Source organism: Octopus bimaculoides, chromosome 5, assembly GCF_046866305.1.
Source record: "Octopus bimaculoides isolate indiv1 chromosome 5, ASM4686630v1, whole genome shotgun sequence".
NCBI lineage: Eukaryota > Metazoa > Mollusca > Cephalopoda > Octopoda > Octopodidae > Octopus > Octopus bimaculoides.
In genome coordinates this window covers 96,112,333-96,256,511 of record NC_142932.1, presented here as the reverse complement: position 1 = coordinate 96,256,511, position 144,179 = coordinate 96,112,333, and the positions used below count along the sequence as shown (strand labels likewise).

At 35.8% G+C, this 144,179-nt stretch overlaps 3 protein-coding genes, 1 long non-coding RNA gene and 1 pseudogene across 11 annotated transcripts; 4 read left to right on the top strand and 1 right to left on the bottom strand.

Annotated features, from left to right (window-relative positions):
- The first annotated feature begins 9,893 nt into the window (after nt 1-9,893).
- Nucleotides 9,894-25,347, top strand: LOC106869175 (uncharacterized). Of its 3 annotated transcripts, XR_016241975.1 has the most exons (5): nt 9,895-10,308; nt 19,340-19,464; nt 20,540-22,185; nt 22,526-22,650; nt 25,123-25,347. It is a non-coding gene; the product is annotated as an uncharacterized LOC106869175 (long non-coding RNA). The 3 variants fall into 3 exon arrangements; XR_016241974.1 differs by having other exon boundaries at nt 9,894-10,308; nt 20,540-22,650; XR_016241976.1 differs by lacking the exon at nt 9,895-10,308 and adding an exon at nt 13,870-14,190 and having other exon boundaries at nt 20,540-22,650.
- Nucleotides 25,348-31,493: 6,146 nt separating this feature from the next.
- On the top strand, nt 31,494-97,676 carry LOC106869180 (nucleobindin-2). 4 transcript variants are annotated; one of them, XM_052968282.2, is made up of 13 exons: nt 32,875-33,012; nt 33,530-33,598; nt 51,085-51,209; nt 74,152-74,259; nt 77,838-77,964; nt 84,429-84,523; nt 85,683-85,868; nt 86,327-86,417; nt 87,559-87,617; nt 89,353-89,535; nt 91,274-91,402; nt 92,600-93,045; nt 96,249-96,960. In XM_052968282.2, the coding sequence occupies exons 3-12, from the start codon at nt 51,096-51,098 to the stop codon at nt 93,002-93,004; spliced, it is 1,497 nt and encodes a 498-aa protein (XP_052824242.1). In that variant the 5' UTR covers nt 32,875-33,012; nt 33,530-33,598; nt 51,085-51,095; the 3' UTR covers nt 93,005-93,045; nt 96,249-96,960. The 4 variants fall into 4 exon arrangements, with proteins under 4 accessions (XP_014770290.2, XP_052824241.1, XP_052824242.1 ...); XM_052968283.2 differs by having other exon boundaries at nt 33,530-33,657; XM_014914804.3 differs by lacking the exon at nt 33,530-33,598 and having other exon boundaries at nt 31,494-33,012; nt 92,600-93,039; nt 96,249-97,676.
- LOC149135656 (protein GVQW3-like) lies at nt 35,848-36,621 on the top strand (annotated as a pseudogene).
- Nucleotides 97,677-98,456: 780 nt separating the features above from the next.
- On the bottom strand, nt 98,457-114,736 carry LOC106869176 (glutamine amidotransferase-like class 1 domain-containing protein 1). Of its 2 annotated transcripts, none has more exons than XM_014914796.3 (7): nt 114,579-114,736; nt 110,031-110,107; nt 109,561-109,666; nt 108,222-108,329; nt 107,019-107,125; nt 105,799-105,896; nt 98,457-103,013 (listed from the first exon to the last, which is right to left on the bottom strand). In XM_014914796.3, the coding sequence occupies exons 1-7, from the start codon at nt 114,628-114,630 to the stop codon at nt 103,007-103,009; spliced, it is 555 nt and encodes a 184-aa protein (XP_014770282.1). In that variant the 5' UTR covers nt 114,631-114,736; the 3' UTR covers nt 98,457-103,006. The 2 variants fall into 2 exon arrangements, with proteins under 2 accessions (XP_014770282.1, XP_014770281.1); XM_014914795.3 differs by having other exon boundaries at nt 105,803-105,896; nt 114,579-114,735.
- Nucleotides 114,737-133,607: 18,871 nt separating this feature from the next.
- Nucleotides 133,608-142,756, top strand: LOC106869177 (CD63 antigen). 2 transcript variants are annotated; one of them, XM_014914798.3, is made up of 9 exons: nt 133,608-135,170; nt 136,659-136,727; nt 137,763-137,972; nt 138,154-138,228; nt 139,195-139,293; nt 139,904-139,957; nt 141,015-141,146; nt 141,385-141,468; nt 142,456-142,756. In XM_014914798.3, exons 2-9 carry the CDS (start codon nt 136,668-136,670, stop codon nt 142,528-142,530), a joined length of 789 nt encoding a protein of 262 aa, XP_014770284.1. In that variant the 5' UTR covers nt 133,608-135,170; nt 136,659-136,667; the 3' UTR covers nt 142,531-142,756. The 2 variants fall into 2 exon arrangements, with proteins under 2 accessions (XP_014770284.1, XP_089208846.1); XM_089352720.1 differs by having other exon boundaries at nt 135,118-135,470.
- The last annotated feature ends 1,423 nt before the right edge of the window (nt 142,757-144,179 follow it).

The window sequence follows — 144,179 nt, the reverse complement described above, 5'->3', positions numbered from 1 at the left end:
ACAAAGAAAATGGCAGCCTTCAATGAAAGGCCACCTGCTTGAATGTTGTTTTTCGTGTGCCACTGGCACATGTGCCAGTAAGCTGAAGCTGGTAACGATCATGCTTGAATGGTGCTTTTTACATGCCACCGGCATGGGAGTCAGTCAGCAGCTCTGGCATCGATCACGCTCGGATGGTGCTTTTAATGTTTCACTAGCACGAGTGCCAATCAGGCAGTACTGTCATTGGCCACATCAGCGATTTTAATTTCACTTGCCTCAACAGGTCTTCACAGGCAAAATTTATTGTCTAATGAACGAAGAGTACTCATAAGTGGACTGGCTATACAACACTGGCATAGACCATGGGTTATGGTCTCACTTGGCTTGTCGGGCTTCTCAAGCACAACATATCTCCAAAGGTCTTGGTCACTAGTCATTGCCTCAATGAGGCCCAATGTTCGATGGTTGTGCTTCACCACCTCATCCCAGGTCTTCCTGGGTCTACCTCTTCCACAGGCTTCATTCAATGAAGCATATTGTCTTCATTCCTTGCAAGCTTGCGCATGTCCTCAGCAGTCATGGCCCATGTTTCACTGCCATGTAGCATGGCTGTTCATACACATGCATTATACAGTCTACCTTTTACTCTGAGCGAGAGGCCCTTTGTCACCAGGTGAGGTAGGAGCTCTCTGTACTTTGCCCAGGCTATTCTTATACTAGCAGCTACACTTTCAGAGCATCCACCCCCCGCTACTGACTTGGTCACCTAGGTAATGAAAGCTATCAACTACTTTTAGTTTTTCTCCCCGGAATCTGACAGAAGTTGTTCTCTGCATATTTTCAGTGTTTATTGCTCCTGAGCATCTGCCACATACAAAAACTATCTTCCCAGTTAGCTTTCCTTTGATATTGCTGCACCTCTTATGTGTCCATAGCTTACACTGGGTACATCTTATAAAGTTTCTATCTACACCTTTTATACAGATTGAGCAGGGTCATCTACCTGAAGGGATTTGTGGTTCGTCTGCCTTCCTACTTATTAGGACTTTGGTTTCAGCTAGGTTGACTGTAAGGCCCTTCAATTCTAATCCTTGCTTCCACACCTGAAACTTTTCCTCTAGTTTTGGTAGTCACTCAGCAATTAGAGCAAGGTCATCAGCATAGAGGAGCTCCCAGGGGCATCCTGTCTTGAGTTCCTCTGTTATTGCCTGGAGGACTATGATGAATAAGAGGGGGCTGAGGACTGAACCTTGATGGACCCCTATCCCTACCTGGAATTCTTCAATGTACTTGTTGCCAACCTTCACCTTACTGACAGCATCCCTGTACATGGCTTGCACAGCTCTCACTAACCATTCATCTATCCCTAGTTTCCTCATTGACCACCAGATAAGGGATCGGGGGACCCTGTCAAAGGCTTTCTCCATGTCAATGAAAGCCAGGTACAGAGGTTTATCTTTGGCTAGGTATTTCTCCTGCAGCTGTCTTACCAGAAATATAGCATCAGTGGTGCTTTTCCCTGGCACGAACCCAAACTGCATCTCATCTAGACTGACTCTCTCCCTAATTAGTTGGGGCTATGACCCTCTCCGTGACCTGATCCAACAACTTGATACCTTTGTAATTATTTATATCTAAAGCGTCACCTTTACCTTTGTAGCAGTTGAGTATGGTGCTGCTACACAAGTCACTGGGCATGACTCTTTCACGTATCACCTGGTTGACTATACTGGTGACTAGGCTATAGCCGACACCACCAGATATTTTGAGCATCTCTGCGGTGATTCGTGATGGGCCAGGGGCTTTCCATGTCTTCACACCCTTAATTGCTTTATCTACCAAGGTACTGTCAATTCAGATAGCTGGTCCCTCTGTTGAGCCAGCATTCAGCATACTCTCCCATTCATTCACTTTATTTAGCAACCTTTCATAGTGGTGTCTCCAAACCTCTCTCTTTGCAGTCTCATTTAATGCAAGCAAACCATCATCCATGTGGACACATTTCTCTTCTATGACATCATGATTCTCTCTCACACAGTCTTGCAACACGGAATACCTCAAATCTTTGGTCCTCACGGCACAGAACTGGCAAATTTTTTCTTATCTACTTCCCCTCTGGCTAAATAAACGTGTCTCCTAGCTTTCCTTCCAGCAGTCTGATAGAATTCCCTGATACCACCATTCTTCCAGTCCTTCCAAGCCTGTTTCTTTTCCCTAATGGCCTTGTCAACAACATTGTTCCACAACCATGTTACCTTGTGTCGAGAGGGGACTTTGCACCATCCACAGATCTGGTCAGTGGCCCTCAGCAAGTTGTCCCATAGAAACCTCCAGTTGTCTTCCACATCATGTGATGCTATACCCACCTCTATTCACTCTGTAGATGTGTGTGTGTGTGTGTGTGTGTGTGTATATATATATATATATATATATATCCATACACATAAAAAAATATATATAGTTTAACCCTTTAGCATTTAAACCAGCCACATCTGGTCCAATATTATACCTGTTTTATGTTCAAATTGGCCATATTCATAAGAGAAGGGGAGATAATCTTATGAGTAAATTCTCTGAAATTGACATTCAAGAGTCAAAAGTTTTCCAAAGTTGACATGCGGTAAAATTAAAAAATGAGCTCATTGTGTAGAGCTGAGTGAACAATTGTGGACATTTGTTCCTACCTCAATAGGCAACATGAACACAATTAACCCACCTTATTTCCAGTAGCCAAAGGACTAACATATATAGAGAAAGAATGAAATAACTCAGAGTGCCCAGTGGTATGCATTTGATTTTTAAGATTATCTTCCCTTGTTCTAAGGAGCTTGTCTGAGTTACTATTTGGTAATTACAACCTCCTCTTGAGGTGATGATAATTTTAATAAATCGAGAATTTATGCTGTATTATATTTGATATACCTATATTTGTCTACATTGTTCAATTATATGCCATTGGCCCTTCAGAATTATTTTACTTAGCTTGTTTTGTTTAAAATATGTAAAGTTACTGGGCCATTAATGTGTTCTACCCTTTTATTTTGTATGTCTAAGTTCCTTGAGTACTGGGTATAAGGGAGGTAATTGTTGTGTTGATGGTGCTTTTTGAGGTGGATATATGTGTTCACAGCTATCCTCGTATACCAAAACTTTCTTTTCCTTAATGACATTCAACTTCAGAGAATTTTTGATTCTTGATATTATCTCTCTTCTTCATATGAAACTAGTTTTAATTGCTGCTTGGTTATTGTGGCACATACTCTAGAAATGGAGATAATTTTAATAAAACAAAGATTTATGTTGTATGGTATTTGATATACCAGTAGTTGTCTCTCTTTTGCACTCTCTGTTTCTCTCCATGCATACACACACATTATTACTCAGCTCCAGGAAGTGGGGCAATGCATACAGTGGATTTATATATGCTTATTTAAAAAAAATTTTTTTTATATATATCAGCATATACACATGCACACAGACACACTTCTGTTATCAAATTTAAACAACACATTGAATAATAAGCTGAAGTCACTGCTCCTCTTATCTCTTATGCATATTAAATGAGAGAGAGAGAGAGAGAGAGGGGGGGAGGGAAGCGAGTGGCGAGGAAGAGTAGATAGCTGATGCATATTAATGTTTAAAATGGCATTCTTGTGTTAGTGAGTTTTAATTGTTCTTGCTTTTTAACTATGGAAATTGAAAACAGGAGTGGCTGTGTGGTAAGTAGCTTGCTTACCAACCACATGGTTCCGGGTTCAGTCCCACTGCGTGGCACCTTGGGCAAGTGTCTTCTACTATAGCCTCGGGCCGACCAAAGACTTGTGAGTGGATTTGGTAGACGGAAACTGAAAGAAGCCCGTCGTATATATATGTATAGGGAACCCGTGGAAGAGGTAGGCCCAGGAAGACCTGGGCTGAGGTGGTGAGGCAAGACTTTCGTACATTGGGCCTCACCGAGGCGATGACTACGGACCGAGACCTTTGGAAATGGGCTGTGCGTGAGAAGACCCGGCAAGCCAAGTAAGATCGTTGCCAGTGCCCCTGGACTGGTTCTTGTGCGGGTGGCACATGAGATGCACCATTTTGAGTGTGGCCGTTGCCAGTACCGCCTGACTGGCTCCTGTAGGATTTTCGAGCGAGATCGTTGCCAGTGCCCCTGGACTGGCTTGTGCGGGTGGCACATAAAAGACACCATTTCGAGCGTGGCCGTTTTCGTGCGGGTGACACGTAAAAGCACCCACTACACTCTCTGAGTGGTTGGCGTTAGGAAGGGCATCCAGCTGTAGAAACTCTGCCAAATCAGACTGGAGCCTGGTGTTGCCATCCGGTTTCACCAGTCCTCAGTCAAATCGTCCAACCCATGCTAGCATGGAAAGCGGACGTTAAACGATGATGATGATATGTATGTGTGTCTGTGTTTGTCTCCCCCCCCCCCATCGCTTGACAACCAATGCTGGTGTGTTTACGTCCCCGTAACTTAGCGGTTCGACAAAATAGACTTACAAAGAATAAGTCCTGGGGTCGATTTGTTCGACTAAAGGTGGTGCTCCAGCATGGCCGCAGTCAAATGACTGAAACAAGTAAAAGTAAAAAAGTAAAAGATATATATATATATATATATATATATATATATATATATATATATATATATATATATATATATATATATATGTATATATATATATATACAGACACACACATTTGTATATATATACAAATGTGTGTGTATAGCAATTTAATTTATGTAATCCATTTACTGAATTTTTTTTTGTATATTTTTTATGCACTTTCTGTGTTCTTTATTAAGTTTATATCCTTTTGTAAAGATAGTATTTCACTTTCAGAGATAATCCTACTTTTTATGATTCGGGGATATTTTATTGATCAGAAAGTAAAACTTGTAACCATCGTTTTTCACTGAATGCTTATATGAGTGCCCTGGTGTCTCTAATATGTTGATTGCAATAAACTGGAGTACGGTCTGGGTTATCTCCTCTTAATCTGTTGTTCACTGCTGACTGTTGTATTGTGAGAATATGACCCTTGGTTGCGACCAATGTTAAGGATTATGTCCCTTGATTATAATAAATTCAGATGACTCAGCAGCATATTTCGTTATTTAGTAACAGAAAGAATTTAATGGAAGCGTGATGGGATTCTTGATGAAACTCTAAATTACCGATAGCCTCAAATATTGATTATTTATTGGTTAGGATAAATAATTTATCACATAAATTACGTAGAAATAAACGTTATATTGTGTCTCAAGAGTAGCCGTAAATCAAACTTCAATAAAAGACTATTCGTCGACTAGACAATGTTATAAATAGATTTGTAACAAGGTAAAAAATGAGGACAAAAAGAAATAGAATAGAGAAATTCAGGTAGACCCTTTTTACAGTGCAGCTGTGACCAGACAGATTAGATTTCTTCCCAGTGTGTTTACTCAGAAAGAACGAATGTGACCTACCTAATAACTGGCACTCCATCGGCTACAGCAGATGAGAGTGTTTCAGTAGATCCGATCAATGGAAATGCTTGTGAAATTAACGTGTAAGTGGCTGAACACTCCACAGAGAAGGTATACTCTTAATGTAGTTCTCAGGGTAATTTAGTCTGACAAGGCTGGCCCTTTGAAATACAGGTATCACTCATGCTAACTGAAGAAAATGGAACAACATGAAATAGTGTCTTGCTCAAGGACATGACGTGCCACCGGGAATTGAAATCACAACCTTACAATCGTGAGCTGAGTACCCTAGCCACTAAGCCAAGCGCCTTCACAACCTACCTAATAACGATCACTAATTAACAGATATATGGAATGTCTGTCTTAAAAGCTGTGTTTGTATGGGAGAAATAAAATATATGAGAAATAGCTTGATACTGAAAAAACTATAACTTGAGTAAGTTTCAAAGAGAAATACATTGCAATAAAAATTCCGGTTTTTTTCTGCATGTAACAGAATAAAAAATCATCATTATCATCGTTGTCATCATATTTATCATCATTTTATTGCTTTTGTTCCATGCTGGCATAAATTGGACTAATGATTATAGCCCTAGTCAGTTATCAGTAAGAGTTATTGGTTTCTTAAATGGACTGGGGACCATATTCCGTTTGTATGTTCCATTTTTAGCATAGTTTCTCTGGCTGGTAACATTGCTATCGCCAACTATTTTACAGAATGAACTAAGTGCATTTTGTTGTTGCCCCAGTGCTACAGTAATTGTTTTCCCCCGGCATTCATCACTACAGAGGCTGTCTTGTCTCTGAAAAGACTAAACAGAATCTTCTCTAAATTGTCTTCAATCACTTGTTTCTTTTCCATACAACTGAATAAGGACCTTTTCTGTCATATATCCGAGAAAGGAGGTGGTCTGCGTTTGGGCTAAAGGGTCCCACCACTGTACATTGATATGGGTTAAAGAGTTGCTCCTCTTGCTTTGGTCTATATTCTTACTACTCATAGAGCATCTTGTTAGGCTTGATGTGATGGGTAGCTATCTGGAAGTTCATAATGGTCATATAGATTACTGGATATGAAGGTTGCTTCTGTCTACTCCACCTGGGCAGCCTGGTGTAGTAAGGAGTTCTAGTATTTGCTCTAATGTTATGCTGAGATCATAGGGAAATAGAACCAAAACACAACCCATCACTTGCTATATATAAGCATAGCACCTCCTCATCGCACACACACACACACACACACACACACACACACACACACACACACACACACACACACACTGTTAGGAAAGCAAAACAATTATCTCGAGAAATTTATACTCTAGTTTTTAAATGTTAATGAAGAAAAGGATAATTTTTTAGAAAATATTTTAAATACGTGCTTTAGTTTTATTGGTATTTTGGTTTTTTAACAAAATGTGTGCAGAGATTTAACAGCCCAAGAGATAAGTGTGTTGAAATTTTATCACTGAGAATAACTACTTATACATTAAATGAAAAATATGTAGCTGAAGGTAATGTATTCTTAATTTGGAATAACAATAAGGATCAGTTATAGGTGTGACCATGGCTGTGTGGTAAGGTGGTTATTTCTCAACTATATGGTTCTGGGTTCAGTCCCACTATGTGGCACCTGCAGCAAGTATCTCTTTTTATAACTTTGAACTTACCAAATTCTTGTGAATGGATTTAATAGATGGAAACTGAAAGAAACCTGTTATATATGTGTGTGTGTTGTGTTTATCCTCTACCATTGCTTGATAAATGGTTTGATTACATTCATGTAACTTAGCAGTTTAGCAAAAGAGACTGATGGAATAAGTACTTCTCTTAACTGGGGTTGATTCATTCTACTAAAATCCTCTGAAGTAGTGATCTGACATGGCTGCAGTTCAATGACCAAAACAAATAAAATATAATTGAATTTTTGTTTGGGTAAATACAAAATTTTGGGTGTGACTGTTTTGGGGAATGATGGATGGTTTGTGGTAACTTTCTTTATGGACTGCTTGAACTTGGATAAGAGGACGGAAAGTTCAATAGGGATTCCAAAAATGTAACACTATAATGAATAAAAGGGAGTTAAGGTCAGAGATCACTGTAAATGTCTAAAGGTTTTGAAGTTCAACAAGTAATCAAATCTAATTATTTGCATATGTTTATCTACATTAGTACCAGTTATTAAAGAGGTATTGAAATTATTATGATAAGCAAAAGGGCGTTTATCATGCTAATCCTTAGAATTTTGTAATTTGATGTTGATAGATAACTGTAAGTAAACAACTAATCTTATTCTTAGTTTAGTTCTGTTTAACAAGTGAATATTGATTGAAACAAACCATTGTTATCCCAGGTGACAGTTGTTTTTATGAAAAGAATCTACTTGTTGCCTATATTTGAAGAAGAACATAATTAGCTAGACTGATTAATTAATATGGATACAGTGATTATGCAGAGTATGATATAATTCTAAACATTTAGGAAAAAACTATGTGAATTATACGTCAAAGTTTTAAATTATCAACATAATATAGACAGTGGTTTGGAGAAAGGTGTTGCTATGAATAACATAAAGTGTTTACGGCTGGTTTTGATATCTAAAGTTTCAAACTTATATACATATATTTTGTTTTGTATTTTATAACACCTGTTATCAGGAAAATAAATCTATATTTTTATTTGTTCAGCATATGACACCATTTATTATTCCATGTTTAAACAGTCATTCCTATTGTTTTCAAAATGATCTATGCCTCTAATATTTAACTAGCACTGAATGTAGTTTGTTTCTGAAAGTAAATATCTAAATCTAACATACATAGCAAATTCCTTTCAAGCCACTGCATGTTATCAAACTATATTTAAAATATCTTATTTTCAGTCAACACTGTTCTTTTGATGCATGTGTCACTTCCTACTTTTTTTTAAATAAGAAAATATCTTCTGTCATATTATCTTACAATCATTTAAAACTCCAAACACTTCTATTTTTGATTTAATTACTGTAAAAGGAAGGTTTAAATGTTACTTTAAGTAGACTCTCATGATAGTGCAAAGTCTAAAAGTTTTGATGCACAGGTAGGATTATTAGCGTTGGGGACATGAAAAAAATGATGGAAGCTATTACAGAAAGGGCAAAGCTAGTGTGTTTTGGTTACAGGTGGTTTGATGCATTCTTTTATACATGGTTTGGAGATGGGAGGGTATGGAAGAGGGATGAGAATGGTTTGATGCAGTCACTTATGCATAGGCCTAACGAAAGATGAGGGGATTAAAGAGTTGAGGATGGTATAGTTAGCACAGGTGGTGGAGAAATAAGATATGAGTGGTACAAAGATGGATGAAAGTGATATGGGGAGAGGGGAACGGTAGGTAGAGATGAGAGGTAGGGGTCAAAGATGCAAGGCAGGAGGCAGCAAATGTAAGCTTGGGAGGTACAAAATATCCCAACCCCTAAAGACTACCTTCATTTTGATGTACATTTTGCTGTGAGTAGTTGGGGGTCTTCTACAGTACTGTATGTTGTCAATTAGTATGGTCCTTTGTCATCTCCTTTGTGAGATGCAGCATCTTCAAATCAGTCATTAACACTTCATCTCAAGTCTTCCTCTTCCATAGGTTCTACTAACTTGGTGCTTGGTGTTTCCTTATGCAGCAGCCATCCTGTATATGCCTCAGTTACCCATACCAGTGTAACCTTATCTCTCATACACTACAACCAATTCCTCTTATGCCCAGTTTTTCTCTCACCTTATTTGTACACTGATGTTCATACACACTAACATTACACATACATCAAAGTGTGTTTCCTTCATTTCTGTCTACTCTTTGCAAGTCTTCTGCATTCAGAACCCATGTCTCATTACTATGCAGCATTGTATTTCTAACAGAAGCATCATACAATCTGCCTTTCACTTTGAGTATTGCCTGCAGAAATAATAGCTTCCTGAACTTTTTCCAACCTGATCATATCCTACCTACTACACCTTTTGAACAATCACTTTCCCTGTTAATCTTGTCTCCTAAATAATATCTATAAGCATCCATATGCGAGAGACGTTCAAAAAGTACCTAACTTAGTTTTTCTCAGTGCAAAATTCTTTGAATGAGAGGTGAAGCACACCCTTCCTCTGCATGCATAAAAATTTCTATGCCTGTAGGCCATGTCAGTTCCTGGCTATTACAACCAGAATGCAGACGTATAGAGCACTCTCACTGGATGTTCATTTTCCTGCAAGATGACTTAATGCATTGAGTAGAGACCATAAATCCATATCTCATTATCAGTGATGATGGTCTTTGTGAAGTCTGGGTCATAGCTTGCACAGTCCAGTATGTTTAGTCCATTATCACTGAAGATTTGGTTAAGAGATGCAAGTCTGCCAAGTTTGTGCCAAAACTGCTTTCAGCTGACCAAAAAGATACTTGGGTTTCAGTTGCACAAGATCTTCTTGATTGCATTGAGAACAATGAAACCATTTTGAAAACCTTGTGTAGGCCTCTGAGCAGGTATCACCAAGCTTTTGGCAAAATTTGATGCAGATTCTCTGCTCAACTTTCTCTGTCATGGTCAATGTGGTGATCACACGCTACACAAGTTACTTCCAAGCACCGCTGTAAACAGCGGAAGTGAGCTAGAATGTTAAAACTTAGTGCGCATGTACAGCAGAGTTCAAGGTCAATCTGCACCCAGTAGCTTAATTCTGCATGCTTTAGCTTCATTACTATAGCAACAGTCTGGATTGTTATTGATCAGTCTACATAAATATTGGCAGATGCAGACATGACCATGTGGTTAAGAAGCTCAGTTTGCAACCACGTAGCTTTGGGTTGAGTCTCAGCATGTGAAACTTTGGGTAAGTGTCTTCTACTATAGCCTTGAGTTGCCTGGTGTCTGTCTTGTGAATGAATTTGGCAGATAGAAGATAGAAATTGTGTGGAAGTCCACTCAATTTCCATCAATATATATATATGTGTATGTGTGTGTGTTATAATTGGTTCCTTGTTCACTTGTATGTTGTTGTCGGCATTGTAATATTCTTGTCGCCACTATTTATGTTGTGGTGGTATTCCGTGTCTTATTATCTTTGACTTGTCTATTGTGCTATCGCTGATAGCTCCATTAGACAATGACTTTGAAACATCTACCTTGACAGTAACTTGAACTCATATATATCACGTAACTGGCACTGACTCCAACTGAGAACTTGTATAATGACTCTACTACTACTGTCCCCTTACAACGACTGACTGTCTGACTTTATAGTGGCTTTATACCACTGTCACATGGGAAGGAGTGTACCATTTTCAATACAACATATCCCCTTTTATTTATTTTTTTTCCTTGTGAAGCAAGTAATTTTATTTTACTTTATTCACCCCCTCCTCTTTTTTTAACTTTTTTATTTTGCATAAACCATCAGAGCTGCCCAGTTTGAATTATTGACTTTTTCAGTTATACTTAGACCTTCTAGTCTTTCCAGCTCTTTATTGATGTGGTCTAACGCCACAAACGGCACGTTCCATTGGGTCTAAAAACAGGTTTTGCCTTTTCTTTTATCATGGTCCTTACTTGTGTTTTAATGCAATAGCCTAATCCTTCCAACAAAACATTTGGAAACAATTTTTAAATTTTTTTGTCTCAGTTGTTCAACTTCACTTGAACTTTTAACCGTGCTGACTACATTTTCACAGAGAGCACTAATGGGGGGTATCCCAAATTTTAAGTAACTCCATGCATTCTGTGCCAAATAGGTTTAGTGATTTTTTTCAACTCCTAAATGATTGTTCTTTTCATTTCACCTCGAAAAGTTACGTTGCAAATATATTTGCCAATGAAATATTTCTTCCCTGTAACACCTTATTCTATGTTATTTGATTTAATTAACTTTGGCTTACTGATTTGGCACCATGTTTCTTCATTTATGATAGTGATGTCACTACCTATATCTAATTGCATTTTGACACTAATGGTTTTGATTCTCACCTTGATGAATTTTCTGTTCTATGTACAAACTTTTTTACTCAGATGACAGACTATTTTTTCTTGTTTGGTCTAATATTTTGTCATCTTAGTTCTGCAGTGCAATTTAATGTGTCCTGTGTTCCCACAATGAAAACATTTTGCTTTTTTGAACAGACCCTCTTTTCTCAGGTGCCTACCATCGCATGCCATACATGGGTTTATCTCCTGTTGTATATCGTGATTTTGTGAAACACTTTATCCTCTTCCGACTCTTCCACACTGGTTTTATCTGTAAACAATCTTTGTGTTGGATTTCTTCTGTGTCATGCCTTACTTTTAATGTCAGAAGAATATGCTCTTTTGACAATTTCTGAAGAGTTATATCCTGGTTCATTTCCAGCTTTGTGAGAATTTTCATTCTGACTTCTTCGTCCATTTTAGCAGTAAGTCCCTGAACAAAAATCAGGCACTTGAATGAGTCTGGAGTTAGTTTATCCAGTTTAAATCTCTTGCACTCTCTGTTCACTCTACTGCATATGTGGTAAAGTCTTCATCATCACTTTTCTCTGTGTTCAAACACTTCCAATGTGTGTCTGAAATTTATGTCAGAAACTTTTTTAGGCGATATAGAATAACAGTATTTCTCATGCTCTATTATCACCAGTTTTCTCAGAATTAAATGCGTTTTCATTACGTCCGTCCAGTCTTGGCATTCTTTTTTGAAAAATTTGTCCAAACCTTTGGTAATATGCCTTGAAGGTAACCCCTTCTTCTGGGTCACATTTAAATTCATTTACTGAATTTGCTACATGATCTAGCAGAAACGTATTTTCTGGTTTTGTTACCAACTCCATTAGTTGTAGCATTTGTTGCTGTAACATTTGTTGTTGTTCTTGTTCTTTGAGTTGTTGCTGTTTTTGCAACTCAACTAGACCCTCTAATAAGTTTTCCATAATTTTATGGATTTTTTCTAAAATATGTACCACAAAAATGTCTGTTACTCCTCTGTTGAATTTTTAATTTCTCCACATGAAAATTTTTTCAACATCATCTGCATGAATTGTTTATCTACTTGTGAAAAAAACTTTTTTTTTCAACATTGTCCACATGAATTGTTTATATCCTTGTCGCCACTGTTATGTTGTGGTGGTATTCCACGTCTTATTATCTTTGACTTTTCTATTGTGCTATCACTGATAGTTCCACAAGACAATGACTTTGAAATGTCTACCTTGATGGTAACTTGAACTTGTATATATCACGTAACTGGCACTAACTCCAACTGAGAACTCGTACGACTCTACTACTACTGATCCCCTACAACGACTGACTGTCTAACTTTATAGTGGCTATCACACAGGAAGGGATGTATCATTTTTACTACAACAGTGTGTGTAAAAATATTTCAGTCCCCAACAATTATTGATATTTTACAAAGATCAGACGAGGCCCACAATATTGCTCTAAAATGTTGGATAGTGCAACTGTTGTCCACGTAGGGACCCTAAATCACATGCACAAAAGCATTCACACATGCACATGCACAACTGATTGACATAAAATCACTAACAAATAGGCTGCAGCTACTGACCAACGGTCATGTTGTCTCCTCTCTCTACTTTTTCTACCTCTACTTTAATAACTGTTGCTTATTGGAACCAGTTGAGTTCATGCCACCACCACTTAAGCACTCCAGTTCCACTTGTGTCCCCTCTTACTCCTTTCTCCACCTTGTTGTCTCACATTAATCTTTATGAACAGTCCTTCTTTCCCAGAATGTCAGCTCTGTAGAATTCTCTTCTTGCTCATATGTTTCCTACAGATGGTTTTGTAGAAAGGCTCAATAGGAGCATTAATAGTATCAATCTCACCTGTTTAGGAGAGTTTGGCCCACTCTGTATTAATAGATGTATTTTTTAGCTGCAGTAAGAGAAGCAGCTCCCGTAACCTTGAGTATCATTTCATAATGGTGAGCGTTTCTTTCTCTTTGAAGGATTTTTTGCAGACATCAGTTCAGAGCTGGCATCAGTAAGGTCATGTGGTCTCCATCTTGGTTACCAAATGTGAAAAGACGCCTCCATATTCATGATTGTAAGAGAAATTTACCAAAGAATTATTGAAAATGTTTAGAATTTTCTTGTTTTCACTTATATTTGTCAAGTGGAGTAATTCTGTTTTTGTTTTGATTCTGAGTTCTGCTTGTTTATTGTATTTGGAAAGTACTCTAGTCTAACTAATGTTTATAAGATTATCTGTTGTTTTTTATCCTAAAAACACTTGAAACTTTAAATTATTGTTTAGTGAAACAATAGTACCTTGTCTAATATTGTAAGTGCTGATTTTCCGGTTTTAAGCTTCAGTGCTTGGAACAACAATCACAGCCAGAATAGTTTGAACTATAATTGTTCAACTAATAATAACAACACTGAGCACCAATAAAAAACAGTTACAATATAAGCAATAACTGAACTATAAGCAGCAGCAACAAGTGTAGACTTGTGATTTGTCAATATTGTTATATATTGTTTTATATTGATAACAATATCAATATAAAAAGCAACAACATCAACGGCAACAACTGAAGTGGACCTCAATAACAATATCGAACAAAAAAAAAGAGAAAAATAGAACAGAATAAATAATTATAGATCACATATTTAAGAAAGAAGTAAAAACATGATTCTGTAATATTTATGGATATCATTTTAGGTGCCAATGATGTAAGAAATGTAGTTCCAATTAAGAGTTGATTGTTGATTGTGAAATTAATCTGGTAAGAACTTATAGCTGCTCTACAATCTTTGCCTCACTGCCACTTTAGTTTTGTGCTTCTTTCAATGCTGTGGCTCTTTCTTTACTTTTATATAATACATTCAATAAAATTACAAAAATGAATGTGATTAAATCATATATCTTATAGATATATTGCATGTAATTGTGATTTTTCTTAATTTTTTTCTTGATTTGGACAATTTATTATACACTTTCTTTCTACTATTGCTGTCAACATTTTCCTTGTTGTTGCCATAGTTGTCATTGGTGGCAATAGCAACGGTGTTGGCTGTGTTGATGTTGACGTTGATTATCAACAATGCTTTAATGTCTGTGCTTTTTTGAGACTCCAATGGCTTAAGATATCTTTATTGTATTTGTCTTCTCTTCTGTGAGACTCAGCTTTCTGAGATCTGGCCTCACCATGTTTCTCTGTGTCTTTATTGGTCATTCAACCTACAGCACCCGAGACATTTTCACTCAGTGCTCATCATTTATTCGCACATTCAAATTACATGTCTATACCAGTACAGTCATCCTTTAGTACACTTTAGATGTTACCTTTAATGCCCAACCACCATGTCAGCTCAAATGTATGTCACCTTTCATGAAGAATAACATTAAACATTCAGTAATTGATCTAGCCTCATTTCTCCCTGTGTTTAACAAATTTTTGACATCATTGCTAATGGTATACTATCATGCAGTCCTCCACTATTCATGCATGGTTCCTTCAGTTTACTTTATGCCCTGACATCAGAGGCATTAGTTCTCTGGATTTCTTCCATTTCTTCCATTCCTTGCTCTAGCAACTATTCTTTTGTTACATGCACCTCCTTCTCTAACTAAGAGAAACAGATTGATCCAATTTGGAACCATCTACATGATGATAAAAACTGAAATTCCCCTCAAATCCCACCTACAATCTTAAAAGAAGTAAAGACACTTTGAATAATGTACTTTATAGTACACTATCCCTAGAAAAGCATGGGATGGTCATAACTAGAATGCTTTTCATTATAGGTTGTCTTGATCAGAGCCAACTTAGGGCTAAATAACATCAACAGCAATAACAACCACAAGAACAACAACTGCAGCAACAGCAACAACAACACCAGCTAATACCTGTTGAACTGTCTAAGCATTACTATTACTTACTACTCCTGTACATCTCATATTTGAAGCTTTGTTTCTCTGTCAGACTGCCAACAGTCTCACTGTACCACTTGTGTACTCATTGTCTGCAGTGGGTACATAGTACAATTTTTGTTTCCTTATTCAATTCTTATCTATTAAGTAACACCATTTTCCATATGACATTAAGATTTTGCCCTATCACTTAGTAAACTAGCACACTGGCTTTCAGTATATAAAAGTTCCAATGATTGATCACTTCTAAAGTTTGACAGTTGCTGTTACTGCAGTAGATATGATGGTAAATGGTGATGATTAAAAAACAATGAAATAGGATAAAAATATACAAGTATTAAAATGTATGGATAAATTTATTGGAGCTAAGTATCTAGATGATATAAAATTTAAGAATAAACAAACTTTTAAATCAGTTCAAATATGTTCTGGACGTATGGCCATTTTAGTACTATGAAATGGTTTACATATTCGTCTTCTGTAACATTGTTGTTTTCACTCACATGTTCATGTAAATGTGTTCTTTGATTCTTGATCCATTGCAAAACTCAATTGCCTTGTTTAGATCTTGCAACATCAATACAACACATCCTTTTTGCAAGATCATTGTGTGGAGTAAACTTCAATATATTTGTGGCTGTTTTGAAACTTCACTGGATAATTTGTAAATATTGTCTTTATTATCACTTGGAATCAATACTATTGTAAGTGACCATTTTTCCATCAAATATGTTAGTAACATTTTTTGTTTAAAAAAATCAAGAACCGCATTGGTTGAGATAGTATTTGCACAGTCTGTGAAGTTGGAGAGATCCAAAAAGTTGTCAAAAATCTTGATTTATCATTTCATATTCCTTTTACTTAAAAAACATTAGTTGAAAGCTCAGTCTTGTCAACTGAATACAGTTTTTCCTCAATTTGCAAACAACAGCATTATATACATATTTCAACATTCATTATGATTTGTTCTAACAAACAGAGTTATAGTCTTGAATTATTTTTGCAATTGTGCTATTAATAATAATACTGTATCTCAGTCAATGGAAACTAGAATATGAAAAGTTGAGTGAGCTCTGGAACCTCTTTTATAGAAGGTGTCATTTAAGTGTCAAAAGCATTGCTCTTACATTGTTATTGACAATGTCTGAAGGTGATTGCAAAATTCTGATGCATGTGGTACAAACAAATCAGAGAGGAATTGATGAAAAAATATTTCATTTCAGAGATGGGAAACTTGAAAAGTGATCTTCTGCTATAGACACCTTCTGAGTTTGAAGCTATCAAAATTGATTTGAAGTTTCATAAAACAATAACTCTGAAATGAAAAGATTTCAAATTTGAGGTGAAAAACAAATTTAAAATTCACAATTGTCATTCATGTCTCTATCAAATCCATCATCAGACTTGATAAGGCCCATAAAGGTAACTCCTTTTATATTTGACTCTGCTGTCCACAAAATGTTTCATCTGAAATGAGCATGTCACTGATTTGTGTAATAAAAATACATGCTGATATCTCTCAATGTTTTGAAGGCTGACAAAATACATTTTTCCAATTTATATTTTCTCTTTGTGCAAGAATATTTTGTAATATAAATTTTGTTTCCTTATTTTATAATATAAATTTTGTTTCCTTATTTTATAACTCATATTAATTATTGAGAGAACTAGTCTCAGTGTGATATCAAAGAACTGGCAGAAAGATAGCTTCAGACAGTGCAATATGATGGCCTCTACTTTGAATGCTACACTACTTTTGTTGTAACTTGTTGAATAAAGTAAACAAGAGACCAAAATATTGCAAAACTTTTGACTCAACACATTATAATTAATCCCTGATAAAAATTACTAAAAGAATTATCATTGACTAGCTTTATGTGTTACACATAAACAAAAACACAGTTAACATTCTATTATTACATTCCTCAATGGTAGTGAAGTTTCCTATGAATCATAATACATGTTTGTCTAATATTATAACTTGTTTGACTCAATACTTTTTTATCATGTCACTATGTAGACAGTTATTTGCAGTATCTGGATTTAAGTAGGTGTGGGATAAAAAAAAAAGATTTTGTGAAAACATACATATTTTACAATTTAAGTGATTTTTAAGCTGGTAACGTAGTAACAAGAAATGTTATTGATTTCTTGCATTGATACAGGTTCACAAATTGGTAGTGGAGAGGAAAAGTTAGTTGAAATGTCTACAGTGTATTACTAATGCTTATTGTGTTGCTCCTGAAATGATGACAGGTGAAATTGACTAGGGGTGTAGCAGGATGTATGGCAAAAGATGTTGAGGTAGCAGAAGAAATAAGCATGTGGACGACATCAAAGTAAAACAATGGGAAAGCATTGGATTGTGGTTTAAATAATTTATTTTAATCAACACTTGCATTTACATGTATACACAAGGAAATCCACTACATGACATTACCAACTTGCTTCAAGTTGGCGAAGTAAAAATTTATCAGGAGAAATACTGTGTCAATGTGATGAGGTAGAACTGGGCATGTTTTGTGTGTGTGTGTGTGTGTGTGTGTGTGTGTGTGTGCATTGGTCATTTGGTTGTGTCTGTTTATGTTCTGTGACTGTTACTGTGTTACATCGTTCATGCTGAATATGTGGCTCTCTGTTGTCTGCTGTCTCTTGATCGTTTACCTGTTGATGGCTATCTGCCTATCTGTCATGTGCTTGACTGTATTTATAATGGTCATCCCAGCTAGAAAGACAGGCATACCACAGGAGTAATGTCTACCTATGTAGGTAGCTTCCTTCCATGACACAGCTCAGGTCGGAGATTGAAGAGAAATCCATCCATCACTTTTTGACAGGACAAAGAAATTTCTTTTGTGCCTGTTTGGCCAGTGGTGGATCAGACATGCGAGAATCTTTAGATTCAGTTTCGAATCTCAGCTCGGATAAAGGAAGTGTTAATTTTTACAGGAGCATTTCAATTGCAAACACACTGGAAACTGTGACATTTGTCACTTAATCAACCCCCACCATCTTTCAGGAAACATTATTATAGTGAAATAAGGGTGGTGCAAATGAATGAACCAGCTGAAGGCAGGGCTATTTGCATACCAGTACTTAGTTTTGACTTAGTAAACATGGAGTTCAACTCCCATTGCAGTAAAATGATATTTCCTTCAAGTCTGGATGGTGGTAGGTATCAATGAAACAAGTACCATTAATATATAAGCTAAGGACAATAACTCAAGCAGATCATCAGCATGAATTTGGTCAGATAGGTGAAGGAGCAATGTATTCTGTTGCTTTTTATTTGTTTCAGTCATTGGATTGTGGCTTTGAATGATTTAGATGAACAAATTGACTCCAGTACATATTCTGTAAGTCTGGTAGTTATTCTTTTAGTCCTTTTTTGCTGACTGGTAAGTTACAAGGATATAAACAAACTAACACCAGTTGTCAAGTAACGGCAAGGAATGGGGAGAAACAAACACACAAACATATCTGCCTGTCTACCTATCTATACACACATGGAAGACTCCAGCATAATTTCTCACTGTAATTAAGAAGCTTGGACAAGTGTCTTCTACTATAGTCCCAGGCAATTCAATGCATCGCGAGTGAATTTGATTTATAGCCACTGTGTGGATGCCTGTTGTATATGTATCTAAATATGTATGTATGTCTAACGACAGAATTTAATGATGATGTTTGCATTAGATGAAATTATTGAAGAACAATGTATAACATTATTTACATTTGACGGATATTTGTCCTCATCTTGTTTGTTGTTAACACAACACTTTGGCTAATATACCCTCCAACCTTCATCAGGTGTCTTGGGGAAATTTTGAACCTGGGTTCTCATTCTAAAGGTATTTTTCATTGTTATTATTATTATTATTATTATTATTATTATTATTATTATTATTATTATTATTATTAAGGTCACTGCCTGGAATTGAACTTGGAATCTTTTTCATACATCTGATCGATGTGAATTCTTTTTCAATCTTCATTAACAGGTTGTGTTTCCAGCTTGGTGTTCCTGAAAATCGAAATGTTTGACTTTCTGAGCAAGATTTTACTGTTCAGTTGAAGACGTTAAATCAAAGTACCATACACAACTTCATACTTTCATTACTATTTAGTGAGTATTCTTTGTGTTCTTAAGAATGTCCGTTTGAGTGGTCCTAGGACAAAGAGTCCATTTTATTCTTTTTAATACTAAGGAATGGTCTTTCATGAGAATATTTCTTTTCTAAGTTACATAGCTCAAATTATTTGTTTAATGTTGCTATATATCTTGTAATCTAAATAATCTTTAAATCTAAATAACCACTATGCCTTATGCCTGTGGTGAGTAGCTTGTGTTTTAACAATTTTGACAATTTAATTAGGTCAACTGAGAACAATAGGAAATCTATCCCCATACCTGAGGTCAGCTTCTTCTCATTAACTTCTAAGTGTAGAAGGAGAAATATGGATTTGGTTTCAAATCTAGCTTACTGATACTGTAGCTGTTTGCCACAAATATATATACATATATGAACTTTCCTTGTTTCCCACGAAGAGCTCCGCTCGAAACGTCATACTCTCTCTCTTTCCTTTCCCGAGCATCTAGTAACACTATCCGTATCACGTCCTCACGTTGTTGTTTTTTGTTATTGTTTTTTGTCTTTTTTTGAACCTATATATATATATATATATATATATATATATATATATATATATATATATATATATATATTAAACTGATACACCTGTTTGTTGTTTATACACCTGTCTTTGTCTTTTGTGTCTTTTTTCTTTTGTAAATTCCAACTATATATATATATATATATATATATATATATATATATATATACATAATTTAGAGAAAAACCACTATTAAATAATTCAATAATGAAGAATGTAATTCATACTCTCTAGATTCTAAAAATCAATAAAGTACATGAAAAAATAACCATTTACTAGTTATTCTTTTATGTACTTTATTGATTTTTAGAATAACGCTTTTATGATATATTTATTTTCTAGAAGGTATGAATTACATTCTTCATTATTGAATTATTTAATAGTGGGTTTTCTCTAAATTATATACACATATTTTATATTGGGAAATTTGGTTTAGTTTTGCTAAATTGAATGTTTCCCTGTAAGTTTTGGATTTTATTCCCTAATATTATAATATATATATTCTCTTATTCTTTTATATGTTTCAGTCCAATGACTGTGGCCATGCTGAGGCAGTCAGAATTTTCGATAATTCTTTATCAGCACTTTCATCCATTCAGTAGGACTCTTCAGATATGCAGAGAAAATTTCTTTAGCCTTTTATACAAATGGAAAAGAGGATGTTGTTTCCTTTTGTTTTGAAAAGGCAAAAGAGAAAAAAGGAAGGAAGGGAGGAGAGGGACTGAGAGAGGAAGACAAAGAGACAGGAAAGCAGAAGAAAGCATGTATTTTGGGATGGTCTTTGACTAATACATGGATGATGCTAAATGAAATTTCAAGAATTTTGTGAATTTTGTTTTTTGGAGAAAGGGAGAAAGAGAAAAAAAAACGGGAAGAAGGATAAGAAAGAGAAAGAAAAGGAAAAAGAAAAATGAAAGTGAAAGAGAGACAGAGAGAAAGAGGCTTCTTTTCAATTATATTGTATCTATGTGGCCAACTTGTTGAAATTTAATTACACTTCAAGATGTCATTGTGATTCAGTCATTGTTTTTGAAAGCATCTCTTTCTCTCTCCCTCTTCTTCTCTTATTATGTACCTACTAACATGTTTGTAAATAAACACATTACATTTTGAGGATGGAAAAAGTGATATATATATATATGTTAATAGGTACATAATAAGAGAAGAGGAGGGAGAGAGAAAGAGATGCTTATATATATATATATATATATATATATATATATATAGGTAAATGATAGGATTGCTTCAAAACAATGGCTAACTAGCCCAACCGAATTGCTTCTTGTATTTTGTTGCTCCATTTTCCACATAAATATATATATATATATATATACATAATATACATATATATATACATATATATATATATATGCGAGTAAAAATAAATACAAAAAGGGGGGGGGGTTCTGTATGATTGTGTATAGAGGAATATATTATTTTGTTTAAAAGAGTTCCAACACTGTCTGTTTTTTATGTTTTATTTATATTCCTGCAAAACCAATGTGGGATATAGAATATGGAATATACAATATATAATATAAAATAAAAATGGATGGTACTATGAAATAAAGTATTGAATGTCTTATTGAATATATGGAATATGTCTTATTGAATAGATGAAATATTGAGTGTTCAATATAAAGGATTAAATATATAAATATACATATATATATATACACACACACACATATAAACAATAGGCTTCCACACAATTTCTGTCTACCAAATTTACTTATAAAGCATTGGTCAGCTCAAGGCTATAGTAGAGGTACTCAGGGTACCATGCAGGAGAACTGTACACAAAATCATATGGTTTCAAAGTGAGCTTCTTAACTGCACAGTCATGCCTGTGCATTTGTTTGCATCTGTGTCATCTCTTACAGAGCATGAAAAATTTTCATCTACTTCTCTCAACGATGGTTCTAATTATCTAATTGAGACAAATTGATTTGCTTTTCTTTTTTGTTAGTTGTCCTGTGTCCATGAACAATCTACTTTGAAGCAATAATTGATGTCATCAACATTTGCTTATATGAAACTGTTTTGCTAATTTCAAAAAAGTGTTTATAGCTCCTTAGAGATTTCTTCTGATTAATTTTCCAGTTGAAGACATTTTACAGCCACTGGTGGTAGTTCTGTGATTATAAAATATTGTGCACAAATATAAATCAATGTTAGTAATTTCAGGATGTTAATATTTAAATGTCTGCTTTATTCTTTGAATTGGTCTTTCTCCTATGTCATTCATTTTGAGACAATATGTTAATTCTAATTCATTGTAATCAATTAAGTTAAGGTATAAGTAAGAAACAAAATTCAGCAACATTTTCAGAGAGTAGTGTTTGAACCACCAAATATCAAAAATACTTTGAACCAATCTTTCCTTAACTGTTCAAACACATTTAGAACAATAGAAAGCTTCTTGAAAAGAAGTCCAACAATTATGGAAATCTTTCCAATATCTTTTTCATACACCTGATCGATGTGAATTCTTTTTCAATCTTTATTAACAGGTTGTGTTTCCAGCTTGGTGTTCCTGAAAATTGAAATGTTTGACTTTCTGAGCAAGATTTTACTGTTCAGTTGAAGACATTAAATCAAAGTACCATACACAACTTCATACTTTCATTACTATTTAGTGAGTATTCTTTGTGTTCTTCAGAATGTCCGTTTGAGTGGTCCTAGGACAAAGAGTCCATTTTATTCTTTTTAATACTAAGGAATGGTCTTTCATGAGAATATTTCTTTTCTAAGTTACATAGCTCAAATTATTTGTTTAATGTTGCTATATATCTTGTAATCTAAATAATCTTTAACTAAGTCAAGAAAATCATGTCTGAGATGTTCACATGAATTATCACTATTTAGTAAGGGAATGGGGAAAAAAAAATTCTGAATTATTTGCATTTGTGTCAAATCTAGAAAGTGTATCAGTATTATTGATTTACCTGTTTTATTGCAAAATCATACTGTGACATAATTAAGCTCTAACGAACAATCTTTTATGAAGATTTCTATGATATATCAAGGTCCTTTGAAGAAAATGATGTTTTAGAGGTTGATATTCCATGATTAAAGAGATGTGAGTGCCAATTGTTCAGTGCATCAAGTTAATGCATAAGTTTATCAATATCACATTGTTGAGTTCTATTAAATCTATGACTAATGAATTCTACAGAATGACCTTTTGAGATATCATTTCCATTATTGATTTTTGGGATGTAACTACTGTCAGTATATAATATTTTTCTGTTGAGACTGGTTGATTAATGGGAGTTTTTGTAAATAATGATTTTAGCTGCGAAAATGACTCATTTTGCTCATTCTTCCAATAAAAATTTAATTCTTGTATAGTTATTAAAGGTTCAGTCTTACTGTAAAATTCACAATAAATCATCTATAGTAATTCATAAATCTAATAAATTTTTCTAGTTATACTGCATTCTAAATCCGTTTCAGTAAACTTATCCTTTCAATCAATGATTCTGATAGCATAACACCAATTGATGATTTATTCATTCCCTTCAAAGTGCAGCTGACTGATGATATAAAAAGTTTTTATTTTAATGGAATTGGCAGCACTCAGTTTACGAAGAATGACACTTTCTTTTTCTTTTGCTGTAATTGCATTTCTAAATTCACAACTAATAAAATATTTTCTTACTATACTCAAACACCTTGAATATCTTTTAAAGCATTCTCCATTGAAACAGGCCATTGAGACTTTTTAAGACCTATCTGCAAATAGTTCATTAGATATATGATATTAAATACACTGATACCACATTTCTCCTTTTTCAGAAAATGAAATTTGCTAGTATGCATTTTTAGGTCAATTTTGGAAAACTTTGTTCCCTTTACTCTACAAGATATAGACTCAATAGTTGGTAAAAGGAGAAAATATTTGTCAATATTTGCTTTGTAGTGGACTTTGAAATCTGCATGCATTCTAAACAACTCTCCATTATTTTTTTATCCAACTACAAATGAAATACACCTAATGACATTCCAATCACAAGGTTATATTATACCAAAACTCCTGAGATGACTTAATTCTCTTTTAATTTCCAATTGTAAATGAAAAGATACTTTACAAACGGCTATTATCTTATTATACTCAATATTTCTACATGTAACATTAGCTACATAACCCATCATAATGGGTAGACAACTATTAGTGCCAAACAATTAAACAAAAATATACCCTGATATAAAATGACCCTTCTACATCATCTAAAGTCATATGAAAAATGGGTGGCCACAAAATCCTGCTTCATAACTTCATTATTGTATGAAAAATTAGCAATTATAGTTCCTTTCACCTTCAGTGATGAACCTTTAAAGAATGTTAAAGTTTTGACTAATGTTGAACAGTATCGTATTAATCTTTATTGATCTTATCAATGAAGCAGTGTGTAACAGATGAACAAGACCTGTTACTATCTGTTTTCATTCAAACTGAAATAGAATATAAATTGTAGTGTATTTCTTTTGCCTTATTAAAATATATATTGTTGACACTGAGCATGAAGACAGCAATGTCTTCACATGGAACTTTGTTGATGCTATAGGGTAGCACAAACCAACACCATTTAGTAAAGTTACCCAGTTTTCTATGCTTATGACATTTTAATTGGAAGTTTGGGTATTTCCTTCAATTATGTCTTTAGTCACTATTATAACAGTTGATAAACACATACTTTAGCTGATGTTGTGACTGAGGAAGCTTATTGTAATTGATATTAACAAATTTTCTTCATCAATAGTTGTCTTGAGGGAAAGTACTTGTAGCAGAAGTGATTTATACTGTCATTATTTATGAGAAGTTTTATTTGTTTTGACTCAACTAGGCTTAAATACTGGGATATGGGCTCTGGAGCCCTTTTCGTTCCAGCAGGTCACATGACATTATGATTAAATGAACCTGTTGTTTGTATTGGTTGATTTTCAGCTGTCCAGTCACCAGCTCCTAGGAGCTTATTATTCTCTATCAAGACGCAGTTCTTGACTACTCTAGGTCTTTGACACACACCACTGACCACACACAACTCCGTCTCTAGCAATGATGTATCTGACACCATCCAGTCTCCACTTTCATTTTCTCCACCAGATGCCTGCCTACATTGTTGCTGTATGAAGACCACCCGATCAACAGACCAACGGTTGCCTCTACACCACCACCTAACAGGACATCAACTATGTCTACAAGATCAACAGTCCAGCCTAACCATGAAGTCTCTCACACATCTTTGTTGTAACTTGTTATGTTATTTTATTTCATGTATGGCAATCATTGTATTTTATAACAGAGAATAAATTGTCGCTTACCAGTTCATTTCATCTCAAGTCGTATATCCTTTCCACATTTTCCTTATTTACAATCTACATTATATACTAAAGTGATTGTATAAATCAAGAAATGTATTTGCCCAGATTTGGGCTGACATTTTCACACAAATGAATGAAGTTAAATTTTCATTGCCAAGGTAAGCAACTAACAGTTTTTGCTGCTTATGATAAAATACAAGGTTTCAAAAGGATATTAAAATTTTGGAAAACTTGAATACAAACCAGTCATCTTGACAGTTTCCCAGGTTTTAAAAATATTTCCCATGAGCTAGAAGTGACATTAATGCAAATGATCTAAAGCTTTTTAATAACATGCCATTAATAAATGGAAGATCTTTATAATTCAGTAAGTAAATACTTTCTAAATGATCAGAGTATTATGCTATAAAATGAATGTTGGATTACAGATCAGTTCAATGTGGGAGGAAGACCACTGAATTTAGGTGTAGTGAAGAATGGAAAATTTATTGACTTTCACTCTAGATTCCATTTTCAAGCATTTAAAATTTGAGAATTTTGATGAACAATATTCACAACAATCAGAAAATGCTATTAAAGCACTTCTTTTGAATTATTAACGCGAAGTACGATTTTCAGCATGCACAGAAATAAGTAGTAAATAACTGAATGCTGCTGCAAATATAAGAATCCAGCTGCTTGTCATTAATCAGAGATTTGTGAGAAAATGATAGTGTCACTCTTCTTGATGACTTTTCTCTCTTTTCCTCTTCCTTCCAGAATGCACATATTCTTAAAAATAAATATAGTTTCTTGTGATGTTAATAATAAAAACACTACATACTCTTAATATATATTACTTTTAGGGCAGTGAGCTGGCAGAATCGTTAGCACATTGGGCGAAATGCTTGTTAGTATTTCGTCTGCTGGTATGTTCTGAGTTCAAACTCTGCTGAGGTCAACTTTGCTTTTCATCCTTTCAGGGTCGATTAAATAAGTACCAGTTATGCACTGAAGTCGATGTAATTGACATAAACCCTTTGTCTGTCCTTGTTTGTCCCCTCTGTGTGGAATCCCCTGTGGGCAATAAAGAAATAAATATATACTACCCTTCCAAGCTATAATGTAAATTTACCAGTAACTAATAGAAACATTAAATTTATTAAATAGGAACTAATAAAAGTATACTTGTAATTAACTATTACTATAAAACTCGATTAAAGCTAAATTTAAAAGATAATAAAACTACAAAGTATTAACACATGTTTTTTCAAACCACATGGTTCCATTACTTCTACAACTTAAAAGATTATCTAAACTATAGATGACACAATACATAATTACTACTTCCTCAATTGTCTCAAACAATATTGGTGACATAGTAAGTAAATAACTTGAATCGTAAACATACCAAATCTTTACAAATATTTGCAAAGCTGAAGACAAAATACTATCCCATATTTAATTAAAATTTCAAATCTCCTACCTAAACAGCGATTAAAAGTTTTAACCAATTTATCATATCTACACCCTTGTTTTATTAAATGTCTTAACAGTCTATTTATTCTATACAAAATTTTTTTAGCATTATTAATAATAGTACTATATCTGACTATTTGCCCTGCAAAAACACCATAACCAATAAAAGAAGGAATTCTACGAGTGAACAATGGTATTGAAGCCACTTGGAAACCAAAACCTTCTGTTTTATTATAAATGTTAGTACATATTTCATTAGTATTCTTAATTACCAAATTGACATCTAAATAATTAATATTCCTGATATTGTTACCATTTCTGGTGGCTATAAGCTCACTAGGATATATTCTTCTGAGTAAAAATTCAAAGAAACCATAATTAAGTATAAATATATCATCTATGTATCTGCAGCATCCATTAAGTTGTTTAAGTAAACCAATCTTTTTCCTCGCACATAGGTCTTTAAGAAAAAGGAACTTGCATGAAGAAAGATGCAAGTCCACCAACAGAGGGTTACAATTGCTACCCATTGAAATTCCCCTAACCTGCTCAAACACCCTACCCGCAAACTTAACAAACGAATTATTAATAATAAAACTAATCATTTCTTTTACTTACATTAATATATCCCTTATAACAACAATGTATATATATATGTATATATATGTGTGTGTGTGTGTGTGTGTGTGTGTATGTATGTATATTGGCGCAGGAGTGGCTGTGTGGTAGGTAGCTTGCTTATCAACCACATGGTTCCGGGTTCAGTCCCACTGCATGGCACCTTAGGCAAGTGTCTTTCCTCTGTTAATATCTTCACTACCACTCCTCACCACAATAAATTCATTCCTCCCATCATATTGTAACTTATCTCAACACCATCCACCTGTAATAATAAATCTGTTCCACTCAACATAATGCAATTTCTCTCAATGTCTCATCTAAAGTCATTACTCTCTTGTCATACTGTAACTTCTTCCAACACCACACAAAATCATCACTCTCTCTCCAATTCTCTCTTTCAGTGTGGAGGCTCTTTTACCCTGTGTGTTACTGGATGACATCACTAGTTCTGGTAGCATGAGAAACACATCCTGTACACTCTTTTAAGTAGTTGGCAAATGAAGCAGAGACAAAACAGAGTTTGAGAGAACTCTTTAGACATAATGAGTACTGGTGACATGAAACATGCACCCAGTACTCTTTATTATTGTTAGGAAGGGCATAGAGTTGTAGAAATGAAGCCAAAACTGAGACACTGGAACAAGACATGATCTGCTACAGATCAGATCCTGTTAAACCATCCAACCCATATGAAAAGTGAACTTAAAATGATGACCTTTTGACCATTGACAATAACAACTTTCCACCTCTGAGAGGTAAAGAGTTAATTTTGTCCTCAAACTAGAGTCTGATGAGTCGTCCATGACTTTCGTGAATGCAAAACCATTGGTCACTCTATGACCAAGCATTAATTTTATTACTTTGATATACAGGGTGGAGTGGAGATGACAAATGTTTCTGGAAAATTCACAAAATCATTAATTTTAGCTGCAAACAAATTTTATTGACATCAATGTGTGCGTAATGAATTAACATTTGTCAAAATCAAGCATGGAAAACAACATCCATCATGTGGTGTCCGTTTTCACTGATGCATTTCTAAAGGCATTCTTGGAAGCTGGTCTCCACTCTCTCCAACATTGCTCTGTAGACTTGGGTGACTTCCAATTGAATAGCTTCCTTCAAATCAGTCAATGTATGGGGCTATGCATATACACATGTGCCTTGAGGTTTCCCCACAAGAAATAATCACACATGGACAAATCAGGGGACTGAGGGGGCCAAGAAATGTCAGCAAACCTAGAAATGAGGCAGTCACCAAAGAGAGAGTGAAGAATATCCATTGATGCTCTGACTGTGTGGGCTATCATCCCATCCTGCTGAAACCACACATGTTGAATAGGCATACGTTTTTATTGTAATTCAGGCACGAAGAAGTTATCATTTCAATATAACACTTGAAGTTTACAGTAACAGCATTTCCATTACTGTCTTCAAAAAAGTAAGGACCAATGATGGCAGCTTTTCCAACAGTACACCAGACTGTCACTTTTGGGCTGTGCAGTGGTCTTTCAAGCAGTTCTCTTGGATTTTCCAGAGCCCAATAACGACAGTTCTGTTGATTCCCCATGCCATTGAGATGAAAATGAGCTTCATCACTCATTAACAAAATGAGGTTGTCATTTGCCTCAAAAATTGCTTCTGATATGTGAAGTTAAGCCACTGTGTATAGTCCCATAGTTTCAACTGTTGGTCAATGACCAATTTGTATAGGTGGAAATGAAGGTCTTCATGCAAAATACACCTTACCAATCAATTACCAATGCTAAATTCAGTGGAACACCTCTGAGCAGACTCTGCATCAAAGCTTGTCTGACACGTTCCACATTTTTCAGGGTCCGTACCGTTTGTGGTAACCCCATTGGTCTCCTATTCATTAGTGTACCTTGCATATGAAGTGCATTCACCCAATGTAAGATTGTTGAAGTGGTGCTGAAACTCACATTGAACTGCTGTGACAGACTTGTTATTCTTTACATAACTGTCATAGGCAAACACATAATGCTCTATCATCCACAGCGCCATGGCTTTTCCTGAAAAGGAAAAAAAATGCTAAGACACCATGGACCGAATGGTATCTGTTGAACATATGTCTCTCCCACTGGGGCTGAGAAATAGCCATTTGAAAAACGTCTGTCCACTCTACCTCACTCAGTTGGTAGAGTACCAGACTTTTAAGTCGTCTCATGACATTTTATATTTATTTTCTTTTACTTGTTTACTTGCTTCAGTCATTAGACTGTTGCCATGCTCGAGGACCTCCTTGGAGGGTTTTTAGTTGAACAAATCGGCTCTGGTACTTTCTTCTAGTACTTATTCTACTGGTTTCTTTTGCTGAATTTGAGATGTAAGCAAACCAACACTGGTTGTCAAGTGGTGATGGGGGACAAACTCAGACACACACACACACACACACACACATATACATGATGAGCTTCTTTCAATTCCCATTTAGCAAATCCACCCATAAGGTTTTGGTCTGCCCAAGACTATATAGTAGAAGACATTTCACCATGATGCCACACACTGGGTCTGAACCTGGAACAATGTGGTTAGGGAACAAACTTATTTATTTCTTTTCAATTGCCATAAAGGCATTACATAGAGGGGGACACTATAACACATGTGGGGACATATAACAATTAAAATAAAAATATGATGCTATGAAAATGAACATGAAAAACATTAAAATCAAAATATTAATATAATGATACATGAATGATAACTGAGAAATGATAACTGAGAAATGAGAATATGAAAAGTGTGTTACTCACCCCACACTGAGTAATACCACTTGCCACCTCTGAGTTCTGAGTCCTCTTTAGTCTTTGATCTAGTTTTTCGTTTACCATTTTCCCCATTGCTGAGTGACAACACTCTCTCCTCCATGTATACGTAATCTTTTTCACCGGGAGAGGGGTCTTGTAAATTTTGTGGTGTCTGTTCTTTCTTCTTTTTTTCTTCCTGTGGGGAGAGGAGGTGGGTGGGTTTGGTGTCTGTATAGGGAGGGTGGGTCTGAGTGGTCTTGGGTTGGATGGAGTTGGTCTGGGGTCCCACATCACACTGACTGTTCTTCCTCTTCTTTCTCTTTTTCCTTTTATTCTCTGTCACTGTTCATTCATCCTCCTTGTTCCTTCCTTCTATCTGTACTTTTTCCTTTTTCTCCTTCGTCTCCACCACTGCTTCTTCTGTTGTTTTCCTCTGTAGAGGGCAGTGCACTCTAATGTGACCCTTTTGGCCACATTTAAAACGTGGGATTCTACCCTCCACCCACACTCCTAGCACAATCTCTCCCAATGTCACTGTCTCTGCCAAACTCTCCAATTACCTCTCCTCTGCCTGTATAATGAGGTCCAGTGTTTTTCCTCTCCATCCTCCGTCCTCCGTTTCCGTGGCTTGGTGGATAGCCACCCCCTCCTCACTTCCAACAAGGACGACTGCCGCAACCCAAGTCACTTCTATATCAGGTGGAATTCCTTCTACCCTCATCTTAGAAGTCTTTCTTCCAAGGTACGTGGGTAGAAGTACCACTTCCTCTGTTTTTTATAGTTGCACTCGCCAGCCTCTTAGCCTCCTTCACTGTCCTATACTGGACAACCACTGTCCCATATCCATTTCCTTTCGCTATGTATGTCACTTCCTTCGAGAGCCCCTTCAATGCTTTTTCTACTTTTTCCATCTCCATCTGCCTACTCTCTACTGAGTACACCTTGTAGGTAATGGTCTTGTTTACCATATTTTCCATAACCCTTTTCGAAGGTAATAACTTTACATCACCACCCACCTTCTGTGTCATCTTACTCAGCTCCTTCAGTCCGGCTAGGTCCACCTCTCTTTTCTTCACCTCTGCAAACTCTTTACTCTTTCCAAATGCTTGTCCATTCTATTTACCACCTTAACGAGCTCCTCCTCTGCTGAGGAGAGCTCATACTTGCTAAGGTCTGAATACATTTTTTCTACCGGTATAACACTCACTGACAAACCGCTGCCAAGCAGTACAAAAAATTCTGACTCATCAAAAATCAACACAGTGAATAAACTGATGCATGTGCGGAAGCAAACTTCTTACCACACAGCCAGATCTGCGCTGCTCTCTCTATATACATCTGTACAAACATACACGCATAAACACATATATATCTATGCCTAATGTGTGTGTGTGTGTGTGTGTGTATACATGCATACATATATATACACAAGTGAGTAGACTAACGAAAGAAGGACACTCAATACATTTATTGTTATGGCTGAAAACTAGCCATGAGCTTGAAACTCAGAGTACCAAGGATTCTGAATCAAACTGTTTTGCACCTCTCCTTGAAAAATGCATGAAAAAAAAATTTTTTTTTTGATTCCTATGTTTTAGATGTCGGAGATTACGAGTATGAAAAAGATTTTTTTTTTAAAATCCCCCCACCCATCCTCACACTCCCATTAAAAATTTTGAACTTTTACGAATTTTTTTTTCCCTATATTTTAGATGACGGAAATTCCAAATATGCCAGAAACCATGTTTTCAAAATTTTAAATTCAATAAGCATATAGATATGTGTATAAAGAGATAGATAGATATGAATGTCATCCTGGGGCTAAAAACAACGGTAACACCGTCTTCTATAGGACCGCCACATTTAGTTGACATATATTTTATGAATAAACGGACAGGGATAAATAGTTAGACAGACAAATAAATAAATGGATGAAAAAGTTCAAAATTTAAAATTGGGGGAGGGATGAAATTTGAGCCCCTTATTAAAATTATAACATTAATTATTAAACATCGTTTCTCATAAAATGGTGTATATTTAAATTACTTTAAATTATTATTTACGATTATTTAAGCCAAACACAAGTAAAATGCAAATCGCAAATTCTTTTCACTTTAATGTTTTTGTATGTATTTAATTTCGATTTGCATATGTTCGTCAATTCACTACGATCTCTTTAGACCAAAAATTTAAATTGGGGGGAGGGGTTAAATTAAAATTTTTCTTTTGTATATTCGTAATCTCCGACATCTAAAACGTAGGAATCAGAAATTTTTTTTTCAAAAAAATGCATTTTTCAAGGAGAGTTGCGAAACTGCATTAGTCCCCGATCTATCTATCTATCTATCTACATCTTAGAGCCTGCTTCTTCTCCGGATTTGTTTTCTACAAACGATACACACACACACACATACATACACACACACACACACACACACACACATATATATATATATATATGTGCAGCACAGATACACACAAATATATATATGTGTGTGTATATTTAATTTGGTTCCATGTTTTCGTGTATGTAAGTGAATTTGATTTCATCCTGCCTGCTTTTCGTATATACCCACCACACCACTGTGTAGTTACCTAACAAAAAAAAATCTATTAAAATACGAGTAATGTAATAAATGTATGGCAATGTACTATCCTAGGTATGTTATTTATATAAAAATATGAACTTCATCAGCTGGGAATGATGTCAGCCAATCAGAAAAGGCGTAGTGTCAGTTTTTCGCCTGCGAAGTAGAGGTAACATCAAAGAAGTTCCACGCGGCAGTTTGTCATTTATCTTCAAACGGGAGCTCCCAACTGTGAAGGTTAGTTTGTACACTTCTTTTTAAAACTCATACTTTTGAAGAATTTTTTCATTATTTTATTTTTAATTAATAAACGTTTACAGTAATTATCGAATTCTCAACTAATATTATTTAAGCCGAATCCTTTTTACGTTTTCTTGTTTATCGGATCACGCCTCCTTATATCCTGCTGGTCACTTAAATTGTAAATATAAATGATTCCATTTCTTTTTTTTGGCATCTGAAATTATGTTAGGCATAAATCACATGTGAGACATTGTCAAATTCCAGAGATATAATCTGGGACTTAAGCTATCGTTTACCGTGTCGAATATATTTTTCTTTTTTGTATCAACTTTGTTCATATGTTTACAATGTTAGCAACTGGATAACGATTTCAATAAAAAACAAAAACAAAGTAAAAACTAGGAAAGGATGACCTCTCGTACTTATTCTGGCTTTCTTCCCTCTGAAAATATCAACAACAAAAAACGAATGTTTTTTTTAAACATTTTATGAATGTTTAATTACGTTTTAGGAAATGTCTTAAGAAAGTCTTCCTGCTGTCTTCAATTCACTGTAAAGACGACCACAGAAAATGTTTTAGGTTGGAAAATAAGATAACGATTTGTTTATCCTATTTTATTCCATTTCAACATCCTTTTCGTGCGTATCACCCATTTTATTTTCATAACATATGGTAAAACTGTAATATCTGGCTTTGTTTCTGTTAAACGATTGCTTTCTCAAGATAAATTTACTACAGTCTAAAATCGTGCTCCTTCAATATAGGTTCATTTCATATAAAATCTCCCTCCTTTTTTTTTTTTAATTTAAAAAGATGACCAAGTTGTTAGTAATTTGAATAATTTTAAAGGAGTTAGAATTTTATATTTATTTGAACTTTCACTTTCGTCATTTCGAAAAATTTATTACTGCAAGACACAGTAACAGAACCTTTGAGTAATTCTATATTATTAGGTTTTTTTTTTTTTTTCATTTTATATGAAAGAGACAAAATTAGCATTTGAATGTGTTTGGAAAATTTACTCTGGTAGTAAAAAGTGCAGCCAAAGTTTGAAAATGTTCTTTCCATGATTAAAATAAATTACTAAGTAGAAAACAAAGCAAACATTAGAAAGCGATTAATTCCATGTTTACCTTTTAGACACAATAACATCGTGTAAGGTTCGAGACTACTAACCACAATATCAAAATTTCAAATTTGTGATAAACCTGTAAAGTACAGCTCACCGTTGTCTGCTTTGTTGAAAACAGGTGTCAGTTCTGAAAGGAACGGCGCCCACTTGTTAATTTATATTCAGATATCTAAATTAAAAACATGAAGTGGTGAACTTACTATAGGGCTCTATCACTACCACTGCAATATTTAACTTAGTGAGCTGCAGAGATAGCAAAATATTTCGATAATGAACTGGCAGATAGTTTGCTATCAACGGTTGCTCTGTCAATCAAACTAATCAGAGTATCTACAGTGTTGTCTGGTTTAATTTTTTTGGAAAAGAGAGAAAAGGAAATAATTCGTAATTCTTATTCCTGTAGTTAGTTCTCAATATAATAATGAGTGACTGCTTTATGTGTACATTATTACTGAAGGGCAAAACGACTTGGCATTTTTGTAAAAGTTTTTATTCTTTCTTCCAATTTTATACTTTAGCATTCAGATTACCCTGTCAAATGTAATTCTTAATTATTTCCATGGTTTGAATTAAATTAGGCCTTATCTCCTAGGATTTCAGATTTTGATGATGTGATTGTTCAATTTTAGAATGACATTGTAGGGTGGCTGTGAAAGGCCAGATCTGACAAGTTTGAACATAAAAGAAGTAGAATATTTGGGCTGGATATAGCCAGTTTAAATGCTAAAGGGTTAATGGTTGATTCTGTAAAACAAATTGTAGGCATTAAGAAGATACTACAGAAATCCAGTCTTGTATTGTACAGAAAATGTTTTAAAAGCTAGGTATTGGTAAATGATGCATTCTCTAAGTTTGTATCACCTCTCACATATGAATTTCAAAGCTCCTATAAACTGAAATAACTGAAATTTTGCTATATGATCCTGATATGATATGATTGAGTAAAAAGTCATATGCTTAATTAGACTAAAATTCATTGTCTTAAAAAGAATCCCAAAGAAATGTTTCAATGTCTCTGACAAGCATTCTAGTTTTTGCAATATCAATGCTCAATGATACATTTTTCATTGCTTGTATCATCAGTATGACTTACAGACATCAACACTTCTCTGACTGGATTTGGGCCTAAAATTAAATTAATGTTGATGACTCTGAATCTTCTGATTACAAAGAAGAAAAATAAACATATAATAAAGTTCACCTATTTTTGAAAATTTCAAATCTTCCTTTTATTTTAATTCTATTTCAGATGTAGTTAAGTGCAAAGGTAATTTGAATTGGTAAGGATTAGGAAATATAGGATTAGTATCCAGGGAATATATTGAAGTGTTTTGTGGTCAGTCAGTAAAGAAAAAAAAAATCATGCAGATATATTTACTGTTTTCTTAATGGTTTGGTCTGGAGGAAGAGACTGTGCTCATGGTCTTAGTCTGTTCTCCAAGGTTGATGAGATCAGTGTAGTTGTTGAGCAATTGCAAGTTGCTGGTTTGAGGAAAACATGAGTAAGATGGGAATTCCAGAGGAATGATCTTCTTGGTAGGAAGGCCTGGGAGGGGTAGTGGAGATAATATGGGTGATGATGGAGAAAAGAGAAGTTAGGTTAGCATGAGACCAGGTAACTCCAAGGTGCAGTTGGGTGTTAGGAAAAATACACGGGATGTTTATTAAAGATTTCTCCTGACCCTCTTCCTGTTGTTGCAGGAAACAGAACTTGTACAGGTATAATCATACATGTCTCTACATGTCACATTGTAAATTGCAGCTTTCCACTTGTATTCGTTTGTCTTTTAGGGCTGCTGAAGTGTACTAAGGTGTTTATAATGGAGGCAGTTGAATGCAGATCAGTGATCAGGTTCTTATACTTGAAAGGTTGTACACCAAAAGAGACTTTCGATGAGATGAAGCTAGTTTATGGTGACAATGCACCATCATATGACATAGTCAAACTCTGGCATTGCCAGTTCAAATGTGGTTGGACATCAGTGGAAACTGCTCCTATACCTGGACAACCACATTCCGCCATTGATGATAATACTATCCATAAAGTGAAATTCACCATTTTGGAGGATCACCGCATAACTATTCAGCAACTAGCCCAAGAAATGAAGATAAGTGTAGGGTCTGTGGAAAAAATTCATGCATGACCAGTTGCACATGTGAAAATTGTCTGCATGATGAATTTCCCGGATGCTCACTTCTTTTCAGAAGCAGGAACAATTCAGTTACTCTCAGGCTCTTTTGGCAATGTGCCAAGAAAACAAGGAGGGCTTTTTTGGAAGACTTATCACACAGGATGAAACATGGGTCTATCACTATGATCCTGAAACTAAAGTCCAGTTGAAGTAATGGAAGCATGATAATTCACCACCTCCAAAGAAGGCTCATGTCCAACCCTCAGCAGGCAAGGTAATACTCAGTCTTTTGGTACCAGTGTGGAGAAGTGATGATTGATTTTATGGCAATGGGGCATATTATGCTTCTCTGCAGCAGAAATTGTGGGATGCCATCACAGCAGAGAGGTGTGGCATGCTGACCAAAGAAATCTGCCACCTCCAAGACAATGCTTCAGTTCACAATGTGCATGTTGCCCAGATGAAAACACTCTTCTGTGGCTATGAAATCCTTCCTCATCCCACTTACTCTCCTGATCTTGCATCATCTGACTTCCACTTCTTTTCAACCATGAAGTCTTTTTTTGAAGGGGAAGCACTTTTCAGATGATGATGAACTTATTTTCTGAGGTAAAGTCTTGGCTTCAAATGCAACCTACCAACTCCTACAGACAGGGGGGTCTTCACAGCTGCATTAAGTGATGGGAGAAGTATGTCACCATTGGTGGTAGCTATGTAGAGAAGGACTAATAGTCATGCCAAGTTTCATTTATCCCAGTCCTTGGGAGGTGGGTCAGGGGAAATCTTTAATGGACGCCCCTTATACATCTGTTGGAGCCTGTTGGTGAGTGACTCCATGCCAATCTATTAGGTGGTTTTTTATTTTTGCTACATTTAGTCTAAGTTGTCTGTATATGATAGCAGCACAATCCCAGATATTAGCACAATGTTTCATTTCATTGTGGGTGGTTAGTAATATTGGAAGCTAAGGAATTTTCTAGCCCTGAAGAGAAAGGTTAACTTTCAGGATGTAGCTTTTGCTATGAGGAGGATGTGAGATCACCAGAGGAGATCATGAGTAATGGTGAGGTGTAGCATTTGTAGCAACTTTGAGGGTCATTTCATGTATTTAGGAGTGTATAGTAACTGTGTTTTTGTGCTGATGAGGGAAGCAAGATTGACATGATTCCATTGGAAAATGTTTTGAGATTTATATTCAGAAAATTAGTGCAGCCCTGGCATGAAGTTTCTAGGTTGCATGTGGTTAAAGTTTGAAGTGGAAGATTGTGTAGGAGTGAACGAAGAGTGGTATCATCTGTATATCACCGGAAGTTATTTGAGGTGATAGCAAGTACGTCATTTTTTGTACAGGTGGAAGAGTGAGTGTGACAACAAAGCCAAAAATTAGCATATAATGAAATTGATAGTGTGGGTTAGTGAGTACTCCATCAGTAAACACACATGGTTATGTGATTTGATAGGAAGCCACCAATGCAAAAGACATTGACAGAGCCGATATATAGTTAGTTTAGCTAGATCTGATACCAAATGCAACATTGATATCAACAAATTTCTTGAGAGCTAGGGTCTGTTGGTGATTTACATGAAACTGGTTTACAGTAGATCTGGCAGCTATTTTTGCAGTCATTTGTGATAATCATTTAATGTGTGTTTACTATACTGGCATGGGTTAGATGGTTTGAGTGGAACTGATAACCCAGAGAGCTGCACCAGGCTCTGGTCCGTTTTGGCTAGGTTTCTATGGCTGGATGCCCTTCCTAATGCTAACTACTCCACAAAGTGTACCAGGTGCCTTTTACATGTCACTGACACTGGCCACAACTTCTGTTTCACTTAGTTTGATGTGTCTTCTCAAACACAGTAAATCACCAACAGTCTTTGTCACTTGTCATTGCCTCTGTGAGGCTCAGCATCCAAAGATCATATTTTACCACCTCATCCCACATCTTCCTGGGTCTACTTCATTCATTAAAGAAAGTAAAAAATTCAAGTTGTTTGAGAATGTGGTTGTTAATGACTACTTCATTACCTTTGAGATGTTGGTAGTGTAGGAGTGAGAGCAGTTATCCTTCCTAGAATGGAATGCACTATGACGTATTTCCAAAGATCTATATATAGAGAAAGAAACTGAAGAGCTTTTCGAGAAGAGATGTTAGTTCTGGGGTGCATTATTTGAGGATAATAGAGATACTGTCAAGACCAAATGATTTGAACCAATTTGGGGTGCTTTTACATTTGGTGTGTGTGAATACATCAGGGGTCAGCAAGCTATTTCACAGCAATAACAGAGACTGATGAGTACAGGCCACATAACCATTTTGTTCAATACAATACAGTGAACATACAAAAACTAAAATCAACCAAAAAGCTTTCAAAGAAGTTGATGTTAGCAATAAGATGGTTATATCACACCCAGTGTGCACATATCCAAATCTCACAAACTAAGCAGCAAAAAAGGTTAGTGAGGATTTGTGAAACTGGTGTCTAGCTTTTAGATATAATCTATATTTGCTCTGGAATTGCTGCATCCAACCAAGAGAATTGCTTTCAAATGTTCATCAGTCAACACCTCATTCGATGTGCTGACTTTACAGTCATCATTTTTGAAAATGTTTGCTCACAGACCTAAGTTGTTCCAGAGGCAAATGAACTCTCATTGCAGGTACTTACACTGAAGGTACAGTGCAGCAGAGGACTAGATGAACTGACCTTGCAGGCTGAATCCAGCCTATGGACCATAGTTTGGTGACTCCTGGTGTACATGGTAGTGAGCCTGGTAGAAGAGAAAATTTTGGAAGAGCATTACGTGTATGTGGAGTTGGATGTAAAAAGGGCAACAAATATGGTAGTTTTGTTGAAAGGAGTATTGCTTACAAAGCTACTGGTTGAGAAGTGAAAGGAAAAACGGTACAGATCATTTTGTCAATGGTCCAAAAGGATTGCCTGCAGTTTAGCAGAAAAAAAACTGCAGATAAACTAAAAAACCCCCCCCAAAACTACCAATGCTAACCATTAATAATAGAAATATATATCAAATATAAACAGAAAGAAACAGCAAAACAAAATAGACATTCATTGTCATGCTCTGCATTACTGGATTCATAATTATTAACTTATGAAGCCATATATGTTAGGTTCCATAACCTTGTTTTTTAAAAAATTTTTTTACTAGCATTGGAAATTATGTCTCAATGTAGAGGCCAGTGGATTAATGTCCTGTTGTTTTCTTCAGGTTCATAAGAATGTGATTTCAGCTTAATAAAAACCCCTCGTACTTTATTCACTGTGCCTGTTACTTTCAAAAAGGAAATATATTTTTTATGTGCCACTGAAAAATATCTTTAGTATAAATTAAAGTTTTCAAAGATTAGTAGTGAAAATTGAAACAGGGAAAGGAATTGATAAATTAAACCAAACTAGTTCCTAATGGTTTGGATATGATTGCTTTTCTTTCACTAAATGTTTGGTGTAATTGAGCTTTAGTGTAAACTAAGATCATACTCTGTATTCAGCATGTTTCTAAATTTTCCCCATTGTATATATAAAAAGAGAGCTTGCATAGTTTAGTTTGAACACACAAATTTATAAATTCTGCATGGCAAATTATTTTTACAGTGAAACCTGTTAAAATGCCCTAAAAGTTATCCTCTTCAGTGGTCCTTTAGAAAAAATTCCAAATAATGATGATAATAATAATCCTTTCTATTATAAGCACAAGGCCTCAAATTTGGGGGAGGGGGATAGTTGATTACATTGACCCCAAAAGGATGAAAAGTAAAGTCAACCTTGGTGGAATTTGAATTCAGAACATAGCAGCAGATGAAACACTGCTAAGCATTTTGCCCAGTGTGCTAATGATTCTGCCAGCGTGCCACCTTAATAATAATAATAATAATAATAATAATAATAATAATAATAATCCTTTCTATTATAGGGACAAGGCCTGATATTTTGGTAGATAGTGACTAATTTATTATATGCTGAACTGATACTTATTCTATTGATCCTATAAGGATGAAAGGCTAAGTCAACCTAAGTGCTATTTGAACTCAGAACATAAAGCTGGAAGAAATGTCATGAAACTTTTTGTCTGGCATGCTAGTGAATTTGCCACCATACTACCACTACTATCACTATTACTAATAATAACGTTTCTAGCATAGGTACAGCACTTTCAGATGTTCTCAGTGTATTTACTGGTGAATGTTCCTTGTAACCCTTCAATTTCTTCTATGAGACTGGATGAACTAGGAGATTAAAGCTGTAATCAGTAATCTAATTTGCTCAGAACTAGGGTTTTCCATAAAGTTAGCCTAACTACCAGTTCCCTTGTCATGAGAGTTCATGGAACCCAACCTATGAGTTGACTGCATTGCAAAGTCTTTTTTTTTTTTTTTTTAAAGCTATTTATCAAAAGCTCTTCCATAATGCACATTTCAGTCATTTGGACTAATATTTTGAAAGTTCAGAAGATTTTATAAAAGAATTATGCACACGTGTGTGTGTATGTATGTGCATGCACGCGTGTGAATTGAAAGCCAGTATGAATAACATGGAAAATGTTCTAAAGTCAATGAAGCAACAAAAGATCCTGATCAAATGGGAGAAATTCCAACTTACATGGGACAGATAATCGAAAAAATGTCCAGCTATGTAACAATGAGCATTAAATATCAATGGTAAAAACCCTGCTCCCTCTTCATGTATCATGCTTGTCCAGCCATTTTTAAACTTCTCAATCCACTCATACACACTTCTACACGGTAGTGCACTGTCCCTATATTGTGTTAAAAGCCTCCAATGAATTTCAGCACCTGACACACCTTTCAACCAGAGAAATCAGATCACTGCTCTTTGTTCTTCTTTGGTGCACATTGCAAGCGGAATAGCCATACTTACACCGTAAAGCCAGAAAGAAAAATGGTGCGATCAGGCTCAAACTTTGATCATGTGAGCACAACAGTACCAACTATAAGCACGCATGTACAGAAGGCAGTATGACAATAACAAAGATATGTTATGGCAAAAGTACGGATCATTTTTGACTTACCATCATACATATCTGTGTGTGTGTGTTTGTCTTTGTGTCTGTGTATGTCCCCCCCACCACTTGATAACTGGTGTCGGTGTGTTTACGTCCACCGTAACTTAACAATTTGGCAATAAGTAACTTATAGAACAAGTACCAGGCTTAGAATAAAAATAAGTACTGGTTCCCCAGCATGGCCACAGTCTAATGACTGAAACAAGTAAAAGATAAAAGACATATCCTTTGCTGATTAGTGAAGATGTACGCATCAGTGAGAAAACCAATAAACCTGTGTGTTTGTTCCAAGGTATCTTGTACTATTTATTAAGTCACTCTTTTGTCACTTTCACTATCCAGAAGTATAATGAACGAGTGGTTGGCCCTTTGGAAACCTATAATCAATCATGTTACTGTTCACAAAGTACATGATAAATAAAGTATAGTGTAATCACCATTTCTCCCCCACATTCAGAAAACTATGATAATTACTAAACCTATTGTTAGTGTAGGTAATGTTTTTCACTCGTAATAATAAAGTAATTTATTGGTGGATTGCTTTATATGTATGTTTAAAGAAAAGTAGGCGGGGGAGTTAATGCCAGTCTGTTCGAACCTGTTTTGATTGTGCAACCATAAAGCTACACATCAGCATTACCATACATTTGTGACTTTCAATTCAAATTTTCCTATCCTTGACATTTTAAATAAAACAAATGTTATGAAAATTTGTTTTATTGATTTTTTTTTTCCTTGAGGAAATAGAGACATAGCTTGATATTTAGCAGCATATTTCAGTGTATCCTGTTCCAAAGAAAGGCAATCCCTCTTATCTAGCCAACTATTGTCCTATTACTTTCACCTCTAACATGTTTGAGTAAATGGAGGCAGCTATTAACAATGACATCCTCCAACTCCTTCAACTGCTCTCATTCTCTCTCCTCAGTGACCACCAGTATGGTTTCTGCAGAACCTGATTCACTATTCCCTACTCTCTGATGTTACTTGCCAGCGAGCTGTCAAAGAGTTTTGGTGAATTAAATGTTGTTGCCCTAGACATCAGCAAGGACTTCTACTGTGTCTAACATACAAATCTTCTATCAAAACTGTCCACCTACTGGCTTTATCTATCTCATCTTTTGCATCAGTAGCTACTTTATCATGTCCTGTGTTGATGGAATTCTTTTTGCTCCACTTTCAGTTAACTCTGGTGTTCCCTGGTGGTTTGCTTTTGTCTTTCATTCTCTTTGTTCTGTACATGACCCTTCATTCCTCCTTAATTTCCATAACTATGCATCATCCATATGCAGCTGACACACCATGTGCCAAACCTGCATTGTTTCCATAAATGGATGCCTTAAGTGTGTCCTTCAGTGGGGCTAGACTAACTTTATTTCTTTTAACAACATATATACAAATAATTACAGAGGCATCAAGCTGTTAGATCAGGTTATGAAAGTTACAGAGAGGGTCATAGCCCAACTAATTAGGGAGCGAATCAATTTAGATGAGATGCAGTTTGGGTTCGTGCCAGGTAAAAGCACTACTGATGCCTTATTTCTAGTGAGACAGTTGCAAGAGAAATACCTAGCCAAGGATAAACCTCTGTACCTGGCTTTCGTTGACATGGAGAAAGCCTTTGACAGGGTCCCCCGATCCCTTATCTGGTGGTCAATGAGGAAACTTGGGATAGAAGAATGGCTAGTGAGAGCTGTGCGAGCCATGTACAGAGATGCGGCCAGTAAGGTGAGGGTTGGAAATGAGTACAGCAATGAATTCCGGGTAGAGGTAGGGGTCCACCAAGGTTCCGTCCTCAGCCCCCTATTATTTACCATAGTCCTCCAGGCAATCACAGAGGAGTTCAAGACAGGTTGCCCCTGGGAGCTCCTCTATGCTGATGACCTTGCCCTAATTGCGGAGTCACTATCAGAACTAGAGGAGAAGTTTCAGGTGTGGAAGCAAGGTCTAGAATTGAAGGGCCTTAGAGTCAACCTAGCTAAAACCAAAATCCTAATAAGTAGGAAGGTAGATAAAACACAAACCCCTTCAGGTAGATGGCCCTGCTCAGTATGTAGAAAAGGAGTAGGTAGTAACTCTATAAGATGTACCCGGTGCAAGCTATGGACACATAAGAGGTGCAGCAACATCAAAGGCAGGTTAACTAGCAAGTTAGTTTTTGTTTGTGGCAGATGTTCAGGTGCAATAAAGACTGCAAACAAACAGGAAACAACTTCTATCTCATTCCAGGGTGAAAAACTAGAGGTAGTCGATAGCTTCCGCTATCTGGGCGACCAAGTTAGTAGTGGGGGTGGGTGCGCTGAAAGTGTAGCTGCTAGAATAAGAATAGCCTGGGCAAAGTTTAGAGAGCTCTTACCCCTGCTGGCGACAAAGGGACTCTCACTCAGAGTAAAAGGCAGACTGTATGACGCATGCGTACGAACAACCATGCTACATGGCAGTGAAACATGGGCTGTAACTGCTGAGGACATACGTAAGCTCGCAAGGAATGAAGCCAGTATGCTCCGTTGGATGTGTAATGTCAATGTGAATACCCGTCAGAGTGTAAGTATCTTGAGAGAAAAGCTGAACATTAGAAGCATCAGTTGTGGCGTGCAAGAGAGACGATTGCGCTGGTATGGACATGTGGTGAGAATGGAGGAGGATAGCTGCGTGAAAAAGTGCCACACCCTAACAGTTGAGGGAACCCGTGGAAGAGGTAGGCCCAGGAAGACCTGGGCTGAGGTGGTGAGGCAAGACCTTCGTACATTGGGCCTCACCGAGGCGATGACTACGGACCGAGACCTTTGGAAATGGGCTGTGCGTGAGAAGACCCGGCAAGCCAAGTAAGATCGTTGCCAGTGCCCCTGGACTGGTTCTTGTGCGGGTGGCACATGAGATGCACCATTTTGAGCGTGGCCGTTGCCAGTACCGCCTGACTGGCTCCTGTAGGATTTTCGAGCGAGATCGTTGCCAGTGCCCCTGGACTGGCTTGTGCGGGTGGCACATAAAAGACACCATTTCGAGCGTGGCCGTTTTCGTGCGGGTGACACGTAAAAGCACCCACTACACTCTCTGAGTGGTTGGCGTTAGGAAGGGCATCCAGCTGTAGAAACTCTGCCAAATCAGACTGGAGCCTGGTGTTGCCATCCGGTTTCACCAGTCCTCAGTCAAATCGTCCAACCCATGCTAGCATGGAAAGCGGACGTTAAACGATGATGATGATGATGATGAACATAAAAAAACTCAAGCACTATTCATATCAAGAAAATACCACTGCACTACATTCTTACTGAACATGAATGGTACTCAGCTAGAGCCTTCACAGTCGCTCCAAATGCTGGGCCTAACTGCTCTGAGGATTTCTCCTGGTGAAAGCACACCCTTAGTATAGCTAAGACTGCATTTCAAAGTCAACCCTAACAGCTGCTGACACTTTACAAGACTCCGGTACAGTAAAGTACTGCTCCCACATCTAGAACATTGCAACAACTACACAAACAAGCACCCTGAACCACATTCAGAAAAGACCCATTTGACTAATTATAATTCAGTCATTAATGGACATACTCCAGCCTCTGGTCCACAGGGATGTTGTCTCTTCTCTCAGTCTTTTCTATCATTACTTTAATGGCATCTGTTTCTAGGAGATCTGTACTAACCATTAAACCCAGTCCTTTCTCACCAGAACTTTGGCCCTCTGAAATTTTCTTTCAGTTCATTTTGATCTCCATCTTTTTAATGGATATGACAATCATCAACTGATGCTCAAGTGTCCACTTCATCATATGTGCCTAAGCACAAGTGACCCTTAATAATGAGTGAAATCCAGTTGCAAATAGAATATTTATACATTGATGAAGTTTTTTCTTAACTTTCTTTCATCATCAAATGAGGTAGATGAAGACAATGTTCCAGATCACACAGAACAATGTTATGCTTCAATTAGGTCTGGAAGGAAAAAAGTGTGCCAATTTTTCTCTATTTGTATATTTGTTTGACATCTGCAATGCTGGAATCTCAAAAGAATTTATGCTCATGCTGGATGCAAAGGAAAGAGAACATTTTATGGCACTTTTTGATAATGAGATTGTAATTTTTTGTGTGCAAGAGGTTAACATTTATTAAAGCTTTTGTATTTATTTAAAGTGAAAATAAGTTATAAAAAATATTTTATAATTTAATTTCACTTAGAAATTTTATTTTTGTGTTTTGCTCATTTGGCACACACATTCATGCAACCCTTTCCCACTGGATCATGCAACCCTTCCACATTAATTGTATCAAGATCACTGTCCTGGAGATCCTCCAAAGGTCATGGGTAGTGCTTCTTCCTTAAGACTTGATAAGTACAAAAAATAAAATGGCTTATTTTCATTTGTTCAACATAATTATATATATTTTCACTTTCTGTCTAGTTTTAGTTTTAAAAATGTCTTTCTTATTTATCAGAAATTATAATATATAGTTGTGAATGTTCTTTGTTTTTAATTAAATGTTTTTATGAGCTTCATGGGGCTAGTGTTTAACTCTATATTTGTTGGAATAGGAAAATTTAATATTTTTAAAAGCTTTTATACCCAGAAACTGTAAATAGATTGTATTTAATAGGGACATTTTAGACAACTTTGAACAGGACAAAAACTATATTCTGTTGTCAAGTAGCTTGTGGTGTTAATTCTGTATTTAAAAAAAAAAAAAAAAACTAATTTAAATTGAGGAAAATATAAACTATGACATACATTAACTAAACAATTCGGGCTAAACTTTTTATGCTTTGCCTATATTTAGGTATTTAAAACCTTACTAAATATAATAAATGTGTAAGTAGTGTTGCTGGTTATACTCTTTCTTTCTCTCTTGCTTAGTTTCTATATGACCATAAAAAATATACTGAAAGATTGGCTTTAGTGGAAGAAGTGTTTTAGTATGTCAGTTGTAAGAAGATAGATCTATATTTGGCCAGTTGGATTCATGACTTTACTTTCAAGCATTCAATTAACTATTGTTAACACACAGGTTTTCTTTAGTAGTGATTAGTACTAACAAACAACTCCATTAAATGCTAAAAACTGCTGAACTGTTTTTAACAACAATAGAAAAAAATGAGCAATATTTTTTTAATGAATCAGAGCTTGTTTGTTTTAAAAACTAACAGAAGTTGATTAAATGGGACAGAATAAATAATTTGATCTTTTAATGGTGTATTGAATTGTGGAAGGTATCAGATTTCTTTGTTTTATACTAAATATTGAAAGATCTCATTAAAAATAATTCTTGAGTTTTATTATTTTATAATTTTCTATTTACTTCTTGGGAAAAGTCTTTTTCTATTATTGTATATTTAAAAAAAATCCTGATGATTTGCACATTTCTTTTTAGTGTGTGTAAACGTGTGTGTATGGAGCTTTCTTAAAATATATATTTCGTGATGTCACTTCTTGAAATGACTTTTTAAAATTTACTGGGTAGGGCATAAAATTGCATTCATTTAACTGTTTTTACGCAAAGAGGAAAGAAGATAGATGCAATGTGGAAAGAACTAAGAAAGACTGGGATAAAAAGAAGTATTCATTTTTTTCTTATGTCTGTTAGCATGGGTTAAGTGTATATATTTATGTTGCTAACCCTTACTTATTTTACAAGTAAGGGATTTTTTATTGCTCTAGTTTTCTAAACTGCAGTCAGTTGACATTTTGTTGACAGAAATTATAATACATCACTGCTTGTAGCTTAACAATTTCTGAGATGTGCAAATATGAACAATCACACACATTTACATGCACATACATATACAAGGGTGGGCTACAGAGTTCATAAGCTGACCACGATACAATGACTGAACTTGATCAAATGTGTTTTATATTTTGACATAGTCACCCCTACAGTCTATACACTTCCTCCATCAGTGTTGCAGTGGATGGGTTCCCATGGTATAGAAGCTCTCATCCTGACTCTCAAAAAAGTCCTCAACAGCAGATATGACCTCATCATTGGTCTGATACTGCTTCTCAGCCAAGTGTTTTTTCATGTTGGTGAACAGAAAATAGTCAGATGGTGCCAAATCAGGAGAATATGGAAGGTGATCAACCAAAGTCACAATTGTGCACAGCAGCCACTGCAGCCACAGACTTGTGTGCAGGAGCATTGTTCTGGTGAAGCAGAACCCCCTTCATCAATTTCCCAGGCTGTTTTGACTTGATTGCCTTTCACAGATGCCTCAGCAAGTTGGCATAGTATTCTCCAGTGATAGTATGGCCTTTCTGAAAGTAGTCAATGAACACGATGCCCTTTGCATCTCCTAAGATGGAGGCCATCACCTTCCCTGCCAATGATATCATCTTGACCTTATTTGGTTGGAGAGAAGACAGGTGTTTCCACTTCATGGACTGAGTTTGGTCTCTGGCTCAAAGTGGTGAATCCAACATTCTTCTTGGATGAGAAAACATTCAAGGAAACTGGCTGGATTTGCTTAAAAAAGTACCAAGTTCACCTGTGACATAACCACCCTGGTGTGCTTGTGATCAGGTATCAAAAGTTGTGGAAATCTTCGACATAAGTTCGTCATGCAAAATATTCTCAACTTGTTCATGGGAGATCCCTACAGCATATGTGATCAACATTTAAACGTCTGTCATCCATCACCATGTAGTGAACACGATCAATGTTTTCTTGGGTGGTGGCTGTGGCAGGACATCCGGACCTTGGGTCATCTTTAATAGTCTCCTACCTGCCCACTTTTGCACAATTGATAAAGCTGGAGCATCAGCCCCTAATGTAGCAACCACATAGCATGAATGTCCTCGATGGCCAACCCCTTTTCCTGCAGATATTTGATAATACCATGGTGCCAAATTTTATTCATTTTCACAAAATGTCTTCCAGTGCCACTTTTCCAAGTCCTCAATTCTATATCCAATGTGGGTTTATCTGGAAAGAAAAAATGCAGTTAGCATCAGTAAAAGTAGAATTTAATGTATAACTCCTTCTTAGTCAGCCTATGAACTTTGCAGCCCACCCTTGTACACAAGATGGGCTTTGTACAATTTCTGTCTTTCAAATTCACTTTGAAGGTATTGCAGACACTTACCCAATGTTTTATGTTGAGAGACTGAATCCAAGACCATGTGACTGTGAACTTCTTAACTACATAGTTATGCCTGCACCTACCTGATAGTGAGCTAATAAATAAAGATAAATATTTAGAGCTGTCCATCAAGCAGAATGGTGATATCAGTTCATAAAACATATATGTATATAGTTTATTACATTATCAGTTTTAGCTGTTAGAAAATTTCAATTCAATTGGAATCTTCACACTAGATTTCTTCAAAGAGTTTATTGAAACTGTAGGAGAAGGATGGAAATGCATTATATTTGTAATTGGAAAGAAACAGGGAAAATGTGTGTTATACATAGAGCAATTTATTCAAAATAGAAATATTGGACTTACATGTTGCAGTTTTTTTTATATATAGTTGTCATACTCTTTCATTTCTCATTTTGAAGCAAAAACACCAGCTTCATTAATAAATAGCCAAAATCAGAAATATGTAACCTTTTTTAAATACAGAGAGAAATGCAGCATTCTCTTTCTCTCCCCCAGCTTATGTTGCAATCATGTGGTTTCAGGTTCAGTCCCACTGTGTGGTACCATGGGCAAATATCTTCTACTATAGACTCAGACTAACTAATGCTTTGTGAGTGAATTTGTTAGATGGAAATTGTGTGGAAGACCATTGTATATGTTTTGTGTGTGTCTTTGTATTTGCTCTTCTTCACTGCTTGACAACTGATGCTGGTCTGGTTACATCCCTGTAAGTTAGCATTCCAGCAAAAGAGAATGATTAACAAAAAAAAAAATTAAAACTGGTTATTTGTTTGACTAAAATCCTTCAAGTCAGTGTCCCAGCATGGCCAAAGTCCAATGATTGAAACATCCTTTCTATTTTACTATTTCTGTATTTTTGTCTCTTTTTTTTTTTCCAGTTTTCTTGGATTTTTCTCATTTTGTTTTCTTTGGCTCCTTCATGTGTTTAAAGTTGTTTCCACATGTCTCTTGTTATATTAAGATAAAATTTAAAGTTGATGTACTATGCACTAAAAAATAAAAAAATAAAAGTTTATTAGAAAGATGTGTTATGATGAGTTTTAACCTGATCAAGAGGTGTTTAGATCACTGTGTTGGAAAATATTGTGAAAATGCAGGCAGTTGTACTGTTCATAATAAAAGTAAATCAAAACATTAAGCTGTCAATCAAAAAAAAAAGACTAAAAATCTAGGTAGCAACAGTAATGGCCTTTTCTCTTCAGTGTTGTTTACATTGTCTAATCAAAGTAAGAAGTTCTAATTATTTGACCTGTATTTGTTTAGTAGCTTAAATTATTTATCTTTACAAGCTGGAAACCAGTTCAGGATGCCTGGTGTGTTTATAGTATGTTGGATCAGCTTTGCTTCTTTTGAACTAATACTGTTAACCTCAAGTATAAATAGGGATGTCATGTTGGGATAATGCTTGTATCTAAGTTTATCAGCTGTCTAATTGTCTATTATATTATTTGATTTTTATTTTTGTAATTATTGCTTTATTTGTCTTTGTATTAATATCTTTCACAGAAACTCGTCTTGCATTCTGTAGATTGTTCTTCGTATTAGAATTATTTTAAATTTGAGTAATATGTTAAATGTTGTATTAAGAATAGATGGAATCATAGTGATTGTTTAAACTCCCAATTATTTATTAATGCATTTTTGTAAATATATTGTTTAGAAGCATTTTTCATTAGAGTTTCTACTGAATAATAGCAAAGGGTTTTGCAACCATAGGTTCAATAGGTGCAATTTTTGTTCACCACATTCTTAACTGTATTCTTTTATTCTCTTACTTGTTTGAGTCATTTGACTGTAGCCATGCTGGAGCACTGCCTTTAGTTGAACAAATCGACCCTGGGACTTATTCTTTGTAAGCCTAGAACCTAATTTACCAAACTCTTTTGCTGAACTGCTAAGTTATGTGGACGTAAATACACCAACATCGGTTGTCAAGCGATGGTGGGGTGGGGTGGACAAATACAGACACACAAATACATACATTCATATATACAATTTCGAGCTTCTTTCAGTTTCTGTCTAACCAAATCCACTCACAAGGCTTTGGTCAGCCCAAGGCTATTAGAAAATTTTTGTCCAAGGTGCCATGCAATGGGACTGAACCCAGAACCATGTAGTTGGGAAGCAAGCTTCTTACCTGCACCTATGTTTTTCATACAGAAAATATCCTTAGGAATTTTTCCTGTGGTTTTATTTTAAATTGCTTAATCAGTGAATACTTTTTTTCATTAAAAACCTGTATATTCTTAGTCATTTTGAATTTTGATGACAAGATTTTACTGAAACAAATCGTCACCACATTTAGTAAAGACCAGATTTACACCTCATTCAATTTTTAATCAGTTTGTATTTTGGAGTGGCTTCTTGCTTATAACAAGAATTATCATTAATGCTAATGATTTTTATTTGAATTGTTTTAGTCCTGATACAAAGCAATTTTAAGTTTAAATCTCCACAAAGTTAAAGAGTGCCTACTTTGCAAGGAAAATGCTGAAAATCGAATTTTTATCCTATTCATATTTCAACATTAATTTTACCCTTTCTACTTCTGTATAAAAGCTCTTATTCACACAAAACTTGAGAGTATTATTCTTAGAATTTAATGTTCTTATTTTGTTTTTCACTTTAGTTAGTGAAGGTTTTACATTTTCATTTTTTTTTTTTCAGAAAGGCTTGTGATGTTTATAACAATATTAGTAAGTTTGGTGCTTTTTGTCATCAATGGTATAGTATGTCCACCAGTAAAACCGGGCACCAAACCAAAAGAAGGTGCATCAGTCAATGATACCAATGTAAGTTTATAGTTTTTCTATTTGTATACCCACATACATTTCTTTTGTCTCTGAATGTATTATTTCCTTATATGAACATTAAATCCAAGATTTATAGTTGAATAATAGGTTTGTGAAATGCATTTCTTTTATAAATAATGTGAAATGTCCCCAAAGCCATGTTACTGACCTAATTTTCTAGAAGCTTCTACTTTGACTTTCAATTTTAGATTATACTAGCAGTAGTACCTGGTGTTGCATGGGTCTTAATAAATTACCATTCAACTATGGAAAGATGAGGCTTTACACTTGAGAAAATTTTTTGAGCCCTACCTTGGCTACCGCATTCACGCAATGCTTTTCTGATTTCAACACCTTACTCCTCAGCCCAGTGCAGATTAGAACCATACACTTGTGGAATGCTTTTAAGGCCAACAGTTTAGAAACACCTATCGTAAGGGCTTGCAGTCTGGCATCACTCTGAAGGCGATTATCACGGTCTTGTAATGTTTGGGAAGATTAAGCAGCAGTAGTGTTTGCAGCATCCATTGTCCGACGTCTATGGTGCTCTTCCTCATTCTCCTCAGCATGTGTGGCTGAAGTGCACGCGACATTAGTGGCTCGGCGACGTTTCCTGTGGGGACTTGTTTCAAAAGCTCTTGCAGCAGCTGTAGACATGGCGTTAGCAGATTGGTGGCTTCTTCACTGAACCGCGTATGCTGCTTCAACAGCAGCTGCTCGAGCTTCAGAGACAGAAGGCCAGCAAAGAAGACGCCAAATCGCCAATGCTGTTGTGACTGTGACTGCTCACACTGCAGAAACCGAAGACCAATGCAGAACTCACTGCACAACGAATGCTGTTTCAATGGCAGCTGCTCAAGCTTCAGAGACAGAAGTCCAGCGAAGAAGCAATGCTGGTTACTACTGCTAGTGAAATGGATGAAGTAAGCTGTAATTACTTACCAGTAACCGATTTGATTACCAGTAGCTTGCACAGTGCAGAGGCTGTTGTTGCTTTAACTATCTCATGCTACGCATAGAAATCGCTTTCATTTATTGCAATAGAAAGCCTCGGTGCCGGATGTTTACACTTTATTGGCAGTGGCTATTTTGAGGTCATGTGGGGTCACAATGTGTGTGCACACCATGGTGGAGATTAATTGTTTATGCATCGGAGAAGAAATGGGGTCAGTGTTCTGAGAAAAACAAATCAGGAGCTACTTCAACAAAGGCATTTTGTTCAAATGTGAGTTTGTCGAATTGTGATCAAACAAAATGCAATTTAATAAAATGAACCATGGCTTAAGACTTGTTGGGTGAAAGTGCATTCGTTTACCGAGTTTGGTTTAAATCGACTCAATGGTTCCGGTGCTATGGTCTGCTTTAATGGCATTTTTTGATTTGGTTTTTCTTGTGCTGTGCTTAAACGATACAGAATTTGAAAAAAATAATAATGAAACAAAAAACCTTGGGTAAGAATGCATAGGTATATCAAGTTTGATCAAAATCGGATGAATCGATTGAGTTTTTGCGAAAACTGAACATTGATCTAAGCAGTTGTTATGACTAAAACATGCCTCGGCACATACCAAATGTATGTCTGAAATTTCAATCAAATCAGTTAGGTGGAATTCGAGTTATAAACCTTCGAACTTGCAGTGTACTGTTATATTGAGCCTCTTTAGTGATTCCATATGTGGAAGCTCAGTCAATGGCTCATTGCATTGGTAGCATTTTTTCTTTGTGAAATGTAGCAATTGTTTTATTAATACTTTGCCTTTCATAACTTGCATAATATATTATACCATTTAGTTTTTTTTTATATTCATAAATATGACTAGATATTAACAATAAGCAATCAGATTTGACCTACTTGTTGATGATAACCTGTTAGGTAGTTAGTATACTATTAGATATGTCATTCTGATAGAAACAAAAGAAAACTTTTTCTCATATTGAATTAAAGTTTTCCATAATGTTGGTTTGGTTTATAAAATACGCTGTGAGTAGCAGGTGTTTCTGATAGACCAGATATGGAAATTAGATTCTCACACATTACAATCATCATCATCAAATACCTGATTAATCATCTTGCCACGCTGGCAATGGGTTAATAGTATTATTAGTCATTGAGTTACTTGAATATGTATAATTTTTATTGCAACCTTCATTTTTTTCTCTTCTGTAGTTCAGTCTCAACTATTTCTTTTATCATGAAAGGTAGTAATAAAATTATTTAATGAACATATCTTTAATTTCCAAATAGATTTTACCATATTAAACCCTTTTTATAATTAACATTGATGTCTCCAAATTATGTAATCCTCACATATTGTTTTTAAACAATATTCATAAGCAATTCCATTTGTAATTTGAAAATGAAACCCATGTGTCATCAAATTTTCTCATACTATTTTACATCTATTTTTCTATAGAGTATTCTTATTTTATTGTTTTACTGGTTAGTCATTAGACTGTTGCCTTGCTAGGGCATCACCTTAGGGATTTGGTTGATTATATTAACCTCAAAACTTATTCCAATCTGATCATCATTATTTAATGTCTGTTTTCCATGCTGGCATGGGTTGGATGGCTTGACAGGTGCTGGCAAGCCAGAGAACTGCACTAAATTCTACTGTCTGTTTTGGCATGGTTTTTATGGCTGGATGCCCTTCCTAATGCCAACCACTTTACAGTGTGTGTGTGAGGCCTAAAATTTGTGGCAACTTTTAGAAGTATGTTATTCATGATGAGAAACCATATAATACAAGACTGTTTCTTTGATATATATAGCTACTGAGTATTTGAGCTGTTGAAAGATACAATGCTGTCCTCTTCTCATTGATAGATGTTCACATGGTTTCTATCTTGGATTCAAAGATGTCTAGCATGAGGTGTTTAGGGTTTTATGTATATATGTGTGTGTGTGTAGATGTGTAAATGGGGATCAAAAGTAATCTAATGTTTCGATGAGCTATAGGGTATTTTGATTTATAAAAATGTTTTAATGGTTAATCATGAGATATGCTTGTTAAATTATAGTAGTACTGCCAAAACTGGGACTTTATTTTAACAATATAAGAAGGATGAAAGACTGTTCTCAATCTGGGATTTGAATTCCTAACACAAAATAATGTCCCTAAAACCTGCCAGGCAATTTGTTTGTAGTTCTACTAATTCTGCCAAACCACTACCCCACAACAACAACAAAATAATAATAATAATAATAATAATAATCCTAAGGATATGAAGACAGGAGAAGTCCCTGGCCCATCAGGAATCTCTGCTGAGATGCTTAAAATATCTGGGGGTAGAGGTTATGGTCTAGTCACCCGTATTGTAAATCAGGTGGTTCATGAAGGAGTCATACCCAATGACTGGTGTAGCAGCACCACAGTCAACTGCTATAAAGATAATGGTGATGCCTTAGATAGAAATAATTATAGAGGTATCAAATTGCTGGATCAGGTGATGAACGCTACGGAGAGAGTCATAGCCCAACTAACTAGGGAGAGAGCTTAGATGAGATGCAGTTCAGTTTTGTGCTGAGAAGCACCACTGATGCTATATTTCTGGTGAGGCAGTTACAAGAGAAATACATAGCCAAATATAAACCTCTGGACTTGACCTTTGTGTATTTGGAGAAAGCCTTTAACAGGGCCCCCTGAGTCCTTATCTGGTGGTAAATGTGGAAACTAGGGATAGACAAGTGGTTAGTGAGAGCTGTACAAGCTATGTACAGGAACACGATCAATAAGGTGAGGGTTGGCAACGAGTACAGTGAAGAATTGAGGGTACAAGTAGGGATTCACCAATGATCGGTCCCTAGCCCTCTCTTGTTCATCATAGTCCTCCAGTCAATAACAGAGATATTCAAGACAGGCTGCCCCTGGGAGCTCCTCTATGCTGATGACCTTGCTCTTATAGCTGAATCACTACCTTTACTAGAGAAGTTCCAGTTATGGAAGCAAGGTCTAGAATCAAAAGGCCTTATAGTTAACCCAGCAAAACCAAAATTTTAGTAAGTAGGAAGGCAGACAAATTACAAATCTCTTCAAGTAGGTGGCCCTGCTCAATCTGTAGAAAAGAGGTAGGTAGAAACTCCAGAAGATACACCTGGTGTAAGCTTTGGACACATAACAGGTGCAGCAATATCAGCGGAAGGTTAACAGGGAAACTAGCTTTTGTATGTGGAAGATGCTCAGATACAATAAATGTTGAAAATGAGCAGAACATAGACTCCATCAACTTCCAGCAGGATAAGCTAAAGGTAGTAGATAGCTTCCGTTATCTAAGTGACCAAGTTAGTAGTGGAGGTGGGATACTCCGAAAGCATAGCTGTGAGAATAAGATTAGGATGGGCAAAGTTCAGAGAGCTCTTACCCCTGCTGGCAACAAAGGGCCTCTCTCCCAGAGTGAAAGGCTAATTGTTTGATACCTGTGTGAACAGCTATGCTGCATGGCAGTGAAACATGGGCTGTGGCAGCCGAGGACATGCATAGGCTTGAAAGAAATGAAGCCAGTATGCTTCACTGGATGTGCAATGTCAGTGTACATGTTCAACAGTGTAAACATCTTGAGAGATAAGCTAGGCATAAGAAGCATCAGATGTGGTATGCAAGAGAGATGATTGCACTGGTATGGTCATGTGATGCATATGGACAAGACAGCTGTGTAAAGAAGTACTGATCTCTAACTGTGGAGGGAACCTGTGGTAGAGGTAGACCTAGGAAGACATGGAATGAGGTGGTGAAGCATGGTCTTTGAACTTTGAGCTTCATAGAGGCAATGACTAGTGACCGAGACCTTTGGCGATGTGCTGTGCTTGAGAGGACCCATTCAAGCCAAGTGCACCCATGCTGGTGACATATAAAGAACATCTTTCGAGCATTGGGCCTCATGGAGGCAAAGTGGCTGAGTTCCTTTCAAGTATTGGGCCTCACGGAGGCAATGACTGAGACCTTTGGCATTATGTTGTGCTTGAGGAGACCTATCAAGCCGAGCAAGATCACAGTTGTGGCAGATACCGTTGTTATGCAACTTGGCACCTGTGCTGGTGGCATGTAAAAGCACCCATTACACTTTTGGAGTGGTTGGCATTAGGAAGGGCATTCAGCCATAGAAAGCCATGCCAAATGAGACTGGAGTCTGGTACAGCCTTCCAGTGTGCCAGTTCGGTTAAACTGTCCAACCCATGCCAGTATGGACAATGAACATTAAACAATGATGATGACTATAGGCACAGGGCCTGAAATTTTTAGCGGGGGGACTAGTCGATTACATCAACCCCATTGTTTCACTGGTACTTAATTTATCAACCCCAACCTTGGCAGAATTTGTACTCAGAATGTAGCGACGGGCAAAATACCACTAAACATTTCATCCATTGTGCTAACGATTTTGCCAACTTGCTACCAAGATATAATGATAATAATAATAACCATGATGATGATAATTATCATTCTTACTATTATTATTAAAGGCAGTGAAATGCTTAGTGGTATTTCGACTGTCTTCACATTCTGAGTTCAAATTCTGCCAAGGTCAGCTTTGCTGTTCATCGTTTTGGGGTCGATAAATTAAGTACCAGTTGCATACTGGGTCGATCTAATTGACTGTCCCCTTCTCCCCCAAAATTGCAGGTCTTGTTCCTATAGTAGAAAGGATTTTTATTAAAGTCGGCGAGCTGACAGAATTGTTAGCACACTGGATGAAATGCTTAGTGGTATTTTGCCCATCGCTACATTCTGAGTTCAAATTCCAATGAGGTTGACTTTGCCTTTCATCCTTTCAGAGTCAATAAAATAAGTACCTGTTGGAGTCAATGTAATTGACTTATCCCTACCTCCCTCAAGTTGCCCTTGTGGCAAAAATTTGAAATAATTATTATGTAGGTGGTGAGTTGGCAGAACTATTAGCTTAGAAGCATTTTGTCCATCTTTACACTGTGAATTCAAATTCTGCCAAGGTCAACTTTGCCTTTCATTCTCTTGGGGGTTGATGAAATAAGTACCAGTTATGCACTTGGATCGATGTAATTAACTAGCCCTCTTTCCCTGAATTTCAGGCCTTGTGCCTATAGAAGAAAGGATTATTATTAAGGTGAACAGGTAGAATCGTTAGCACACTTGGCGAAACACTTAGTGGTATTTCGTCAGTCATTGTGTTCTGAGTTCAAATTCCACTGAGGTCTACTTTGCCTTTCATCCTTTCGGAGGTTGATAAATAAAGTACCAGTTGAGCCATGGGATTGATGTAATCGACTACCCCCTCCCCTGAAATTTCAGGCCTTGTGCCTATTGTAGAAAGGATTATTATTATTATTCATCCAACCTATGCCAGCATGGAAAATGGATGTTAGCTGAACTAAATCCAAAGCTGCACTTATAAAGGAAAGCTTTGTTAACTGAACTGACTCCAGTATTATTAGTGGGTATTTTGACTCTGGATGGAGGAAAAGCAAAGCTGATTCTGGCAGGATTTGAACACAGAATATAGAGGTATAGAAGTATATACTTAGGAATGTTTTACTTTGGTTCTCTACTATTTTTCCTCTCTGATCTTACTGGGGGGTAGTATGGCGCTAATATGTGAACTGGACTTTAATTAGGAAGAAAAAAAAAAATGGATTGCAGATTCATTTATCTTATAAAACACTTATTCTCAGTCATGGAAACAATAAAAGTGTTCCCCTTTGGGTTGGGTAATGTTGGCTGAGTCAGTTCTCACTGTGTTATTAACCTAAGAGGAATAAGTAGCAAAGTAAGCCTCATCAGGGTTTGAATTTGGAATCAAGGGGAATGTAACTAAATATAATAACGCATTGTTTAGTGTTCTATTTAATTAATAACTTTTTATGTTCTGATAATAATTTGTATGTTGGCACAAAGCCATGCATTTGTCAGGGATATAGTTGATTGAATTGACTCTAGCACTTTTATTTGATCTACTAAGGAGTAACGAAAGAAAAAATTGAACATTATTAAATTAGTGCTCAGAATATAATAGATATAGAACTAAATAGTGGAAAATATTTACTCTGATGCTGTACCAGTTCAACCACTTCATTAATAATTTGGATCAAGAAACAATAAAAAAAGAAATTGAAGTATTCATACTATTAAGGCTAAAGTGAAGCAAGAAGGGATATCTGCTCTGGACTACTTTTGGGAGGGGGCAGTTGATATTTGTATTAGGTGGTATTTTGGGGAAGTAGAGGGAATTGAAGGACTACCTCAAGCAATAAACACTCTAGCTATACCATTGAATATCATCATTTTAAGCACATATCATCATTGTTTTAATGTATACTTTTCCAAGCTTGCATGGGTCAAATGAGAGTGCATTGGGGCAGAGTTTCTATGGTGAAATGCTCTTCTTATTGCCAACCCACTTATTTCCAAGTAGGTTGGTAATATCCAAGTCTATTGAGCAACAAACAGCTTGGGCATGTTTTACATGGAGAGCTGGAAACAAAGACATCCATATGACTGAGCTCTTTCTTTACAAAGATTGTGCAGCATATCAAGAAACCTGGACATGCTTTCATTGTGATTATAGAATGCTAGATTTTCCAACGTTTTGCAGTATTTTTTATCTTGTTTTATTCATTGGACTGTGGCCATGCTGGAGCACCTTCTTCAAGTAGTTTTAGTCAAAGAAAATAACACCACTACTTAGTTTTAAGTCTGGTACTTACTCTCTTAGTTTCTTTTGCTAAGTCACAAGGATATTAACAAGCCAACATTAGTTGTCAAAGTGTGTGTGTGTATGTGGGGCCACACACACACACACACAATGGATTTCCAGTCTAGACTATGTGGGCAGAGATAGCAATATAAGGAGATGCAAATGCCTCAAAGACCTGCTCAGATGTTTCCAACTGCTAAATATATAATATAAATGATGATGATTATGATGATATATATTCCATTGTACAGCCCCAAGCTTTACATATTGAGAAATTAAAAAGGAATTGTGTATTGTATATCTTGATGTTAACACTATAAAAGCTATGAAAAATCATGTAATATTCATTTTGATATTAGCATTACAAAAATAGTGAAAAATCTACAATCAGAAGCTGTTGTGTAACACCTGGTCAGCTCTAATGAAGCAGTCCTATGGGCTGTTGGTTTGCTGACTACAACATACATATCCAGACTGTTCATTCTGATTCATCAATGTATCCTTTCCACTGTTCAGTCTGTTACTGTATATCTTTAGATTTCAGTGGTGGCAATGACAAAGGTGGACTTGGTTAGTGGGTGACAGTTGGTGTTCCTCTGCATGAAGGTTTTAGCTTTCTGGAAACTTAACCTTATACCATACTTCAACAAGAAATTGTAATGTAGTCTCAACTTGAGTAATGCCTTGTGAGTGGAATTTGGTAGCTGGAAATTGCAGAACTTCATTAAACATACAAATATGTGTGTGTGGATTATGTCGTATTCCATAACATGATGGTTTGACTAATAGATATTGATATAATAGTACTAGGCTGAAATAAAGTAATGAAGTTGGTATGATTGGCTAAACCATCTAAAAGTGGTACTCCAGCATGATTATAGTTTAGTGACTGAAACCAGCAATAAAAAAAAAAAGAAAAAAAAAAAGAATATATTTATTTCAATCTTGGTTTGTGTGAGAAGTAAGCAAAGAATAACTGCAAATTATATTTGTATCCAGCTTCCATATGCTTTTCTTTTTATCAAAAAAATTAATAATTTAATTTTGTTCAAAGTAATATTTGGTCACTCACATTCAATCAGCCTTGTAAACTGAATTTAGATGATTGATTTTACAAAATATTTCTCCTCAAATAAGATTTAAAAAAAGATGCATTTAATATTATACCAAACCATGGGATATATTCTATTCATTATAGAAAATGAAATTAGGTGCTATTTTATCTATTTTGTGTTCAGGATGTTTTGTTCCAACAATTGGCTATTTTTAGAATGACTTCATGACGTGCACCTTTCATGAAAGAAGTTTGGATTACTTTCTTTTAGTTCTTCTCTTAAAAAATTTATATAATCTGCAATCATAAGTGTGTCAAAGCTACTCTCTCCACTTAAATGCAAAGTGCAGAAATATCTTCAGATGTATGGAGTAAAAAAGGTCACCAGCCCTCACAGTGTCACTTCAATTACACTTAAGCAACACACTCTTGAACTTGCTCCTCTACTTACCAAAGTTTTTAATCTCCCACTCTCTATAAGATCATACCCTAACATTTGGAAGCATGTTTCTGTGTCTCCCATTCCAAAAAAAGGTAATTCCTTCAACTCACCCATCACTCCATATTGACACTTCATACTATCACTTGGAAATGTTTTGAAGTGTGAATTGTTGCTCTCACTTGTAACTTATAGATAATTGAGACGGCCATCAACAACAATGTTCTCCATCACCTTGAATCTATCTCTCTTTCCTCAATAACCACTAGAATGGTTTTTGTGGAGCCAGATCCACAGGAGACCTATTCTCCTATGTTATTCACCTGGGACTCTCACTTTAGAGACGTTTGGTGAAAGTAATGTTGTTGCTTTAGATATCAGCAAAGGTTTTGACCATATTTGGCATGTAAATCTACTATCAAAACTTCTCAGCTATGAGCTCTGTCCATCTCTCATCTCTTGGGTCCATAACTTCTTATCACATTATTGTGGCATGTGTTAACAAAACTCTTTCTACCTCATATTTGATCATCTCTGGTGTTCCATAAGGTTTTGGTTCTGTCCTCACTCTTTTCATTCTATATATCAATGGCTTATTTATTGCTGCATCTAAAACAATGCCCATTCCTATGTAGGTGACACAACCCTGCATTTCTCCCTAACTTACCTTAGATTCATCTAAATGCAACTGAGACACCAGTCCAAACCTGCATTGATTCCAAAAATGGTCTTGAGAGCATCTTTCACTGGCACCATGCTGACCTTGTCTCTTAATAGTAACCCCCCCCCCCTCAAAACTGAAGCACTAATTATATCAAGAAAACACTATTGCCCACACCCCTCTAAACGTGAGCATCACTCACTTAGAACCTTTACGTTTGCTCTTAATGTTAGGGGTCATTATGTCACTATCCTGATATGCTTTCATCAGAAGAGATCCTCTTCTGGTGAAATCACATCCATAACCTGGCTAGGATCATGTCCCAAAAACTAGCCCTTCTCTTTAGGCCAGAAAATATTTCAGTTCCTAACTGATATTCTATAAGGCTCAAGTGTAGCCCACAAATGAGTATTGTTCCCCCATATGGGATGACACTGCTACTATACACATTGACATTCTAGATTGCATCCAGAGAAGGGCCACTTACCTAATTGGCTCTCATTCAGTTCTGACACATACTGGCCTCTGACCCATAGCCATGCTGTCTCTTTTTGTTTTTTCTGTTGCTACAATAATGGCCTTTGTTCCTCAGAGTTGGCTGGTTTCCACCTCTCAGGCACCTCTGACTCACTCAGTCCTCCATTTCTTGGCACCCTTGTTGTGTCCAACTCCACTTTTCTAGCACTAACCACTATATCCAATTCTTTATCCTTTTGTCACTTTAAATGGAACATTGTCACCAGTCTCACTAGTCTTGGAGGACTTGCAACTTTTCTTGAACTATGTTGCCTCCTCCAGTCCCTGCAACTAAAAAAAAAAGGGAAAAACATAAAACATCCTTTGTTGAACTCTGATAACCCATTGTCAGTATTTAGTATCTCATTTCTGCTCCATTAAACAACAAAGTAGGAGGCAAATCTTTTTCAAGTAATTTTCTCTGAAGTTCTGCTGCCTATTCATCTCAGGAATTTAGAATGAAATATCCTATCCATAGACAACAAAATGCATACACTGAACATGGATAAAAACAATTACAAACTCATAAAACAATATCTTATCAATTCAGCTATTTCTTCTGTACAGTTCATGTTTTGTTTCTATTTTATCCCATTATGCTGGAAATTTTTAACAGGTTATCTGTTAATAGTTTTTTTTTTACAAGCAGGATGAGAAATAGTCCTTAAATAATAGGAGTTTAAAATAGTCAAATAAATGATAAAGAAGCAAAATAAAAAGCAAGACAAATAAATACTATCATAATTGTCATCATTGTTCCACATCCACTTTTCATTCTGGCATGAGTTAGGTGGATTGCTATGACCAGAGTCAGCATGTATTTAGAGGTACAGCTCATCTAATTGGTTAGGAGACCTCATTTTACTGGTTTTTCATTTTTGGCTTGGTTTCTATGTTTGAATGTTCTTTCTAATATCAATCACTTCACTGAGTGTAATGGAATATACAAAGTGTACAGATATATTAAGTAGAAAATCCTGACATTCAGATTGAAACGAAGTGTATTCCTTGTAGTAGGAGAATGAAAACCGATAACATTGTTGAATTGGAGTATCAGAAATCTTTGGGTTGAGTAAACCTAATCTGTAATAGATGACTATAGGAATGTCAAGAGATCAAAACAGTTTTCATGAGAAAGATTTTTTTTTTTATGTAGGAAACGAAATGACCATTTAAATTGCTGGGTCAAATCAAACAGAATATATCTCAGGTAATTAGGGTTGGATCCTATAAACTATGCATTTTTATACATAAGAGATTTGTACATAAGAGACATTGTTTTTATTTGAAAGTTGTCTTAGGTTTGTTTCTATAAAAAGAGACAAATAGTATTTCTTGTTGTGTATATATATATATATATATATATATATATATTTGCGTCTTTGTTTGTCCCTCCACCATCACTTGACAATCTATCTTGATATGCTTACATTCCTGCAACTTAGTAGTTTGGCAAAAGTGTCTGATGGAATAAGTACCAGGCTTCAAAGGGGTCCAGCATAGCCACACTGAAAATGACTGAAACAAGTAAATGTATAAAGTGTATATATAAATCCAGTAGCTTTAGAGAACTGGAACTACTAATTTGCATCAGATTGGTCTGGAAGGGACTCTTCTCATGGTCTTCAAATCTTCAGGGAGTGGTGGAACTGACATATGTAACATTCCTTGTGAATAGTTGCATGTCACCAGTTGTATGTGAACTGGTGGTGGAAATCGGTGTGTTGAGAGGGAACTTGTTGTACCTTCATCTATTTGGAGGCTTTATTCAATATGTAAGTGAATAAAGGCATTCAACAAAAATCAATAAAATGAGTACCTGACCAAGTTCTAGGGTTGATATAATTAACAACAACAACAAAGAAAAAGAAATCTTGAAGGCACTGTCTCAGTATGGCTGCTTTTTTATTTGCTTATAAGGTATGATTTCTTACAAATCCAGATCAAATATAAGTGATTCAATCAATCTCAGAATACAGTTGCTACTTATTTTATTGACTTCAAAAAATACAAAAAGTATTTTAACTTCAAATATAGAGAAACAAGATACTGTACTGCATATTATCCAACACACTGTCATTTTAGCCAATTTTCTGTTCACAATGTGTACTCCTTGATTTCTAACATTACCTGACCTCATATATGTAGAGGAAAGATACAGTTAATAAAATCACTTTATCACTGGCGTTTATTTATTTTACTGATCTCCAAGGTAAGAAATACCAGCATTGTATGTTCATAATTTTAACTTTTTACATTGATACACACACTGGCAAAGCTAGAATGTGTGTCACCGGATCCCACAAGAATCACACATCTACTGCAGACCCAAAAGTGCCACCTGGGGCAGATCACCCCCCTCGCCCCAGCTATGCTAGTGGGTACATGTGAGGGAGGAGTATAGTTGACTTGATTGGCTATGAAATTTACTTCCTTTCTTGATCCCATGGGGATGAAAGCAAAGTTGATGCTGTGAGATTTTAACTTGAAATCTGCAAATAAAATGAAATATTGCATGTACATGGTTTCTGCCACTCATTTGTTGTGTGCCACAGAGTCAGTTGAGCAGGACAAAATGATTTATCTTACTTATGTCTCCTTATGTTCCGAGTTCAAATCCTGTCAAGTTCGATGTTTCATTCTTTCAGGAGTGATAAAATTATCAGGTCATCCCATAAGTTCTGTCCGATTTTACCTTTTTTAGAATTGAATGAAATTTGATAGTATTTTAGAATGTCTAATGGAATTAAAAATTATTTTTATGCATTTGTGTACATTTAAACTAATTAAATATTATTTTACAAAATAATAGAATTAAAATTTCTTTGATTAAAACCCTTTCTAACATGGAAGTATCCAAAGAGCATTTGAGGCACATAATGCTTTATGAGTACAAAAAAGGAAACTCAGCAACCAAAGCGACTCGAAACATACACTCAGTTTATGGAAAAGAATGCTTGAATGAAAGAACTTGTAGAAGTTGATATGCAAAATTCAGAAGTGGAGATTTTAGCCTTGAAGATGAAGATCGAACAGGATGTCCAGTTGAGTTTGATGATAAGCTCCTTGAGGCATTACTTGAAAAAATCCTGCATTATCAGTTGAAGAATTGGCAATAAAGCTTAGTTCAAACCATACAGCTGTTCATCGTCATCTTCAACAACTTGGAAATGTTCCTAAACTTGGAAAATGGGTGCTTCATGAATTGTCTGAAAGCAACTGCAAATCCCGAGTTGACATCTGCTCTTCTTTCCATTCTCGCAAACTCATTTCACCCTTTTTGGATAGACATGTGACTAGTGATGGAAAATGGATCTTCTATCGAAATGTTAGACGTTGTAAACAGTGGCTTGGTAAAAGGGAAAAAGCTCAACCACAACCAAGAAGGGAACTTCATGGGAAAAACGTTCTTCTCTCTATCTGGTACGATTGCAAAGGAGTAATTCACTTTGAATTGCTATCACCTAATGCAACATTCAATGCTCAAGTCTACTGTCAGCAATTAGAGCGTTTGAACCAAGTTTTGAAGAAAAAAAGACCCGCTTTAGTGAATCGAAAAGGAGTGATGTTTCATCAGGACAATGCGTGACCCCACACTGCAACGATCACATTACAGAAGATCAAAGAGCTTGGTTGGGAAAAAATTCCTCATTCACCTTATTCTCCCGACCTTGCCCCTTTAGATTACCATTTGTTTTGTAGTTTACAGAATCATTTGAGGGACATAACTTTTGCAAGCCAGGAGGAGGTTGAAACTGACATTTCAGTGTTCTTCGCTTTGAAACCAAAAGAGTTTTACATTGATGGGATTAAAAAGCTTGTAAATAAATGGAAGGAAGTCATAGATAATCAGGGAAAGTACATTGATGATTAAATTTCAATGAAATATTACATTTGGTCACTTATTTTCTTTATTCGAAATTCGGACAGAACTTATGGGATGACCTAATAGTAGCTGTTGATCATTCCCCCAAATTTGCAGCTCCAATATTGGTTAAAAAGGGTAGTGAGTTGGCAGAAGTGGTGATCTGAATAAATTGCCTTGCAATCTGATTTCTGGGGTCAATAAAATAACATTCTGGGATATTAATTTTATTGGCTGTTTCTTTTCCCTACAGAATTTGGCCTGTGCTGAGATGAAAACTAATGTATTTTTAGTATGGAATTTTGAGTTTAATGAGAAAGCTAAAATTAATTAAGCAAATATTTAAAAAAAAAAATTAGTTTTTATATTCCAGAGTTCATTTGAATGATTAAAAAAGAAAATGAAAAAAGTAAAGCAAATCAGACACTAGAAAAGTAAATTCTTTGCATTAATTTTATGTGGCAATAAATAGATTTTAATGCATACCAAGTGGCTGAGTTTATTGAAAGGACGAAAGTCTGAATTATTGTCCTGAGGGTGATAACATTCCAGCATTTCTTTGGTTTTCTTTTTACTATGTTCTTTATTTCCTTCCCATCTATCTTTCCACCTTTATTTACTTTCAACTCACAACCACTACGTTGCTTCAGTGACTCACTTTATTTACTTATACATCTTGATACTCTCTCTCTCCACATACAGCTGCCCAAATATTCACCCTCACTCTTTCAGTGTAGCTATGTAAAGATTGTGGTTTTCTATCGTTTACACTTGTCAATTATTTAGCTATATATTTCTCAATTCGTACTCTCTACTCTTGCTATATATTTCTTTTAATACTTCTTCATTTGTGTGGCTAGGTTTACATTTACTCAGTTTTCCTCCGCCACTATCTCCTCGTTTACCAATATTCTATCTTCTTATCTTACACCTCTCCTCATCTAGCTGTCTATGCTCTACATTTACTCATACCTTATATCGCTTTGATCTCTACATTTCTCTTCTGTCCCTCTGATATGGTGCCTTGCGTGATTTATTCTTCGTTATATCCAATCTAATATGTAGTTTTCTAGTTTTAATACTCTATCCTTGTCTTTATCTTTACTCAGTTCTTCAATTTAGTGATGTATATTCACACACTCCTCCGATTTACCTTGGTGTATTTACTTTCTATTTCACTTATGTAGCTATTTCTCTACTTATGTAGCGTTTACACCCACACTTTGATGTAACTTTCCTATCTTTATCCACTCTCTAATTTAACTGAAAACACTATTTCTATACTATTAAAATTTTTGCCTTTTTTAGTTTGCTTCTGCCATAAGTCTGTTTTAACTCTGTCATCTTCTGCCTCTTTCCTTTATTAAGCATGTTACGACGCTTTCTCTTAATCAGATCTAGTTATATTTTTTCTGCTTTCCCCCTCTCTTGCCACTTGTCTTAACTATTTGAGCAGTCTGCAACTGTAGATCTTCCCTTCTCTTGCACAAATAATTTATCCCTTCCCCCCACCTTACTCACTACTAATGTAGTTCAACCGCTGTGCTGTCGCTTCCTCTGTTTCTGCTACTACTGTGTTGTTATAGTGTAGCTATTACTAATGTAAATCATTCACTCCTCAGTGGTTCTGAAGCTGATTAATACCCGTCCCCTTCCCTTCATATAACGCAAAGTTTTGCGCCCCTCATAATTCTTTCTTCGCTATGGTACTGGACAGTTTTAAAAAACTTCTTAATCTTCATTTAACAGGGCAGTTTGTCAGCCTTCTTTTCAATCTTCACAGGCCGCTCCTTATATGAAGCCGGTCTGACGGAAGGTCAAACCAAAATGGATTGCTCGATCTGCTAAAAATAGCAGCCAAATCTATATCAACACACACCCTAGCGTATTCAAGAAGGAAGGATGCGACATTGTCCTAGATATATTGAAAATAAGACGTGATAGTCATAACTGGAATGTCTTTGGTTGTAAGTTTCCTTAGGATTGACCTGTGGTTAAACAAAGACGACGTTGACGACGGTAGAGATGGTTACTATAGTGACTAATAGTTGGGGTAGTAGTAGTAGTAGTAGTAGTTAAAACCTTCCTCTTACTATTACTCGATTTATATATTTGCATATTTAACAGCCGTCGGAGAGTTTGTTTGATAATGTTAACGTTTTAGAATACTGAAAAAAAGAAAAAAAAAGGTACTTTTTGGTTCTCACGCCCTTAAAAAATTAGGTTATCTCCCCCAACTAAAAAAATTGTATAACCCCTAATAAAACAAATAGAAAAAACGAAAAATCAAAAAGATTAAACGTCTTATTGAATCTGATAATATTTTAATAACAAATCATACAGAACTGAAAAAGTTAAACATCTTATTGAATCTGATAACATTTTAATAAGAGATCATACCATGCCTATTGAGAGGGCCAAAAGTCAACACTGTGTTTATTGACTCAAAAGGAACTAACCCTTTTAATTCAATCTCTTGTTACTACAAACTCAATAGTTTAGTGTGGGTGAGATAAGCAAAAAGTACCAAATAATCGCTGACCAAAACATTCAATTTTTTTCTCTCCGTGTTTTTCTCCTTGTTTTCTCCGTATTCTTTCTGTTGAAGAGCGTAGCTCGAAACGTTAAAGACTCTGTATTCCCGAGCGTTAAACTAATGCATCCTTTTGTTGTCTACACCACCTGTCCTCGTCTGTTGTTTTTTTCGTAAATTCTCCCATATATATATATATATATATATATATATATATATATATATATATATATATATATATATATATATATATATATATATATATATATATATAGTGTGAGTTCGTGTCCGTGAATGACGAGTAAAGAAAAGTTAGTCACATTCTCAGGAGCGCGCTCCAGGGAGACAAAGATGTATTGGATTATTGGTTCATTTCTAAAAACATGGGTTATATATATATAGAAAGGGCAAGTCACTGAGTAGGTTGCGAATATCGATGAAAGGACTTTGTCTAACAAACAACCGATTGATTGTTTAACCAGCACATTAAACAAACGGTCGATTAGTTATTTAATCAATTGACTGACAATAAAGAAATGATATTGAACCAGCCTGTCTGTTATTATTAGTGGTATAATGACCCTCCCAAGACAAGATTTGTTTCAACACACAAATTCACATCAAGAATCTTGCAAACTAAATGCAAAAACAAAGTAATCAATTATGCAACATTGCATTGTAGATTTTAAGGGGAATAGCCTTAAGTGTGATACCTCTGTAGTTGGTGGTCAGTGATAAGTCTCCTTTCTTAGGAAACGGGAGAATGCAAACCTGGATTGTGCTTTGGTTATACATATTGCAGGATTGTTAAAAGATTCTCATCTTCCAAATTTATGCAGCACCTCTCCAGACCAGCTACTTTCCTGTTCTTTAATCTCTTCTGTACTACTTCCAACTCCTCTTCAGTGAATGGATCTTTCTTGATAGGAAGTTTATTTATGATGATTCTCTGAACTGGAGATTGTTGATGGGAATTCCCTCTAGGAAATTCTTGAAATGATCTCTCCATTTTTGTAACCTTTCTTCCTGACTTGCTGCCTTTCATTTGGTGATACGGATACATTTTTGATAACTCAAGTGGGAGTACTATTGGGCAATACACTTGCATCCTTTTTGTTCATCATAATACTAGACTATATTTGGTGCACATACTCTTTACTTACTTGTTTCAGTCATTTGACTGCAGCCATGCTGGAGCATTACCTTTAGTCGAGGAAATCAAACCCAGGACTTATTCTTTGTAAGCCTAGTACTTATTCTATAGGTCTGTTTTGCTGAACCTCTAAGTTACGGGGACGTAAACACACCAGCATTGTTTGTCAAGCAATGTTGGGGCGGAGGGACAAACACACACACATGTATATACATAGACATATATATGACAGGCTTCTTTCAGTTTTCTGTCTACCAAATCCACTCACAGGGCTTTGGTTGGCCTGAGGCTATAGTAGAAGACGCTTGCCCATGGTGTCACGCAGTGGGACTGAACCTGGAACCATGTGGTTGGTAAGCAAGCTACTCACCACACAGCCACTCCTGCACATCTATTGATCTTTAACAGTAACATTGGTTTTACTCTACAGAAAGCAAGAAATAGGAGGTAACCAACCTGGAAGATCACTAATGCTCATTGTGCAGATGAACTCGATGGGAACAATGCACGTATGTTGTATGCTGTTCTCAACAAATCATGGAAACAATGTCAAATGAAGGAGAGCTTTATAGAAATATTCCTAGCATATCAATCATTTGGGAGTGGTGGTCAAGATATGCTGGTCACTATTATCAAAGCAAAGATGAGTTAGTGAATGAGTTCCTTCTGCGGATCTCAAGCCATGGGAATTCTGATGTCAGATGACTCAGAATGACATGCATTAATTAACTCTCTTGCAATGTTGAGTTATAAGTAGAAGACCTTGAAAATGTTATGAAAGACAGGAATGTTTGGAGAGAGTGGTTTTGATCTGGGCAACCATTCTGATAGCTAGATATAAGTATTTCAAGTTGTGATCTAAACCAATTTTGGGATTACAGTTGCCAAGAAAGAATGTTTGGGATTTACAACAAAAATATCATGATATTCACCTTTCTGGATCTCTTACCCCTTTCTATTTAATACTAACAGTATAGCCTGGTGCTGCCCGGGATTAAGCTAGGGTTATTAAGTGATCAAGTGCTTTATTTCAAACCAAAATAAGTAACATCGACATCAGATTTGAGCGAATTCCGTTGAAATTGGTTTGGTTGAAAATGGTTTGATGGCAATTTGATTGGGAAATCCCATAAGGAATCAGTTTATTGGTTATTTCCACTCATTGACTGTTTTTTTAAAAGTTGCATTAAAGATCTGCACAGGAGAAGGTTGATCTGAAGGTTTGCATTGGGGATCTGGATTGGAGTAACTTAGGAAAACTTATCAACAGCCTTAACCAAAAAATAAGGGGCCTGTCCCTTCTAGGTTAACTCTAACCCAAACTCTAAAACCCTAACCCTGACCCTAAAACCGTAACCCCAACACCAACCCTAATCCTAACCATAAAACCCTAACTCTAACCCTAAAACCGTAACCGTAACACCCTAGTGGAAATTGTGCGGGTGTTAATCTGAAAAATTACCAAACCCTTTTTGTGGTCCAAAAAACGGGTTGGGGGATGGTGGAAGCCTCGGAAATTTTACCCATTTATATTGTGTAATTCACCGACAAATTGTTACATACACCTCTTTGTTTCATTGTTGTTGTGAAATATAAACAAAACTCTTTCACTCCCAAAGTAGTATATGTGCGTGTGTGTGAGAGTGAGAGGGGGGGAGAAAGATGAACGATTTAAAATAAATAAATGATTTAAAATAAATATATTTTAATTGCTGTGTGAGAAAGTATAGATAATCTCATTATAAAATATAGTGTCTTTCAAAAACTGCCCTCTCCTACTTTTTCTTTCGTTAGATGCTTTCTGTCTCCCTCTCTCACTTTTTCGTTACTTTTTTTTTTGTTAGACACTGGCAAATAAACTCTGTCTTGCTTACAAAAATTTTCTTTCCTTAGACGCTTTCTGTCTCCCTCTCTCACTTTTTCGTTACTTTTTTTTTTGTTAGATGCTAGCAAACAAACACACTATTTCTCTCTCTCTCTCTCGCCTTCAAGTGCATATGCACAGTTTGACTTCGCCATGTCAACAATCTTCAAAATTGGTAAAAGTTATTGTTGAAAATCGATTTTTACAGCTATAGGGGGTTCCTATAAGATTGTTATCCACCCCTGATTGGAACTCTCCTGACCGGTTAATATGTCTCCAAAGAAATCACGCGAATACTGCTGTGTATGCAGCCAGTATAGAGGGAAGAATGTAGACGGCAAAGTTATTTCACTACATAGATATCCTGCAAACGTAGCTATTTGTCGTATTTGGCTTCAGAGATCGAGACTTGTGAGGAAAGACTTTGTTTACACTGCAAGCTATGATATGTTTCTTTATATATATATATATATATATATATATATATATATTTATTTATTAATAAGGGTAGTAATTGATATTAATCAATTAGAACCAGTGGTCTAGCATATTAAAAAAATCCGAAGATTAAAATTATATTACATACAAAAATAAGAGGAATGACCAGCAAAAGTGGACTCCTATATGCTAGAAATAGATGCCGATTCGGAATCTATTTCTAGCATATAGGAGTCCACTTTTGCTGGTCATTCCTCTTATTTTTGTGTATATATATATATATATGTGTGTGTGTTTGTTTGATTAAATAATAAATTTACAGCATTGAATCTAATATTCCTCTAATTATTAGACTTTATAGTGTGACTGTCCCTACCTCTTCTACACCTTATGCTCATGGCCAAATCAGTGAATGGTTGCTGAAAGCAGATTGGGATCAGGCAATATTTCACCGAGAGGAGATATAAGCTTCTGCTTATTCCTGTCTGAAGTATCGTCCGATACTTCAGACTTATCGTCCGATGAATTTACTTTGTTGACATTCTTCATCAACAGAATTTTTATACCTTTCAGCCTTTCAATCAAGTCCGCCTTTCTTCCAGTAACATACTGTCCATATATTCTTAGATATTTCTTTAACTCAGGCACAGTAAGTACTTCGATAAGTACCATGATAAGACATAAAACAATAACAATAGCGTGGATAGTCTGCGGAAGTTTAATTGTCTACATGGAGCGCCGCCTAGCCAAGGGAGATAACCTACTTATAGGAAAGCCCTATACGCAGGTCCCTCTGAGAGAAAAAAGTTGACGAAAATGCAGATAGGGTCATGACGAATCTCCTAAAATTGGAGCGACGTGCGTGCTAATTTGTGGACGTGCATAAACTACATTCACGTACACACACACACACACACACATCTTGCCTTATATATATACGGATATTGACTTTGTAGCTTGTTGAATGATTACTGCTTGTTTTTGACTCTACTCTTTAAAATGATCTTGGTTTATCAGGTCAACTCTTTCAGTTTAGTATATTATATTTGCTTTTTTGTAAACTGTACTAATTTTATGGCTGCTGCCTTATTTAATATCTTCTTTCTCTCCTTTGGGTTATCTCCTTTATGTTGCTTAAGTTGGTTGAGATACCTTTCATATAGGCAACATAATTTATAAAGAAGTGATTGTTTGTAAGAGAGATAACTCTTCTAAAACTTTTCTAAAGCATTTTTCAAATAACAGCAGTCTGCATGAGTATTCATCAACATTTAACTTTAATAGGTTGACATCCCCAAATAATGATTACAATCAGTGTGTATTTTTATTTAAGAAAGGTTTTCTTATTTTAATGTTCAAATTTTTAATGATTACAATTCCCATGAATAGCAAAGTATATTTCTCTACTTAAAAGTAACCTCCCTCCATAATACTTAAATATAATACTGAATATAATCAGTTAACTAAACATTAAATTATGGAGTGATGTCCAAATACTGTACTAATAAATAATTTTTAACCAAAATTTCCTTTCCATTTGGAGCAAAAAACAAAATTCAAGCAGCAATTCTTAGCAATCCCCAGGGAAGATAATTTCAAGAATTTAGAATCAATAAACTCAAGAAATTAATAAACTTGCACATTTAGAGGAAAGTTTGATTTTTGTTTGCAAGCAAACCTGTTTCTGCCTGTCAGATCTTATCAGCATAATCTCTCCAAATCCATGCCATTGGCTAATTTGAGTTACCTTCCTCAGCTCTTTTGATGTTTTCATTTCTTCCCAACTAAAACTTGTTTCTCTGCTAGGTTTACTTTATGGTTTCTCAGTTCTAGACTTTGGTTTCCACATGATCATATAACCAACACTATCAAACTCTTGAAATACTTCAATTAACTAAGAGTATCCATGCAATAAATAAATAAATATTCCAATAAGATTAAATAAAGTATTTGGAAAATAAAAACCACATAGATAGGAGTTAATCTGGTCTTTAAAGCCAACTAGTGAAAGCAATGAACATGTTTTGGTCATATTAGATCTTAGCAAAGTATATTCTACTTAGCTGGTAGTAATAAATATAAAACTTGTAAGTAACCAGTATACATGAACACAGAGGGAATGTAGTGACATGCAGCTATGTTGTTATAATAATAGCTTTCCAGTGCTAACTAGCTACTCTCTTAACTCCATTTACAAAGCTGTCTTCAATTTTAACATTACATGATGCCCTTCATTCAAAGAATTGTTGTTTTGGAATAACTCTTTCTTTAAATTAACCACTAATTTTTCAAATTCCAGATGAACCCTGTCAATATTATCTAGCTTTTTCGTTTTTAATTCAAAGCAAATTTAGGGTTGTAGACTTTATCTGTTTACTGGATTAACATGTCCATTAAGACATGTTAAGCCAGTCTTGAGTCTACTCCATTGCAAACATTTGGATCAGGTATCCAGTCTGATACCCCCCCCCCCCCCCCAACCATAGAGGCTTTCACTAAGCTATTAAAAAAAAAAGTAAATGAAAATAACAGGATCCCTCCTATATACTATTAGTGATGTCCTCTCTTCTTAGATGTGATAATAAAAAAAAAATTCAACTTATGTAGCAATAGTATTATTGTTAGTATTTGGACAAGTTGCTGCAATATGTTATGGGAAAGTATAAGTTTGTTTTGAAAAGGATTTCAGTTTTTCTCCTGGATAATCAAACAGGTGAATATAATGTTTTTGTTTTTAATTTCTGTCACCAGGAAACAGGACTTGCTTATGACCGTTACTTAAATGAAATTGTTACTGTTTTGGAGGAAGATCCTGCCTTTAAGAAAAAATTAGAAACTTCTGATCTTCAGTATATAAAGGTATCTGATATTTACTTTATTCTTTCTATAATGGTTTGAAGTGTTCTGAATTATAATTAAGACCTCTTATGATGTCATTGTTATGCTAATATTGTTGTATTTTTATTCCGCTAAGGTCGACTTTGCCTTTCATCCTTTTGGGGTTGATAAATTAAGTACCAGTTTGCATACTGGGGTCGATTTAATCGACTAGCCTCCTCTCCCAAAATTTCGGGCCTAGAGTAGAAAAAAATATTGTTGTACTTTTGCATGTATGTAAAATGCATGCAAAGATTAACATTAAGATGGCTACCAGTTCATTGTCAGAGCTTGTTTAATCAGTAGTGTAAAGCTTTTATGTGTAAACAACCATATTCAGCTATGGCAATGTTTCTCAACCATTGTGCAGTTGTCATTGCTATCTTTCCTAAGTTGCTTGAGCCCAAAAGTACATTTCAAATAATATGTATATAGTATTGAACATTAATTTTTATTACTTCTATATTTGTACATATAGATTTACTTAGATTATTTTTACAATAGAGTTTTATAAAAGTATTAGCAATAGAAAATGTTGATGGATTTTAAAAGTTGAATACAAGTACTTTTTTTGTTTGTATATTCATAACAAATTACTTAAATAGCTAAAGTCATTCAACAATAAAACAAAAATCTATAGAATGTCAGGATACTGCAGTTTATTTTATTCTAATGAAGATTGAAGTCAATGAAAAACTGATTTTTTTTTTTCTGTGACCAATTCTTGAATATCCACATAATAGGTCATTTTTCAACTTTCTATTTACTTCATTTTCATTTGCAGCAGAGTTACCATAAATAGTAAGCAACGAACAATTTAACTCTTTTTGCCAGTTTTGGGTAGGAATCACATATAAATGGCCAAAATTCTTTGACTTATTTCTTATATCAAACACATCTGTTGCTCTCAAACCATTCTTCAACTTCAGAAATTCATCTTATGAAAATTTTTTTACATCTGATAATTTAAATGGAATTTATGCTAAATCCAGCTTGTCATCAGTAAATTCAGGAAAGTATTGGTTGCATTTATTTTCCTACTGTAAAATGCAGCAAAATTCCATTTCTTTTTGTAAATTCTGGAAGCCATGTTGCTACTCTTGCTCTGAACAATGTTATTTGATAGTGAAAATGATGCAAGTTTTTTTGTAGTAATACAAGTGTGATTCATAAAGGTGAACAGCACATATTAGTTCATACAGATCGAATAAACAATGACACAAAATACATAATTAGTCCCTTATACAGCTATTATAGGCCATTGAGGGCATTTTTGATAGTGTATCAAATGCAGATTCAACTTTTATTTTGATGTATGTGTAGTAGCACAAGCAGTCAGCGCCATATTGGATGAGATCTTGCTGGCAGCCATTACCATCTCCGAGACTGGAGTGAGATCTCACCTGCATCCATTTGCCATGCGCGAGATCACAACGAGGCTCGCGATGGTAAACTGGATATAAGGACCCAACAAACAGATTCTATCTTTTCTTCACCGCAAGCACTTGCTGAACACACATATTCACTGGCTGGGTCTCCAGGCTAGTACTGTCTGCTCGTCGTATCTCCAGAGGTAATGGGCCCGCGTTAACAGAGATACAATGAAGTACACAGCTCAAGATGGTATACCAAGAGCAACACACATCATTTATTCGGTGTAACTATGTAAATAAAACTGGTTTTGAATTTGCATTTCCACTTGAGACTTCTTTCCTCGCCTGCTGGAGCCTGAAACAACACAAAGAACAATTTTAATGGGAGAAGGCAATATTCATCCGATATCGTGAACCTTGCCATTATAAAAGTTGTTATCATACTATGAAGGAAGAAGCTGACATTGTAAACTTTTATCTGTTTTGCATCCCAAGAAAGTAAAAATTGCAGATAAATCATCTGATAGAATGGGAACTATGTACTTGGTTGGCTCTTCTACCTTAAGCTAATGAATATATGATTTAGAATAATATGAATAAGAGAAACAGTTTTAAAGAAATTTAGGACTTTAGGTAAGATAAAATAAAGTGTATTCTGAAGATATCCCACTACCTTAAAAACAGTGCAGTTTGAAATTATTTCGGATAATGATACAGCATTGACATGGTCAGTGTTTGGTGAGCTGTAAAAAATTCATTTACTTTAAGCATTTGTACTATTGATAATATGGGATGCTTCTAAAATTGACTAGCAGGTGGGGTGTTTTCAGATAATAATAGAGAAGCACAATGATTAAGATAGACTATTTACTACATAGATATAGGTGCAGACATGGTTGTGTGGTAAGCAGTTTAGTTTCCAATCACAGTTTTGGGTTCAGTCCCATGGCATGGGACATTGGGTGTGTTCTACTGTAGCCTTGGGCTGACCAAAGTCTTGAGTGGATTTGGTGAATGGAAACTGAAAGACACCCATTGTGTGTGTGCATGCGCGTGCATCTCCTTGTCTGCTCATCACATGATAGCTGTAAAATGATTGCCATTGGCATACAAGCAGTGTCAGTCATTTCCAATATTTTACAAGAAAATAAGGCAGTGAGCTGGCACAAATGTTAGCACGCCAGGCAAAATGCTTAGCAGTATTTTGTCTGTCTTTACGTTCTGAGTTCAAATTCCACTGAGATTGACTTTGCCTTTCATCCTTTTGGGGTGATAAATTAAGTACCAGTTGCATACTGGGGTTGATCTAATCAACTGGCCCCCTCCTGCAAAATTTCAAGCCTTGTGCCTAGAGTAGAAAAGAATATTCTACAAGAACATATCTGGCCATGGGGAAATAGTATCTTGTTTGTAAAGAAGGTGAGGGTTTGTGACAAGAAGGGCATTGAGCTATAGAAAATCTGCCTCAATAAACACTGTCCTACCCATGCAACGATAGAAAAGGTGGATGTTAAAATAACTGATGATAGATATGTGTTTCAGTTAAAAAAAATTTAGTTACCTCTTACCTTTTAAATTATTTTTAAAGCTATTAAAGTTAAGACAGGTTTTAATCTTGTTTTCCTGTTTTTTTGCTTGTATAAAAAATACAAAAGAAATGCACAAAAACTTATGAAATCACTTAATTATACACTGGTATATTTGGACTAGTGTCCTCATTTTGTTTGTTATAGTCACAAAGTTTCAACTGTTGTACTCTCTGGCCTTCTTCAGGTGCCTGTCCTATTTGGTAAGCTTTTTGAAATTTCAAACAAAACCCTCTATTAAATCTATGGGTACTGATTGTTCCCATTCCAGTGTCTATTCCAGGGATATTCTCTTATTCTCTTTATTTGTAATGTCACTTGCTTCTTCTGCTTGAAGCAGAGAATATATTGATTGATGCAGGGACTGAATTCACAACCGAATAACTCATGTACACTTGATTCTTAATTAACATTTATGTTCACTATCCCATTGTTCTGTAGGACAATTAAGCAATGGAAATTAGAGGCATTAGACCTAACCAGTTGAAATATACCATTTGTGTCTACAAACTTATTTCTATGATGATCTCTGTTTTATGGAAAATGTATATATTGTTTCTATTTCTGAATTTAACTTGTAATTTTTGTTTGTTTATTACAGAGTGGTGCAATATCAAAAGACTTAGACTTGGTGCATCATGGCATTCGACAACAATTGGATGAGATTAAGCGAAGAGAAGTAATTCGTCTGAAATCTCTTGTCCAAGGGCAGTTTAAATATAAATCTGGTAAATGAATTAACTGTTGATGTTTCTAAGGAGAGCAAGGAGTCATATCCTGAGCATAAGTTTTTGTCTGGCTGAATCTATAATTTGTCTCTAGTTCCTAGTTATAGTGATTTCATTAAAGGTGTAATAAATGAATGTCAGGAGAAAGATGAGCATCATACAAGTATCATTTTCCATTCCATAGGAATGAGGTCTTGTATCTATGTAAGAAATCTGTATCAGAAGTCAATATTTCTAAAGAAAGCAGTGGTTCTTATATAATGGTAACTGAAATTCAAAGTGTCAAGTTAAGCTCATGAAGCCACATGGCTGTTTCAGCATCTCAAACTTGCAATAAGGGAATATTGTTGCAAAAAAATCTGGCAAAGACCTAGTTTTCATGACCATCAGAGTGCTCATAGTAAGTAGAATTTAGTCAATACACTTTTTGATTTAAAAATATTTCCAATAAATTAATATAACAGTAGATACATTTAGAATAGCATGGCAGCATATACATTAACATAGTATATCAGCATATACATTTAGGATGGTATACCGGCATATACATTTAGTATGGCATATTGGCGTATACATTTAGTGTGGCATATCGGCGTATAAATTTAGTGTGGCATATCGGCGTATAGATTTAGTGTGGCATATTGGCGTATAGATTCAGTGTGGCTTATCGGCGTATACATTTTGTATGGTATAACAGTATTTACATTTAGTATGGTATGCTAGCATATATAATTAATATTGTATGGTGACACATTTAGTATGGCATAGCAGCATATACAATTTAGTATGGTATGATAATATAAAAATATTGTTATTGCAACTAATGCTCAATTTCTGTGCTTTTGTCTGTCCTGATCAAACAGACCTATCTATAATCAAAGGCATTCCATCTATGAGTACATTGTCCTTCTCTGTTTCCAAGGTAAGTGATTTGCATATTCGGTTGCTATTTCTAGCAAGTTTAACTGCCATGTTCAGGCTCCTTTGTAGGTTCCTTCGGTGTATTTTTTTGTTCTTGTTGGTGGAAATCTGTTTCAGCTAGAAAAAACATTAAAATGAAACAAAATCTTGGCAAGTTGCCACAGAATAAACCATATATTGAAAGTTTGCCATCTGCTTAATATGTAAAGAAATGTTGGTCTGTTCCCGTAAGATATGATCAGAAAATTACTTAGTGAACAATGGTAGATGAAACATTTGTGTGTGTGTGTGTACACGTGCATGTGTATATGTGTGCAAAATATTTTACAATATGAGTGAACTTTCATGAACAAATATCAGATATTGGCTTTGAGATTTTAAAAATTATAATTTACAGAATTATTCAGAGTTAGCAATAAAATTCTTGTTGTTTACATTATATACTTAAAATTTAGATTACTGTTAATATTTATAGCAAATGAATATTTTACTTAAATTCCTAATGCCTTAAGGAAAGACAGTCTTGTTGTTGATCTACTGTACATTGAGGTCTTGTGTCTGCTAAGCAATTTAATGGTTAAAATAACAACAGATTACATAACAACAAATTGAATACTGATTAACTCCCAGTGAACAGAATTCACAACTTTTTTTTTTGTGGCCATTTTAAGCTGACCTTGAAAATGGCATGGGCATCGAGTAATCTTATTTCTCTTCACTGTGTTGGAAGCATTACTTACAGCAGTATAAGAATCTGAATGTTGTATGTTAGTAAGATTTTGATGAACAGATTCCTTTATTCTGGTCTGATTTCTAGTTGAAACCACTTTATACTTTTTTTTTATCTGTTAACACTATTTTTATATTTATGTAAGAAATTGTGATTTGCGGCATTCTAGTTAAAAGGTGATGTTTACTAATTTGTGAGAGAAAATAGAAAGGCTATATTTGTTTAAAAAAATTGAAACTTTTTTTTAGTAAATTTAAAACTCTTATATTTTTTGTTTACTTTAAAGATGCTTGTTTGTGTGATATATAAATCTTGACCAGAACATTTTATATTTTAATTTGCATTTATATAATTGCTACACTGGAGAATAATGATGACAGTGATGATGTATTGGCAAAGAATATTACACTCCTGTTTTGTCAACTATTAGCACACTGTTGTCTCTGGTTCAGTTAATTCTAGATTCAAATTAGTTTGACTTAGTAATCTTAGTTTACTGCTGTTCTGTTGTGGACCAAGGTGTTAAATCAAATGTTTGTCCTGTGAGTGATGCCGTGTCCTCTAGTTCGTTTGGTCATAAAAGCACCACTGAAAACTTTGTCTTCAAGCTGTGTATTTTGTAAGATATATCTACTTTGATCGGATTTCATTCAGGAAGTGAAAGTCTAATATAGAACTACTTGTGGTCTTGTTCAGTTCACAATGGAATAGTTATCTGATATGTAGTTGTATTTATTATTGAATTACAGGATAACTGTGTTTGAGTAGAGAGCATTTTTTTTTAGTTTTCCGAAACAGCTTACTAAAGAGGTGCTTATAGTTAATTAAATATGATACATTAGTTGTTCCCAACAACCTTTTAGATTCCTAAAACAGCCATCCTTCTCTTTGTGTTTGTTATTTTAGTCTTCCTCTATTTATTCTTTGTGTTATTCTCTATTTATTCTCTCTTGTGTAGTTTCTGCTAGCTAAATTCCCTCGCAAGGCATTGTTTGGCATGGGAATGTAGTTGAAGACTCCAGGTACCACACAGTGGAACTGAACTTGAAACCACTTGTTTGTGAATTACGTTTCTTCAATTCAGCCATACTTCGTGGCAAATTGACTGAGTCATTGAATGCCTTGCATTATTTATTTCGGCTCTCTCTGCCCTGAATTCAAATACTACTTTTCATCCTTTTGTAGTACTGTAGTTAGTTTCTCTTTTCTTTGTTTTTTAACTCCCCCCCCTTCTCTCTCCCTCCCCTTCTCCCCCTTCACTGGAAAAAATTGTCTGTGTTCAGACCTTGAGAGGGATGGGCTCTGCTACATCCAAAAAAGTGTGTAAGGCATGTCTTATGTAATGTTGACAACCCTATCACTCCATCAGGAATTGAGGGTGCTAAGTACACACACTTATGTAGTGGGAAAGGTGTAGCAAAAGATGTTGAGGTAGCAGATGAAATAGGCATGTGGATGACATCAAAGTAAAGCAATGGGAAAGCATCAGATTGTAGTTTAAATAATTTATTTAAATGACACTTGCATTTACTTGTATACACTAAAAATCTCACTACATGACATTACCAACTTACTTTGAGCTGGCCAAGAAGAAATTAACAGGGTAAATACTGTGTTGGTATGATGATGTAGAACTGTGTGTGCATTGATCATTCAGTTGTGTCTGTTTATGTTCTGAGTCTGCTACTCTGTTGGGTTGTTCATGCTGAATAGCTGGTTCTCTGTTGCCTACTGAACTGGCAAAGTTACTTGCTGGCTGTCTCACCTCTGGCTATCTCTCTCTGCTGTCCCTTGATGGATTGCTGTATTTATAATGGTCGTGACAGCTAGAAGGATAGACATACCACAGGAGAAATTCCTACCTATGTAAGTCGACTTCTGTTCACTTGAACCTTAAATGACACAGCTGAGGTTGAAGGGAAACCATCCATCATGTTTTGACAGGACAAAGAAATTCCTTTCGTGCCTGTTTGGTCAGTGGTAGATCAGACAAGTGAGAATCCTTAGATTCAGTTTTGAATTTCAGCTCGGAAAAAGGCAGTGTTAGTTTTTACACTTATAATCAATATAATCTCTGGGTTAGGCATAGCAAAATCAAAGGCAGGTTGATAGTAGATAAAGATTTTGTGGTAGATGCACAGGAGTAGTTAGCAATCAGTTGCACCAAGGAGAAAAAAAATCTTTGCAATGCTTGGAGTTGTGAAAATGGTTGTGGCGAAACAAAATATTGCTAAGTATTATAAATCATCATCATCATCATCATCGTTTAACGTCCGCTTTCCATGCTAGCATGGGTTGGACGATTTGACTGAGGACTGGTGAAACCGGATGGCAACACCAGGCTCCAGTCTGATTTGGCAGAGTTTCTACAGCTGGATGCCCTTCCTAACGCCAACCACTCAGAGAGTGTAGTGGGTGCTTTTACGTGTCACCCGCACGAAAACGGCCACGCTCGAAATGGTGTCTTTTATGTGCCACCCGCACAAGCCAGTCCAGGGGCACTGGCAACGATCTCGCTCGAAAATCCTACAGGAGCCAGTCAGGCGGTACTGGCAACGGCCACGCTCAAAATGGTGCATCTCATGTGCCACCCGCACAAGAACCAGTCCAGGGGCACTGGCAACGATCTTACTTGGCTTGCCGGGTCTTCTCACGCACAGCCCATTTCCAAAGGTCTCGGTCCGTAGTCATCGCCTCGGTGAGGCCCAATGTACGAAGGTCTTGCCTCACCACCTCAGCCCAGGTCTTCCTGGGCCTACCTCTTCCACGGGTTCCCTCAACTGTTAGGGTGTGGCACTTTTTCACGCAGCTATCCTCCTCCATTCTCACCACATGTCCATACCAGCGCAATCGTCTCTCTTGCACGCCACAACTGATGCTTCTAATGTTCAGCTTTTCTCTCAAGATACTTACACTCTGACGGGTATTCACATTGACATTACACATCCAACGGAGCATACTGGCTTCATTCCTTGCGAGCTTACGTATGTCCTCAGCAGTTACAGCCCATGTTTCACTGCCATGTAGCATGGTTGTTCGTACGCATGCGTCATACAGTCTGCCTTTTACTCTGAGTGAGAGTCCCTTTGTCACCAGCAGGGGTAAGAGCTCTCTAAACTTTGCCCAGGCTATTCTTATTCTAGCAGCTACACTTTCAGCGCACCCACCCCCACTACTAACTTGGTCGCCCAGATAGCGGAAGCTATCGACTACCTCTAGTTTTTCACCCTGGAATGAGATAGAAGTTGTTTCCTGTTTGTTTGCAGTCTTTATTGCACCTGAACATCTGCCACAAACAAAAACTAACTTGCTAGTTAACCTGCCTTTGATGTTGCTGCACCTCTTATGTGTCCATAGCTTGCACCGGGTACATCTTATAGAGTTACTACCTACTCCTTTTCTACATACTGAGCAGGGCCATCTACCTGAAGGGGTTTGTGTTTTATCTACCTTCCTACTTATTAGGATTTTGGTTTTAGCTAGGTTGACTCTAAGGCCCTTCAATTCTAGACCTTGCTTCCACACCTGAAACTTCTCCTCTAGTTCTGATAGTGACTCCGCAATTAGGGCAAGGTCATCAGCATAGAGGAGCTCCCAGGGGCAACCTGTCTTGAACTCCTCTGTGATTGCCTGGAGGACTATGGTAAATAATAGGGGGCTGAGGACGGAACCTTGGTGGACCCCTACCTCTACCCGGAATTCATTGCTGTACTCATTTCCAACCCTCACCTTACTGGCCGCATCTCTGTACATGGCTCGCACAGCTCTCACTAGCCATTCTTCTATCCCAAGTTTCCTCATTGACCACCAGATAAGGGATCGGGGGACCCTGTCAAAGGCTTTCTCCATGTCAACGAAAGCCAGGTACAGAGGTTTATCCTTGGCTAGGTATTTCTCTTGCAACTGTCTCACTAGAAATAAGGCATCAGTAGTGCTTTTACCTGGCACGAACCCAAACTGCATCTCATCTAAATTGATTCGCTCCCTAATTAGTTGGGCTATGACCCTCTCTGTAACTTTCATAACCTGATCTAACAGCTTGATGCCTCTGTAATTATTTGTATCTAAAGCGTCCCCTTTACCTTTGTAGCAGTTGACTATGATGCTGCTACACCAGTCATAGGGTATGACTCCTTCGTGTATCACCTGGTTCGTAATACGGGTGACTAGGCTATAGCCAACACTGCCAGATATTTTGAGCATCTCTGCAGTGATTCCTGATGGGCCGGGGGCTTTCCCGGTCTTCATACTCTTAATTGCTTTATCTACCCTGGTACTATCAACTCGGATAGCTGGTCCCTCTATTGGGTCGACATAAGGCAGGCTCTCTTTCTCCCATTCATTCTCTTTATTAAGCAATCTATCGTAGTGGCATCTCCAGACCTCTTTCTTTGCATCCTCATTTAATGCAAGCGTACCATCATCCATGCGAACACATTTCTCTCCTACAACATCACTATTCTCTCTCCTACACTGTCTTGCAACCCGAAATACCTCGAGTCTTTGGTCCTCACGGCGCAGAACATTGATTTTGCAATATTTTGTTTTGTTCTGAGTTCAAATCCAGCTTGATTTAACTTCCACCAGTTCCAATAAATATTGACCCATCATGCTCAAGGGTCAATTCAGTTGACCTGGTACCAATGTAAGAGATGAATATTTACATAACAATTCCGTTTCAAAATTTTAACAATGTAAAACATCATTATTATGTATATTTGATAGTAGTATGCATGTATGTAACTGTAAATTAAGTTTGAAAGAAACATTCATAAACTTGTAAATTTCTTTCATTGAAATTTATTTTCAACAGAAGAAAGAGGTAATAGAAAAGTGGCTTTGCATCATATCAATATAAATAATCCAGATTCATTTGAACAAGATGACTTGGCAAAACTCATCAAACAGGTAAGATATTTTATTCACGTATTTTACCATATGTCAGCTGTGCATTCACATTGTTTCTTATTGTAAGTTATCTTAACAAAAAAGTTCAAGTTGGAATTAACTGAAGCCTTGAAAATATTCAAATTCTTCATTTGCTTAAGAATAGTCAGGAGCATGTCATCTTTTACCGTAAAATTACTCCAAGAGGATTATTTTTCTGAAACTCCATGATGATTACCAAAAGTAAATAGAAAATAAATAAATAGAATGGGTAATATTTCTATAAGTCACAGCGATTTATGAGGGCAATGCTTATCTTTGGATTTAATTGACTAAAATGAACGAGAAACGAATCTTTCTTCATAAGATCTGTTAACTATTCTATATAGTCTAAATTAATGAGAAGTAAATGTTCCTGCTAGCAAGACAATTGGATACTTTCGAAAGTTAAAAATCCTTGACCTATGGACACTGTTTTGATCCTTTATTCTCCTGACCATTTCACATTTAGAAAGTACAACGAACTTGTGGAATCTGAGACAAATTTATAGAAAAGATTTTTGGTAACTTAATCATCAGACTCACTGATATTCTTGTTGCACTTTTCTGTCTCAAATTGGTGCTTATAATGTCTAATATCATTTACATTAAAATCTTAATTAATTGAAAAATCGATGAACTTAATTTAATATCGTGCATATGTGAACTGTAGTCTAGCTACGACCTGTTTTAAATTGGCAGCTGAGCAGGTTTCAAGATCATCACCTTCTTTAATGCATAACTAATAATCTGCTAAGTAATTATTTGTATGACAATACCCTTTCTCAGAAATATCAAAATGTAACTGAAGTAAATAAGTAATAACAAAAATATAAAATGTTGAAGACAAGCACTTTAATACTAAGAAATAATGATATACAACACTATCAGCTATAAATACTCATGTATGGTAAAATAATTATAGGTAAGAGTAGCTGTTAGAAAAGAAGCATAAATTTGATTAATATAGTGTATTTCAAGTCAACCTGAATTTTCAATAAATGAATAAAAATAATAAGAGTAGTTTGAGAATGATAATTGCTAAAATAATTTATTTTAAAGCCCATCTTAAACTTTTTACATTCATTTGTAAATCTGTGATAATAAATCATTTTCACTGTATCAATATATATTTTAACAGGCTACTCATGATTTGGATGAATTGGATCGAGAGAGGAAAGAAGAGTTTAAACAATATGAGATGAAGAAGGAGCATGAAATAAAACAAAAATTAGCTAATATGAATGAAACTGAACGAAAAATTGAAGTTCAACATATAAAAGAAATGAAAGAAAAACATAAGCAACATCCCAAAATACATCATCCGGTTTGTGTGATAATATTACATGTCCCATAACTTTTCAGCATTACCTCATAGAGATAAAAGTTTTAAAAAATCAAACAAAAAACAGCTTTTGAAGCTCATTTCTCTGTTAAGCTCCTCCTTAACTACTTTTCATTTCGAAGCTTTGAAACTTGCATTTTATTTTGTCTTAGATTATGGATGCATCTGTTGAATAATCCTTTAACGTTAACATGTTTGATAAAGCACACAAAGATTAGTACTTTAATTTATGCAGTGTAGTAAAAGATGAAAAATTTGTCTGGTGAGGAGAAGCCAAAATTTATTCATGTAATGTTGCAAAATTATTGCCTGTGCTATTTACAGAGTAACACTTCAGCATCTATAAACTGATTATTTTTGTTTTGATATGATCTTTCTAAACTTTCTTTTCAATAATTATAAAATTTTAAATTTTACTAATTGCTTTCTCTGTTTTAAAGGGTAGCAAAGCCCAGCTGGAGGAAGTCTGGGAAGAAGTTGACCGTCTAAATGGTGAAAACTTTAATCCCAAGACCTTTTTCAAGCTACATGGTTGGTATTTGTTTTCAGTAGTTTTTGTCATTTGGTAGTAGATATTATTGGGCCCCACCTTCAAAGATTAAGTTAATTATATGAACACAGGCAGTGGATTGGCTGAATTACTAGAGTGTAGGACAAAATGTTTCACAGTATTCTGGCTCTCTTTGAGATCTTGGGTGGTATTAATCATTTGTTTGGTTTAACAACACCACTTAGTCTTTGGGCACCTTTAGTGGAGTTCACTTTGTTACAAATATTCAGACCAGTTTACGGAAATTTCCCCCCTTCTTTGCACCAATTCTAGAGGCCTCGTAAAAGTAGAATCATTGCTACTACCCTTTCTTACCTGACCAAATGATAAAAAAATAAACTTTGGCATTTATCTCAAGGTTTGAGAGGCAAATTGATCTTTATATAAAGAGACTTAACTCACATGAAAGCATTTATGTTAGGTGTAATATTTTTATTCACTCTGAATAAGGCTCGACAAATTTTTACACAGATGTTGTCTACTGAATTTCACTCACAATGCTTTAGTCACTGCTTTTGAATCTGGAACTGTGGTTGAGAAATAAATTTCTTTACTACATAGTCATTCTAGCAAAAATTTACTAGCAGATTGTTTTCCATTTGTATCTTAAATCATGATAAATTTAATACTGAAAATGTTAAGCGAAGTCAGAATCTCTATAAAAACAACTGAACAGGCGGAGACAAATTATTTCGCTTAAAGTCAGTGTAAAGTTTGGAATGGAATTTGAATTACATAATCCACACTTGTTGAAAGCATTGTAATCATTTACTCTCCGATGGCTCTTTGGCACCAAGATGATGAGGGTAGTGCAGTCTTGATATATTTTGCTATTTGTACCCTTTACATCAACAACTGTAGAGCTGCATAAAGAAATGCAGTTGACATTAAGCTTTTTGTAAAGTTAACATTTGTAAAGTTTTCATACTAAGATTTTTGTTTTGCACTGTCTACAATGATAATTATTGTATAATGATGATAGTGAGTAAACAAAATTCTGATCTGATTTAGTTCTTTTAGCTACGTTTTTAAATAAAGAAAATACAATATAAATTTTATAATTTTGCTCATACTTCACTTAGGAAGACCAACAATTACTTTGATATTTTTCTTTCATTTTAGATGTCAATGGTGATGGTGTCCTGGAGCCAAGTGAAGTTGAAGCTCTTTTTACAAGAGAGGTAATGTATTCATTATCATCGTCATCATTTAACGTCCGCTTTCCATGCTAGCATGGGTTGGACGATTTGACTGGGAATTGGCAAACCAGAAGGCTACACCAGCCTCCAATCTGATCTGGCAGAGTTTCTACAGCTGGATGCTCTTCCTAACACCAACCACTCCGAGAGTGTAGTGGGTGTTTTTTACGTGCCACCGGCACGAGGGCCAGTCCGGTGTAAAGTTAAAGGTACACTACCGATGATCATCTTGTCTTTTTAGTCAATTCATTACAGAATACAATATCTAATATACTCTTTTCTTATAAAACAGTGGAGTGTTATTTGAGAGAGAGATAGATGACTGCCATTTTTACTACATTGAGGAGCCAGCCATGCAGAGACTTTCAATACTCCATCGTTTAAAGTCCTCTTTTTTATGTTGGCATGGGTTAGACCGTTCAACATGAACTGATGAACCAGAGGGCTGCTATGGCATAGCATCTACAGCTGGATGTTCTTCCTGATGCCATTGACTTCACAGGGTGTACTGACTACTTTTTTCACAGCTCTGTCACTGGTGAGCTTACCAAATACTTGTGAAACAAGATCTCTTCTCTCAACTGAGTGGGGTATAGTATTAAGATATATGAAAGTATGATAGAAGTGAATATATAACTTCTCCTTCTAGAGAGTGGGAGAAAGATGTAAGGTCAAAGTATTACTAATTTTACAATCAAAACAGCATAAATTTGCTGTGTAAATTCAATGTATAAACGGTATATCTTTATGTTCCTGACAAGTTCAGCTTTTCGATGGTTATGTAAGCTTACATCTTTTTTCTTATAGGCATCTGATTTTTTAATAATTATTATATTATAAACACTTTGTAACAAGATAATGGCATTACATTCCAGCAAGTTTTTTTATGAGTCTTTTAGAATTAAGATATATAAAAGCTTTCAGATATATTTATTCTTCATTAATCCATATTACTGATAATTAATTGTTTATTTCTATTTATAATGTTTTATTATGAAATTTGTATTCACTTTTGAAAGATATGTGTGTCCTGGTCACAAACAATACAGTACCATTGGTAAGATATGAACCACCAACCTCTTGGTAGGTTGTCTGGCACACTATTAATTTGGTCAACTACACTGTCTAGTTTACTCTACAAAACCTGTAACATCTATTTTTACAACTAAATATTAATGTAAAACAACTTGGAGCTTGCTATAACTGTATTAACTTCAAGTTCAACAGTTCACTATAAGATCATGGTTTTTGTCTTTCTTTGAATTATTAAATGACATTTGATCCCGCTTCTTCTATCCACCTACCTTTTCAACGACAAAATCACTAGTATGAGTCTTTGGTTTCCTATTTTTCTTTATTTTGCCAAATTTCTGAGGTTTCATTGCAAAAAAAAAAAAAAAAAAAGCAGGGTGAAGGAGAACTTTTTTCTTAAGTTAAACATTGTTACTTAAGATAACTTACTGATCAGATTGTGACATGAGAATCATGTATTGTGCAACATTACCATTTTAAACAAGTTTCTATATACAGTTCTATGTCAGAATATCGATGGCTAAAGTGCTTATCATCATCATCCTTCTCTGCCTCCTCATTTAATGTCTGTTTTCCATACATCTATTGAATTTTCTGTGGTTATGTTGCTTTATATTTGAACATATTTTCCTTTTTAGAATAATTCTTATTTGCTGCATCTCAGACTATTTTTTTGTATTGTTAGATTGAAAAGATGTATGATCCAAATAATCCTGAGGATGATATGAAAGAAGCCAAAGAAGAAATTAATCGGATGAGGGAACATGTCTTCAAAGAAGCTGATACTGATGATAACCACCTTTTGGATGAAGGAGAGTTTGAACGTCTTACTCAACGAGAAGAGTTTGGGAAAGATGAAGGATGGAAGGTATACATTTCAATTTTTATATCGATGTGTAAACTATATATCAATTAGGCAGTCATCATCATCTGCAGTATTATTTTCATGTTTGTCTTTTATAATTGTTGGCTGAATTTTCAGTAATGGAATGCTGGCATCCACTATGTTAATGAAATCTTGTGTTCTGGAAAATGCCTTTTTTGTGACATTGAAGTCAATAGAAAATAGGTGTCACATTCAGGAATGCCATGATATGGCAAAATATGGTGATGTCTGTATTGCTATTTCTGTCCATTCTAATATTTGAACTAATGGATTAAACAAGGGAGGCTACTTATTAGAACTTTATTTCGTTTTTGGATTTGGTTTGCAAGATTTTTATGTGAGTTCGTGTGTCAATTGAAGATTAGGATAGATTCCTGTTGAAAGAGAGAGATTGGAAATTGAGACTGGAGTTTCAGTGCAATGAAAGAGATGACTTTGTAATCTAGCGACTTGGTGAGATTGTTGGAAATTTTACTTGTGGCAAATGAATTTAGTTGTAAAACTGAGGGTGGAAGCTTTTTTTCATTGTGAATGTTGCTAATAGTTATCTTGTTTGATGTGTAATGGGTAAGAACATTTGACAAAGACCATTTTGGCAAGGTACCAGTAGGCTCTACTTCATTTTAGGTGGTGGGAAAGCTTGCAAGATGTAAACATTACAGTTCTGATTGGTTGACTAACTCCAGATGTTATTGACAATACTCTTTGCCAGTATTGCTGCAGCACTGTTATAGGTAAAGCACTTAGGATTTTGGGTTTATGAGCTTTGGTTGTGTAGTAGGAAGTAGCATGTCTTAGATGGTTTGGGCACCCACTTGGCCATTTTATTTATAATTATACAAGACCTAACTACTTTAAAAGGTCTTGAGAAAATGAATGATCATATGACATTATGACTCTAAAGGTCCAATCTTTTGTAAGAAAACTAGATTTGATGAAATTAGAGGTATTAGTATATTGGTTAGTAATTTCTTTTTTATTAATGCCCATTAGGTTCAAATTGAGCAAGACAAAGAAATGTTGATTAGGTTAGGGTGCAAATCTTAATTCTAAGGTTATTTAATTTTGATTCTTCTTATTACCACATCCATCTCAACAACACTTGCGTGTCATGTACATATGACAGTATCTTTTACATAACTATGCTTATCAAATACTGCTTGTTACTGGAAATCTCTTATGATCAGTTCTGTAAGATTATCTATTCCACTTGCAATACTTGACAATTTATTCTTATTAATTACGCAAATTACCTAATTCATCATTAATGTTTATCAGCTCAAGTTTCATAACTGTTTTCTAACAACACAAGAACTTTTTTTTGTGAACTGTCTCAGTAGGAGATGCATTGTTTATTGATGAAAGAATATGAAGGGCTTTCAAAATGGTTTGTTGGACAAATTGGGATCTTAAAAGATTTAGAGAATGAATAGTATATTCCTTCATTCATATATATTCAATGTTAGCAATCACTTTATAAGATCTTAGCAACACAAATCTGTAATTTAGTTTTAATCTTAGTTTAAATATTTCTCCTCATTCCATGACTAACACCCTTTGAAAAAACAGCTTTCACTCTGATTTCTTTCATCAGCTCCCTTTAAGTCAAAGAGCATAGATGATATTGATTAGAAAATGATATTTGATGTGTGAGGTAATGATAACAAAGGATAAATGTATTTGTAATCCCTAATTTTGAAAACCCCTTTTACTTTTGAAGGGCTTGGATGAAGATGATGAAATATATTCAGAAGAAGAAATGCAACAATATGAGAAGATGTTACGTGAAGAAGAAGAGCGCCTTAAAAAGCAACAAATCTATGACAATTTGGCTCAACCGGGACAAGTGGTGATTAAAAGTTTTTTCAGTTTTAAGTTTATGATTAATTTAAGTATACGAAGGAAAATATCTGTAATAAAGTGTAAATGGAAAGTTTCTGGTAAGAAAACGCATTTCAGTGCTATACCAACACAATCGTTGTATTCTAGTGCATTCTGGAAAACAATCTTGTAGCTGCTACATAGATTACTTGTATCAGGTGAAGATACATACAGCTCACTTTAAGCATGTAAAATACATAACTATTTGGATGTACCTCATAAGAAATTTACTGGGATGTAACATTAAGATGAAATGGTTTAGGTCAATGACATCTTATACAGTGCATATTAGTCCTAATTTATGTAAAGATCCTGGAATAATTTTGTTTTAAGCTGTCAACAAGCAACAAGATATTTAAAAAAGAAAAACAGTAATAACATGAGAACTCATAAGGATGTAGTTGATTTTAAGGATAGGAAGTTTGTTGAAAGAGATTTGGCTGTAAGCATTGAGAAGGTGTACTGAGAAGCTCTTTGTTGGTGCATCAGCTAGATTAAGTGATAGGTACTAACTTACTGAGTACTGTCCCATTACAAGAATCATACACTGTTCTTAAACATACCAGATGAGTTCTACTTATCTTAATCTTTTTAGTTGCTTGTTAAGTATTAAGCAAGGATTTTTAACTAAAGTGACCAAACAGTTTATGATTTGCTTTTTCAAATTAGGCTCCAATAAAACTGTTGCAGCATTTAAAAGGTTGGAAAAAATAGTTGAAAATAATTCCTTTCTTTGAATGTATTGTAGTGATTTAGGCTAATTGAACTTATAGGGGCTAACATTGAAAAATTATTATTAGTATTTCTAGTTTTTGTGGATGAAATAAATTTCTTTTAACGAATAAAGCTAGTCCCTCACAAGTAACTTTCTTAGAAGTTACTTAGAACAAACCAGTATTTTTTCTTAAAAGTTACTTAGGACTGACTTAACCTAGGAAAAGGTTTAGTTGCTACCTATTCAACTAACAGAGTAAACTTAGGTTTAATGTGTTTAATCAAAATCCCAGGGAAATACCTACAGTAGGCTATGAATTTATATGTAAGCCAATCAAGACTTCATCCTCTCAATTATTTCTCTTCTACCCTAATAAATATAGAATGTTCAAATTCATGAAATAATGTCAAAATACTCATAACCTCTTTGTTGCATTTCTCTCTGTATTAGGTACAGCCTGTTGATCCAAACGTTGTTCATATGCAGCAACCACATCAAGAACAACAACAGCAACATCAGGAGCAACAAAATCTGCAATATGCACATCAAGAAAAACTCAGACAACAGCAATTGACTGATGCTCAACATCAACAACAGTTTGCTCAACAGCAAGCTGCTTTACATCAACAGCAGCAACAGCAGCCTGTAGGTCATCAGCAGCAACAGCAGCCTGTAGGTCATCAGCAACAACAGCCTGTAGTTCATCAGCAACAACAGCCTGTAGTTCATCAGCAACAACAGCCTGTAGTGCAACAGCATCAGCAACAACAGCCTGTAGTGCAACAGCACCAGCAGCAGCCTGTAGTTCAGCAGCAGCAGCAGCAACACCAACCTGTTGTTCAGCAGCACCAATAAAACTATGTTGGTTAACAACAATTAGTAAATCCTTTGTAAGTGTATGTGTCTGTTCATCAACTTAGTGATTATTGTTCATAATTCCTGTTAAAATTTTGTACTGTGTTAGGCAAGTTAAATTTTGAGAGAAATCAGTTTAGTTGCGTGAAATGTTTTACTTATGGGTATGACACAAGTATTCATGTGCAAATCCTATTTGCCAGGCCTTGTTATTCAAATAGGTGGGTAAAATTTACAAATCTTCATAGGGTTTGCTTCTTACATGAATCAGTAGTAGCCTGCATATGAATAAATCTGTTGTACCCATTAAGAAGTATCACAGTAGCTGAGGGTAGTTTTTCTACCTGGCTGGCTCCTATCATCTGTCCTACCCATGCATGCATGGAAGATGGATGTTAAACAATGCTGACTATGATTTTATACATACATACATATATATATATATTCTATATTTTACCTGTGGTTCTTTTCCATAAAACCATATATATATATATATATATATATATATATATATATATTAGCAACAGAGGCAGTATTAATTCAAAATAGCATTCTGTACATCTTACTTAACATAGATGTATGATAGAAAACCACACAATTGCAGTATTTGTCACGAGACAGCATCTCATAGATGCAGAGTGCTAAAAAAGCACAGAAGCATATCAGTAGTTGACAAAAAGGGTCCAGTAGTGGAATTGCTGAATCTAGATTTCTGCTTCTTTGAGAATCAGCAGCAGCAAGTATACATTTAGCAACCACATGCTTAGAGAAATTTACCTTCTACTGATATACAAATGTAGTGATTAAGAAGGCACTGGTGTTGCAAATAACTGGCATGCTCAGAAAACCCTTGTTATCAACGTCAGAAACAATATTAATTCAAAATGAACTAAACTAGACCCCCTTCGGTCTTGAATGACCACGGGATTGCACCTAGAAAGTTCCCCTCCAAGGCACAAGTCCAGTCAAGGTTGTTTATGGAAGACCAGCAGTTGCCCATGCATACCAGCCTTCCTTTTCCATGCTACCGATGTCATCCAAGAGAAAAGCAAAGGCTGACACAGCTTGACACCAGTGATGTTGCAACTCATTTCTACAGCTGAGTGAACTGGAGCAACGTGAAATAAAGTTTCTTGCTCAAGAACACAACATACAGCCCGGTCTGGGAATCAAACTCACTACCTCATGATTGTGAGTCCAACTCTCTAACCACTAACCCATGTGCCGTCATTAATCCAAAATAGTGTTCTCTACTTTGCTTTTGTATTTGATTTGCAAGATTCTTGATGTGAATTTCTGTGTGGAAACAAATCTTGTGTCTAGAGAGGCACAATGACCCTCCATAGACACAACAAATGTTCTGTATATCCTATTTTTATGTAGATGTACTATAGAAAGTCACACAACTGCAGTATTCATCACCAGGCAGCATCTTGCAAAGATGTACAGTGCTAAAAAGCATAGAAAAGAAAGTACACTTGGGTAAAGTTCACATATTTGGGTATATAGGGATATATATATAGTTTTAGGGAAAAGAACTAAGGTTCATGAACTCATCGATGAAAATCCACTGTCACATCGATGAGTTCATGAACCTTGGTTCTTTTTCCCTAAAACTATATATTTATATATATTTAATACTGTGAAACTTAATTTAATTTTAATTTTTATAAATTGATTTTAATTGAGTTTTTACCTGTAATTTTGGATTTTTATCCCTAATATTATTATATATATATATATATATATATATGTATATATATATATACTTGTCCTGTAGAAAAAGGCGTAGGTAGAAACTCCATAAGACGTACCCAGTGTAAGCTATGGACATATCAAAAGAAGGCTAATTGGGAAGATAGTTTTTGCGTGTGGCAAATGCTCAGGAGCAATAAACACTGAAAATGTGCAGAAAATATCTTCTGTCACATTCCAGGGGAAAAAACTACAAGTGGTTGATAAGTTCCACACCCTAGCAGTAGAGGAAACCTGTGGAAGCGGTAGACCCTGGAAGACCTGGGATGAGGTGGTGAAGCATGACCTTTGAACATTGGGCCTCACTGAGGCAATGATAAGTGACCAAGACTTTTGGAAATATGCTGTGCTTGAGAAAACCTGACAAGCCAAGTGAGACCATAACTGTGGCCTATGCCAGTGCTGCATAACAAGTCCATTTAAAAGTACCCTTCAATCATTGGGCAATAAACTGCACTTGCAAAGACCTGTTGAGGCTAGTGAAGTTGTTGTCATGGTCGATGACAGTACTGCCTGATTGGCACCCATGCAAGTGGCACATTAAAAGCATCATTTGAGTGTGATTGTTGCCAGTGCTGCCTGACTGGCTCCCATGCCGGTGGCACGTAATAAGTACCATTTAAGTGTGATTGTTGCCAGTATTGCCTGACTGGTTCCTGTGCCGGTGGCACGTAAAAAGCACCATTTGAGTGTGGTTGATGCCAGTACCGCCTGACTGGTCCTCACACTGGTGGCATGTAAAAAGCACCTGCTACATTCTCGAAGTGGTTGGTGTTAGGAAGGACATCCAGCTGTAGAAACTTTGCCAGATTGGAGCCTGGTGCAGCCTTCTGGCTTGCCAGCCCTCAGTCAAACCATCCAACCCATGCCAGCATGGAAAGTGGACGTTAAATGACGATGATGATGACATACACACACACACACACACACACACACACACATGAACTTTTACCACAAAGCGGTTGACTGTGATAATTTAAAGTTCGTTTTGGCTTTACATAGTTTTAAGCATGCTGCTTTTTTGTTCCTTCACAACTGCTTCTTCTTACCTAAGACTATAAAGCCAAAAAAATCAAAGTAGATCAGAGTCTGGTGAAGGCGAACAAACTGAAACTTTTAAATCACTGTCAACCTCTTGTAAAAGTTGATAAAAATGTACTCAATTAAAATGTGCTTTGTTATAGTTTCCATCTCCCAAATTCATTCCCATAGCAGTGGTTGTGGGCTATAGTAGAAGACACTGGCCTAATAATTTTGTTGCCTGAAGGCTTTCATGTAGCAAGAACTTTGATTAAAGATGTCATCTATGAACCAACAAAATAAACTCTACTTGATGAATTGAATGCTGTTATTTTTATGTCTATTTTCCCACGCTGGCATGGTGTGGATTGCTTGTACAAAGGTTAAATTTACTTATTTGTACATTTCTATACATATTCAGTTAGACATAAAAATCAATGTTAACAATTTTTTTCTATTTCTTTTGCAGCAACCTCCCAACTCGACTGCAGTCAGGTTCCCTATATCATCCTTTCCTTTTCTGGAGCAAGTCATTAAAATGGTTGTCTATTTTTTTTTTTTTTTGATTCTTCAGAAACTTTTTGGTTGAAGTGTATGTGTGTATACACCTCTTTCCTCATATACACACATATGCAGATATACACTTATATCATTGTTTGAGTGATATTCTTTTTCCTTTGCTTATTCATGTTTTCCTTTGTTTTTATCAGTTTGTTAAACCCCCTCCCCACCACCACCACATGAAAACAAGAAAACAATGATGCAACATGATGTCTTGTAGGTGCATTATTCTAAATTTGTCTACATGTGACCTTTTACTATAAGGACAACAAACATTGATTCTGGTGTTTGTGTTATACTGCTCAATTGAATAGTTGTGGATGGTTTTACAATAAGCTGAATCTCATATATATATATATATATATATATATATATATATATATATATATGTAGCACTTGGATTATGGATTAAAATATATAATGAAATTAATGACATTTGAATTCCATTTTTTTTCACTCTAAGAATATTTAATGTTTGCTATAGCTTGGAATTTGTATATAAAATTTAGTTAGATTTTATTTTTGTTAGGAACAATATATATTTATTGAGTCAGTTGACATTTATCTTATTCATTGTTAAATTCTTTTTATTTATGAATAAACCTTTAATTAATAAACTTCATGTAAGGTTCTAGTTTTCTTTTAGAAAAATTTGGTTTTCTGTTCAGCATTGCCCCTTCATCCCCATGAACTTGATCTCTCATGTTAAATATGTATTTTACATTGCTCAACTTTAACAATATGGTATTACCATACTACAGAGTTAGCTTCTCTGATGGAATTGGTGTTTTTATATACATCTTTCAGAATGTTGTTGTATATATTTACCATATATGAACAGAGAAGTTTAACAATAATGAATTTTATATGTAGGTTATGGTATTTCAGAGTCTACTTATAAACTGTATTTCATACAGTTTTTGAAGCCTCTGATTCATCTAAATGAGTTTAGCATTAGTATTGTTTTGCTAGGAAAAAAGGAGTAAAATCAAAAGCTTATTGAAATTAGAATATTTTTCTGATTTGAATTTTGAGAATAATAATAATAATAAAAAGTTATAAAAATTGGTTTTCAAATAGACAGGAAATATATTGAATACTATATTCCAGTAACTGACCTGAGATGCATTTCATTTTATTCCAATTTATGTTAGTATTAAATTGGATGCTTATTCTGCTGATAAGTCTTATCCTGTTTTGTTATATCAAACAGTGATATCATTGTTTCTTTTTATAAATTTGTATGTCACAAACAATTGCTTCATTTGTCTTTTTATGACTTTTTGTATTCAATGTTCACGAATAAAAAACAAAAAAAGGTTGATATTTGGGTCTATTGTATTGTGTGTGTCTTGCTTACTCACATTCCAATTGTTATTTTTTTTTTTCTTTCATTTATGTTATTTTCTCAGATTTGTTTAATTCATGAAGACTTGTTTTAGAAATCATAGGTACTTAAATATTTCATTTAGTCTTCTCAAAAGGTTATTTTAGTTACGCACACTAACATGCACACACAAAATTTCCCAGCAGGTAAAGTAATTTACAATTAGTTTTAATATGAAAACAAAATCTCTATATTTTTTTAAATCATAAAATTCCGTTTCATATTTGAATTGGAAATATAAATTTTAATCTGAAGTTTTATACTTATTAGCTTGCTTACTTAGAGAAAAAAATGAACCCATTAAATAAACTTAACCTTCTCAGATGCCTTACTTATATTTCAATTTAATTTTAGTATGTACTAAGTTATGTTATTTATTGTTTCTTTCCATAAAGATTGAACAACTTTGATTTATGTAACAACTGATCGTAAAAATACTATTACCCGCACTCTGTACATTAGGATTTTACAAACAGCAGTTCTCTAATGAATAATAATTTGTTTTCATTATATTTTGTATATGATCATTATGACATAAGTTAACTACAACCCAATATATTTTTAGTGAAAAATATATTGTCATATATTGTTTCAAATTTACAAATTATATGTACAGACATCTTGAATTGTTAATCGAAAATTGTCATTTCAATTGAGCTTTTTTCCTCCAGTTGCAAATTTAGCAAATGAATAAAAAAAAAAAAAAATCAATAAAAACTGAACCAAATGTTTTCCTTTTCTTTTCTTTTTATTGCATAAATGCATATTTGTGTGTGTGTGTGGGTGCTTTTTGTTCTGTTGAAATTACTTGAAATAATTTGGGAGACTTATCCACTTCCACTGAGGTATGTTGAAATACTACAGCAATTAGATACTACAACGTTCTTTCAACATAATACATACAAGGTTTGAAAAACATCAATATACTCTTGATGCAGAAAAAAAAAAAAGAAAAGAAATATCTAATAATATAAAAAAACCTCAGAAAGATAATTTCTTTGAACTATTCACCTCATTTTAAACGATGAAAATATTTTAATTATTAGGTATCTTATTCTTGGATGTAGACAAAGTATTAAACTTGAAAATTTTATAATAATTGTGCAGAAATTATTTTCATCTTGAGTTCAATCCCACTGTACAGCACCTTGTGCAAAAGTGATAGTTTGTTGAACTCAAAGCTATATATTATTGTTTGTATGAGTCTGTCTTGCTGAGTATGTACAGATATTGCCCTCAGAGAAACCTTTAATTTCAGTTTATCCTTCATGCATTATTCTGGAATGAATTGAAGTTTAAATGACTATATAATAACCGCATGGACTTCATTGAAAACTGTCTTAATGTAGTGTGCCTTGGGGGAAAAACCAACCTGGTGGAAGCAATTTCTCAAGCTGTACATAGAAGAGGAATTGAATTCACTACTATAAGCTAATAAAACACTCATAGTGCTATCACTACTTACAACAGTGAGTTGCTCCTACAATATAGTACCAATTTTCAGCAAGCCATTTAAGAGTTAAATGGGTTAAGAGAAATAACTCAAGTGGCAAGGTGCATGTGTTTGAATACATAGACAAATAGAAGTATTTAAAATATACAACAAAAATTCTTGATATCTTAAAATTATCTCCACTTCTAGAGAATGTATCATAAATACCAAATGGCAATTATGACCAGCTCCATTTGAGAAGAGATAATCTCAAGATGTTTCCTAAACTGACATGCCATTAAGGAAAAGGACAAGCTTCTTGTCTGGAGATAAGCACACAGTCATGGACAAGTCACTGATACAAGAGCTGTTAACAGCATAACAATCGTCTGATCTTATTTCCAGCAGCCATGGTACTTAGACTTGTAGCAAACAGTAATTATGACCTTGGTGATTTGCATGATTTAAACAAAAATGAGCTAAGTGGTCAGGAGCATGTATTTAAATAAAATCATCATCATTTAATGTCTGTTTTCCATGCTGGCATGAGTTAGATGGTTTGACATGGAGCTGTCCAGACTTCAATTGTCTGTTGTGACATTCTTCCTATGGCTGGGTGCATTTACACAGCACCAGAGCAAGAAAATGTGTCCACAACTGCCCTCTTTTCTCCAGATAATAAGGCTTATTTTTTTGTTCTTAATGGCATGTTAGTTTTGAAGAGTTCTTGAAACTTGAGTTTATCTCCCCTTCTCAAGTGGAGCTGGTCATAACTGTCGTTTGGTAATTATAATACATCCTCTAAAGGCAGAGATAGTTTTGATAAGCCAAAAATCTTTGTTGTATAGTATTTGACATACTGGTATTTGTGTAAGAGTCAACTATCTTGGCCAAGGACACATGTAATAATAGTGGTAGGATATCAACTATTTGTTGTTTTTAGTCCCACATCACTCTTGATTGAGCAGACCTACAATCAAAGGTATTCCAGCCATGACTATCTAGTCTTTTTAGAAACATGCCTCAGGCTAGATTATCCTGTGTTTTTTCCTTAAAAAGACAGTAGGGTGTGATTTGAAGGAGATTTTGTTGCTATTTCTTATTTCTTTACTGCCCACAAGTGGGGACAAACAAGGACAGACAAATGCATAACTGGTACTTATTTAATTGACCCTGAAAGGATGAAAGGCAAAGTTGACCTTGACGGAATTTGAACTCAGAACGTAACGGCAGACAAAATACCGCTAAGCATTTCGCCCAGCGTGCTGTTTCTGCCAGCTTGCCACCTTTTGTTGCTAGTACTAGTAGGTTAAGTGACTACATAGAGTTTATATCTGGTACCCAATACATTTGTCTGTTTGTGATCCTAATTGAATAAACTACACCCTCTACAAATATATGACTATGTATGAATCTAAGAAATCATATTTTTTTTTTACAATTTAAAACAAGTTTCTTAACATTTAATTCTCAATTATATTGCTTATGATAGTAATACTTTTGATTATATTGAACTCTTTACAGTTACACTTTATTACTACATTTCAAAACAACTTTTACTATCAAAGAAAGCATTTTTTTTTCAAAGAGGCCAATACTGATAGAAATTATCTCTCGCAAGAATGTGAGTTTGAGGGTCTTATTCAGTAAGAGGAGTTTAGAGATTTTATTTTCTAAACTGTTTTTAATTAGGATTCAGTAAGTATAGAAAATGTTGAGGTAGAGGAATGGCTTGTGAGAACCATGCAAGCCATGTATAAGGGTGCTATTCTATTAGTAAGAGCTAGCAAGTTTAGTAAGTAATTTATAAGGGAAGTAGTTGTGTTTATCAAGGCTTAATTCTTAGTGTCTTCCTGTTTATTATGCCCGTAGGACCCATTGTATGCTGATGATTTAGTTCTCATTAGCTAGATCATTAGACGAATTAGAGGAAATCTATACTTAGTAGCTAATGCAAATATTCTTTTCTACTCAATGCAACTGGTATTTAATTTATAGACCCTGAAAGGAAAAGCTGACCTCGGCAGAATTTGAACTCAGAATGTAAAGACAGATGAAATACTGTTAAGCATTTTGCCTGGCATGCTAATGTTTCTGCCTTAGCTAATGCAAATATTGAATACACAAAAAAGTGTAATGGGATATCAATCAGTCTTATATAGAAAGATTTCATATGTAACAGTGGCAACAAACAAGGAGAATGAAATTTCTGTTGTCCAGTAGTTGAGAGCTTCTGTTACCTTGGAGATCTTATCAGATATAGAAGTGGATGTTCCAGAATTATAGAAACCAGAGTAAGGAAGAGATGGAAAAAGTTTAAGTACCTCTGTTGACAACAAAGGGTTTCTCTCTCTGAGCGAAGGAAAGACTGTATGATGCATATGTATTGAGAGCTTCTGTTGCCTTGAAGATCTAATCAGATGTAGAAGTGGGATTTCAAAATGATAGAAACCAGAATAAGGAAGAGATAGAAAAAGTTCAGGTATTTCTGTTGACAACAAAGGGTTTCTCTCTCTGAGTGAAGGGAAGACTGTATGATGCATATGTATTGAGAGCTTCTGTTGCCTTGAAGATCTAATCAGATGTAGAAGTGGGATTTCAAAATGATAGAAACCAGAATAAGGAAGAGATAGAAAAAAAGTTCAGGTATTTCTGTTGACAACAAAGGGTTTCTCTCTCTGAGTGAAGGGAAGACTGTATGATGCATATGTATTGAGAGCTTCTGTTGCCTTGAAGATCTAATCAGATGTAGAAGTGGGATTTCAAAATGATAGAAACCAGAATAAGGAAGAGATAGAAAAAAGTTCAGGTATTTCTGTTGACAACAAAGGGTTTCTCTCTCTGAGCGAAGGAAAGACTGTATGATGCATATGTATTGAGAGCTTCTGTTACCTTGGAGATCTAATCAGATGTAGAAGTGGGATTTCAAAATGATAGAAACCAGAATAAGGAAGAGATAGAAAAAAGTTCAGGTATTTCTGTTGACAATAAAGGGTTTCTCTCTCTGAGTGAAGGGAAGACTGTATGATGCATATGCATGACATGTACTATTGAATGGCAGTAAGATATGATTGTGATGGCATGGAGATGTGATGCATATGATGAATGATAGTTGAAAGAGAAAAGTATGAAATGATCATGTGGAAAAAGAGATGTGGGCAGAAGTGATGAGAGTTGTCTCAGGATACAAAACCTTACAAAGATGATGATGAGAACTGCAACATGAGGAAAGGTGCTATGTAGACATTTACTTATTTGACCCATATTAGTATGTTAGTATGATGGTCATTCACACTGCCTAAAGTGACAGAAATACAAGAAGGTAAATATCGTTTCCATTTCAAAGTTAAGAAATAGTTTACTATTGAACAGTTTTTGAATAATTATAAATTCACCAAAATATTGCAAGGATTGGCTCCTCTACATTGAACATTATACCCTTCTCATCAGGCTTTACCTTTCATAGAAAAAAAAAGTTGCAAAGCTGAAAATAAACACTGAAATTTGTTCTTTTGTCACAAAAAAAAGTAACAATGATAATTAAGATATTTTATGTCTTCAAAAATAAACTCATATACATGGCTGTATTGTGAAAACAGCATTAATATTTTTTAAAACATACTTTTGGTTTCCAGTAATTATAATTTTGTATAGAAAACATAATGATGAAAAGACAGTCCATATGGAATCAGAGGAGTTTCATGATTTTGGTTGATTCTTTGAGAAATGAGATATAAATTACTTCTGGTTACATAGTAAGATCAGGTTCTGAACTGCTATAAGGGTTGACTGGACATTCTGCCCAGTAACAAGATGTCGGTCAACAATGATGTGTATAGCATCACATTCACTGCCTGGAAAAAAAAAATTAAAAAGATTTAATAGAACAATTGCAATGCTTTTTAGCTTTCAAAAGAAAATAATGTAAACATGTCTTATTCTCTGAGTCATAGAAGAAAATTATTATTAAGACTTAATGACCAAAATAACTTAATCATATGAATATTTTTCTATTGAGCTAACTGATTCTCCAATATTCAACAAATAGGTAGAGAGGGTTAGTTTTGCTTAGTGGTTCTGGTTAGCAAAGGTACATCATAACATCATGTGATACCATCTTGTTTTTGGCAAGAAACTCATGAGTGAGGAGAGCTTGGTGACAAGGTGCATTGTCATCATGAAGAATTCAATTCTTCCACAGATCTGGCTACTTTCGTTGAATGTCCTCCCTCAAACGCTTCAAAACATCACAGTAGAACTCTTAATTGATGGTCTGGCCCTGGGGGACAAATTCTTGATGTACAATACCACATTTCCAGGGTCGTTCTTCTGCTTTTGAAACACGTGCCACTTGAAACATTGTGTACAACTCATTGCTTCATCACCATAAGCTTGCCAAAGCATGTTCAATGTCTCTGTAGCAGATTTCTCAAGTTTAACACAAAATTTCACGTTGGCTCTTTGTTCCTGTCCATGAGAAAATTGTTAACTACAGCATACATGTGATCACAAAACACAAATTTCACAACTTGTGAAGTAACCACAGCAATGTCACTCAGCACACTGCTTCATGGAGGTCACTGCTAGCTCTCACTATGCACGCAACCATGTGCTGCCATGTGTTGGTGCACTATAGAAGTAGTTCAGGAACATATTGCGTTGTACTTCTAAATTAAAACTTTGACAAAGAGTAGCCAACTGAGTGCCATACTTCACTTTGTTCCATATTCACTGTGCTATACATTTATTAAGTACATGTAGCAACCTTTGTACATGATTGAAGCTTCTTTTGGTAGATACAACACAGACGATAAGTCAACTTGATCAGTGCAAATGATTTTCCAACAGAAATAAGAAATTAATGAAATTTGGCAAAGCTAGTTTTAGTTCTTTAATTGTTATAAAGATTATATCAATTGTTATTTTGTGATGTAAGCAATACCATAAAAACGTTTTCAAACTATATTTTCAAAATATTTATTTTGTAACCAGCAGTCATGTGAATCTAGAGCTAAAAGACAAAATAATTTTAAGAGAGAACATTCAGTTGTATAAACTGACTTGAAATTTTAGTTGAATAAATTTAGATTATTTTCTTTGTATAAAACGTTTCGGTTATATCAGATGAAAAAAGAAAAAAATGTTATAAGAAACCATACATTTTTATCATCATCAACTTCATCATCATCATCATCATCATTTTATAATTGTTTTCCATTTGTTGGATGGGTTGTCATGGTCAAAACCATATCACAGAATTACTGCTCCCATAATGGGTTGAAGGTCACAATGGTTAGATGCCCTTTCAAACACTAACCACTTTACATAATGTACTCGGTGCATTCTATTGTAGCACCAGCATTACAGACTGAGAGGCTCCCTTGAACCTATAAGACAAAATAATCCTTTCTACATTGTCTCTATTCTTTTAAAGCAATGTGACCTAGAGGATGGTTAGAAGAGAGAATGGTGACTACAAGGATCAAAGAAGAGAAAGTATGACTGTGAATGTGATGGGGAAACAGAGTGAGAAGAATGAAAGGATGTTATGTGTGGGGGGAGAGAGATGGAGTAATGGGGGAGAGACAATGATAACTACACGTTGGCAAGGGGACAGAGTAGAAAATAGCATGAGCAGCATAATTGGATAGTAATAAAGATGAATGATGGTGAGAAAGGGAGAGTGATGATAAACAATAGAGATGGGTAAAGGTAAACAAGAGCAGTAGCTATCAATGAGGAATCACAGAAAGAAGAGAATGATGGCTATCGGTAACAAAGGGTGATGGTAAGGGTGCACAACATGCACAGATTTGATACCACCCTAGTTGAATAGGAATCTAGACAGAAGCATAGTAGAGTGATAGGGGATGATGGTGGAAGAGAGCTGGAAGGATAAAGGATGATGTTAGAGGAATTGTACATATATGAATAGATCAAATGCCTATTCCTTGATCGGTAGACAATGTACAGTGAATAAGAGAAATAGTGAGTGATAGATAAAATATTGATAAATATAGTAGATGGAGACTTAACAGGGATATCATAAGTGAAAGATACAATGTAGATATAACATGCATCTCAACTTCCATTACCACTACCATAATGACCATTTTCCCATGCTTACATTAGTGGATGGGTCTTCTCCAACACTGCATTTTGCTACTTATTATAGTTCATTGTCAACTTCTTCATGAAATTCATGTCTTCCTATGTTTCAACCACATCAAGCACTCAGCAATTCTTTATATATCTGACATCCTCCATACACATCACATACCCATACCAGCACTATCTTCTCTCTCCAGCTCATTTGTGCTCTATCATTTATGCCCACTAATATTGCACATCCAGTAGAACATACTCCTTTTATTTCTTTCTAGCTGTCACAAATGTTCTACATTCAAGGACCATGTCCAACACTATTTTAATTAGAGCAATTGTTGATAAAATGTGGCATGGTGCAATAGATGGAGATTTGATTCTCAAAACAGTTTCACAATGTTGCTAATGTTCCAGAGAATATACAAAGCATCATAAGATACCCTTTCCCCTTCTCCTGTAAACCTCAGTTTTTACACTAATGCAACAAAACCTTGTTAATTTGCTTGTGTTTAGATAATCTGACATCATAAATACCTACTGCTGTAACTGGCACCATTGTCTTTAATGAAATCTTCAGGTACAATGGGTAAATTTGCAAAATCAGCATTACGAGCAAGCTCTAACACAGAAGGCTGTAAAAGAGTAAAAATAATTTAATCAAAATACAAACTTTTCATATAAAAAAAAAGCAAACATGGAAGCTTTCTTAACTATTAAGGAAGATTTCTTACTAGAGTTAACTATATTTTTAAAACCTTGAGACATTGCTCATTCAGGTGATACAAAGTTCTGTATCTGTTTCTTCATCAGTGCCTGATGGACACCCATCCTTAGTGAGCTTAGGATTATGAGTAGCCTACCTAAAATCATCAACTTCCAGTTGGATTTTCCACAGGGGTTAACAACAATTGTCACATGTATTACCAATGCTTTTACTTGTTCCTCTATTTGTCACAAGAATGACTTTTTAAAATCACAAAGAGGACCAGAATGAGCACTGAAAACAGACCTGTTTTCTCAGACAGAAAATAAATGAATGAAGCAGTTAAAAAGAAAGTATTAAAATTATGAGCTCAAATATGGCTGATTAACTTCCAGATCAAAATAAGAACAATACATTATAGTTTTGAATCTGTGAAAATCAACATTGCATTATAAAATGGGCAATAAACTCCTTTTCAAAATCCATGTCTCATAAAGTTGATATTTATATCAAGTCTCCATTTAAATAGGTAATAAATGTTAACAAAAACTATTAAGTACCTAAGTAGGAATTCCATTTTTACCACTTTTAAATAATAGATGATTTTTTAAAACACTCATAATTTTCAAATATAAGAAGAGGTAGATGATGGTTCTGTCAATGGGCATCAATTATAAAAACAAGTGTCTATAGCATGATATCTTTCCTTATTCCAGTTACCAAACATAAAATGGGTGTGGAATTTATTTCTAGGTGATCAGAGACAAATATTGTGCATCTGAAGAATGGAGAAAAAGCACTTGCAATTACAAATTTTCTTTTTTAATCAGAGTTCGAGTGAATTATATACTTAGCAGTGATTCATTAATATTTATATCCAGTTTTTATAATTTACAACATGAAGTCAAACTCTAAAAACAAATATATCACTACAACTCAAAGAGTTACTAGGAAACCAAAATAGTAATTGAACTTAAACACAAAATATGAAATCTAATTATGTGATGCCCATTAAATTAAGTGAAAATAAGAACAATTTGTTATTTCTTACTCCAGTCATGCTGTAATCTTGAAAATTCCAGTAGCTGTTGTTAGATTTGGTTTTCAGTGTTGCAGGACAAAGTCCTGCAACACCCATACCAATGGCACAGATTGGTTCTACAATAACATAAAAATTAAAGAAATATAAGTACATGTATATAAACTTGAAAATCACAGTTGTGACTATTTGGTTGTAACGAATGTTGTTAATGACAAACAAGTCATGGACTTCACAACTCCCATTTCTAGCTTGAAATGAAGATGTTACATTACTGTATCTTCCTTGACCCATGACATATATAACAAAGAACACTAAAAAAATGGATATTTTGCTTCAATACTACTGATGTAAGTTTTGAAACATTGTTAATTAAAAGGATATTTTGTAAAGATTGCAAGATTGACATTAACTCTTTAGCATTCAAATTTCTCTGTCAAATGTACTGCTTATTTAATCATATTGTTTTGAATTAATCATGCATTATCTCATAGCTTCAAGATTTTGGTGATGTGGTTGTTTACTTTTAGAATGACATTGTAGGGTAGGTGTGAGAGGCCTGATCTGGTCAGTTTGAACATAAAACATGTAGAATATTTGGTCTGGATATGGCCAGCTTGCAACCCATGCTAGCATGGAAAGCAGACATAAAATCATCATCATCATCATTTAACATCTGTTTACCATGCTGGCATAGGTTGGATGGTTTGACAGGAGCTGGTCAGCTGAAAAGCTGCCTGGGCTCCATGTCTGTTTTGGCATGGTTTCTACAGCTGGATGCCCTTCCTAATGCCAACCACTTAACAGAGTGTGCTGGTTGCTTTCACACTGCACTGGCAAGAGTGCTTTTATGTGGCTTTGGTACAGGTGCTTTTTATGTGGCACCAGCACCCATGAGCCTACAAAATTAGGAAAGCTCAGCTGGAGTGGAATGCAGGGGATATACCTATGTAAGGACAACCATGATTTTATTTAGCTTGATGTGTCTTCTCAAGCACAGCAAACTGCCAGGGGTCTTATAAAAGTATGGATGTATACATACATACACATAAATATGAATTTGGTTTTCTTTCATGCTTGAGTACTTAAGTTTTGACCAACATCAAATATTGATTTCTTAAATACTTGATAGTAGTTGAAATTAAAATTTAAAATAAACTTAACTCTTTATACTTTTATGAGTTTATTAAAATTATAAACAATATGACCACTTACTTTTCTCCTGGATGAAATAGTTCAGGATATCAGCAAGATCTTTGTTGTGTGCTAAATCATTAACAGCACCAGGTGCAGGTGGAATGAGAAGAGCAGCATATCGATTTGCTGAAATAGATTAACGATAGAAGGATTAGATTTTGCTTCTCCTCAAGGTATACACAGTTTATATATTATTTACAGAAATGACTTTTTTCGATGCTGATCACAACTGAAATCTTTGAATTCTATTGATTATCATTGATTAACACTGAAATTTAGAAAGTTGTTTTAGTCTTAATATTGACAAATTTACCCAATAAATGTCTCTCACCTTATTTGAATCTACCTTGCTCATATAAAACTCTTTAAACACTAACGTTCTCCATCTTCTATACATTTTATATATTATTTGCTAATTACATTGTAATTAGCAAAAGAATTAAGCATCAATGTAAAAATAACTTTCAGCTAGAATTTGAATTAAGTGATAAGTGAGAGTCAGTCAGGTATTTTACTGCTTAATTGTTGACCAAGAACCAAAATGGGTATTATTAGGTTATAAAGAGTGAAAGTTTTGTTGCTCCAAATCTGCATTGATCAAGAAGATACAGCCATCTTTTTTCCCAAACAGAGTATCTAAAACTGCATTATCCAGTGTATATTTCCTTCTAGAAAGAGTAGAGAGTGATTTAAGAGAGATTTGGCTACTAATTCAAACAAGGTGAGCAATTATATGGAGGTTCCCTAATTGTCATGCAACAATTTTGTCATTATCATTGGAAAAATTTGAAGTGAGAAGAGACTATTGATTAATTACAATAATTCAAACAAGATATTCTCATGGTTGCCCAGATATCAAGACAAATAGTTTATTCTTTTACTTGTTTCAGTCATTTGACTGTGGCCATGCTGGAGCACCATCTTTAGTCAAACAAATTGACCCCAGGACTTATTCTTTGTAAGCCTAGTACTTCTTCTATTGATCTCTTTCGCCGAATCACTATCGATTGTAAAGCAATGGTGGCGGGGACAAACATAGACACAAATAACAAACACAGACATACATATATATATATGATGAGCTTCTTTTAGTTTCTGTCTACCAAATCCACTTACAAGACTTTGGTCGACTTGAGGCTATAATAGAAGACACTTGCTCAAGGTGCCATGCAGCAGGACTGAACCTGGAACTATGTGATTGGGAAGCAAAGTAATAAAATTTAAATGTTTAAAAGCAATCATTCAATACAGAGCATTCTTCTGTAAACTAATTTTTTTCATGTCTCTATATAAAGCTAAGCATAAAATGAAGAAACATTAATTAAAAAAAAAGATGAAAATAATTTAGCATACTTACCATCGACAGATTCTAGAGATATGGGAGTTGATGCCGATTTTGAACGAAATTCATTAAACCACCTCCGGTTGTGTTCATCTTGATCAATAAATTCAGACTGTTTGCCCTAGAAAGAGGAAATGCTTCAGTAAAGAGAATAGAATCCACTTATATGCCTTCTGAATATAAGTTAGAATTAAACTAATTTTTGCATGATGCAAAATCTTGTGAAATAGAAATAAATGTAATTGAACCAAGAACTTGCAATAGTGTATATTCTGCTATAGATACCCAATTGTAAAACTGTATAACTACAAGATATGTTAAGACTAACACTATAAAAAAATATACCTTTCAATGTGTCAAAGAATGTTCAAGATAAAATTAAACTTGTTTATTTAATTATATTTTGCATGCTAGAATAACATTTTATGAAAGAATATTCATCATATTAAATGCAAACAAATGCTTATATATTGATTCATACTTACTTCAGGAGTTGCAAGTTGGACTGTAAAGTTGGTTGCTGCTAAAGTATATGCTTGGACAAATGACTGAGCTGTAACACCTGAATAGAAAGGTAGAGAAAAAGAGAAACTTTAACTAATTTATAGTTGCAGATAAAATACACATGCCTGTATTTATTCTCTTACTGCCATCAATGTCCCATGCTTACAAGGGTAGGATAAGTCTGGTACACAGCATAATGTCAATGAAATCATCTCTCTTGCGTATCTGTGCTGATACCTTATACAACAATGACGATAATGGCAGTGATGTCATCATCATTGCCAATACCATCGTCATTGTCATCATCATGATGCTAGCATTGATTGGATGGTTCAACAGTATCTGATGAGCTAGAGGACTGAGTTGAGCTCCAATGTCTGCTTTGGAATGACTTCTAAGTCTTGATGCCTTTCTTAATACCAACCACTTTACAGAATGTACTGGGTACTGTTTTTTATGACACTTTCACTAGTGAGGTCATGAAGTAACTTGCTAAAAAAGACCCTTGACTGAGTGGAGGTACAGCAATGAGGGAGGTATATACAATGACAGACATGGAGATCAGAGGCACATAGAGGTATATATAATAAGTAACAAAAAAGGTGGAGGAGGCTGTTGATAAAAGATATGAGAAAGTTCAGTAGAAAATAAAATGTAAGGGATAATGTCTCTATAATTCTGTCTTTCTCACTGTATGTGTTTATAGTGTTCCTTTTCTCATTACCTGCCACTCATCTTGTACCTCTTATGTTATCTTTCACTATAACTCACTTTTACTCTCTCTGCCTTCTTCCTATACAATGTAAAGCATAATTGGAGAAAGAAAGAAAGAAAGGTAGTAAATGAAACAACAAACAAATATCTGATGACCACAGAGTCTGAAGGTATGAAAACAACCTTCAAAAGCATTAACCTTTTGATACATGCCTCAGCTATTACATTACTAACATATCACAAAGAGCTGAAACTATGGAGTAGAGATTCAAGCAGAAGGTCTAAACTAACATGGGCACATAATTTAGAAAATAAAATTTTATTCCTGCAAAAAGTATCTCACAGATCATTGTAATTATGAAATGTAACACAGAGAACAACTTCACACAACATCAGGGAGACCACAGAAAGAAAACTAGAGAGACGATTTGGTGATAAAGGAGTCAAAAACCTAAACTCCAAACTGCACCAACTGAAATAACTCACAACTACAGGTTACTGGCTGAAGAATTCCACCTTTTATCAGCAAGATCTCAGTTGTATGGACAAAATATCAAGAGCACATAAGAGTTGCCCCAATAGTTATTAACTGTAACTATTCTCATCATCCTCAAAAATTGTCAAACCACCCTTCCTAAAAATGACCGCCCAATAGCCGACAGGATATCATGTACAAATTATATACTGTGTGCCTCAATCTGTTCTTGCAGGATCATTGTGCTACCAGCAGCATTATAACACCTGCGCAAGCTAGAGGAAAGAAAGAAGTGTGGGGTTGTAAACAGCAGCTACAATTAACAAAATGATCCAAGAAAAAACTATAAAAAGTCACAGGAACTTAACCGTCATGATGTTAAACAATGATGATGATGATCATCATCATTATTTAACGTATATTTTCCATGCTGGCATGGGTTGGGCAGTTTGACATGGAGCTGACCAGACTCCAATTGTTTGTTTTGGCATAGTATCTATGGTTGGATGCCCTTTCTAATGCCAAACACTTTAGAGGGTGCTGGATGATTTTTACGTGCCATCAGCACTGGTGCATTTATGCAGCACTCGCAAGGATGCATTTTATGTGGCACTGGCACCTGCAATGGACAAGCCTGTATGTGTGGAAGACAGCAATTTTACAGTAAATTTACCGTTTGCTCGTTCATTGCACATTTGGGATGGAAAGTTGTGTGCCATCTATTACTTTTTCATCCTGTTTTGTATATTTTCATGGGTCAACTATGAAAATTAGATTTGAATGGTTTCTGTTTTTTTTGGATGTGTATTGCTAATAATAATGATGGTGATGATAGCAATAATAATGGGACCCTGAGGAGATGGAGTATCCTATATTTTATAATATTTTATGATATGTATTAATCATTCTGGATGTTCTATCGAAATGTACATAGGTCTATTTATTTGTTATTATTATTGTTATTGTTGTTGCAATAAAGTATTTTCAACGGATCAATTTTGAGCTCTATTTAAAGTTGATATATATTCAAAAACTCAACTGTGAGGTTTTTGCTAAGATTGTTAACAGATACTATATTTTTTACCAAATTTTTTGGTTAAAAAAAATATATATTTAATATATGGAAGATGGAATATATGAGAATTTATTATAAATCATGACAATTGTTTTGACACATATAGCATCAATCCCTCATGGGTGGAACATCCGAGCGTGATCATTGCTAGAGCAGCTGACTGGCTCCCGTGCTGATGGCACGTGAAAAACACTATTTGAGCGTGATCGTTACCTGCGATGCCTTACTGGCACGAGAAAACATTTGAGCGAGGTTGTTGCCAGTGCTGCTGGACTGGCTCCTGTGCAGGTGGCCCATAAAAAACAACATTTGAGCGTAGCTGTTGCCAGTACTGCCTGACTGGCCCTCGTGCCAGAGGCACGTAAAAGCACCCAGTACACTCTTGGAGTGGTTAGTGTTAGGAAGGGTATCCAGCTGTAGAAATTCTGCTTGATCAGATTGGAGTCTGGTGCAGCCACCTGGTTTGCCAGTCCTCAGTCAAATCGTCCAACTCATGCTAGCATGGAAAGTGGACGTTTAACGATGATGATGCTGATACATGCATACATACTTATGTCTACTATACACCATTTTAAACTTGTAATTTAAAGTTTAACCAATTTAACCTAATTAGAAAACAAGATTTTGAAGCTGGCATTTTCTGCATGATAGTTGTCTATCACAAAATGAAAGCAAAATTATTACGATGAGGAATTTTCATTCAACAAATCAAAGCAAAGCATTATGGCGACTAAAGTTGTAAGAACTTCTAAAGTTTTAATATGTTTTAATGTCATGCAAAACAGACATGTAAATAATTTAAAAAGGCAAAAAATCCTCAACGAAGTTTTTTGTGAAAAATTGCACAATTCTGTCCTGATCAAGAGACCTATCTGTAATGGAAAGCATGGTCTGACATGGAATTAGAAAAAAAAAATTATATAAGACACCCTATCGTAAAAATTGCCCAGCAACGACGGGCTATTCAGCCTAGTATTATTATAAACGTCATAAACTCCATTATGGTTAAAGTCACGAAATTGCATTGCTGTTTAAGCAATGTCCCCAAATAATACTTTTACAATGTTTTTAAAAACAATGAGTGAGTATGCAGGTGTCCATTTGGCATGCACCTGTGCAAATGCATACATATAGACATATGTACACTCATAGGCACACATGCACAGAATTATATATTCATGTATAAATATACTCATATGCTTATATACATATACTCACATATTAAAACATATCAATAAAACCTATTAATTAAACATTTTGAAAATCAACATTTTTTCGGAACCAAAACAATACTCAAGGAAGCTTGTATTTGCATAAGAGATATTTAGCTGCATGCATTCAAGGCGTTAACAGTTAATTTCTTTTGTGCAAACTATCGGTGCCTTGAGTAAAAATTCTCGGTTTTTCGCTCAAAGGTCACACCTCATCTTTGATTTGAAGCTCCCATTCCTGTAAGGTTCCACATTATCTGCGACAGACCAGGTAATGTTGAATATGTGTGTGTCCCACAATCGCTTCATGACTGGCGCTGGTTTGTTTACGTTCCCGTAACTTAGAGGTTCGGCAAATGGAACCAATACAATAAGAATTAGATTTTAAAATAAGTACGGGAATGGAGTTATTTGATTAAACCATTTTAGGCGATGCTATATCATGGCCGCAGTCCAGTGACTGAAACAAGTAAAAGATAAAAGACGAATATAGGAACACATTTCTTTTCTTTGTTTTATTGGTTTCATTTACTGGATTAAGAAAATGGAGAAAAAAGTGCTAGTGGATCTTTAATTTTAAATACACAGACAGTCAAAAGTCAAATTTATTATTGACCCAGTAAAGGATAAATTTGTCTTTTGATTCGTCGGGTACGTATATTCTAAAAAACAAAATACTAAAACCGATGAATGAGTTCACTGGAATTCGTTTCATGATCAGAGCGAGAGTATCAGCGATCATAGTGTCGATATATGATAAATTTGCTATTCGTAACAACGAAAAGAACTGAGTCAACGGCCACATGATCTATATTTAATAAACGTCAAATATAACGTCCCCAAAATCCAATATCTGTTTTGATTTACGATTTCATATACATTCTTCTGTCAGAAATCTATAAGAACACATTAAAATTCATTTATAAAAAAGGGCGTAATGAGTAGAGAATTCTTAAATTTTGAATAATATCAAAGTAAATCGATAAAACATGTAAAGGCGCTGTAAACGATAAAAGTTACATGTAACAGACCGAAAAGGCCCCATTAATGTTACCTGGGGATGATGCACTGAGCACAAGCAGACAGCTACCACGTACAGTTGACATGATGAGGAAACTAGTGCCGTCTGTCGGCTACACAAGGGACGTAATCTTCATCATTAATTACCCCATTGCTCTTTTTTTCCTTTTTAGTTTATCCTGTCCAAGGCAGACAACTCTTGTCGTAAGCTGGTTGTTATTTTCACAGTTCCACCCTAAAAGTTTCTTGGTCAAACCATCTTCTCCACCTCTTAGATAAACTATATCTACAATTACATTACCCAGTGTATCTTATTTTCTTTTAGACGATAAGATGTGGTTTGGGGAGAATGAGCTGTTTCCTTTTCAAGCACCACGAGCGATTATGCAAGAAGAAATTTTTATCATGCTATGACTGAAAGTTCTACTCCGATTGGCAAGATGATGCCATTACTAAAAATAAATGTCAAAAAATCCAAAATTACAGCAAACGCAATTCTGTATAACGTGGTAGGTATTCTTGAGTATGTGTGCTTGCGTGTGTATGTGTGGATTTCGTGTTGGTCTGTGTAACTGTGGATTATCTAATACACATATCCTGAAAATAGCCTTCTGCATTCAGTGAATTTTGTAATACTTGATACTATAATATTTGTACGTATTTAACCGGGACTCAGCTTGGCTATACTTACCAGTGCATCTAGGGACGCATCTGCACTGCGAAAAATAATGGATCTTTTAAGACGGTGAGCTGGCAGAAACGTTAGCATACCGGGCGAAATGTTTAGCGGTATTTCGACTGTCTTTATGTTCTGAGTTCAAATTCCGCCGAGGTCGACTTTACTTTTCATCATTTCGGGGTCGATAAATTAAGTACTAGTTGAGCACCGGGGTCAATCTAATCGACTGGTCCCCTTCCCAAAAATTTCGGGCCTTGTACTTAGAGTAGAAAAAAAAAAAAAGGACTTTTTTACAAATTCATAAGTATGTCCGTCATCACACTTAGAAATACATTAAGAATATTACAATATGTTAACCAACTTATATAGTTATAAAATTCATACATTGAGTGTTGAAAGTAGCTAAGATTAAATTTTGGTCTTAAACTTCAAACCAGCTTTTTGTTTTGTTTTTTTTCATTGGAGTTTAGACAATTTAGCCAGCGGGTAAATTGAAATTTGAATGAGAGCAAAATTTGAACGCGTCGAGAAGTTCCGCATTCCGTGACAAGTTTTTAGAGTTTTCAGAGAACAAAAAAGTTAGATAGTTGAAGGCCAGAGATGGATTAAAGTGTCTCAGCCCTCTCATTCATATTTTTGAGTTTTATTTAAATGACGTCTCGTAACTTCGAGTTTTTTCTTTTTTGCTGTAAAGGCAAACTGTTATATTTGTGCATGCATGCATGTATGCATGTATGTATGTATGTATGTATGTATGTATGTATGTATGTATGTATGTCATTATTCAGTTTTATTTCAAGATTTCTTGCTAATAGAGAAAGAGCCGGTTTCTAATCTAGATCCAAGGCTGCTTCTATATAATTTCAACGTCGACGGCATTTTTGTATGTATATGTGCAGATTTGTATGTTTTGTTTTATGTATGTATTCTCATGTCTAGACATGTTTATATATACTTAAATGATAAACTTCTGGAAAGTTTTACAGATTTTTACAGTTCCAGTGATGGCTTAGATCTGTAGTCTTCGAATCAGCTTTCTACTTTCTGGTTTTGAGGAGCCTGATTTCTTAAGATTAGTACTTAGGCAGTGTGTTACTTATCTCAGTGTGGAGGCGCAATGGCCCAGTGGTTAGGGCAGCGGACTAGCGGTCATAGGATCGCGGTTTCGATTCCCAAACCGGGCGTTGTGAGTGTTTATTGAGCGAAAACACCTAAAGCCCCACGAGGCTCCGTTCAAATGTTGCTATGAGTACTGGTACTGCAAACACTTTGTGAGCCACTCTGTTATTGAATACAGAGAGTTCCAAGGTCCAAATTTTCTTTATTCGGCTGTAATATTCTGTAGTGACCCGTGTTTTGTTACAGGTGCCATCGTAAGATATGTTTTCATCCACCCCGGTTTCGAATCTAAGCACGGAAAAAGGAAGTGTTAGTTGTAACGCTTGAAGGTTCTCATGTCGGAGTACCAGTAAACATCGAAGAAGGAAGAAATGTTATTTACATATGTTTATTCGTTTGCCCGACAGGTAGTTAAAGAGACAGTAGCAATTTTAGTGATAGTGACAAGGATGGCTCGCTGGTTAGTAGTTGATATGTAGAAAAAGGTTGTCTATCAGTAGAGAGGGAAAGAGTAAGGAAGGCATGGTGCTGACTAGAAAGAAAGAAAGGATAAAGGAAGTGTAGTAACGCCTTGTCTCGTGCGCATGCGTAGTCATCAATATCCAAGTTTGGCGCCCTGATTCTTTCTCTTTTCTCGCCGGCCGGCGACGATGGCAGACGTCCAACAGCGGAGCTCTCTAACATGTCAGCACCAGAGCTTCACAAATAACTGCTGCCTATTTTCACCATAAATAAATATTGTTGTGTTGATAGCTCGGAGTCAGCGTTTCGTTGTTTATTTAGAATTTAATATAGGAAAGCAGGTGTACACCTAATGGTGTATAACCAATTTACTATAGAAGCATTGTCTTTCTTGCGGCCGAAAGCCTTTCTTAGCATGTCGAGCGAAAGGCGAAGGGAAGTGCTGCTCTTAGTTAAGAAGGCTGATACAAAAGCCGATGTTGCTCCTTGGTCATAGCTGACACCAGCGGAAGAGGTAGGAAATTCTCTCTGTTATATAGACTATGGTCAGTAATGTAGGTCAAACCTTAAACAAAGGACTGACCTTTCCTTGACCAGTACAGATCCTAGGGAGTGGAGTGTTTCCTTATCAATCATCTAGTGTGGAGGATTCCCCGCTAGTTTTGACAAGCAACAAGCCGGTGGATTTGGTTTCAAATCTGAGGCAGGGTCAAGCTAGTACGTTACGCTACTCCCCCACTGGAGAGTTTTTAAACAAAGAAACGAACGACCTTGGGAAAAGAGTGCATTCAGACAAAAAATTCATTTTAAGACAAGGTGGAAATAACGTTCAATTGTTAAAAGTATTTTGTTGTTAGTGAATGTGATGCAAGGCTGAGAAAAATTGTGCATTACAGGAGAGAATCTTGAGAAGGTATACGGGACAAGTATCTATTCGTGTGAGTTCGAAAAGCGGTGTCGCTTTGTTTGTGCAGAATGCAGAATATGCCAGTCGGTGCGCGACTGAGGCAGAGTGAACGAACGTGCGCATGAGTGCCAGTTGCTATGTGAATGAGGCAGTGAGTGAGCGTGCAAGAGCGTATACATGAGTGCGAGAGAAAGTCCTGCAGCTGTGGAATAAGCTGAGGCGAGAGAGTGTGTGCATTCTCTATCTATGGTATAAGCAAAAGTTTTCTTGCAAGATTGCATTTTGTGTGAAAATGCCTTGAAAGGGTACAGAAGGGAATTGTGTCTGGCATTGTTGCCGTGGGCCTTTGCTAAGAACGACGAAAGTGTGACGTGCTGGCGCGTTGCGTCGTACAAACAATTTTCTCTATTAACTTCGTGACCAACCTGAGGTTGAACAGACAAGTTGTGTCTGACAAGAGTGCAGAGAGCATGAGTTGACATCCGACGTACACAGAGTCGGGGAAAAGAGCTGAACGGGCACAGACACGAGAACATCTCTAAAGGCACTGTTTTAGTGCATGTGTGTAAGTGGGTGCAGGCAGGCAGGCTGGTGTGTGAATGTTGAGAAAAATGTTTGTTTTGTTTTACAAACAAAATACAGAGCATTGGTCAGCGTGCGAAGAAATTGCAGACATCCAAAAGAAGAAAATCTAGCAGAAACCATTTAATAAAAACAGGTGAACAATGCGTGTGCATGAAATGTGCAATGCCAGGCCAACGAAAAAAATATAAAAATATAGAACACTCAAAAACATACAGTTCTATATTTAAGAGATGAGGAATTATGTACATTATTTACATTATTTATATTTGATGGATATTTGTTCTCATCTTGTTTGTTGTTAACACAATGTTTCGGCTGATATACACTTCAGCCTTCATCAAGTGTCTTGGGGAAATTTTGAACCTGGGTTCTCATTCCTGAGGTATTTTTCGATGTTGTTGTTATTATTATTATTATTATTATTATTATTATTATTATTATTATTATTATGTGGGCATATGGCGTAGTGGTTAAGAGCGCGGGCTACTAACCCCAAGATTCCGAGTTCGATTCCAGGCAGTGACCTGAATAATAATAATAATAACAACAACAACAACAACAACAACATTGAAAAATACCTGAGGAATAAGAACCCAGGTTCGAAATTTCCCCCAAGACACCTGATGAAGGCTGGAGGGTATATCAGCCGAAACGTTGTGTTAACCACAAACAATGAGGACAAATATCCGTCAAATGTAAATAATGTAAATACTGTAAATAATGTATTCAAAAACATATTCATATGAATTCAGTTGTTCTAGTGAAATGAGTCGTCGCGGAATTGAGTGGTACGTGTAAACAAATGAAGGTGTGCAGTGCAAACATAACAAAATGAAGTAGGTAAAAAACTTGGTTAGAAAGTGTTCTGGTCCTGAAAAGCCAAAAAGTAGCATTGAAATGCAAAAATAGGTGCATGCAAAGAAAATTCAAGTCTATGGCTGTCGAAAACGTTGCGCGTGTGGGCTTCCATAGTGCTATCCACCTTCACCCGACCTTTTAGGGACAGCTTCCTCTCGGACCATTGCCGGGCACCCTACTCGTTATCTCATTCCAGTTCTTCTCCGTTTGGAGGTCCGGACCAAACCAGACCCCGAGCAATTCGACCGGATCGTCGGTCCAGCGTCCCACGATGGATGTGTTGCTGGACACACAGTCTTATTTCGCCAGGTGCCGAGCCGCAAGCCCACTGACTTTTCCCGGTTGATTTTCGCTCCTGTTACCGCTTCGTGGTCTTTCAGTGTCACGCCGACCAGCTCGATGTGCTTCTGGCTAGACACTATGACGGTGACGTTGTCAGCGTATGCAGATACGCTCGTCCCGCATCCCAATTCTCGCGGGATGCCCCTCAGTGTCGCCAGCTTCCGAAATAGTGGCTCAAGAGTCAATACGTACAGAAGCGACGAGAGGGGGCATCCCTGATGGACCGAATGTGCAATGTCGAAAGGTCTCGATAGATGTCCATTCACGCGAATTAACGAACGGATGTCTCTGTACAAGGCAGCTATCTAGCCGCAGAAGACGGGACCGAAACCAGCTGCTATGAGGACAGCCTCAAAGTATCGATGGTCTACTCTATCGAAAGCTTTGGATTGATCCAAGTTTATCAGGACTGCACCCATGCCAGGTTCCTTAACTACCCTGTCTATGATGTAGTGCATCAGATGGAGGTTGTCATAGATGCTCCGGCCCGGCACGGTGCACGTTTGCGCCTTGTCCATCAGTTTCTCGATGGCAAGCGCCAACCTCTTGGCTACACCTTGGCCAAAATTTTCAAGTCTACATTGAGCAGAGTGATGGGCCTAAAGTTACGTCCCCCTTGTTTGGATCTTTCTTCAGCAGCGTTAGGGCTCCTCGGCTCACAAAACCGGGGATGTTCCCATTTTACTGCCAGTTGCAGTACACTGCTCCCAAGACATCTCCAAACAAGTCTGGCATACAACTGTAAAGCTCTTAGGGCAGACCATCCAAACCCTGCCATTTGTCCCTCGAGCATTCTGGCATCGCGTCCCGCACTTTCGCTGCCGTGACGGCACCTTCGCAGCACATTGCCTCTCTTGTCAGGACTCGTGGCAGGCTGAGCAGGTAGGCACTGAAGTCCACCCTGCGTTCTCACTCGCCACTCGCCCCGAACAGTCAGGCAAAATGCTGTTGAAAGGCCTCACACATTTTACTTGGCTCGAGTAATTCGCGCCCCTGTTCATCTACCAGAGACCGAATGGTAGCTTTGTTGCCCTGTTGCGCCTCCGCCACCCGGGCCTCTCGCACGGCTCCAACACCTTCGTTCCTTATAGCACGCATCCCAGCCCTGACAACACACCCATCGTGTTTGGTGTTGAAGTGTTGGCCGAGACCGACCTCGCCGCCAAAACGTCGGATGCGATGCCACTTCTAATCGCCTCTTCTTAACTAGATCACCCTCTACTCTGTTTCTATCTATCGCTAGTGCTTTGCTATACCTAATCGCTTCTGCTTTTATTTCTCTCTTGAAGGCAAACCACCATTTGTTGTTGATGATGGCTCCCGCCAAAGCCCTCTTTACTAGCGTGCTAATCCGGTGTCTGAAAACCTGTCTCAACGGGAAAGACACGTTTAGTTTCCAGTAACTGGGACCCTGCCTATGTGTCTTATCTAAGTCTAGCGTACACGTCACAAGTTTGTAATCCGTGTAGCTGACTGTGTGGAATTGTGAACATCCTAAGCTATCTCTATCTACTGTTCTACACAGTATCCTATCTAGATATGATCTCGACGACCCGATGCGGTTACTCCATGTCCACGTTGGTGCATTCAGGTGGTCGAGTCGGTACCTGTCAGACAGTTGAAAGCGTCTGAGCAGGTCTCTGAGGCATTTGCATCCCCGTCTATTCCTATCTCTGCCCACGTAGTCTAGATGCGTGAACAAGGTAGCATTCCAATCCCCCACTAAAAGTAAAGGACGAGACGTTCCTAGGAATACTTCTAGACGTCGAAAGAAATCCGACCGACTTGTTAAAGGCAGTGCGTAGACTGATACGAGTCGAAAAGCGCACCCATTGCTGCCGTCGACATCCAGGACAACCAGTCTACCCTCCTGGTCTACGAATATTGTCTTTACTTCGAGATCCAGACACTTCCGAAAAGTACCGCCGTGCCACTACCGCCTATTCTCGGCATACAGGGAGAAAATTTTGGAAATTTCGCCCTCACAGGGGCGAAATTCTATGTAAATATTAATCGAGTTTTGAAGTGAATGTTGTTGAACAACTTTTAAACACAAAATATTCGACAATAAAAACTTTTAAACATGCAAAAATAGCCAACTTACGTGGAGCCCATTTGACAAACCTAGTAGTAAATGTAGTGACAATGACAATGCAATTGCTCGCGCTTTCTTTGTGTGTGTCGGAAGCTCTGCAGACAGAGAGGAAGAAAGGGTAAGAATTGCGTTGTCCATTTCCATTCGGCTGATGCTGTGTTCTCGGTTAGACTGTTGAAAACCGAAGAGATTTGCTCTCAGTTAGCCGGTTAAAAACCGAAGAGATTTGCTCTCAGTTAGCCGGTTAAAAACCAAAGAGAGAGAGAGAGAGAGAGAGAGAGAGAGAGAGAGCTGCTCCCAGTTAGGTTGAAAACTGGAGAGACGAACTTTTCAATCACCTGCCTAAAACAATGGGTTGATTTTTCCATGACACCGAAGGTCTTCGGTTGTCAGGCGTTTCTCATTAATCTCCCAGCACACAGAAAAAAACACAAAGGACCAGACATTCGCCTGACAAGCAACAATTGTGAGGATTCGGTTTCGAATCTCAACTAAACAGAGGAAAACGATCTCTTACAGTTCCTTTCCATTTTGAAGTTTGAATTTTCATTTCCAAAGAAATCAACTTTCTTAACATTTTGAACTTAGTTATTCAATCTCAACAGTATTTAACAAAATATAAAGAAAGTAATTCTGATTTAAGCATTCGTTGAGAGTGTGGACTAACTCACTATCGAAAAAAGGGAAATAAAAGTAAAACGGAAAGATGATGTGGTTTAAAGGCACGAAATAAAGTTGCTCTTACCTCGAGTTGCAATCGAGGAGAACCAGCCAAATCATTCGGTTGTAATCACGTATCGACTCTGCTAATTCCTCACTAGCAAGCAGTACTACACCACGACTTTTAGCAGCACACGACCTTCCTTGCCGCAGACCCCCGTAAGAAAGAGGCCGTCTTCAACCTCTTGCTCGCCGATGTGATGTCATCCTGTGCCCCTTTCGGTCCCTTCGCGACGTCACTCCCTCTCCCTTTCGGTCATTTACCCTTCCACCACATGCCCCCTAATCTAATGATCATTGCACGCCTGTTCTGTTTCGTAATCGTCCATCCATTTGGGTGGGTGGAGTAGCAACGTTCTCTTTGAGATCTCCGCAGGATGACGAGGCTGGCCTCTCCCTCTCCTTCGTCATCGGAAGAGCTAATCCCCCTTCGAATATCCAGGACGTGACAAGGCATACAGTCCACTGATACATTATTCGGAGTACTGATCGCGGTCACCTTGCCTTTTCCCCCACTACATTGTGCACCGAGCATTTGGGGGCTTCACCCACCTTTCGTCCCCAACCTGCATAGATGCAACCCCTTCCACCTCTGGCTGCTGCAACACTATGCTTGAGTGTCTCCATTTGTACCAGAATATGGCCCTTTACGGGACGGACTCTTTGGCTTGCCCTGCCCTGGATGACATGTACCAGAAGACTGCCTATATTGGGGAGATTCGTCCTCTCTCAGCCATTACTTTAATCGTATGGTGGTGCCGTTCCACAATCCTGTTTCCACCGAGCCTTCATGCGGCTCTAAAGAAGCGTCTTGTGCTCCACCTTTCGAGCATTTCCCTCAGCTGCTCTGATCGAAAAACTGTGCTGTATATATGTCCTCTTTCCAAGAATATCGCATTCAGCGCTTCTGTGACTTCGGCAGCAGTTTCCGCCCTGATCTCTCTCCATACAGCCATACTCCCAGGTCCACAGTCGACCATTAAATGTACACCTTTCCCCGATAGTGCGTCACGTCAATGGCTTGCCTCTTCCAGTCTTCCTCTACCGTCCACCACGACACCGTCCACCACCTCATCAACTACAATCGCCTGCAGCCTCAACACGGACTCCTGTATCTCCAGATTCACTTCGCTGACACCCCTACATTGACCTCCGTGCCATCCACCGCACTGAGCCTGATGTTTCCTCTCCAGCTCTCGACCATTCTTGCAGTTACCAGAGTGGTCATACAACCCGTATCCACGAGGGCTCATGCTTCCGTCACCCCCATCATAAGCCTCACTACAGGTAACTCCCTGTGATACGCCTTCAATTGGTCGTATGGGGAACTAGTGGCGCAGTAGTTTCCCTCTCTTTCTTTCCCTGCCTGCAGTAATTCGCTATGCGCCCTCGTTGGCCGCATCGGTAACACACCACCATTGGTTTTGGTTCCGCACATTCCCTGACCATGTCCGGACCTCGACATCTGAAGCATGGTCCCTTGGCTGTTCGCCTCGCCAGACGCTTGCTCGTTGTTCGCTGCCTGCCTATTCGTTCTGCTTGTAGCCGCTGTCACTGTTGCCGCTACGTTGTGTCAACACCCGCGTTTTGTCTGTCATTTCTCCTACTGATATCGTTTCGATGTCTGACATCTGCAACAGACGTAACAAGATATGGTCGGGGAATCCGGTCACAAAAGTCAGCTTCACTATCCGTTCCATCGCTGCTGTAGTAAACCCTGCTAGGTCCACCGACCTAATCTCGATCACGTAGTCGTCTATCTGATCACTCGTTCATCTTATTCTCCCGAGCTTACTGTAGGCTTTAAGAGCCTCCTCTGTGTATGTGTTCAGCGCACTGCTTTCTACAGTAGCATAAGGCTAGTCACATCTTCTATACCCTTCAGCTTCGCCACGAGTCTCACTTCTTTTTTTATCCAGGCCACCACATCGCTTTCTCTAGTAAACGGTCTCAACACATCACTACTAATTTTGATTTTCGTGGACATCGCGCGTCGGCGGTCGGAATGGCAGGAGCGCAAAAACGAGGAAGAACAATGGAAAGCAATATATATATATATATATGTAATACAAATAATAAATGAGTATATGCATATATATGTACATGTATGTACATACTTACATCTACCTGTATATATAGATGCATATCTGGGTACAGGACATTGCAAACAAAACGTAGACAAATGATAAACAAGTACAGAAAACACACAGGCCACATAGAGAACATTTCCTTCATCAGCTGCCATCATTCAACACTGGCACAACTAGTAACGAGGTACCGAAATAACTTGTGTGGTTTAAAGGCACGAAATAAAGTTGCTCTTACCTCGAATTGCAATCGGAGAGAACCAGCTAAATCATTCAGTTGTAATCCCATGTCGACTCTGCCGTTTCCTACGCCATGACTGTTGGCAGCACACGACCTTCCTCGCCGCAGACCCCCGTAAGAAAGAGGCTGTCTTCAACCTCTCGCTCGCCGACGTGAGGTCATCCCGTATCCCTTTCGGTCCCTTCGCGACGTCACTTCCTCTCACTTCTGGTCACTTACCTTTCCACCACAGATGAAAAACCGAAACGGAAAGGACGAAGTGGTGCTTCTGTTTCTTTATACTATGTAAAAAAAGAAAAGGATGGGTGAGGCCAAGAGTGCAAACAGAGCATTGTGTAAACTGAGGGACACCTACTCTGTACAAAAGATAAAACAAGCAATAATCTTACAAGAATGAGGTAAGGTTTAGAAACCTGATCTACAGAAATATTGGTTAATTGCAGTTACTGTATACATTTCTCGTCTTCACATAGGAACTGCTCAGAAACTTGATCTATGGGAAATGGTGTGTAACCGCAATCACTATATACATTTTTTGTCTTCACACAAGAACTGTTATTTATTCTCTTCTCACAGGTCTCTTTCTGTTAGAGAGTAAGGAAATACAGTTAAATAGCTGTTCCTGATATCAGCTACTTGCTTGAGTGATTTTGATGGCTTTTGGGATTAAAGTTTATTGCTAACAGTAGGGTATTCCTTAGGCATACCACTTACTTTATTCAAGATATGTAATACAAACCACAGTTTCCGCTTCCCGTTACAGTCATTGTAATTGTTGTTGTTTAGTCCCCAAGTTAACTCTAAGTACATAGGCCAATAATCAAATGCAGTGAAATCATGGCCACCCCACTTTTTCAGGCAATGTGTATCCAGGACCATGTAATCTAAAATACCTTTTTCTTTTCAGTACAGTCGACTGTGATTTAAGGGAAATCTGGCTGCTATTTGTTGCAGGTCGAACGTACAGCAAATATGGGTTGACCAGTTTGAGGCAAAAGGGGTCTGATCACGTTTTGATTTTAATAACACTTGGGCACATTGCCGTGTCACTTCGTCGCTATGATGTTAAACAAGTAAATTTTAAACGTTTCGAAAGATTTTAATTATTTGAAAATTGGTCTGGACACTGCTTAATCCTGACAATACTCCAGAGTCCCTTTTCCCACTATCAAAAACATTGCTATAATGTATTCTAGATGTGAATGGAATTACAGTTGAAGACTAAGGAACAGTAGGGAGGATTCTTTTGTCGGGCAGGATTCAGTTTCAAGTCTATAGGAATCTGCGAAGACGCATTTTAAAAAAAGATAATGAATCTTTAATTCTACGAATTCAGTTTACTGTTTTGATCTCAGTGCTTAATCGGTATATACATGTTGGGAACCTTGATTCTTTCAGTAAAAATAGAAGAACCAAGGTTCTCACGCTAAGTCTTATTCAGTGAGCTCACTTCAGGAAAAAGACCATGAGTTTACCCTCTTCGAAGATACAAGGACCAACTCAAAGAAACACTCACAACCACTGGAATTGGGCCTAAATCGTTTGACACAAACCCAAGACCGTACCAAGTGGCGGTGTTCCGTCACTGTCGGAACCAAAAACTTCGAAGCTTTCAGAAGAAAAAAGGAAGAAATCAAACGGCAGGCTCGATAAAACGACAGGCTCGACAAAACGACAGGCTCGACAAAACGAAAGGCTCGACAAAATCAGCCTCGTCCCCCCACCAGTATTGCTATGCAGTCAATGTCATCGACTCTTCCATGCAAGTATTGGTCTACGGAGTCATCAACTGCATCACCATAAAGAAAACGTTCAGCAAAGAAGAAAATGAATACTAACATATGAGATAAAGCTGCAGCCGCCAACGACAATATTCATATTGGTTTTCGAAGACGATTTGAAACATTCCCGCACTAAAATTTGTCTTACGCAATGATAAAGAAAGTAGAATTATATGGATGCAAACTCTATTTCATCTTTTCAGTAAAGAGGTGAACCAAAATGCTTAGCTAATATTTCGAAATAGGTTAGTTGTTGGGACTGGGAACTACCGTACTGATACATTCCTTATTTCTGTGGGGCGGGTGTCATTATTTCGAAAGCCGAATGAGGGGTTAATAAAAGGGAAAATTTGGAGTGATCACAATTACTCTATTGGTTCAAGAGGCATCCACGCATGCGCGACATGTATTGTTACTTCGGTAGCCGAGGAAAAAATTATTTTTCAGATATTTGGCGGTTATTTCAAGTAAGTCAACTAACCATATTGAGGTCGCCTTCATTTCTTCTGCTGTTTCAATAACAATCCACGCAGGATTTGTAATTGAAATTTTGAGGAAAAGATTTTGTTTTCAGAATCGCAATCACAATGTTTTCCATGTGGAATTCCGGAAAATTTTTCAAAAAAAGTTTTAAAAAAATGTGTGTGTGTGAGTGGTGGTGTCTTTTTTGAGAGGGTTATTTGAGATTTTGAAAAACTGTTTTTAAGCCAAACTCATAATCTCAGTGGTGGAAAATAAAGGATTCTAAAAAAAATTTTTTTATGTTCTTTAACCCTTTCCACATTCCGATTGTTTATACTCACAAATTATCGATACAGATTATCACTACTCCGCTCGTATCCTATTCACACACACACACACACACACACACACAGAGGTGTGTGTGCGATAGATTGAAGTTACAATTTTGCATCGTTACGAAAAGATGCTACACTGAATACTAGTAGCTAGTGTGTGATAGTATATACTTGGTGAGAGGAGAACCTGTTATATTTTCTTGGTTGGCAAGAGATGATCCTTTTATGCGAAGTTGAAGCGGGCATAGCAACCGGCTAACGAACAAAACTTCTGTGAGTCCTCTGGCTTGTGTTTCTTGTGCATCTCGACTATAATCACGATTTGGTGCGAAATTGTCTGGAATTTTACATTAAATGATATCTGCCAGGATATTTTGCGTGAGTCATCTAGGAGTTAGCCATATCGGCTTACTCTGATGCGCGTATGTTATATAATCTGATTGTTACCAAACACTCCATTGTATTCCTAGCGCGAAACCGATTGTTAAGATGTACTGTGATGGATATATAATAGTGTACATTTCGTATAATACACACACACACACACACTTAAACACACACACACACACACACACACACACACACACACACACACACACACACACACACACAAATGAATACAAAAAGAAAAGGGTTTTGTATGATCGTGTATAGAGGAATATATTATTTTATCTAAAAGAGCTGTAAAATTAATGTGGGACATAGAATATGGAATATATAATATATAATATAAAAAAAGACGGATGGTACAATGAAATGAAGTATTGAATGTCTTATTGAATATATGGAATATGTCTTATTGAATATATGAAATATTGAGTGTTCAATATAAAGGATTAAATATATAAAGGCGAATACGTATTTTCTATACCTTGTGGTATTTCATCATGGCCGGTATGACAGACTGTAACAGACTGTCTGTTACAGTCTGTCATACCGGCCATGATGAAATACCACAAGGTATAGAAAATACGTATTCGCCTTTATATATTTAATCCTTTATATTGAACACTCAATAGTTCATATATTCAATAAGACATATTCCATATATTCAATAAGACATATTCCATATATTCAATAAGACATATTCCATGTATTCAATAAGACATTCAATACTTCATTTCATTGTACCATCCATCTTTTTTTATATTATATATTATATATTCCATATTCTATGTCCCACATTAATTTTACAAGAATGTAGATAAAACATGAAAGACGGACAGAGTTGAAGCTCTTTTAGATAAAATAATATATATATATATATATATATATATATATATATATATATATATATATATATAGATAGATAGATATGTAACCTCGTGGATATCGTTGGCGATTTTTTCTTCCCCCGTCTTCCCTTCTTTGGACTTTCCTATGTTTCCGACGAAGAGCTCCGCTCGAAACGTCAGATTCTCTTTCTTTCCTTTCCTGAGCGTCCAGTAACACAATATCTGTATCACGTCCTCGCGTTGTTATTTTTTAAATTATTTTTATCGTTTTTCTTTTTAGAACTTATATATATATATATATATAAATAAATAAATAAATATATTCTTGGGAATAAAAAATGATGGATTTTTTTCCCTTATGAGTTTTTTCACGCTAGCTTCTTGATAAAATTCTTGTAAAAGATTTTATCCCTATTATTGAATTATATATATATACACTGACGTAGGTTTGCTAGGAGATGTAAGATTTGTGTGCTGTTCCAAAATATAATCATTTACAATATTTACAATACTTAGATTTTATTACCATATTTATTTACGAGGGGGTGCTGAAAATTTCGTGGCTTTTGGGTAAAAGAAAATACAAGAGGATCAGTTAATTATGATTTTATTGAACATACTTTCCTTTCAGGTTGATACACTTATTGCAGCAGTCCTTCAGTTTTTCTGAGCCCTTTAAAAGAACTCGGAAGGTTGGGCCTCCAACCAGGCCTTTCGCGACACACTTAAAGCCAGGAACTTTTCAGTAAACCATGGTATAGATTGAAGTCACAATTGTGTTACGTTACGAAAAGATGTTATGCTGAATACCAGTAGCTAGTGTGTGAGAATGTATACTTGGTGAGAGGGGAAAATGTTATATCTTAGTGCTTGGTGGGAGATGATCCTTTTATACGAGGTTGGAGCGGACATAGCAATCGGCTCTTCAAGAAAACCTCTGTGAGTCCTCTGGCTTGTATTTCTTGTGCATCTCGACTTATAACTACGATTTGGTGCGAAACTGCCTGGAATTTTACGTTAATCGTAACACTTCACAAATGCGCCAGAACAACGACTGGTAGAAATATGAGCCAAAGTCACCTGATAAGGACAGTTGCCGTCAAATATGGAAACTTGGTATGCCATATGTATGTGCACTTATGAATGTACACAAACACACACACACACACACACACACACACACACACACACACACACACACACACACACACACACACACAGTTGAAATTTATGGAAAAACGAAAGACGAAGACATGTTATGAACAACAAGCAAGTGTACTAGTTTGACGCTCGGGAAAAATGAAAATGTCTTTTACGTTTCAACAGAAAGTAATAAGAGGCAAAAACAGAGAGAGAATGAAACAAAACGTGTAGACTCCAGTCCGACCCCTCCGCCGCACAGAGAGCTTGGTGTAGGCAGGGTGGAAGGAGAAGTGAATGTAGGAGTGTGAGTCAGGAGTGTGTGTCAGTGGATGGAGGTTGTGAGAGCGGAGTGGTGTATGCTGATAGAAATATCGAGAAATTAGATGGAAGAGTTAGAGAATGTAAGAGAATTCGAGGGCAAGATGGAAGGATTGGACAAAAGAGAGGAAGGAGTCAATTTGTTCACGGGAGAGTGAAGTCATGTTAATACAGTCATAGATATAACGACCGTATAGTTCGGGAGTGGGACCAGTGAATTCTGAGAATATTTGGGCCTTAAGAAGTCCTTCGTTGTGTGGGATCACACTATATAAAGTTTTGATATCAAGAATGAACAGAAATTTCTGTACAGTTCTATATCTAAGAGATGAGGAATTATGTACATTATTTACATTATTTATATTAGTCCTCATCTTGCTTGTTGTTAACACAACATTTCGGCTGATGTACCGGCCAGCCTTCATCAAGTGTCTTGGGAGAATTTCGAACCTGGGTTCACATTCCTAAGGTATTTTTCGATGTTGTTGTTATTATTATTATTATTATTATTATTATTATTATTATTATTAGAATCGAACTCGGAATCTTGGAGTTAGTAGCGTGCTATTAACCACTACGTCGTATGCCTGTGGGCAATTATGGAGTGAATTTTAGGGCTTATAAATCTAATATTTTTATAGCCTTCCTTAATACAGGTTCCCATATGCTATTCGTATCTGCACTCGGTCTGCTTAGGAGGTTGTTGTGTCCTAGCATATGTGCTGCTTCTTTTAGTTTTCGTATTTTCCAGTGGTGTTCTCTGTCTATTATTTTAACTTCATCCCACAGGGGAAGGTGGTCTCCATTTTTCCATACATGATCAGCTATACCCGATTTATCAATATCTCCTCGTGTCACAGATTTGCGATGTTCGTCTACCCTTATTTTGAGGGGGCGACATTTTTCGCCTTTGTATAACCTACCACAGCTGCATGGGATGGAGTACACGCAGTCTTTGGTCATATTCTTTTGTATTGGTGGTTTTACTCGAAGGAGATATTTACGAAGTGTTGTATTACTCTTGAATACTGTCCTGATGTCATATGGGCCGCATATCTTTTGTATTTTTCGGAGAGGCCTTTCATATAGGGTAGACAAACTGTGGACAGTTTATCGGTTTCATCCTCTCTTTTCTGCATAATTGGAGTGGATAGTATATTTTGGGGTAGTTGTTACTTAATAGATTGTTACTTAGCTTCAGCATTTCTTCGTGGTGGGTATCACGATCGCTACATATAATCTTTGTTCGATGTTTCAGGCACTGAGCAATCCCTCTCTTTACATTGTATGGACGGTGGGAATTGAAGTTGAGATATCGTCCAGTGAAGGTCGGTTTGCTGTATACGGATGTCCTGAATCCATACTTGGTGCTTTTTATTAACGTCCAGGAATGCTAGCTGATTGTCTTTTTCCTTTTCTGAACTGTATAGATGGCTTTATTGAGTTCACATGATCTAACAGCACTTGGACATCTTCCTGAATAATAATAATAATAATAATAATAATAATAATAAGCAGAGAGTGAAGGTTTCATATTGGCTGCTCAAGACCAAAGCTTATTAACCCGGAACTACCAAGCCAATGTGATAAAAACTGGAGCTGACCCAAAATGCCGATTTTGTAACGATGCGATTGAAACTATAGACCACCTAATCTCAGGGTGTAGAGTGTTAGCACCTGTAGAATATAAAGCAAGACATGACAGAGTTGGCCAGTATTTACACTGGACAATATGTCAGCATTATAAAATCAAAAGCGCTGACAAATGGTATAAACACCATCCTGAAGCTGTGACTGAGGGAGAAAATGTATCGATTCTCTGGGACTTCCCCGTACATACCGACAAGACTACAAAAGCTAATAAACCGGATATTATCATAAAAGATCAGACAAAGAAGACGTGTTTATTAATTGACATGAGTATTCCCTGTGATCATAATATAGCGGCGAAAGAATTTGACAAGATCAGTAAATATAAAGACTTGCTAATAGAAATTGAAAAAATGTGGCACCTCAAGGCGACTACCATACCAGTGATTGTAGGATCTCTAGGAATGATAAAAAAAGGTACTGAAATCTATTTGAAAATGATACCAGGCTTACCATCTCTACAGGAGGTGCAAAAAATCGTGCTAATTGGAACGACTCATGTACTAAGAAGAGCATTATCGCTGTGAAAACAACATCCATTCATGATTTTTTTTTCTTAAATACATGTTTTACCTATGAATTTGCGTGTGTAAATTGGGAATGCATACAACGTTTCTCTGCCCTAGGTGTACGGAAAACACTCGGCGAGAAATGGGAAAAAATTTGAAGAAAGAAAAAAAACAAAAACAATAACAATAATAATAATAATAACAACAACAACAACATCGAAAAATACCTTAGGAATGAGGACCCAGGTTCGAAATTTCCCCAAGACACCTGATGAAGGCTGGAGGGTATATCACCTGAAACGTTGTGTTAACAACAAACAAGATGAGGACAAATATCCGTCAAATGTAAATAATGTAGAAATTTCTGTTCACTCTTGATCAAAAGTTTATATATATATATATATATATATATATATATATATATATATATATATATATATATATATATATATATACATACATATATATATAGAATACCTGTATATATATATATATATATATATATATATGTTTATATAAATATGTGTGTATGTATGTGTGTATTTCTTTTATTCTTTTATTTCTTTCAGTCATTTGACTGCGACCGTACTGGAGCACCGCCTTTAGTCGAAAAAATCGACCCCAGGACTTATTCCTTGTAAACCTAGTACTGTACTTATTCTATCAGTTCTTTTGCCGAACCGCTAAGTTATGGGGACTTATAGGACAGAAACAATTTTAAAAAAATTATCATTGAAAAAAAAAAATAGCCAAATATCTTTCAATATCTTCAAATTCCACCTTTTAACATGGTCACAAAAATAAACAGGCGGAACATTTTGCAAAATTCACTAATATACATATTAAACAGTTGGGGACATTTTCAAGAGCTTTTAACTTTCATGAAAGAGAATATCATGAAAACATCCTATCGGTTTATGATTAACTTGTTCATGAATGAGGATTATATGAAAAAGAAAATGTTTTGCGAGTAGAGTGGTATAAAAGTACGCAGTCCTGATACTCAAGGAAAATGCTCTAGCCGTCTGTGAAGGCTTACTGAATCTAGTTTGACAATGCTATTGACTGTGTGCCACAAGTCTGTCACTTCTTTGGCTTCGAAGAAAATTGTTGTACATTTTTCGAGCCTCAATATATCTGACAGAGACGGCTTTAGAGGAAACTAGACAAATTACTACCTGTACTCAAACGTCTATTGGACACATGGTGGTGTGCATGTCTTTCAAGTGTAAATGACAGCCTGACTTTTATAAGTGTTTTGATAAAATACCTGAGGATCCATTTGAAGAAGCGAAGAAACATATGGATATTTTCCACTTTCGCCGAAAGTGGTAAATATCAATGATTCCAACACATACTAATAACTATTTTTCAATTACGTGGGCTTATATCTCCTAATATTAGATTATTGTCTGTATAAGGTGAAGGCTTATAATTCTGTTTACAGTATCTTACTCCCCGTCGTTTCCTAATTCACGCAGAATTCGCACATGTTTACCCCCGCCCGTACATACATTTTTCAATGTTCAACAAGAGAAACGAATAACATCCTGAAAACTGTCACAACACTTCTTTGGGGGAAGCGTTACAGGGTCATTGTTCAGTTACGAAGTGGAATGCATTATCTCTAAGTTTTCTATACATTTATTAAAAAGAAATAATCAGAAAATATAAGCGCAGTGTGAAAATGTATTTAAGTGATACACTGGCGCAGGAAACCGACCCAGAATCGAATAATTTTGTTTCAATCTTTTGCTACTTGTCATTGATTTAGCTGTATTGTACCTGGAATAAACAGATGAATGCTCACTCAAGTGACTGAATATAAAGTGTAGAACCTTGAAAATTATTTTGCGATTGAAGGATGAAAAACTACAAGCTGCAATTATTTTCTTGCTGTCTAGAACCCAGACTTGCAGACGGATAAATTCAGTTCAAAGAGTATATAAAACTTTATGTGCATGTATTTGTACTGACACTGGATGTAAATTTGAACGACATAAGTTGAGGTAGTTTGTGCCAAATAAATTCTCTTCAGCTTTTCCAACCCTTTGAATGTTTCTAAGCATGATGGTATCCAATTATAATGGAGAGAAATGATTTTCCCCTTTAAAAAGAATAAAGAAAAACTGAATAATGTCCTATTGATGCATACTAACTCGGAGTTTTAGCGTAAAATTAACTGTCAAAATGTTGCTAATGAATTTGACCAGTAAAAATTTAGTTTATTTTTCGATTATTACTACTATTTAATTTCACTTTTCATGTGACATTAAAGCAAAATTTATTGTTTTCTATATTTAATTTGATTTTACTTCTAGTCATCCCGTTTTCCGAAATAGATACTCTAGTTTGATTATAATTTTTTCTACTTATACACATATTTTTGTCGAGCCCTCATATCTTAAGTTTCAGGCTTATCCCTGTGTGTGTGTGTTTGTGTGGCCGAGCGCTAGTGAGTGTGGGTGTGTATAATAAAATTTATTTTAAACAAACTTTGTTTTTATATACATATGTAGAAACATTCATTATTACTTATCTATCTCTTCAAGTATTTGACGTGGCTTAAAATTCACTTCATAGTTCTATGAAATGCTTGAAAATTTGTTTCCTTTATTGTTAACAAGAAATTTACCCCCAAATCTCCGCTTCTACTTGGCAGCAGAATTTGTGTTGCTGGAAAGTTTATTGCACAATATCCGTCAGTGTTTTATATCAAGATAACTTTTTATTTATTTGCTTAATAAGCATTTAACACAAGTCCCTTCGTATGTGCAAAGCAAAATATAGTTATTCTCAAAACTAAACCTATCGATATAATTTGAACGCAGAACGTCAAGTGTTTGTTTCTACGCCAACTCGAGTTATGTTTTATAAAAATAATAATGCTGAACTCTGGAATATAGGACACTTGATAAGTGTTGACTGCTTACCAATGTGACGGATATGGATTTCTGGGAGAGGCTGTTGATATTTATCCTAAATAGCAGTAACGACAGAAAAAAATAAATATAAAGTGTGACGACGTCAAAGTGGGAGGCGTTTATCTGAGACTGTGCATTTGAATAAAAGCATTCAGTGCAGGCTTCTCGCGACTGGTAAGTTCGAAATAACATTTATATTCTTTGTTGTTTTCGTTGTATACGGTTGATATCGACCAAGTATTAATCTTCAGTCATCAAATATCTTATTTGTAATATAGAATATCGTCTCAATATTTCTATACGCTACCCCATTTCATCGGTTTATTAACATTTAATGAAAATCAATTAAAAATACTTATCTACAGTTAAGAAACCTGATTTTTTTTTTCCTTCTTAAATTTGTAAAATACCATATTGTAACGTTCAGAGAGCAAAGGAGAAAATTGAATCGATATTTGTTTTATGAGTTAAAAAGTATGTATCCTTATGTATTTTAACTTAAATTCTCTTCCCAAAGAATTAATGAAATCTTCCAACCTTAGAAATATAACCATTGTTCAAAAACGTCCCTACTTCATTTCTTTCGACCCGCTTGTGTTCCTTAAATAATTTTTAATAGCTAACTTTTGCCAAAGAAAAGTAATTCCAGGATAAATTCTATAAAGACTATAATTTGGGTGAAGTGTCATGAGACTGTTCCAGTTGAGACAAGGCGAAATAGATTGAGATATAAATATCCTCAGATACATAAATGGTTATTAATCCAGAGAGTAATTAATGTGAATTTTGATGTTTATACTTTCTATATTATGTCGTCAATGTGTCAAGTGGAACTTCTAGAAACATTGTAACTGAAAACTTAGGGCTATACGCTAAGTTGCAAAAAGGAGAACACAGTTGATGTATATTCATCCGTGTGCATTCTTGACGGTATTGTTTTAGCGTAACACAATTGATGTATGGTAACAATTATACTTAATCATCGACGCCAGAAGCGTAATGGACAAATACATGTGAATTCAGAGCTCTATGATTCACCCTGTCTCTACTCAGTTTCTTTACGTGCGTAATTTCGGTCGGCAGAACGAAAGTAAGAAACTTGTGTAATACAGAGTTTATCAACTTAAAAACGAAGATGCTACCAGATACATCGAATACTATTTCTCCCGCTTGGACACTTAAACGTTGTACAATATAGTAAACTTATTCAACAAATTGTCTAATTTTTTTAGTGAATGGGGATTCTATTTGTCACTACCTTAACTTTGCATTTTTTAAAGGAGTGGTTACATTCTTTTCACATCAAATTAATTTACTAAGTTGTAATTGTAATTCTACTGTTATTGTGATAATAGCTGGCATAAATATTCATTTGGTTTCAAGTTTTCAGAAGGTCTTAACATGACAACTTGTTAAATTCGTTAATTTTATTTAAAATACCTTTCAACGGTTATGAAGGTTAAAATATTTTAATTCCATTCTAACAGGCAACTTTGTACATTTCCAACGTACATTTTCATGTCTAATCCTAATTTGTACAACGTAAATTATACATTTTGAATTTTCTTTCGTAGCGCCTCTGTTAGTTTTTGTATAGATTTTAGATCTTTCTTGAATTCCAAGAACCAATCGAATCTTTTCCTTTTTTTTTTTTTCTACAAGAGACGAACCATGTCTTGTTTACACAACTTTGGTCGGATCATCCTTATAACATTAAACGTTATTTTCGTCGTAAGTATATTTTATTCCTTTTTGGGAAATTCTGTTTTCGGTAAGAAACTGACGAAACTCGCATGCTGGACTGAAAAGGAAATCTATTAATCTTATTCAGTAATATTTCCGATTCCGACATCTTAGTTCTCGACACAAACTACTACGATGTTTAGTTTTGTTTTGAGTCCTGATGTAGTTTGGGTTGACTTTGTGGTTCGCTCTTGGGACGATAAATAGAAATCTACTGGATTTCAATGCAGTTAAACTCATCAAATTTAGTGTAAAAAGAATATATTTCCAAGAGAATCGAACTGGATTTGAGAAACTGCATATTTGTACAGATAATTTTTAGATTGTTGGTAGAAGAATCGATCTTGAAAATGAGTAGACTTTATTTTTTTGAAGACTGAAATAGATTTGATTAAATATTACCTACGCAAATAAGTTTTAAAATAGCTCTGACTTTATAAATAGCCATGTTGACTCTCTTCCCCGCCCTCTCGATTGAACACGCGTGCATACCCCGCTTAGTTTGGAGTGGAAAAAAAGGACCGTGTCTATTGCCTTCACAGGTTCATCTCTCCGAGACCTGTGAGATCGACATGGTTAATATTACTTTTGAATGGGTTCATGGAGACGGGTGGAAGGGAAAGGTACGAAACGAATTGGAAGGCCAACCTGCTGGGGAGAAAATCTGGGCGCAGTTAATGCGAGGGGGGGGGGCTACTGATGAACACGGAATGATGAATAAGATTTACTTATTCGGGAGTGCGTGAATGGAGGAGGAACTATACAAACCAACTCCGAGGAGCTGATACTTCTTTATAGTCGTGATATAAAAAGTAGACACTAAGTCGGTAGGCTAGAATTAAACTTTCCTTTATTGATCCATCCATGCCTTGCTTGATAGATGGAATTTGGAAACCAATGTTAAGCCAATAAAGTGTCAATTCTTTCGAGTTTTAATTTTATCTAGATACTTCATTTATTTCTGGTTGATTTAACTATGTTAATTGTTTGAACTACACTGACTTCGCTTTTTCTTTCGACAAGATCACTGGAATTGGTATTTTGGGCTTGTGTATATTTTTGAAAGTAGACCAAACCAGCAAAATTATTCAAGATGTAATTGAAGAACATGCCGATGCCAAAAACTTCAGCCACTCTATCATAGTACTGGTAGTTTTGGGTGCTGCAATCTTGTTGATAAGTTCCCTAGGATGTTGTGCTGCAATCTTCGAAAATCGCTGCTTGCTAGGAATGGTACGTAAGCTATTTGTTCTAAGTTCACAAAATTCATGTTAACAACATTGGTTTAAATGCAACTGTATTAAAGACGTGCTTTAAATTAAGTTGAGAGAAAAATTAAGTTTTGTAATATTTGCGGACGAGATTATTTGGCTTTCACCTTGTTTCAATGTTATTAAATTCTGTTTTCTTTTAGTATATTTTCCTGTTGAGTGCTATTACTGTCGCTGAAATTGGAGCTGGTATTTTTGTGGCAGTTGTGAAAAACAAGGTATTTAGTATATGCTCAGTAGAAACACTTTTCGTAATGTTTCTTTTACCTACCTAATTTTAATCTTTTGTCCCTTCAGCCTGTATTGGATCTTTTTTAAAACGGGGGCCACATTTTTCATTAACGAAACACTTTGAAACTTGGAACACTGGTAGAATGTGTCATATAAAACATCTTTTTCTCTTAGTCTTCTTAAAAAAAAAAAAGAAATCCATAAGTTGTTCCATGTTAAAGTTGTCGTATTTCTGTAATTTTAACCAATCACTGACGTCCATTCAGCCGATATACATTAAGTGCCGACTACATAAACAAACAATTCTGAAACAATTAACCCTAATCCTACGGTTAGGGTTAAAGCAAATAAAACGAAGGTATGGAGATTAAATACGCTTTACACCGCTTAATCAGCCAAAGGAGTAAATATAAACAACTGAATACTTGTCAGTGATTGGTTGAAATTATCGAAATAAGACAATTTTTTACATGAAATAAATTCGAATACAAAAATATTTTTCTGTTCTATAACACAAAATAGATAAGTATACAAAGTTTGAAAGTCTTTCCGCACCAAAAACACTACGTAAAACATTAATGAAAAATGTGGCCCCCGTTTTAAAATAGATCCCCTGTATTTTTGTCTGGAAGGCATTAAATGTTTCAAATATCGATAATAAACAGTATTGCTAATGGTTACATAATTTTATACATTGCATTTTAATCATTCAACTTAATTTCTATTTTTAAGCATTTCATGTATAATGTTAGTATTTTGTAAAAATTGAACTTAGCATGTTGAATACAAGACAGCAAATGTTGTTGTACCCTGTATAAGAAAGGTAATTCATTGACTGGGTGGGTTAATATTACTGCGTTGATTGCGTTTGCTCACCGGTTTGGTGTGCTGCGAATTGATCAAACAACGGTTAAAGTAATTTTGTTCATATTTAATTCAATGTATTGTTTCAGATCCGGAGTCATATTTCAGAAGCGGCCCATGAAGTGATCCGAGAGAAATATAGCAAAAATAAAGAAGTTACTCATACCATCGATATTCTTCAAGAGAAGGTATCTATTTGCTACTACAATCTTTGAATATTTAAAAATATTTTGTATCTAAACTTTTAAGAATTCTTTTGCCTGTTTCCAGGAAATATGGAAAATGAATAGACTTACTAATATCTAGTCAGTTTAACGGTGACGTTTTCACTCTTGACGAGATAACTTTCGAAATCGTTTAGTATTTCAACTTATTTGCCGTTTGAACTTCTAATCTCAAATTATAAATTTCCAGAAATTGAAACTTTTGTGCTAAGAACTTTTTGTTAGTTTAAAAATTATGTCCATGAATGTATGCAAATTTCATTTTTCAATTTAAAAAAAGTTATTAAACATCTCGAATCAGTAAATCGTATTTTTATGCGAAATGAATAGCTTTTTAAAAATCCTAGCACTAAAACAGTTTAATATTGCAAATACTACCACCCAAGAAATCAAGTTGATATAAACTCTTTTCCTGCCTTAAATTTGGTCTTCTGTTTAACTCTTTTTGTAAAGGAATGAGTTGTGAAATAAAGAAAAGCGGGTCGGTGCAGTTTGGTGTTAAGATTTAAATGTATCCAATATAAAGATTGCAAAAATATCTCTGCACTAAAATGCTTTTTTTCTAAAATTTCAGTTGAAATGCTGTGGAGCCAATAATTTTACTGACTATTCCGTTTTGAAGCTCACTGTAAGTGAAATTTTCTTTGCTATTTAACTGGATTTATCTCCTCAACTACTGAAGGCTTAACTGTAGGGATATAATTACGTCATTAAGTCTGCAAAACGTCGTTAGTTTTAGAATTGTTACTCCATGCAAGTGAATATAAGTTAACTTTTAAGAGTTGTTAGTTCAGCTACAATTGTTTCTGGTGAATATAGTCAATTAGGTTGGTGACTGAAATGGTAGCAATATTGGTTAATATAACCTTTTAGACCTGTTAGGGAAATATCAGCAATATACAGGGGTCGAAACCGCTCATATTCCATTCCTTTCAGAAAAGGGATTGTCTTAGTAAATGGGTATATCGATAAACTATCTGGCTAGCTATTTTAAAGATCTACGACTAGGATGTAGAATGCCAAGCCGAGGGAATTATAACTTGGTTATAGAATTCCACTTTTAGTTAGAAAACAGTTAACAAATTTGAAAGAAAAGTAACATTTCAGATTTACTTAAATTATAACTAGTGTATTTGTATTTCTTGACACTAAAAAAAAAAATTGAAACCAAGACAGAATACTGAAGATGGGTCAGATGAATTTCTTCATTCAGTTTTCTTACCATAGAGATGATATATACGAGCTAGTAATGATTACAAATCGGAGCATGGAACTGAAGTGAATATTTTGCATTGGAAATTTTATCTTTGCCATTAAAGTTTTATTCATTTACTCAATGATCACACATACCACAAATTGATTTTAGAATTTGGACACTTGAACTATAAGATTGTGAAAATATATCGTTTGTTTTTAAAATATTGCAATTATCAATGCTTTATTCAGTTGAACACATTTTTATACTACCACCACTAGCGAAAGAACATGTTTGCAAAATGTGTGCATTGGTCCTAAGATTTTAATATTTTTAAGAATGCCTTTATTAATTTAAAATTCTGTTCCTATGCAGATCTCATTGCTTTTCTTAGTTTTTTTTTTTTTTTTTTTTTTTGTACGAGAACAATTCCATGGTTATAAAGTCGACAATGTATTTTGTACAGTAATTTTTAAACTCATTTCCGTAGGTTGGTAAAGTCCCATATTCTTGCTGCGTTCTTAAAAGTGACGGTGATAATCCTGAGCCACAGAATAAGACTGAATGTGAGTTAGAAGCTGAAAATCCCTTTTTGCACGATGCAAAGTATCTGCATACAAAGGTAATATTTTTCACGGGATTTTATTGAATATCTCGATGTTTCCCAACAATTTTTATTGATGCACTCGTAATAGACTATTAAAACTTCAGACAGTTGCTTCGTCAAATTTAGTTTCTACTTTTAAAAAGGATATGCGAGTGGACGGCTATAAAGTTGTGATTGTAATTACATTTTTCTGGCTAATGAATTTGTTACTTCGAGATTTTAAAAATTCTTTTCATTTTTTTTGAAAATTTAGGGTTGTGTTGATACTTTGGAAGTACTGGTGAAGAAATACAGTTCTATTATACTTGGTGTTGCCCTTGGTATTGCTGCATTCGAGGTAAAGACTAGCAGATTATTTTTACTTTGAGCTTGAAATGTTAACTAGCAACTAGATGAAGTGTTTAGCACTGACTCATTCTATTAATCGTCTTCGTTGTGGACACAGTATACTTCAGACTTTTTAAGAGGGTAGGTTGGGGGTTGAGAAGGATTTAACTGATATTTCGAGCAAGTCAAGTAACACTGAGTTTCTCAGACGTCGTCTTGCTGTGGTGAAGTTAATGTTTGGGCAAATCCTATAGAAGGATTGAATATTCACTTCATGACTTCTGTGATGATATCAAATCTGTGACTATTCTCTAATAGACGTTTAGAGCAGGCAGTAATATCGCTTGCTTTAGACAGGAATCTGAGGGAAAGCCTCGGCTTTACCTTGAACACAAAAGGAAAAGAGTTTCTTGTATGCGGCTGACAAAACATTACTTTAAATTGTTTTAACATCACTTGTAACGAAAATATAATGGGTGTAATGTGACGGTTATTAATGTATTTGACATGTAAGAACTGGTTGTCATAGATATTAAGCATATTTTATCGTTTGGTAGTTGAGAATTTAAGATTTTGAAACGACTTCTTGTGGCGTAATCTTTTTTGTCTCCACCATCAAATGGTAAACGGTGATCGTGAACTAGTCGCAGTTTATCAGCTGTAAATTGACCTTCACCTAAAGGTAATGTTTAAAAACTCTTTAAGAAATTTGAAACAATTTCTTGTTCCAGTATATAAGGTTGCTTAAGTTCCTACAATTACAGAACATCTAACCGGCTTTCCTCATCTACATTCTGCTTTTCACAGCGTCCGCATGTTACAAAGTCGGAGACAACCGAAATATATTTTGATGCAAACATTCATTTTCGTAAAACTGTTTCATATAAAAGAATTTATAAAACCTGAAACGTCCACGGTATTGCTTCTTATTAGTGACATAAAATATTAACTTTTAAAAATGGGATTCATTGTAAAATATCTGAACTCTTATTTGCAGGTATTTTTAATATTTTTGGCATGTTGCATCTGTCGCGAGAACAATGATGAAGATAGAATTGGTTTAATTCACTGAGTTTCTAAGTCGTCTTTTTGAACTTATTGTTCAACCTACTGATTTCATGCCTTTCTGGAGACGCGGATTCATTTTCTTTACCCACCTCATATATATATAAAATAAAATGACTGAAGATCAACAAACATTTCAATAAAATTTTTCAGTAATTTTTCAATAACATTATACAATTAAGATGGTTGTTTTGTAAATTTCATCAAAATAAAGCTTTTTTTTCTCTCCCACACTTGCTGAATTTTACATTTGAATAAAAATTGTATATTCTTTTATTTGTCATTTGACTGCGACAATGCTGGAGCACCGGCTTTAGTCTAACAAATCGACCCCAGGACTTATTCCTTGTAAACCTAGTACTGTACTTATTCTATCAGTTCTTTTGCCGAACCACTAAGTTATGAGGACTTATAGGACAGAAACAATTAAAAAAAAATTATCATTGAAAAAAAACAAATATATACACACACACATACGACGGGCTTCTTTCAGTTTCCGTCTACCAAATCCACCCACGAGGCTTTGGTCGACCAAACGCTATAGTGGGCACTTGCCCAAGGTGCCACGCTGTGGTACTAAACCCAGAACCATGTGGTTGATCAGCAAACTACTTCCAAAGATAGTTTTAAAACTTTTCAATTTATCAATTATAACATTCGTTTTCGTCTTACCCATTGATGTTACTCTATAATTTTAACTATACAGTATTGTTATGTTAGCAACTTGCTAGCAACGTGCATTAATTGCATATTAATTTAATTTATCATCTCTTGGACAAGCGCAAAGGCTGATAAAATGAATCAGATTCTTTGCCAATTATCTATTTACTGACGATTATTGCGTATTTTAAAAATGAAAGCTTTCGTGCTATTTGTACTAATTGTCCTTGAACTTTGTTCGTTTATCGACTTTATCGTTATTCCTAACAATAACTGGGGTATCAGTTTAACGATAAAAAATATATTAATTACAAACTACAATCTTTTTGAAAGTTTATGGACTGCTTTTTAAATATAACGGCGAAGCAACTAGCTATCTGAATGTGATACTTCCTGTGTCTTAATCATGCATTGTCCTTCCTCCTAGCGCACACGCATCTTTGTAGATATACGAATATTTAAAATGAGTTTGAGCTGCAATGTTTGGTTCAAAATGATCACTTATCGATGTAATAATTCAAATTTTATTTTGGGAGAAATGGATTGAAGCTAAAAAACATCAAAGATTCTAGGAGTAAAACGAAACTAAACAATTAAGACAGTAATTTAATTATACTGCAACGAAAGTTTTACATTTCAAATTCGTCAAAATCTCTTCGAATGACTACCCACGAAAATAATAATAATACTGAATAGTATTTATCAGCAACACCAAGGCAGATGAAACTATCTTTATAGGCTGTATTGCCAAATACTGACGCAGATTCTGAATTACATTAGATATAACTTGTATTATATATCCTACCAAATTACTGTAAGCCTCTCACCTACTGTACTGAATCTTAAATTCTTCGTTATTTACACACGTACACTGAAAACCTTGTTAATTTCACATGTGTTCTCGTCCATCATCACTATTTACACCCATTACTTACGTCATTATTTGACAAGCTCCTTTTAGATTTTGTTTCTTGATGAACTACAATCTGAAACGTA

Bases quoted from the DNA above. Each gene is read 5' to 3' on its own strand.
- LOC106869180 (XM_014914804.3), top strand. From the start codon at position 51,096: ATGTTTATAACAATATTAGTAAGTTTGGTGCTTTTTGTCATCAATGGT. The intron at 84,524-85,682 runs GTAAGATATTTT...ATATTTTAACAG, and splicing joins TGGCAAAACTCATCAAACAG to GCTACTCATGATTTGGATGA. The intron at 91,403-92,599 runs GTGATTAAAAGT...TCTCTGTATTAG, and splicing joins TGGCTCAACCGGGACAAGTG to GTACAGCCTGTTGATCCAAA.
- LOC106869176 (XM_014914795.3), bottom strand. From the start codon at position 114,630: ATGTCAACTGTACGTGGTAGCTGTCTGCTTGTGCTCAGTGCATCATCC. The intron at 107,126-108,221 runs GTAAGTGGTCAT...ATGTTATTGTAG, and splicing joins CTATTTCATCCAGGAGAAAA to AACCAATCTGTGCCATTGGT. The intron at 105,897-107,018 runs GTAAGAAATAAC...ACTCTTTTACAG, and splicing joins AAGATTACAGCATGACTGGA to CCTTCTGTGTTAGAGCTTGC.
- LOC106869177 (XM_014914798.3), top strand. From the start codon at position 136,668: ATGTCTTGTTTACACAACTTTGGTCGGATCATCCTTATAACATTAAAC. The intron at 141,147-141,384 runs GTAATATTTTTC...TTGAAAATTTAG, and splicing joins CAAAGTATCTGCATACAAAG to GGTTGTGTTGATACTTTGGA. The intron at 141,469-142,455 runs GTAAAGACTAGC...TCTTATTTGCAG, and splicing joins TTGGTATTGCTGCATTCGAG to GTATTTTTAATATTTTTGGC.